General features: G+C 44.4%; 1 protein-coding gene across 25 annotated transcripts; it reads left to right on the forward strand.

Moving 5' to 3' along the window:
• The first annotated feature begins 16981 nt into the window (after positions 1-16981).
• On the forward strand, positions 16982-118062 carry EYA2 (EYA transcriptional coactivator and phosphatase 2). 25 transcript variants are annotated; one of them, XM_068912598.1, is made up of 17 exons: positions 16982-17238; positions 58947-59065; positions 60891-60935; positions 63366-63414; positions 64026-64168; positions 67016-67132; positions 84082-84149; positions 85924-86101; positions 87900-88027; positions 88546-88629; positions 101142-101231; positions 107508-107566; positions 109643-109803; positions 110789-110903; positions 111528-111649; positions 112404-112504; positions 116363-117585. In XM_068912598.1, exons 2-17 carry the CDS (start codon positions 58957-58959, stop codon positions 116441-116443), a joined length of 1650 nt encoding a protein of 549 aa, XP_068768699.1. In that variant the 5' UTR covers positions 16982-17238; positions 58947-58956; the 3' UTR covers positions 116444-117585. The 25 variants fall into 25 exon arrangements, with proteins under 25 accessions (XP_068768699.1, XP_068768714.1, XP_068768703.1 ...); XM_068912609.1 differs by having other exon boundaries at positions 17037-17257; positions 64043-64168; XM_068912595.1 differs by having other exon boundaries at positions 17232-17257.
• The last annotated feature ends 3834 nt before the right edge of the window (positions 118063-121896 follow it).

The raw sequence follows: 121896 nt of genomic DNA on the forward strand, positions 1-121896 counted from the left end.
CTTACTTTTCACTTACCATGGGACATGCAAATGAGAGTTTCGGTGGAAGCAAAAGTACAGTTTGGATCCAAAGAGCATCTCTGTAAAAAGACCATCATGGAGCATTTACTCCCTCTGGTTTTGATTTCCGTATCAAAATGTGTGCATATCAGAAGTAAATACAGTTTAATAAGAGCCAGACGAGATCAAAGTCTGTTTTGTGTGTGCATGAGTTCTCTCAGTCCTGTGCCTTCATCATGAATTATTCTATAGGTCAAATTAGGATCTTAGCAATATTCATGATACCCCACTGCCTTAATGAGTTTAAACAGGTGAATTTAGTGAACTTAGGTATGTATACCAGAATTGTCAGTTTGCTGACCTTCCATTGTTTTGGTTCTTCCAGGCTAGTAGGAATAAAAATCAGTAAAAACTTATTTTTGGCACAAGCGGCAGTGGATCTGATTGAATACAGAAAAAGAGCAGATCGACTAAAACAGCTCCATTATTACATGGTCATTTTTAATGTTGAACTTCACTTCAAGCCAAAGAACATGTTAAAGAAAATAAAGCTTGAATATATCGCTGCCCCATTTGCAAGCCACTAACATAAGAATTTTTTTGAGCATCCTAAATATTCACCATTTTTGGCTATAACTGTATCTCAGTCCCCATCTCCAACACCACGTTTATTTTTAAAGAACAGCCTAGTTCCTGCTCCCTCAGGTTTATGCAGACTGCTGTTTTGTTTTGTTCTTCTCATGATATGAAAAATCTGTCATTCAGTATTGAATTCCAGCACCTAACTTGCTCTCCTGAAACAACAGAGGAGCCTCCTACAAATATGAACCCACTGCGATCCCCAAGTAGGATAAAAAAGCCAAAGTGAAGGCTAAAGCAAAACAGCAGGTCAGGAAGCTCAAAGGCTTGTAGCATTGATGTCTTTGGCACAAAAAATACTATGTTAATCCAGTTCGTACTCTGATTTAAATGGAATTATCCTGAGGTAAAAATCAAGGAATGCAGTGGTGAATCAAGCTCATTGTCTCCATCTGATACGAAGCCGAGATGAAGGCAGCGGGCTGCGTGCAGTGCAAGGTGCAAATGAACAATACACGTGAGCAACGCTTGATCTGTTCCTTATGGTGCTCGCTAAACTTTATGTCAGGTATTTGCCAGCACAGCTCCTTCGGCCACTCAAGACTCATCTATTTTGTGATAAAAAGATCTGGCTGCTGCCTCAGGATCTTCAAACACAATTGGAGCCAAATGATATCATAAGACTGCCATCTCTCTGTTAGAATTGCTCCTTGCATTCTCCTTGTTCTCCTTGACCGAAGCAATTGCCATTTCCCTGCTCCAAATAACCTGCGGAAGGGGAGCTTGGCCCACCAGTTGTGCAGATACCAAAATCAAGATGAGCAAAGCCATAGAGCCTGGAGGAGCTGGGGAAGGGCAAAAGATCAGTAACTCCTCAAGATTTAACATGGCTTTAAGTAAACGTCGCTCTCCCACGCATGGCATCCACTGGGAAAATCGATGGCAGATAACCCACCCTGACTTCAGGCTGTATTAATAAGCATCTCGCCGCTCAGTAAGGACCCGAAGGCTTAAAGGTAAGTGCACAGAGGCTCAAGGGCCACCTGTGCATGCACTCACCAGAGCACTGAGTTCATCAGGCATCTGCACGAGCGAGGGCATCACCAGATGTTCTGCGTGTCCCGCAGAACGCTCACATTTTTGTGAATTGTCATGCACTTTGAGCATTTTTTGAGAGAGGTAACCAAAAAGATGCACCCCTCCCCCCCAAAAAAAGCTAAGGAAAACTCTAAGGTTTTGCCCCAACTTTGCAACACTTGAAGTTCTCTTTAAAGCAACACCCCTAAGAACATGTTGATACGTAACAAGATTTGACTACGTCTGAAACACAAGCATATCAAAAATCTTTGCAGTTATGGGGAGAATCTAAACCCTGAAAGGCTCAAAGAACACATGGCTGTTGTTTTAAGTGTCAGCTGATCATTTTTATGCCTCTCTCCAGGAAGGGATCCCCTTTTGTGCTGGTGGTGCATGCAAGATTAGCAGTGCTGTCTAATTCTCACACAGATTGCGACCTCGGTGCGCAGGACACCTAGAGATGCAAGTGGCACACGTTGAAGCAGCTGCCTGCATTTACAGGCTACCTCTTCTGGAGATTTTCATATCTCACTATAATCTGGCTGAATTTCAAACAGAAACTTAGCTGAAAAGGGGCTTCTCACTGTGTTTCACAATGCCTGGCACGGACTTCTCCAAGAGTGAGCACAAACACCCTAAGAAAAACACAAGTTCAGCCATAATTTCCTGTCTTTCTGTTTCTGCTTTTCGGGGTTATGCATACCATTACCCAGGGCTTAGCAGTGCTGTGAAAGACGCTAACCAAGTGTAATGACTTGGGGAATTCAGTTCACTTCAGAGTTTCCAGAAATCTTTCTCCCCCAAGAAGTTTTTTGCATTTATTTTACAGGCACCGGAAGGAAAAACGCTTTGCCTGGACAGCAGCGGCATGAGCTACTTGTGTGTTCAAGCTGTCCAATGCAGAAGGCATTTGCTGGCAGCTCTCAAGGTGCATGTGCCATAAGATGAAATCGAGGAAGCTGAGGTTCATGTCCTATTTCTCAAGAGGCATATTCCCCACGTTTGGAAAGTGCAGGCGCCCACAGCCTACAGTCAGGGGGGCGCAGGCGCTGCTTGCAGCCCAGGCGAGGCCCCGCGGCGGGCAGTGCCTGCGGAGGCTCCCTCCCAGTCACTCTGGGAAGGGGACAGAACCGGATGGGCCTGAATGGGAGACCTGTAAGATGCCACCAGCATGGCCTGGGAAAGGACGTGTCCAAAACAGGATGCAAATTCACAAGGGTTTTTTGCAAATGTCACTTTTTTTCCATTGCAGGATCCTGATCTTTTTTGCTTTCTCTCTGCATCTTTTTCCTGGTGAGGATCACTTCCCCGAACAGCCTAAAGCCATGCACACCTGGCTCTTTTTTTTTTTAAGTTGGGATACAATAGTTTGTATCTGGCTCACCAGGCATCTATGCAATTACAAGATATTTACATACCATAGCAGTCTAAGGACAATACGGTAAGCCTTGCTGCCAAAATCATGTCCATCTCTATTTATACTAACGTCCATCTTCTAAAATGACGTTTGAAGAAACTCTAGAAAATCCCCCATAGTTGTTGTAAATTGTCGTAAATATTCTTAGACTTGTGCTTCTTTTGTTAGACGGACAACTTTGATTTAATTTAGTTAGAAGCAGACAGACTTATATGGGAAGCCCATTCTGTTCCATAAATGATGCTAAGGTTATCCCATCCCAGCCATAAAACCTATCAACAACGGAGGCAAGGAAGAAGAGAGAAAATCTGTTATCTTTATTCATTTAAACTAGTACTTCTGTAAAAATAACACCATGGAAGTGGACAGCTGTTGAATGAAGAAAAATATCAACACTAAAATGATACCTAAATAACATGAGGATCCCTTCTTTTGTAACAGAGAAAATGGACGTCAAGGGTGATGGTGCTCAACACCAACAATGGGCAAAGTACACTTCTTTTTAAGGGGAAAACATCTGCTCTGTTTTGTGTTCCCCTGAACACTGAATATCATTGGTTGTGTCTGGGAGGCCAAGAAAGTTTTACTCCCCTAGTCATGCCCTCATTTTTCTGCTGACCCCTTGGATCATTAATTGGGCTTCTTTTAAAGCGAGCATATAGATAAAGTGCATGCATAATTAGCCAGCTGGGTTTCCTGCCAAGAGTGTGTCATTTCGTACCTGTAAGTGCCAACAGGGTCAGCCGTGACGCATGGTGCGTTTCTGGAAAGCAAACAACCTTGAGGTCTTGTCCATAAAACAGGGAACACGTTCAGGGCTCTTTCAGCAGCTTCTCATGCATGACCAGAGGTGTGGATTTTATGTGCAGCTCATAAAGAAAATCCTCCAATTTGCACACCGCATGCACCAGCAGGTGATGGCTCAGGGTAGCAGAGGAGGTTAAAAAAGTTTGGTTAAGCCATTAAATTGTGTGTGCATGTAAAGAATACCCTTTTCTATTTCGTGCAGGGGTCAGTTGCCTTGTGATGGCTTAAGAAGCTACGTATCAGGTCTGAAGCCTTCTCGGGAACCGCTGCTTCCTGTCCCTGCAGGACCAGCTCAGCTTTTTAGGAATTTTAGCAATCTCCTTGTAAGTGCATTTTAATTTACATGAAAAGCTCTGGTGGGGTGCACCATCCGCTTCCAATGCCAAGCGCAGGGCTTTACACAGCTATCAGAGAGCTAATGGTGCCCTGGCCCCAGCCTCGTGCCAGCTGCTGTTGTGGGATCTGGCACAACATCCTGAGTAGATTTTGCAGAAAGGTGAGCGTAAATGAACTCCAGGGATCTCTGCAGCCACTTGAAAAGCACTTACAGTAACAGAGCTGAATTAAGCTGTGTTTCTGCCTTCAGTTTAAGTTATCAGTCACAGTAGGGTCTGTAAGAATGAAACACAGAGATGTATTCAGAACCAATAAACGGAGACACCACTTCCTGGCCACAGTGGATTAAGCTAATGCATCATTATTATACCATAGCTTCCATCAGGTCACTTCTACCCCGAATATCTGCCTTGCCTTCAATTCACTTCCTTCCAAAATCCAGAAGAGACTCTCATATGTGATAAAACATGACTGGCCTGCACGGTGAGGAGCCATTAGGCATCATCTGCTCCAAGAGGCTTCAACTTTTATCAGTCACCTGGGCTCTTCTGCTTGATTAGACCTTATTCTGCCACAAGAAGAATTGTCAGCTCATTCAAGGGTTTGAAGATGATGTTGCCAAGTCCATTGTCATTAAATAAACACTTATTTCGATGAAAAGGACATTCCCACTTAATGTGGGAAACAGAACACTGAAAGCCCTCAGAAAAGCAGCGATTAAGAAATCTGGTGATGTTCACACCCCAGTTGTGACTGATCCGGAGCCAAGACCTAGCCATAGATCCCAGGCCACCAGCGCAAGCAGTTTTGGGCTTGTTCAGTATTCAGACTGCACTTCCTCACCAGCTCACAAAAAGCTATGTTAAAAAACACACCAAATACCTGTGCTTTTTCAAAGAATCACTAGCAAAGGATGCACAGGGAACGTTTCAAATGCTGTCATTACTCTGGGGAGGCCACACTGCTTTGCTCTATTATGGATACTTACAGGTCACATTTCTTTTATTTTTCGAGGTATGGGTGACCATGCGGGTTCAAAATGTAAAGATCTGCTAAATCAAGAACTGTTATTCTTTGCATTTCGGTCCTTTAGAGTCTAATTTCTAAGCTTTTCTCCACAAGTAGGAAAGTTCATAAGTGCTTGTGTGCTTGCTTATGCAAGATAAGTGGAAACGCCCATATATTCATTGATTTCTGAAGCTGGAGATTTAAGAAAAACACCCATCACTGTGAAACTCTCAGTAGCCATAAGGCTGTAATGTTTTGAAAGATGGAGTTTCCACTGCATGCACTGGAGACATTTCCATAACAGGTCCTGTGTACTCATGTTGCTGTTACTCAGCAGTTTTGCATTTTCACCACAAAACCATCCCTTTCATATAATTCTTGATATCCAACACAGAGGAAATTCAAAGCACGAAGGTTGCTCAATTCTCCATAACAGTTAGGGATATGAGATTAATACATTTCTGTGGTCCACTTAGGGTTATCGCACGGTTGTCTTCAGGAAATGAAAGGGGTCAGAGTTTTTACACATTTTTAAGCATATACCAATTAAAAAAATCTCCAATCTTCTTGCTTAACAAAGAAAATATTGTTTAGAAGATAGAAAATAAATTAATTTTCTACTATGACCTCATTAAATTGGATTTATGTTCCAACCCAAAAGAATTTTAGAACAACATTAGTCCCTTGCCCTTAAATCTCCATCTATTGAAGCTGGTCTATGTATTAATTTCCCTGCCAGAAAGCGTATTTTGACTGGCCCGTGAGCTGAGCAGACAGTCTCTCCTCAGAAGCTCACACATGAGGGCCATTTCCTTACTCATTTCTTCTCAGCAAAGAGGGTGTTTCCAACCATATCATTTTTAATCAAAGCATTCTTGACTCAGACACAATTGTTCATGTTGATGGACAGATGGGGATTTGATCCTGACCCAAAAAAAGAAACCACAGAAAGGGTAGCGCCTCTCTTATCTGCAACGAATGAACAAGATCAGCCATAACCTGTTCTCATCTCACCATACAACAAATCCAGTGTGTGCTCTCGGCACAGCCGTAGATTCTCATCTTGTAATTTTTAATGCAAGACATATACAGCCTGAGGGAACAAATTACTTTCTGTATTCAACATGCTTCAGTGCCTTCGGAGGGCTGTGCTTGAGAAAGGCGCTTACTTTGCTTGGCAGAAAAAGCCTTTCAAAACAAAGGAGAAGGCTCTCCGTGATGGAAGTAGAGTTCATCCCAAAAGCAACAAAAGCAAGCAGTTTGGGAAGTTGGGCGTGCTTTGGTGGAAAACTGTCAAGACACATATTTACTTACTAAGTGGCACCGTGCGTCAAATTGTTTTTCTGCATTCTTTAAAAAAACACAGTTCAAAATCCACAGGACTCTGTATCCCATGTGTGAACTTTCCCATCAGGAGCCTTGAGGAGGGAAGGGAGAAAGGCGGAGTCCATCTCTTTCCCATCCCACCTTCTGTCTCTCTTCTGCTAAAGCCAGCAGCTCTTCAGCGCAGACACCTTTTTCCCATGTCAACGTGCAGGAAAGTGGCATCTCAAATGCTACTGAAATAAAAATACCCATCAGAAGACAAAATACTTGTGCGTTTCTATAAATAAAACACACTGGGCTTGCTGCTCTTCTGCAGCTGTGTCAACTACATGTGTATTAAATTATAGTGTAGGCCTCCACCCTCAAAACAGTGACATTAATTTAAGAACGGTGAGATTTTTAAAGTCATAAAGTTTGAGAGATTTCATTTATTTCATTTGGCGTGCTGCAGGTCAAGCCTGTGAAAGCAATGAAAATTAGAAACTTATTCTATCACAAGAAAGAAAGAAAATTGAGATTTTCATGTAATTGCCTGACTTCAGAAACAAACAAAAAAATACAACCTTTGGAAATAGTAAATTTATCTTTACTGAGATAGGAAACTCAGGTGTTTTTTATTGCATATTTGACAAATCACATCAAATGCTCCATTTGAATTCAATTTCCCATACATTTGCGGCATGAGGATCTCTACAGAACTGCAAACACCAAACACAGAAAATGCTTTTATTTCCCTGACAGTGGTACTTCACATTAACCCACCTCTTATACTTTTTTTTTTTTTTGCTTAAAGAACTCATCATCATTATTAGAGGAGGCCATAAAATTCAATTTTCTTCATAAGAACCTTTTTCAAAAAAATCCAATTACAAAGATTGTAGCTTTTTCTTTTCCAGAAAGGTTTTCAAATGCAATATAATTATAATTCCATTTCACTTCAAATGAAGCTAATATCAAAACAGTGCTGCTTTCTACTGAACGTCATTTCAAGTTTTGGAAACTGAATGATTTTGTTTCCCATCTTTGCTGGTGGGGCAGGAGGGCATCTCCCCTTTCTTCGTTTTTTCCCTCACTGGAAAAACCCAGTGGCTTACAGAGAACATGAAAAGAGAAAGAAACCTGCAAAAAAGTAATGTTGCTTTAGCTAGAGAGTGTTTCCAATAAAACATTATTAAAAGTAAAAGATGTTTGTTTTCCCCACTTCTGCTTTGAAAATATTTGATTAAAAATAAATTTTCTGATAAGGATTCTTTATTTTTATTGAGATTTCTCTGTACATGCAAGTCCAACCTACAGTTCCATTTTCTTTTAAAAATGGAACATAGTTCTACATGTCCCTCTTCCTAAACTGTTGTGGTATTGTGAACAACGGAAGCTGTATTTTTTCAGTTAGCCAGTAACATGAATATTGTAACTTCCAGGAAAGAAATCCTGCATAAAGGGTTCTGTCATCTTTCCATACATTGGTTGGTATAGTTGTTTGCAGGACTAAGTATGCAAAAATATATGCGGACATTAAATGGAACTGGAGCGCATGCGTTGTTGCACGGGTAATGACGATACTTTTGTTTATTAGCTTGGGAGCACATTTCTTGTGCAATATTGTTCACTCTGTTCAGAAAATCTGAATTCACTTACAGACAAGTTCAAATGTCTATCTTCCTTACTAGTGATTGTCATAATACAGAAAAGACACATGCAAAAAGTTTACGCATACAGTACCTATTTACACAGCTACACACATACCAAAAATCTTGCAAAAATTCTATTTATGCTCCCTGCAATGAATTTGATTTTATCTGGTCTGTTAACTAAATTCCCCTGATACTCGTTTTATAACGGTGTGATGTAGTGGTAAATCAGAGCCATATTGGTGATCTAAATCAGAATAACCAGCATGTTTTTCATTTCAGAAGCAAAAAAACTTTGCAAGAGAAAGTTTGCCAGTTTCAGCACTTCCTGGCCGCCAAGAGCATTTACTGAAAATCAATGGTCTGTCCAAAATCTAATGTGAGCAGGAATCACAGTGCAGCTGTTCAGAATCTATACTGCTTCCGAGGCAAAGTTTCTAAGCCCTTTCAGTCCTTCAGAATAATAAAAATGATTAATGATCTTGAACACTGTGAACCAAGTGTTTTGAAGTGTAACCTGCTACTTGTAATGCACTCAATATTTCTGATCCGTATTGTACTGGCATACAGGGCTTCTGAAAGTTAACATTAAAACGGGCAACGTTTGAAACGAATGAAGCGAGGCTCAGGAAATCTGACTGAGAAATCCATTTCTCCCAGACTGAGCTCTTACATGGGCATTTTCTACCAGTTCACAAAGGCAAAAAATAAGTGAGAGTGTATATATATACATATATAAATACATATACATATATATATGCGTGTGTGTGTGTAATTTTCTATAAACATATATTCTAAGAGAGTGTAGGGGATACGACGGTACATTTTTTCAGTGAAATGATCAGTCCCCTTGAGTTCAAGCATCTGCCAGAAAGGGATATCAATTTGTTGGAGAAACAGAAACGCTCTGGGTCTGCTCAGAGACATTAGGCAGCATAAACAGGCTTAGAAGTTTAATGGAACAATTTTTTCCATCTGGGCCTTCCCGTATTCCCGTCCCTTTCAGGTATAGTCACAGTCATAAGCATGACCATTAGAGCCAGGCTGATCTAGGTCAAGAGTTAGTAGATTTAACTAAATAAGAAAATACGTTAACTCTAGTGAATTAATTACACTCTACAGTAAAATGCTGGTGATCAGATGTCAAATACCTGCACCCAATCATATGGGTTACCATGCGGCATTTCTTTGGTTTGCATAAAGCCCTTCTCCAACGCCTTGCATGTCTGATCCCCAGGTCTGCTCACTCTGACCGCTGCAGTTATGCAACCACCTAGTTCTGAGAGATTGGACTCAAGCCTAAATTGTCAGTTGGCTCTGAGTTTATCTCAACTTGTTTACTCATGTCAGTACCAAACTCGAGCAAGCAAACTGACAACTTTGGACTTCATCTATTTCCAAATGCATCCACAGGCCTTAATTGCTCCGACTAGCCTCACCTGGGACCCCCCACCCTCTGCCCATGGCCCAGGAGCTCTATTTAAGCTCAGACATAGGCACCTATCCCCTTCCTGAGCTTTGCTGTAGGTTGGTCTGTTTTCAGCTCTGCCTCTAGATGGGCTCAGATCTGGGCTGTAAGCAGCTCATCTCTTGGAGGGACCTTGCACCTATGCCATAGGCAGCTCATTCCCTGGATGGACACCTCAGACCAATGCTGTAGGCAGCTCATGTTCTAGATGGACCTCAGACCAACACCATAAGCAGCTCATCCCTTGGATGTACCTCTTGCAGGTATGTTGTAGCTCATCTCCAGGCCCCTCTGGCCCCTTCTGCTTTTGCTCCTGGCTGTGCTCTCTGGAGGGATCCTGGGCCTGGTTCATTGCTTGCTGTGTCTGGGGCTCTCAACGGACCCCACTACCAGCACCTGGCTCTGCCCCATGTTCAACTGCTGTGGGAGGGTGCCCCATTGGTGCGGTTACTGCCTGTACTGGGGTCACCCTTGGCTTTGGGTTTACCTTCCCCTAGGGAGCATCTGGTCCTCAGCAGTCCCAAACAAGTATGAGCTTTAATGACAATCTTTGACTGGAGGAAGGACAGTGACAAGAAATAATGGAATGGGAGAAAGCTTGACCACTGGACTGACTCTAGTGTTGCTTCACCATCCCTGCTGCCTGTGTTTTCCCATCTGCATTTTGGGTGTAACAGAAGTTCAGAAAAGCATTACAAGAAACACTTATTAACATTTATAGAGATGTAAAGTGCTAAGTACTTTTATGCAACTTCTTACTCTAAGTTTACAGGCCTTATATGCAACATTATTTGGGGGACAGCATATTGTATTCATTATAGATTTCAACTGGTATAAACAAGGCAGTAGAAGTACTCAAATTGCCACAAGCCAGATGGAGATCTTATCACACTACCTCCCACAATTGGAAATGGAATAACTTCTTTCCGAAAGCCCCAAGTTGTTCTGCTTATAACACAGCAGATGAGTGAATCTCCTGGGTCAAGGTGGGTCTGCGTCTGCTCAAGCAGATGTTTGCTTGTCCTCTCCCTCTGCTGGGGAAGGACACGGTCCAGCCCTTGTCTGAGCACTTGCCACAGCATGGCACAGCAGTGAGTGAAAGTTGTGTGTAAGAATAAATAAAAACAAAGTAAAAGTTAGGTCAGGACAGCTCCCGTTTTTGGAACATAAGGGAACATTTTAGTCTAATTATCATTTTGAGCACAGAAAAAAAATGGAATGTTTTACTGGAATGGATTTTTAAAAGAATTATCCTGGGTAAATTGATCTACAGAGAATTGCTCCCAAAACTACAAATTATGTTGATTTACTTGCTTTACACTTCTACAGGGAGACCAATGAGTTATCGGAAGGGTGCATGGAGCACTCAGATTTGTAGACTGAGGATATGGCTTATTCTTGTGTTTGATATGGATATGTCTCCAGCAAATGATCTCTCAGTTTTGATAAGAAGTGAATCACTTTTTCTTGACAAAACAGAGACTAGACTGTATTTATTGGTGGTTTCCAATGTGTGGACTAGATCTGGGTTTAGTAAATTTCAGTCTGTTTGCATGGCAGTTAGGAGTGTTTGTTCTTTTAATTTGATGTGCATCTTAGCTTGGATTCACGTAGATTGTTAATTAAAAGTAGTATAACTGCACACTAGAAGCATATCTCCATTGGTGCTTTCCAGCTCTTCATCATATAGCAGTCTGCCCTTTTGTTAGTTTGTAAAACTGCTTTAAAAGTCCAACCAATGTTAATGGTGGGAAAATGGCAAAATAGATATCTAAGAATAGTATACTTGGGGTTTTTTAAGTTTGTGTTAATTTTTTCCAATTAAGAAATTTTGAGGCAGCCAGATTAACTCATCTGAGCAGAGCAATTATTTTGGTGGAGTTGACTCATGGTCATTCTACTTGACAGCGCTGCCTTTTGTGGGAATGTAACTCTTACCGTGAAAATGTTGTACTAAGCAAGCCTTAGTTCCGCTCGTAAATCAGTTCGATGAAAGGTTTGAAAGCCTATTTCTATGGTGTAGTTAAATTACATTGGAAGTACAACTGAATTTGTCCCTAGTTTTTCCATCAAGTATAATGTGACTTAAAGGTTAGCTAAAGCAAGAGTTCAGTTTAGAGAGCCAGATGAGATTTCCTGAGCGAAAGTAAAGTAGATAGAATTTAGGTAAACATTCTCTGCATTTAGAATAACACATTGAAGCATTTGTCTTTGATTATCAGTTTTAATGTACATAATAATGAGACTTCATTCCCACTAGAGACAGGCATGTTTAAAAAGTTCAAGAGTGCCTCCATTCAGAGTCCTGAAATCACCTCCTCCCCCAACCCACAGTCAAAATTAAATGCAAAGCTGGAAAAGGATGGCTTTTGGTTCATGTGTGAATGAAGTCCCCAAATACTTGCCTAACTCCACGAGATTTCTGTAAATTAGCCTTCTGGAAGCCATTCTGCAGCAGGGTGCTGCTGGACTGCTGTCGCAGCAGCAGCAGCAGCTAAAGCGACTCTGATGCTCTTGAATCAAAAGCTAACCAATGCCTAATTTGGAGCCCACCCAAAAACTCTGCTTTTTTGGCTGACTATAACATCAACTACCTGGAGGCAGATGCAATGCTATCTGGTTCAGAAGCAACTCTAGCGATGTCCCTGAATCACACTTTGTCTTGTGTGCTGCTCCAGTCATAAAGAAATGGAGCCAAAAGTCGTAATTTGTGAGTGGGTTTGCCAGCCTGTGGAATTGACAAGTCTTCCCAAAGGAGGAAGTTGATATCTACAAAATAGTCACTGGAAATGTTAAAGGGAAGAAAAAACTAGTAACCCATGAGACTGCAGATACACCTTCCATTTTTATTCATAGTGCGATCACGGCTGTGTGAGTGGACCATGTGTCTTCCTCTCAGACTGCAAATACATCCTATTCAAAGAGAAGGTTCTTTAAGAAAATTTGTATTAATTTTTATTAAATCTGACTTACGATGCACATATTGATTGCAGTTGAGAACTGGCTCTTTTCCAGCCCTGCTCTACCATGAAAAACACTTGTACACCTTCTCTCCCAATGGATCAGTGCCCAAACTCTTCCTAGTGATTTTTTTTATTACTGGTAATTGAAATAACATATCAAATCTGAACTTAAAAATATTGCTCTGGCTCTGCCTCAGGTCAGGTTTTCAAATCTCTCTACAGAGCTGCTCTGCTGCAATCTAACTCCTTTCACCTGCATAGCCATAGCTGTTTCCTGTGCCCGAAACAGGGTTCATCAACCACATGTGCCAAAGCGAGTCAGCAGCGAGCCGTCAGTATTTGCATATAATGTTCCAGCACCTGCTAATAAGATAGGAGAACAGAAGTTTGCTCTCCTATTACATTAAGAGTTCATAAAAAGTTTGCAGAAGGAGAAAAAGATAAATCAACCTATATTGAAAGAAAAGAAAAATTATCAAAATATTTGCAAATAATTATTTATGTGCAAATTACTTGCCACGTCATCGTAGTCACAATTCCCATTGTCAGCTACGGCTGCCCCCAGTAGAGTCACAGCGTTCTACCCTGCAATAAATCATCACATTTTTGGGTGAATGTATTTGTGAAATTTCATTATCTTCATAGTGCAAATCCTTTTTTCTGCTAATGTGTGAGGAAGCAGAAGGATAGAGTGGAGATTGCTTGTTTCTACAGGACAAATTCCAAGCAGAATAGTGAGGGGGTTTAAAGGAAAAAAAAAATAATTTCAAGCTAGTAATGGAAATTGATTAATGAAGCCCGTCTGTAGCTGGTACAAAGGGCCAAATCTTCAGCTAATATAAAATATCAAGCTTCCACTTTTAAAAACCAGAAGGAGGAAGGGGACATAAAACTAAAAAACAAAGAGGCATGTTTGATCATTTAGTGGTGAAAAGATCAGGCGCTCCTCAATTGCAGGCTTTTATTTTTGTGCATTGTGTCAACGATTGGAAACCATATGTTTTAAGACCAGCTTCAATAGTATCAGTAGCTACAGTCTTCCTCTCAGATTACTTTTTACTGCCTGCCTAATTTTGAGCTTTAATAGCTAACATGCACTTTGTTTATCAGTTACAAATGTTCCGAATTTTGATCAAGAACCAGGCTAAACAACACATACTGGTTCATCACCAGTACTGAAGAGCTGGCTAACAATTTGGTTAACATTATGGCCTGCAGCTTCGCAGGCAAGTATTTTTCTTAGAAATAAGAAAAATCTTAAAATTGATAGCTCCAGTGCTAAATAACGTGAGCTGTTAGCACAGGGCTCCTTAGAAAGCTCTTGGGTTGTCTCTTGAGGAATCCATCCCACCAGGCGCCGAGCGTTTGTGCATTCAAAGTGCACGTGGGTCTAGCAGTGCGTAAGCCCCCTCAGGTAACACTTGTGAACAGCCAGTCCTGTACGAAGCACTTTGTTGCACCGAGGTTGGTTTGGCAGTATTGAAATTAAGCATGTGCTTAAATTCTTCCAAAATCAGACCCTTAGTACCTTGCAGGACTGAGTGCTAGTCTGTGCAATAGCTCCTTTTTTTAAGTAATTCTGTGTAGTTATGACGTAAGATTCAAAATAGTCTTTGGCTTGTGTTATTTATCCTCTAATTACTTGACGATGGGCTACCTCTCCTCTATTTTTAAAGCACTGCATAAATTAATGATATTCTAAGAATAACAGCAGCAAGTCAGAACATTTACCAGAGAAAGCAACCACTAGCCCTGAGAAAGAAATTTCACTGCAGTGCATGAAATAATGTGTTAGGAAATATGGTTGCCAGCTCTGGCAATCTTGTCGAATGTCTTCTAAGATTTGAGGGTTTTTTCCACAAAGCCTTTTTTTCTGGCATCATGTTTTCACTCAAGAGTCTCAGTTTTAATTTTAGACAAGTGAGTTACTCATTATGGTTGCAAGGTGAAATTGAAAATGTGAACCTGAGGACCGGAGAGCAATTAACTCCTCTAAATACATTGCTTTCAAAATCTTGCAATTTGTAAACCAATTTCATGACACTTGGTCTGGCTCAGGATGTTTCCATGCTTGGGACTAACAATGTTCAATACGCCCAGTAAATCCTTTATACCCCTTTTGAGGGCTTCTCACCTTGGTTTGCACCCGAGGGTGGCATGAGACTTTAATAGTCAAAGAGGATGTTAAATTTAATAGTGGCTTCCCATTTCTTGGTCTGCTAGATGGAAACAGTTGCGTGTACTGAGGTAACAATGTTCATTTTGCCTGTGAGGTGGACAGTAGAAACTGGAAATATTTCCTCAAGGCAAACTGAGTTTCCACAGTACCTAAACTTTTGGTTTTACCTCCTTGCTTCCTCAGGAATGAGGAGGAGAAGCTGAGTTCAGCTGTGGGCTCCCCTACCTAATCAGCAGTCCATGTCAGATCTTTCTGAGGGACAATATTTTTGGGTCCCTGGCTCTCAGAAGGCAGCTTTCCAAACTGCTGGGGACATAGCCTAAGGGCAGGGTTGGGGCTGCCTGCTCTGGTCCCTGGGGTGTCCAAGGAGCAAGGCCACTAGCTCTGTCACCTGCTCGGGACACTGTCACCCAACCAGGTGTCTGGGAGCATTTCCACTTGGTCGCCATGCAAACTTTTTGCACAGCTTCTGTTTAATATTTAATTTATGGTACATGGGAATGAGCCCAGGGTGGCAAGTAGGGAAAAACCCACTTCTAAACCTGACTTGGTCTTTGGCAAAAAAAATTCCATCACTCTGAAAAATACCTGTTATATGGCTGACAATGACCCTGTTCAGTGAAACAGACCTTTACTCAGCCAGCTACTGGGACCGCTCCTCCTTTCCTGGCCAGTAGCCTGGTGCTGGACCTTACTGTGCTGCATTGCTGTGACCTATGTGCACCTGAAGGCATGGCCAAGTGCCCCATATTCCCATCCACAGGGCAGAAACAATCTTGTCCCCCTGCCCTTTCTACCTTGTTTTTCAGATCTGCAGGTATTCAGCTGGATGTGCTAATTGCTAACAAGGGTGAAAATATTTAAAATTCCCAGTTGAAAAATATCCTTTATCTTCCTCTTTGCACCCTTTTCCTACTGTGCCTTTATCTGCCTTTTTAAAAATGCATACAATGTTTTTAGTACATTGTAAGGATATTAGAGTAGACAAATAATGTTTACCCATCAGCTCAAGAAAGGTGTTTCTGGCACCAATTCACAAGTTACAAAAATTACTTACCCTGAAAGGGACAAGGAGTGTCTTTTTGTGTGCAGGGTGCTGTACAAACAATGAGGTCCTGGTCTTTGACTGGCTTTCTATGCCATTACCACAAACAATACTAGTCCTTAAATACCTGCCTAGCTTTAAGCACTTAAGTAAATAATTGTATTGATTGTTGCAGGACTATTCACATGCATAAAACTAAGCATATATTTAAATATGTTGTGAAATCAGAGGTTGAGTGAATCTTGCATGCAAGGCATTTTTCAATGATTACATGTGAACTTGTTAAGACCAGCTTCAAAAAGCAGCAAATGTGGCAACCGGGTTTCCGGGTAGGGGGAAATTTTTTGAGACAGGTCCTAAGGACATAGGTGCTTGCTTATACTCAAGAGGCTCCTCACCAAAAGGCAGATTACAGTTAAGGGCAGCAAGGAAGTCCTAGAACCACCAAGCACTCTCTCCCGGTTTAACGTGAGAGCGGTGTAAATTCAGAACTGCAGATAATCCGCGGGGAAATCACAGGGTTAGTGCTGAGAACTGATGGGGAATAACAACTGAAAGAGCTTTGGTTTTCCTAGGCCGGCGGGAGGTAGCTCATGCTAGGAAGTTTGCCAGCTCTGGACTGATGCTAGGAGCTTTGTCTCCTTTGGACTGTAGGAACACACTTTGCAGTCAAACTGATCTGAGAGGTTTTGATAGTAAAAACAGCTGTCTAGTTGCAATGATGTTTTTGTTCCATTGTCAAAATTTTGAGTTAAATCCATGAGTGGGCTGCAGCTTGTTCAAGCCCTGAACTCAACACCCTTTCTGCTCCTTTGGCTTTTCCCTTCCCCTGCAATTCGTAGGGTATTGCTGTCCAGGAGAAAGGTGAGGTGAGGTATAATAAAACCCCCTGGGGTGCCGACGCACTGGTCTCCTCAGATGCTTCCCTGCTTTCGGGGAGACAAGCAGAGAAGCTGCAATTGGGCTCAAATTGGTGACAGACGGAAGTCCCACTCTGGGTGCCTGTACCAGAGGGGTCTCAGGTCTTGAGTGGACACGGGAGATGGAGCACCTCTGTGTCCCTGAGTCCTGGCGCCCTTGACGGTATTGCAGACCAAAGCAAGGTGGCACCAGGGGTTTTCTGGTCCGGAGACGTGTGAGCGTCCACACTTGTGAGTGTGGAGGGACGGCTCACGTGAGAACAGGGATTTCTGTGCGTTTGCAGGACCCAGCCTGAACGCACCCAGCAGCAACTCTGCGGTGCGGTGCGCGTCAAAGGAAACGGTCACAAAAAAGCATTCTTTGTTTAAACTAACATTTACAAATTGTCACTAGGTGGTCAAGAGACTATTAACGCAAAGACTGCGGAGTCTCTGCGGAAGCAGGATGCGTCCGCAGCGGAGCGGAGCCCGTGGCTGAGACGGTACGCGGATGCCAAGGCTGTAAGCCGCAAACAGCTTTTCAAAACAGCGTAGCGTGAGCGCTTCGGAAGGTAGCGCTGCGGCGGGGAGGACAAAAGCGCGCCCGGAGAGCGCCCGCTATCACGTGGAGGCGCGGGCCGGCCGCGGCTATAAGCGGCGGCGGAGCGGCCGCGGGTGCGCGGCGGCGGCTCCCGGCTCGCAGCGGGGCGCGCCTCCGGCCGCGGCTGCCGGCGCCGCGCCCGCGGAAGCCCCTCCTTCTCCTCCTCCTTCCCCCCCCCTCCGCGGCCGCGCAGTGCGGCGGGGCGGCACGGCGGCACCGCGCGAGCGGTAGGTGCGCGGCGGGGCGGGGGGCTGTGCTCGCTCCTGCGGAAGCAACAGGTCGCGTTACGCGGTTCCAAGCCGCCCGCGCGGGCCGGAGCGGCCCCTGCGCGCGCCGCGCTGCCCCGCGGAGAGGCGCGCTGCCGGCACGGCGCGGAGGGGGGAGGCCGGGCGAGCCCCCGGCGCAGCGCGGAGCCGCCGCCCCGCTCCGCTCCTTTCCGCGGGCATGCGCGCCTGCCTCGCACATGCTCACTGCGCCCGCAGCGGGCGCGCACACTCCGCAGCGCCGCGGCTCTGCGCTGCACCTCCGGTGAGTAGGGGCGCGGGGGCACGGCGCGGCTCGCCCTGCGCGGGGGCGCTGGCATACGCGGCTAATCCTCTCGACTGCTCTGTCCGCGCCCGCGGAGGGGGCCCGGCGGCTGCGGGCGAGCTGTGCAGCTGGGATCTGCTCGCCCGCGGTAGCGGAAAGTGCGAAACCGCCTCCCCGCGCGGAGCGGGGCGCTGGCCCCGGCGGAGGGCGGCGGGCGCGGGGCCGGCTGCGGCGCGGGGCTGCAGCCCTGGGTTCGCGGTGTGGTCTCGGGGCACGGCGTGGCGTTTAACTCGGCCCTCAAACTAGCCGCGTTGCGTTTAATAATTGTTCCGCTGACTTAAGCGCGCGTTTAAATAAAAGGAGTTAATGCGCTTTTTTGCATTTGCTCGTATGAGGGAAAACTTCTAGTGATTTATACGCTTTAAGTGAACTTATTGAGTGTTAAATTATGATTGAGCCCAGCGACTGGCCTCTGAAGGAAATTATTCGTGGTATACAGCTGCTGTTTTTAGATTTTTCAAATTATATGTTCTTTTGGATGAAATTTTAATCGTTAAAATATATACGGTTGACCAATAAACAGTTTATTGGTCTACATGAAACTTACTAACAGACATTTTATTCAGTGTAATATCAAATGCACCTATCCCTTAACGCTGCTAATGTCAATGGCAGGAATAGTTTACTGTTTAATCTTTCTCCTGGACTTTGTAACTTTGAGAATTTCCCGTCTCTGGAGCGCTCTCCATAGAGAGCTTTTCCCCCAATACTTTGGGAAACCGTGTCTAACTTCTGCCTGCTTACAGCTGCGTGTATTTGAGCTGTCTGGTCCCCCAAAGATAGCATATATTTAACATAGTTGTTCTGCGTTTAAATGAATGGTTCTTAACTCCTTTATATGTCTCTCATTGCGTTGTTGCTTGTCTATTAGAGGTTGTTGGATGCAGGATAAGCTTTCTTCTTTTCTTCTTTGGCTTATATCAACCTTTACTTTTTCTTAAAGCTGGTCTTTTTTTTATCTGCTCTGATATTGAAGGCATCATGTGGCCTTAAATGTTACATGTGCAGATAGGAAAGGGTACAAATACCCTGAAAATAATTAGAGCTTGCAGCTTTGGAAACATTCCAAAGTCTCTTTAAGCATGTTTTGAAAATTCATGTGAAATGACATTGCAGTTGATAACTTGATTTAATTATTTTCTCTTCAAAAAACAATTTCTTGCCGTTTGAGTCAAAATTAAATTGTAAAGTTAAGAGTCAAGTTGTCCATGCGATTCTCTTGCCTCTTCCTCTCAGAGCCCCCCCACCCCCCAAAAATTTCAGAGCAGTTTGCTAAATAGCAAGCTTTGTATTTGTTTGGTTTTAGGCTCACCGTTTTGTTTTGCTTTGTTTAGCCCACTCTCCACAGCGCTGCTTTTTTTTTTTTTTTAAGTGCTACATAGAGACTTGGTTCCCATGACTCGCAAATCGTATCACCAGTGTTTGGTTGAAATGTTTAAATGTTTGAAATGGGCTGTTGCTTCAAATCTTACGACTTTGGCAGTCTTAAATTTCATTAAAAGAGCTTCCTTAGGAAGAACAACATTGATAATTCCCCCTCCAACAGTAACATCCGTATTCAGCTACGTGATGCGTGTGGGTATACCTTGATTATATGAAGGAATTAAGCTCAGGTACTCATGTTAAGAACAAGATGTCAGAATATCACTTAAAGAATTCCCCTTGTGTTGCTGTTTTGTAGCTCTTAGGTGATTGAACAAGTTATATTTTTCTGAAAATTAAATAGTTTAACTATTAATTCTGCAAAAATTAAGTGGATATTTAACTTCAAGCTTGTAAGGAGTCCCCCTGAAGTCAGTGTGGCTGTATTTGTGTGATCAGTGTGCATATATGCATACTCTTGGCAAAAAACAATTAAATAAGTTAGTAGTCTTCTACTATCTTCCCAACTATTTATGACATGTAGTAGTACAACAGCTATTCTAAAATCAGTTATAATTATCTTCAGTAAGATTTGTTTCTTCTGTGCCAAGCTTTGTAGCGAGCAGATGGTTTTAAGGTGTCTTCAGCTGGAGAACAGGCAAGAACACTGCTGAAGACTAATTACTCTTTGCAGGAAATCTCTTCTGCGATAAGTTCACACGTCGTTAGACTTAATCTGTGGAAACGATTGCTAATATGACTTGTGCAGTAAAAAAATGCTTTTAAAATTTTGTCAAAGCTAGAAAAATCTTAGAATGACAAGAAAATATTTTTCAATTTGGCCTGGATGCTGTAACTTTTATTAGGGATAAACTGTTAAATGAAGTTGCAAAATGAAATCCTTTTTGTGTACCATGTTACTTCACAGTTTTAATATGATTATAAATATATCACAAATGAAGAGTTTATTTGGTAGATTGAGTAGGGAAAACTTGTATTGCCGTTTCAATACCGCATGCATGTCTATTATACGTAGCAATCGCTATGTAAGCTGGATTAATGCATGGCATAGTCTTTGGACTAACAGTCTGGTACTTTTCATTAAATTTCATAACATTAGACTGTACAGGACAGAATTATACCAGCAAGGAACAAAAATGTTCAGAGCTATAAACAACGGCATGTACAAGAGTAAACTTGTATGAATTTTAGATACATCCTCCTTTTCAATGACTTTATTTAAAAGTACAAGAATTAAAAAAAGAAAAAAGAAAAACACCTGGTGTAACTACTCAAACTTCTTGGCATAATAGTCACTTTGATATGAACAGATAGAGCTGAGCAAGTCTCTCTCCCTCCCTTTTCTACTGAAAAGCCAGAAGGACCATCCTGGCTGGTTTAAGAGGTCTAATTGGAAAACAATTGTTCATGGCCGTCTCATTCTTAAAACAATACTTCATCTTTATTTGTAGATCTTAACTCAAGTAAGGATGTTTAACAAACACCCCGTTTTAATCAGGTGAGGATAAGCCCCTCAATTAGGATGCAAATCATTGCAGCCACCTCTTGGTTGTCATTTGGGACCTGGAGCTGTTGCCATTTGCAGGTAAATCTGTTGCTACAGGAGTATTGAAGCGGGAGGGAGGAGAAAATAGGAATAAGGGTGTAGGACTGCACAGTTGTCTTGCAAAATATTTTTGGTCAAAGCATTCAAAAGCAGATCCTGTTTCCTTCTTCAGCAAGCTGTTCGGTAACTCTTGGTTTACAGCTGAAAGAAGTGTGAAAGGAAAATTGAATCTAAAGTAGCGATCACTCTACAGACAATTCCAGCAACTGTCAGAGACTCAATATTTGGTTTTAAATAATCAACCTTTTTCACCTGCTCTTCCCAGTTGGGACTTAACGCTATCCTTGAATCATTTCAAAGGTGTGTGAATTCAGAGGAGAAAGATGACATGGGGATAATCCTTCCCATTTAAAATTATTTGTCTGCAGTTCCTTAAGTCCTGGCATTAGGAGTCCCATATAAACATGTTTATTTAACACCCGCCTTATCTGCTGGATTGTACATGGTTCGTTAACATGGAGAGAATACTTCTTGCTGAATAGTGGGGGGGAGCTGCCGAGGTCAGGAGAGGTTGTTAGCCTGAAGTAGAGCTGGCACCTTCGCTTCGCGCTCGCGCCGTTCGTCACCCACGCCGTCCCCGCGAAGCACGGCCCCAGCGCGTCGCCGAGGTATTTATCCCCGCGCTTATGTGCGGAGGCTCTGTAGAAAGCCAGCAGTCTGCTATGGGCTTGCGGTAAGGTTTACGAGGAATTCTAGGGAAGGTTTGTTGTAATGTTGTGGATGCTTGATTTATTTGGGTCATGATTAGGAAAGGTGGTTTAAAAAGGGAAGAGGACCGGGCTGGAGCGGAGCCCGGGGCACCTCGTGGTGGTACCCCACGCAATGTGCTTGGCCAAAATCACCGTGTTTTACAGGGACGTGGGGGTCCGCAGGCTCGAGAGATGCGAACGTTTTGTGTGCTGTCGTGAGATGTTTCATAGCTACTGCAGGGCTGGTCGTGCTTAAAATGGCTGTATGTGGTGGGGAGGCTGGCACCCGCGCCGGCGGGAGGAGCAGCAGAAACGGGCCCTTTCTGTCGCTTCCAAAACTTGCTGCGCGCTGGCCGCTTTCTCCTGCGGACTAGGGAGGTGCTTGGAGTTTGTGGAAATGTTGGACAATAACAGGGACACTAGAAATAGCCTTTATAGGAATAACCATGGCCTCATGTTTGCAGAGCTCATTTAAAATGTTTTAATGCTATTTATGTATATAAGCTACTAGCTATGCACTGCACACGGCATTTGGGGGAAGAGATGCACGTACGCGCCCATGCAATGTCATTTAACTTTGGAGCTCCTTAAAAAGGTTTCTGAGGAGTCAGTGAATTTCTCCAGCCTGACTGGGATCGTGGCGGGTGGGGGCCGTTTGGGATTTTTTTTTGCCTCTGAGAGAAAAGATAATAAATTCTGTTCTGTCCTATTTTCAATTAGAAAAATACAAGATTGCGTTCTATGTCTTCTATCAAGCAAGGACCCATAGTAGTTTATAACCAAAAGGTATTGAATAAAATGAGCATTATTCTATGGATCAAAGTGGCTGGGGAAGATGCAATGTGCTGAAACCGACTGCAAATGTGCAGACTTTTTAAAAGCAGAACAGTAGAAGTAGAAGGGATTTAAAAAAATAAACTGAACTTCTGTGTTGATTATAAGTTGTAACTGAAATACGTTGAGGGCCTGAATATTGCTTTTAGAAAAAGCAAGACAGCTTTTTTTTTAAAAAAAAAAAAAAAAAAGGTTGGCTTAGATGGGCAGAGAGGAGGACAAAAATAGGTGCTATGTTGGGGGGAAGTGTCTGTGGGTTTTTTCTTTGAATTATTTTCAACAAGTACTTACTCTGTTCTGTATTTTTAAGAAATTATGTGGACAGAAATTTTGTTTCTTTACCAAGGCAGTGAAAACACCAAGAATCCTTTTTATAATTTGGAAAGAATGTCAAAAGAATGAAGTAGTTAAACCTAAGTGTATTAGATCATACGCTCTAAATGCATAAATAAGCATAACTGCAATCACAGAAACCGATGTTAAAACCACCAGGAAAACTCACCCACAAACCCTAATGACTTGAAGGGAATGACCTCAGCCATTGTGAAATTTGTGCCTATTTGTTGACTGACATTTTTGTAGCAGCAGAGTGCATGGTGTTTCACTGGGGTGTGGGGTTTTGTTGTCCAAAGGACTGCTGGGGTTTTTTCGTTGTTGCTGTCAGGTTTGAATGTGAAGACTGAAGAAGGGATTCAGGTGGGGAGAGCCTGCATGTAATTTGGACCGGAGCGATTTGAAGTGCGGGTGAAGTGTTTGTTGCTGATGGACAGAGACTGGTGGAAATTGATTGAAGTTTGCTTTTCAGATGTTGGAAACTTCCTTGCTGATAGCCTGTTTCTAACTTATTCCCAATTGGCTTCCTCGTAAGGAAATGGAGATTTAAAGTATTTGGTTACAAACCTGAGATTTCTTCCCGTGCCTTTCTGCGCGTGAGTGCTGGGTGAAATGTCGGTGTCATTCATCTCCCCTCTCTCCTTTTGGGAAAGGAAATTGATGCCCGGTGAACCTCAGCTTGCCTTTGCGAAACACCAGCTAATAACTCTGGCGATGGAAGTCTTGAATTATTTCAACAGTAAAAGGCTACTTTGGGGATGTTTTGAAATAAATCAGTGCTGCAGACTGCAAGCCTGGTGAGAGCCGAGCCACTCGTCAGACCTGGGTCCTCTCGGCACTGACTGTTCCCTGCAGCCGGCACCTACTTCTCTGGGCTGCAGTCATTAAAGACAGTCCAGATTTGCTTGCCGCTTCCCAGATGTGCAGGCAGTTTTAAGAAAACTGGTAAATTTATGCTGTTTGCCGCCTCATTGTAGGCGTTCAGTCTCATGGCGCAGAAATTCTTATCCACCATCCCCACTTTGGGGAAGGCGAGCAGCCCGACGGACTGAAAAACAATTTGGTACTAGTCAACCCAGGTACTAACCGGTTAACAGGGAGCGAGTTTTGCCTCGCTCTGTGCCGAAAAGGGCAGACTTCACAGCGAAACTGAACCGGGGTAGGAAAGCGTTATCTTTCCAAACAAAGGCAGGGGGACGTGGGGAAAATTTCTTAAACTCAGCAAATGCCTTAAAAACTGGAAATGCCTCTAGGATTACTCAGGCACCCACAAGAAACAGTGAGGGGAAAGTGGAGCAGGCATTTGAAAAATTTTTGTTTTTAAATAGGTTGAGTAAGCAAAGCAATCCGAGGGCCCCGGTTATTTACAGCTTAGTCTCTGCGCCACGGAGTCGCTCATCAGCTATCTGAAATGCAAGGTTCACATCTAGTGCAAATTTCATCTTTTGGTGATGTTTTGATCCAGGTTTTTGTGTACTCATTTGGCCTTAATAAATTTTGAAGTAACTTGGATCAGTCTTAATATAAATCTCTACCAGCAGCGGTGATCCCTCTTGTTGCTGCACTTCTGTGCTCGATTACTCTGTTTCTGCTTGAGTTGTAAGAAGCAGTAAGATTGTAGCAGTCAAGTCAAAATGTGCTTACAAAACGTTTTATTTCACTTTCGGCAAGCATTTATGGTGTTGACTTAAATTTACAAAACTGAAGTCCTGCTATGCAAATAAATGATTATTCCCCCTTTCTGTGGCTGAAACAATTCAAAAAGTTGCTCAATACTAAACACTGATTTATTTGAAAGTTACTGTTTTTCCACCCTCCGAAAACCAAAAACACACACTGCTTCTTACGAAACTAGACACTTTTGTAAATATAACATTTGAATGTTATATCGGCTGCATCCAAATTTTCCTGTTTTAGTAAGTTAACTTTTTTAAATTCATAAACCACTTTGGTCTGCCTGAAGCTTATTTTTTATTAGCTGAAGGTTAAGTGCTACATTGATGCTCCTCTCTGAAACACGGAGTTAGGAGTAAGTTAGCCTTAAATATTGCAACAAAATAGAAAAAAATAAATTTGGTTGTGCTTGGTTGTGGGCAAATATTTTTGTATCCAGTCTGTCTCCCATTGCAGTTCCCAGTCATTTCAGACAGACTGGCTCCCCCTCTTCAGAGGGAGCTCTTCTAAATCCTCTGTACTTGTTGCAAAAGTGCATTTTAAAAAAAGTTCACGTGGTAAGCAGTGTGCATGCAGGTCTGGGTTGACTTCACGGGTGCAAGAGCCTTGCAGGGTGAGAGCCTGTGCCTGTGCTAGCTGTGCGCGGCGGGCGCCTTGCTTGCGATGCAGCAAAGCTCTCCGGCAGCAGCAGGTAGCAAAAGCAAACACATCCCAGCGCGCTGGGAAGCCAGCACGGCTCCCGTGGCCGGGGATATCGCAGCCCTGCGGTAACAGCGGATGTGTCCTCCTGCGCTGAAAGACCTTTGCAGCCATCTAGCTTAGTGCTAAGTTAGAGCATCTGTTCTGGCCTTATACTCTTGTGAGCGTTGATGGAGTTAACCAGCACCAAAATAAGGCAGGCACCAGTTTTCTTTTTGTTTATTGAAATAAACTAATCAAGATCTGCGTTCTGCTTAGCCTTTATAGGCTATCATGTAAATAGGTACTTCAGATGAATTTTGTTTTTAATAAATTTCAGTTCTGCCCAGAATAAGGGGCAAGTTTGGGCCTCTGACCTGGAATACCTGATCATCCAGCAATGCTAGAAATGTGCGTGACCCTGCACAAGGCGCTGTGAGAGATCTGTCGGAGAACTTCGACAGACTTTTGCTGTCTCTCTAAATGACTTCACCCTCTTTAGCGTCTCTGCACCTGAATATTTAAGTTGTAGTTTGAAAGAAGGCGCATTCCCTCAGTTATGTAAGATTTAATTTTGTTTGGCAGCTATCCTTCCTGTTCGCTACAACAGATGACTAATTTAGGGAAGAGAAATGGATGGGGAGCAAACTGAGTCTTCTGTAAAATATTTGAAATCTGATTTTGTTTTTGTGTGAAATTTCTGGGCTAGATTTGTTTTGAAACGCCACTGATGCCCCCTGCAAGCTTGGGCTGAGACAAACACTTGGTTTTGAATTGAAAATCGAAGTCTGCTGCTAAAAGTAAGATGTGTTAAAGCTGGAATTGAACTTCTTTCCATCTTAAAGACCCCAGAGCTTCCCCTTCCCCCAGCCCCCTGCCACAAATCAATCGTTACAGCAATTTAACCATATCTGTGGTGGAACGTGGCAGTTGCTTAACAGTGTGCAGAAGCATTGCCTCCCATTTTAGGATGGGAAGTGGAAAAAGATTGTTTTGAACTTGAGCCTGGTGGAGGTTGAGCAGACAGCACTGGAACTCCCCCAGGATCAACAGGGCAGCGATGAGCTGCCCTTGGAGGAAGCATCGCGGGATCTGAAACTACCTAGACGTGTTTAACGCTTTGGTTTTACATTTGTGCTTTTTAATAGATCTTCTGCTCCTCAACTTTTCTTTGGCGAATGGAAGAACCTACATTAGACATTTGCATGTGGACTCTGTGTTTTGTATTTATCAATAGACTCTTTTTTCCCCCAGCACCACCTACCCCCACGGAAGAGCCAGGGCTCCTGGATGCCTGTTGTGGTCCTAGTGTTGCTTTCAGTTAGGGAATGAACTCTTTAAGTGCCTGGGTTACTTAATAGGTCTGTTAAGATGTGAAAAGTGGCCTACCTGATGATTAAGAACATAGAATTGTATGTGAAGTCAGTCAGTCCTGAGTAAAGCACTTGTGTAGTATTTAGTATTATAACCTACAGATGGTTTTTATCCTCATAGTAAAGTAGAGAGGCCCACTGAAGTAATAATCTGCATAGTTGGGAAGTTAATGTTTGGAGTATTACCTTTTTAACAAAAGTCACAATTAAAACGTTACACTTTTTCTAGAAAGCAGAGTAAAGGCCAAGCTCTGCGTTCACTGAATTTTCTACCATGTTTCAATGGCCTGTGACTTTAGCCTGCTACTTTTTAGGAGTTTTTCTTTTCTGCTTTTGCTGCTGCTTTACAACTTCAACAAAGAAGAACTGGAAAGCACAAGATTTCACATTTTTTTTGCCAGTTGCATAGTACCTTCTATATAGTTAAAGTACTGTTCCATATTAAATTAAAGAATTTAAAAAGGGAAAACATTTTTGCTAGCTTTTTAAAGACGGTACTTCTAAGCATGGTAGGTACAGTTGTTTTTTGTTCCCAGAAAGGAGTAACTTCTAAAGATAAATGTTATCTTTAATATAAATATTCAAAGTAAAATAAAATGATGTTCAGTTGCTTTATGGTAATGTCTCTGATCAAGTTCACAAGAATATTTAAACCTACATTAGCACAGTTGTGGGGTTCTTAGTGTGGGAACTTCTAAAGGTAGTAAAATTAAGTCATTTTAAAACAACTGTGCAATGATTTATTGTAGCAGAGTAGGAAAATACCTAAGACTTTAATATCTTCCACCTGGTATGAAATGAAAGGAAAATATTCTTTAGTTGGTGACTAATTTGTCACTAATACCCAGGGGTTCCTTCATTACAATGCAAAGATGTTGATTTTAAGAGAAACATATAGTGAAAAAACAGAGTGCAGCTTCCTGCTGCAGATACTTAGAGGAAGGATGAAATAAAGGTCTGGAAAGCAACCGAAGGAGCGGGGAGCAAGGTGCTGGAGCTATCAATCACAAGGGTTCAGCAAGGATTTTTACCTGCAGGCTTTGGTAGAATTCCTTAGGACATGTTCTAGGAGGAAAGTCACTCAAAACCACTCCAGAGGAGGAGCTCTGATGTGCCATAATACCCAGGCTGACTGTCAGCTCGCTTTCTGACTGCACCTACTGCATCCTGGTAGCTGTTCAAGGGGGAACTCTCTTGTGGGTTTTTTGTTTTGTTTTTTTGTTTTCTTTTTTGAGTCTCTGCTTTCTAATGTCTTTCATCCTTTACCACAATGTTAGAAGAACTGGATTCAAGGCTTAGCGTTAGTTCAAATGAAAATGCTGCCAGAGAATATTTATATCTATTGACAGCTCCAACCTGACAATAAAGATCAGGCCTCACTCGTATCAGATGTCTCCACAAGTTACTTTTTCCAGTAGAGAGCTATTCTGGGGCTCAAGCACTTGACTATTTAGTGTCATCACTTGAGCCTTTGTTACAATAACAAAAATTTGACCAGTTTCCTATCCTTCCAGTGTTGCGGTTTCTTGAAAGCTTAATATGAGAAGGAGGAGCTTGAGCTGCCACAGTACCTGTAGGGAGGGGAAGGAGGACTTAATCCACTCTCCCTTAAAAACTGCTTCGATGCTCTTATCTGTGAGTAGGCGCAGTAAAGCATTTAAGTGAATATGGAATAGAAGACATCTGCTTATGACCCACTGTGGAGATGGGAAGTGGACAGTTGGCTGCGGCAGCAAACGTCTGCACGTGGGCTCCGTTGGCTGTTTTACCTGCGCAAGAAACCTGAATAACTGTGTTCATTTTCACTGTGAGAGTGGATGCTCCTAGCAGGAGCAGGTTCCACCTATCTTCCGCGGCCCTGTGGCAGGAGAAGCAGTCCTGCCTCTACAGGGCTTTCTGCTTGACTCTTTCCCTTTGCCTGCTCTTTAGTCCAACCTCAAAACGCAATCAGGAAGCCTTCAGCTGCTTTTGCTTGTGCTCATTAGTTCTGTCTGTGTCAGGATGGCAGCAATGTTAGATTTGGGCGTGGGTAGTGAATATTGTCCGAAACAATGTCCATGTTGGAAACACTACGTGATAACTTTGTGGTCTGTGTAGTGGAGCGAAGGCCTAGCGCGTCCTGCAGCTCCAGGCTGTGTTAATACGGTTCTGCTTCTCGCTAGAAGCAGTTTTAATCTCATGCGTTCTATGGTCATTTGGAGAAAAGGAAGACTTGTTCCACTGAAAGCAAATCATTGAAAAGGGAATAATTTTTGCTGTTTTTCCTGTAGTTTTAGTAATATTATCAGAGCACCAAGGAGGGACATGCGTACGAAACGTCTTTGTATGACAAAATCAGCATTTTATTGACATATCAAACTGATCTGGAGAGATGGCTTATCTTGTTTTGTGAGAGTAGCTGGTGGTTTTAAAGCCTTTCAGAACAGGGAAGGAAAGAAAGGTGATGTACAAAGTCTTGCTTTTTTTATGTCCAGTCTGAAATGAGAGAGAGAGGTCTGATAATAAGGAGCAGTCCCTGGTCTCCGAAACATAAAATTAGATCCACCTTTTCAGAAATTTCTGTGTTGATGCCAAAATACTGTTCAAGCATCTTGTGGGCGCAATCATGCACAGAAAGTTGAGCTCATGGTTAACTCATGTTTAAGGACTGAATTTTTCCAAAATAATCTAATCTCAGTTGTAATATGCTGGCTGTTGAAATGTGTTGTGTTCTTTTAAATGACTGTGTGAATGGGGTATACATTTTTCCAGGTGCAGGGTATCAATTTATTAGATCTGTTTTGAGTGTGGGGCTTTTTGTTGTTGTTTTTTTTTTTTTAAGTTGCTTATAACTTTGTAGCTGCTCTGAAAATGGGAAAAGCTACTCTACTGGACCTGTCTTCCTTCCTGTTTCTCCAAAGACCAAGTGTTTTTATCTGTTCAGGGAGGTTTTGCATGTGTCCTCTCAAACATTCATATAAAGAATCTAGAAATAGCTGAGATGGTCTTGTCCATCCAGGGGTCGCCAACCTCTAATTTTACTCATCTGACCAAGACCTTAAACTTTTTAAAATTTCTCCAGCAATTGGGTTTTTAGGGCATTTTAAATCATTAATCTGAAGTTTGTATGGCATAATTCTTCTACCTGATTTGTTTTGGAAGTAAGACCTGGATTCAGTTCCCCACAAGTCACTTGGTGACGGTGGCTCTGTGCCTAGGAAGACCCTACAGTGTGCAACAGATCTTGTATGAGGAGGGCAAAGGATCCTGCTCTTCTCAGTAGGAGTAGGTTTGCTTTAGGGATCTTGCCTAAGACTTGCCAGTAGCAGCTAACAAGGTGGTAAGGAAAGATGACTAGATGCTGTTAGTATTATGGCACAGATCAATGTGCTGGATACTCTGCTGGCAAATTACCATTTTGTTGGTTTTTTCAAGAGCTCACCTTTATGCTTTTTAGAAAGCAAGTTAGTTATAACTAATAATAAACAAAACCCACCACTCCTGTGTTTTGCTGCTTGCAGCCAATGCAGAGAGTTCTGTTTTGCTCAATACCTTCTGTAGAAGTGGACTTGAAACTCAGTCCATGTTCTGCCTCCCCAGTAAGCATACTATTAGTGGCCACAGATGTTGCCTTTGTGAAAGGATTTTTGTTGTGCCAACACAAGACTCTGTGCTTCCTGAAATGGATGCTCTCTGTGTTGATGCAGATACCATTACCAGAAGAAATAGTATGGAACCTGTGATCTTTTAGTCCCTTGAACTGAAAATTGTATAATTGTTTTTGGCATATACTCTTAAAGGTTAGTACGTACTGGGCTTTTTTCCAAAGTTACTGAAAATCAGTATCACGTTCTTTTGTAGAGCATCAAATGGTTGTAGATAGGTTCTGTGCTAGTGATCTTTGGAAGCACAGTTCAGATTTAAATCTACATGTGAAATGTTAGCAAAGAAGAAAGAGCAGGGATGTGACTTGCAGAGATGTTTTTCAGATAGTCTCCATTACACTGAAGGGTGATGTGCATAGAAGATGCAGAGTTACTTATGCAAAAGGGAAGGCAGGGTTGAATTACCAAAATTGGAATACTTGCAAGTTTGAATACAGGTAGGCTCATCCATTAACATCAGTGTAAAAGTTATGCAGCAGTTCTCAACATTAAATTTGAAGATTTCTAGACTCTTTTAAATGCTATCAATAAAGAATTGCTTTTTTTTTTTACTTTAGAAGGCCTGAAAGCATGAGTCCTTAAAAAGGAAGCTGTATTGTTCTTGACCTATGTTTACAAGTAACGTTTATCCCAGAATATAAATGCCCAGTACGTGCTGCTCAAATTTGATCTGTTGAATGCTAACCTATAATGGTAGAGATAAGTGACTGTAAAGTCAATTTTCCTGTTTAGTTGTATGCGTGATGTTTCTTGTTCCAATTTCTTGCTAGTCCCTTGAAGTTATGAGTTTGTATTTTGAGATAATACCTGTGGAGTGATGGCCACAGGGGTCTCAGCTTCCATGGACCTAGTGATTAAGTGTATTTTTAACTGTACTATTTTGTATAGTTACAAATAAGATTTTCATTTTTTAAGAGAATCCAGTCGTCCTTAACAATGCATGTAATCTCAAAGGAGAACCCTCTCCTAAGGAGCTTTTTAACAGATGAGGAGAAGAATTACATGGAGAATGAACCTGTCAGGCTATCTTCTATTTAAACAAGAAGCTGCTTTGCGTGCAATGGCCACTTGTTTGACAAAGAAATCTGTATTTTGTCCATCCTGCTATGTAGTTCCTAAGTTGTGAGAAGTTCAGCTGCAGCATCTAAAACATGACACTCTTGTTACTAAGAGAAGTTCAGTAAGTTCACTGTTACTAAACACCAGTTGGGCAGTATCCTACTAGTTTTCTAATGCTGTTTCATTTTCTGGTCGTCTAGTAGAGCATTTTGGCTCTGTGTTTAACTATAGCAGATGGTTGCCAGGGTGTATCCATGACATGGAGTAAGCCCTCAAATTAGTTTGCCCCTGTAAGGACAGTGCTGCTCGTGCCTGAAATAGATGTTGAATCAGAGTTGAAAGCTTGCATGTGAGCATAGTTCATGGCTTAGGGGGCAGTAGGCATAGTCCTCAAAGCCATGTTATTTTAATGTTTGTCAGTTAATATTAAAATAGTAGAAGTGGTGCCAGCTTCAATTGTATTGAAGTTTTTAGTTGCAGTCCTGTGTTTACAGGAAGGGGAAGTAAAACCACTAACAAATGGAGTGATCTGGGCAGGCCATCTTGTCATTAGAAACAGAGCCAACCTGGGAGCAATAGGACTTGTCTTCCAACAGTTACTTTGATAGACTGAGGGTATGGTGTCAAGACTGGATTAAGCTGATGGAGAGCTGTGTTGCCTTCAGAAGTGGCCTCTCACCCTGGCTGAATCTTCTTGTCTCTTCCTCTGTGTGGGTGCAACCAGACATGCTACGGATGATGGGATCAACTCACTGTTCCAGCTGAAAAGAAAATCAGGAAAAGTCAGTTTGGTTTGGCTGAAAACCGACTGGTGTGGTTGCAGGAGTTTGCGACTGGGGTAGGGAGAAGACAAGGCTCCATCTTTGGGCAGAATGAGGTCTCAAATTTTTAGTCATTTAAAGTCAATCAAATCCTGAGACTGATGATAGTACAATGATGCTATTACCATTGATAATTTCTTGCCTACAAGTTCAGTTATGGAAAGAAATCACCAATTTGCAAGGTGTGGTCAACTTAGTTGTTGAGGATTAATCAGCCTGATCTTTTAGTTTAGATATTTTTTCAGTTCTCTTTTATATGACGCATTTAATATTAAAAAAAATTCCACCCGCTTGTTTGGCTTGGATTTCCTCTCTTCACCTGCTTCCCAAGGGCAGTTTCTGGGAGATATTTTTGGAATGTGCCTCCTAAGCACATCCCAGGTGAGGCTGTGAGCAAGATGTGAAGGTTACTGCTGCTTTCTTTTTAGCCAGCCAAAGAAGCAGGAGGAAAGCGGTGTTCATGTATTCGGTGATAACACTTGCCCAAGATGTGGGAAACCCAGGATCAATTCCTTCCTCTGCCTGAGGAAGCTCAAAGTAGTGCAATTAGGTGTCTGTGAGACACAGGGTGAACAATAATATTAGTAGTTGAATGATTATTATCTTTTCATTGTAGTTTTAAGAGGTTTCTGTTGTGCCAAACGGTAAATCAACTGTTTGTGTGATCTCACTCCCAGGGCAGAAACTCCTTGCGGAAAAGGATGGAATAGCCATTATACTTTTCAAAAATTTTTCCAGAGTAATTTACTGACTCTGCTTAGTTAAAGTACAACTCCAAGGTGAACCCCAAATTTTCCATCTCTGGAGAGTCCCATAATCGTGAGGACCTGGACTGTTCTTGATGGAAGTTAGTTTTGCCCACCCTTCGTTTTGAATGGATTTGTCATTTATCAGATTGAAAACCCAGGCGCTTGTGACACAGTGGACTGACTGCTGTGCCAATGGAAGAGCTCCGCAGCTCGGAGCTGGTCCTGCTCCCTGGCCTGGCTATGTGTGGCATCTTCAGTGGGTGATAACACATCGGGCCCAACTTTGGTCTTGCTTGACATCTTGCCTGAAATGACTTGCCCAGCATCTAATACCCTGTTAGCAGGCCTGTTGATGAGAATCCGGAAACCTTAATTTCCAGGTTTCCCCAGTAATCAGTGCATTGGCTGTTTAAATGTCACACTGAAATTAGCTATAGTGATCCCTTCTTTTGTTTGCAATCTGTACAGCTTGGAAACTGTTTTAAAGTAACAGCAACTCTCTTCAAGTGGGGTTGCTAGGACTGATTGACTGGCTATTTTAATTACTGAATGTAGGTTACATATCTACAGGAAAAACTTCTCTGACAAAAGCATATTATATCTTGGCTCTTAGTTAGAGCCAGCTCTACTTTAATTTCACAGCCTGCTGCCAACAGCTGCTGTACTGAGACAGTGCTCATAATAAATGAAATCTTAAGGAAAGAAAGAAAAATGAAAACCTTGTTCCAGCTGGACAGAAAAGGCAGTTGGAGTATTTTTGTCCTGGGTGTAAAGCTGCCATCGACATAAACATTTCAAATTGCTTTTTTATTTTTAATAATCAGGATCAGACCTTTTCTTAGAATTGAGACAAACACAAGATATTAGAAACAATTTCATTCAAAGTCCATTAGTTATTGAATCCTGTCCAAAGTTATGCATTTGAAGTGTTTCAGGAGAAACTCACCTTTGAGTTTCAGGTTTTTGACCTACTTGGATAAAAACCCTGAAATCAGCAAGCTGCTCTAGTTGTGCTTGGTACCTCTTGGACATTTGTGTGCATCTGTTACATCATTTGCTCCTGGAGCTGTTGCTCTTGTGGTGTTAAAAGCCCTGCAGCTGATGAGCATTTACCCAAACTACCAATGAGGATCTCTGTTAAATTATCACAGTCTCTCTGCACATGGAAGAGAGAACTCTCAGAGCCACAAACAGAGTGAGAGCTTTGTACTTGTTACCAAAATGTAAGTTCATGCTGAAATGCAGTGCCAGTAACCAGCTCCTCTACCAGTAAATTCACAGTTCTAATAGCCAAGTGCTTTTATAGCATCCTGATGCCAAAGAATCAAAGAAATCTTGATTTGTTTAGCTTTGGGTCCTATCCCCCATTGTCTGCTCTCCTTCCCTTTGCTCCCCATGAGCTCAGAAGAGCCCTGTTATGAGATGGAACGCAACTGTTGCTGTAGAGTCCACAGTGGTGAAGGACACTGCAAAACCGCAGAAAAGAACATTTTTGCTGGTTGAAATGACAGGAAGTGTTGTGGGCAGGCAGAATACAAACAGTAGAGCCTGTTTTGGTTGAGACTTGATATCAACCCATCAAAACTTTGCTGTAAGTTCTTGACAATAAGCAGATTGAAAGTTACAGATTCAGCATCTTAAAAATAACAGCATGCCTGCAGCAGTACTACTTTGCTACTGTTCAGAGAAGTTCACTGAAAATACTCATCTTTCCCATACGTGATTTAGGATGTAACCAGCAGTATTAGCTAAAGAAGGTGAAGTCAAACTTCAGTATGAGGTTCTGATCAAGCAGATATTCCTTACCTGCTGCAGGTGCCAGCAGCTGGTGTATTTAGTTCTTTAACTAGGAAAAAGTGAAAAATGCTCACCTCCCTATAGCTGAGCTTTTGGTATTGTGTGATGGTGTTCCCGGGCCTCTGTAATGGCCCCTTGTCCTGTTGCTCACGTGTGCTAGGACATCACATAATAACATCACATCTCTTGTAACTCATCCCCAGGGGCTGTTAGGATTTATACCTTGGGCATTTTAGAGGTTGGACAATTGGCTGATGTTCCTCATCAAAAGGCCAAGAGTACAGGGAAGTTTTAGATAATTGAATTGTCAAGACTTTTTGGCAGACATTAGGGAAACTGCTTTACAAAAGGGGTTTCATAGTTCAGATAGTATTTGGCGCTGTTGTGTTAGAGCGGCGGGCAGAGCTCCCGGCCCCATGGTGGGCGCAGGCGCGACTAAGGTGGTGCCTGCCCGAGTGCGCTTCTCGTGACTGGGAGAAATGTGTGGAAAGACAGAGTAGGCATGAGATACCAAAATCACTATGATCAGGTAATTATTTTCTTAGTAAGTAAACCACTTCTTTTTTTCCTCTGAAATATACAACTCTGGGGCAGCTCAGTAATTCCTCATAGCTGAAATGTCCTATTTGCAAGTCTAGAAATCCCACTTCTTACAAAATAAATCTTTTTAGAAGAAGAGGTTGGAGCTGAGCGGCTGCAGCTTTTACTGTTTTTTAGATGTTCTTAAATCCCAGCCTTGGCCAGTGTAATGAAAAAGAGGCATTGGTTGCATCCAGGCATATGGGTCTATCAGAGAGCTGGAAATAGTTTGGGGAAAAACTGAAACACTAAAAGTCCTTGCTGCCAGTTGGAGAAAATCCTCTCCTGGTGTTATTCTTCCTTTAAGATGTTTATGCTGCTGAAGTATCTTGTCACCTCGAGCTGTGCTTTGTTTGCTTACTGCTCTCTATGGTCTATAAAGTAGAAACTGGTGCTGGTAATTGAAGCAGCATATGGGATTTTTTTGCCGGCAAGAGGCAGAAAGAGTTGGGGGCGAGTCAGAAGGGAAAGTTTGTGTTTTCATATGTTCAAGGAAAGTAGAACATATTCATTGCTAAGATTTTTGGAATGGGAAGGTCCAAGAATGTGTGCTGCAAAAATACCATTGCCTTGTGTCTTTACAGACAGGAATGGCAGAGCTGATGTATGTGTGCGTGTGGGGGTTCATATATAGAGACTATGTATTAGAAAAAAATTAAAAATGAAAATAAGAATGACTATCTAAAACTATTCCAAACTCTGTTTTCCCCCACATCCAACGTATAGTGCAGACATTTTTTGACATTTGATCTGTACTGCCCATAGCTCTCTTATATACACAGAGGGATTTACTGCTTTGTAATCAAGCTGCTGAAGGAAAACGTTGTCCTTATATTCACCAGGGATGACTATAATAAATTAGAATGGTTTCCCATTAGCCTTAGCTACTTAGCTCAACTGCTTAAAATTACTTTGGACTTTGCCCTTGTCTGACCTCCTCACCTTTGAAGCGTTTCGGCTTCCAGGAGTGCTGCAGCGTTGGTCCTAGAGCCTTGCTCTTGTGAATGAAGCTACAAATCATCTGAGGCTGGAAGCAGAGCATATTCGGAGTTGAAATAAATGTTTAGTAGTTTTTAAAAGCCTAATGCTCTGCCTAGCGTGCAGGCAGTATGCGGCCTCATGGCTTGCTGTTAGTGCTCAGATAGCTGATAGGAGCTTAATTGCATGTGTGTCTTTCAGTAAGACTGCATGCGAACAGACATAGGTTGTTTTGGGTCTTTATTGCTTTTCTGAGGTTTCTGTGGCAATAACGGCTTTCCCAGCCTGTGGACAAAACCATGCAGTTGCAACAACCAAAACTGAGGCTTCTGTAAAAACAGAAGTATGTTTCAATGAGTATATGTAAAATTCTCTCATCTCCTGCCTGTTAAATGCATCTAGAATTGCAGTGATTTACAAAAACTGCAGATTCTGGGCACCTGCTCTGTCAAACATGTGACTTGTGTTCTATAACTGATAGCAGACTAATGTTAAATGCAGACATATTAATCAGTTGCGCTAAAGCAAAATGGAAGTAATTGCACTTTTAAATAATCATAACAGTCACTAGACAGAACAAATGCAGTTCAACTCTGGATTGTCATTTTTAATTAGGATATGAAAGTGAGAGTTAGATTTCAAGCTGAATTGGATCCTCATGGCTGTTGCTTCTCTCTGTATGCAGTTATTGTACACCTAACCTTCTTGAGATGGTGACCGGGAGGTGACTGGAGATGGTTTCAGCGCAGCTCTGATAATGCAGAGAAATGCATGGCATCACTGGGTGGGATTCTTTGAAATATTTCGGTGAAATGAATATATGTGAGGAAAGAATGGAGGAGAAGTGATAGACTGAGAAGGTCTCCTTGACTATGTAAAAAAATCACCTGTTTACTCTTAGAAGTCTGACCAGATTAACTTGTTTCTGTGCCAGGAAAACATGCAGTGCAGTCCCAGAATGACTCTGGCATCAAAGTTGGTGCAAACGTCAGACTTTTTCCCACCAACTGATCTTGGGCAACACCACCCAGATAGATGACTTGCTTATTAATGCTTATGAAATAATGGCTTATTTTATAGACAATAAAACTGGACAAAGCTCTGACTTTACCTCTGCACACCCGTATTTAGCGACAACTAAGCAAGCTAGTGAGAGATCTGACTGCACCCTTCAAAATCCCAGCACGCTTGTGCGAAAACAGCAAACGAAAATCAAGCTCAGATTACATTCAGTGGAGGCATCTTACAGTAGCCTGGCTTTTTAGGAATTAGCACCTAACAGCAATGCATATGATTCAGGAAAAGTTCCAAAAGTGTCCTATAAATCTCTGCTATTCCAATTTTGAAAAATTTTTGCTAAGCAAGATCTAACTAGTCAGAACAGTAAAAGCAGCTGTAGGACTTTTGGCTGGTGGCAGTGAAGATCTTGCATCTTAAATATTTTGAGCTGTCTGTGATTATTCCACATAGGTAAAAATAACTCAGTCTGCATAAATTTGAATAAACACGAGGAAACCACAATCTGAGTGCAAATGTTGCTTGAAGAAAAACATGTCCTGAAGGTTGTTGATCAGAGTCATCGAATCACAGCTGAGGGCGGATTGGTGTCATGGGTGTTTTTAGCCAAGAGGCTGTGGGGGCTAGGGCAGCATGTGGTGTTTGTACACGGGACTCGGGTGCGCTGTGGGGCATAGGGACTGCCTGCCTGAGAAAGCTGGAAAACTACAGACGTTTCTGAGACTATTTTTGGAATCTTTATTAATGTATCTCAGGCCACTGGGGTGCCAAGGGCAATAGTGTGAGCAGCTGAGAAGGGGAAACATGTTCCCTAGTTTTGCAATTGCTGGTAGCCGCTGGCATCCTGGGAGAAGAGCGCAGAGCATTTGCCAAGAGAGGCTTGGCTGCGCTCCAAAGCAAATGCTGCCCTTTATGCATATGAAAGTACGCAAGCGTTCATAATATGACCCTCTATATTATTTGTATGTATACATAACCTGCAATTCATTAAAGAAGTCCTTGCTGCAGCCTGGAGCTCAGTCACTGTCTGGGGGCAATGGGGGGACCACAATGTTCTTAACATTCGCAAGAAATTTCCTACAAAACACCAGCTTGCAGGAGCTTATCGCTGCTGAGAGAACCATCTCTGGCATTTCATAAATCATTGGCAGCACTAACGTGCTGTTTGGAGATTTGTATCATTAGCAAATTAATCATGTTCAGGAACACTCTCGTAGCAATGCTGGATGAGACACTGTACTGCCTGTCTGCCAAAGAGACTGCCAAGGTAGAGAGGGGCCAGAGGGATGGGAGGCAGAGGAGAAGCCAGACCTCAGCTTTTGTATTACCTCAGTGTTGTCCTTGATAGCAGCCTTTAAAAATATTTCAATAAAACGAGTGGAAAGCTTCTTAGCAGCTTGACTTGTGCTATTGGTAGCATAGGAGGGAGAAGTGATTTATGGTTCTGATACCTTTAGTTTCCACCTTTTTAGGTGGTCACAAATGGTGGCTCGGGTGTCTTCTGAGTGTGTGCCATCCCTTCTAGCCCTGGGTGCAAAAGCCCACCCGGCTGCTCCCAGAGCAGAGATGCTTGAAGGTTGCACAGCAATATTTACACGGACCACAAGAGAACCCCCTTTAGGAGTGAGAATTAAACCCAAACTTCTGCCCACCTGAGTACTCCTGCCAAGAAAAGCACTAGAGTTTTCAGACAAAAGCCTAAAGTCCATTTATACACACAATTACTCTTCAGTTACTTTTAAATTCTACCAATGCTCATGTAACTGGTTTTTCCCTTGAATTTGCAGAGTTTCAATTTTAAACCCTATTTTGAATGCTAAATCCAATTTGTAGTACTTCCCACATGTTGCGTGCTAGAACTTGTGCATGGAGTGCTAAGATTAAAACTTCCAAGCAACTAAGGATAATGTTTATACCACTGTTTCTTTGATGTAAACTCCTCTCCCCTTTAAAACTAAACATAAACCACAGGAGAAAAGCGCTGGACTATTAAAACATACCAATATTTAATCACTGGGTATAACCTACTGATCTTGTGCTGTAGCAGTGCAGAAGACCAGAACCAGTCCATAGCTAGATGTTCAATAAGCTGACTGGTATGTAACCTTTATTTTAGCTTTTTCTTTTGGCTACACCTTTTTTGTAGTAACCAAAATTGAATGCTTCCACTAAGAAGCAATGCTGCTAACTTGAGCAGCCGGGAGTCAGGAGGGTATATTTCAGGTGTTGCCGTATATTGCGTTAGGCTAGAGACCACTGCTACTCGTTTGTGTTCTGGCATATATTTGTCATCCCACTGTAGAAATCTGCTGCCTTTCAAGCCAGCTGGTAGATTTGTCCTCTTGATTCTTTTGCTATGCCAGTGGATGCCGGCAAGTTCCAGACGTAAACGCTGTTTAATGCTTCGTACGACGTTGGCCCCACGTTTTATAGAGCTGAGTATGTGATATGCTATAATATGCTTAATAAAATACTTCTTAAAATACCCGTGATTCAGCTGCTTTTATGGAAAAATGTATACTTAGCTTTTGGGAGAAATCTTATGTCTTATAGCTCTCAGGATCAGGTTTTTGCTTTTAAATCTTGGGTTCTTACGTAAGAGTTCAAATGTGTGTAGATGCTTTGCAAAGTATTTGTCCTACATACCTAGTGGCAAAGTGGTGTCTGACAGCAGATGATCGGTTGCCTGTTTCAAATAAGGTTTGCTAACCTTTTCCCCAAGCCAGTGATTAGCTAGAAATCTCAGTTCTTGTGGACAGTCTCATGATAAAGGGAAATAAATGGAGTGTAATTCTAGCAGAGAACTGTTCAGGTTGTTTACAAATATTACTGGAAGTCTCTCTCCACTATACAGAAGCAACAGAGTTGTGTCTTGCAGTAGTGCTCCTGAGTGTTTTGGTGGTTTTTTTGCAGGGCCGCGTCCCAGGATCTCTTTTTGACTTTCTTACAGTTGTGTGTCACTTTTTCACTGGTTTTGTCGTCCAGCTTCCCCTGTTCTTCCTCATGCACGTATGCACTGAGAAAAATATTTCCTAGCCCAGGTTTAGAGAAGAAGTGCTGGTATGGGCTGTCCTCTGATGTGAAAGGCTGTGGTTTGGGATGTTGCACCCGTTTACTCAGCAGTATCTGTTTCTGAAAATGCACCTTAGTAACACTCAGGAACCATCTCAGAAATGAGAGAGACAGGATTTTAAGATGTCAGATGAGCTACAGTGCTGAATTGTGATAAGCTAAATTAAGTGAAGCTGGTTCTCCAATTGTGGCATTTCAATCCCATGCTTCAATTTGCAGCTGAACTGGATAAAGTCAGTCGCTGGGCTCCTGAAGAAGCCACATCCCTGCAGTGGGCACACCGGCTGGCTTTGACAGCATGTAAAAGCAGCAGCTGTCCAGGGGTTAGTGGATTGGTTATGCTTAATATGTACTTTTGGCAGGACAAGCACTGACAGAAGATGCACAACATACCCAGCAGCTTGTGCTCAACGGTGAATATTGGCCAATGGGAATAGAATGAGGGAGAGAAGAGTTTCACAGTTAAATGTGTATTTAAAGGGATAATTTTGCTATGCAAAAGTTGCGTGTAGGAAGGAGAGTGTGTAATGTGGTCTCACAGAATATAGGAATTTATGACCCTGTTTCCATTTTGCATTGGCAACTGCAGGCGTTGTCTACTGTCTCCAGCAGCAGAAGAGCAGAGACGGGTTGTAAAGTAATAAGGAACAGTCAGAAATAGGACAGTGTCATGGCATTTTTGAGGCGTGGGGTGGTTCTTCTATCTTTGGCATTTGCGTAGCTTTCTTCCTCATCCCTCATGCTGACTCATCTGAGTGCAACATGTTATCTCCACAGTTTGGAGCTCAGCATGGTCAGAAGCAGAAAAATGCAGTTATCCCTGCTTTACAGAGGGCAGAAAGAGGCAACGAGATTAAAGATGAGTTATGTAAAATACTCCAGTAACAGAACCTGTAGCAGATGGAACCAGATCCAAGTCTCCTTAATGAGAGTCCAAACCACTGGTCTTTGGCCTCAAGTTTGCCATTTCTGACTCTTCTGTTTTAGAAGAAAAAAACATTCCTAATTACAGTTTTATTGCTGTTAGTATTTTTTAGATGGCTGTTTAATAGTTCAGGGAAATTCACGTAGCACTGTAAAACAGCCTGACAATTTATCTGAGCTCTAACCCCTTTATTCCAAATTTTATTTTACTCCTGTATATGCAGTAGTTAACCTGAAACTAGACACACTCTCCTTTACCCTTGTGTTCCCCCAGAGTTACCGAGACTATTCCCTCTAGGAAGAGGGAAAAGAGGCGAGCAGCCATGTTTCCTTTGGGAGCCAAGTAGCGCTGCGTTCAGGTATTTTGTGCAGCCGTTGATTTTTGGCAGCTCCTTGCTGCCTGCAGTGGAGATAAGCAGAGCATCTTTGCATGCTACTTACAAGTGAGCTGGTTGCCTCTGCGTCATCCTTTAGTAACCAGAGGGAAGAAAATATTTTAATTTTTTTTTTCTGTTGTAGAAGTTATTCCATAAAGGCATCAAAGGTAAACTGCAGAGCAAGTGGTGAGCTGAAGTTAACCCCAAGTCAGGAAACCCATCGGCTGTTGAACTGGACTGTCAGGCTATTCGGGCTGTGAAAGGGGAGAGCCTTTGTAGTCCCATGCGGGTGGGAGAATTTTGCCCTTAAGCTAGGGATGTTGCAGATCAAATCTGAATTTTTAAGTCCAAGGCAGTCAGCTTCTTAATGGTGTGTAAAAGCTTCCTCTCAGATAATCAAGAAGCTAAGGTCTGCTTTTACTTGCAGCTGGATCTCTTAATTGTGTAGATAATGAGGCTCTGCTCTTGGGTTGTTTGATTGAGTGTGAAGTAGCTGCTGCCTTGCTGTCCCTGCAAGAAATTTTCTTGAGCCGCCCCGCGGTCCCGTAAGGGAAGCTGTTGTCCCCGTTGCTGTTGTTTCGAATCCCTGGGCTCGTGTTCGGCACCGTCTCCTGTTGATTTGGCCTTGTGCTCAGGTGCCTGCCGCTGCCAGGCCGCCTCCGAGGTGGCGGGCTGTATGGCAGAGCTGCTTCCTGAGAGCTGGGCTGGTGATCCCCCGGGGCAAGTGGGATAAAACCTGTTGGGGGAAACTGCTCTTTAGGGAAACAAAATGGGCTTTGAGATGCCAGTTTTGTCACTGAAGTTGTAAACATCTTTCCAGTAAAAGATAGCATAGTTTGTAGTCATCTGAAGTTGTCCTCAGTTTCACGTTTGTCAGTTTTGCTAGGAGAATTTTAAGCCCTCAGGGGAAAAGCTGGGTCAGAGTAATCGTAGTTTATATGCCCACCTATACTAACACCAGATTGGATTTCCCGTTAGGAGTACTTGTGTGTACTATATGCAAATTGTGTGGCTATAGTGAGGAGCAGATAGTACAGCTTGAAATCTGCTGTCTGCTTGGAATGTCCTTGTAAGCTTTACTGCTGGCCAGATTCCTGGCAAAAACCTGCTATGGTACAACTCGCTTCTGGCTTTTGTCCAGATTTTGTCTGCCTGGTGAAGGTGGTGCCTTATTGTGAGTTGGTCCTTATGGGAATTTAAAATTTGGGGAAACATGGGATGGAATTCCTGCTAGAGGAATTGGGTTTAAAAATAAAATTAGCATCAATTGAAAAATGCTGCTAGTGCATGGCTGTTTAGCTGAGTGTGAAAGCTGGGGGCATCTGTCCAGTTGCAAGCAAGACAGATGTCCACATCACAAATCATCACATTTTCGTACCAAGCAGAGAAAATCAGTACCCGGTCTTTCAGTTCAAGCTGGGAAGCAACACGGTGGAGATGAAAACTTGCATTTCTCATCTTCGTTCTGTCCGCCTTTAAAAAAAAGACACATGCGCACCTGCGCACAATCGTGTACAAAGGTCCTCCTGGCTAATAGCTAGCTGGTGGCGTCTGCAGGCTCAGTTTGGCGTGGTGGTCGTGAAAGGCACTGTTTTGTTACACTTTACGCCCTGCTAGTGCCCTCAGTTTTGACATGTCCTTTTAAAACACTCTAGTTCTCCTATATAGGTAGGTGCTAGATTAAACAGTTAGCTAATGGGCGTCTTTGTTTCAGTAGCAAAACTGTGTTCTCTTTCAACACTTTTCCTTTTACTGCGCTGAGCGCCGTTTGTGGCAGCGATGGCTAACCTTTTCCGTGCGTCTGCCAAATTTATTTTAAAGATGACTGTGGCTGGTGCCAGCCCTCGTCGCTCGGTGCCAAACTTGGCACCCGTGCTGGTAGTGCTACATTGTTGGGCTTTTGCAACAGTTGCATTACATCACGGTGAAAGGAGGAAAAGGGATGTTAAAAATTCCAGTTATTCAAATGTACTAGTCATAGAGCGGAGGGGAAAAAACAAGATGGAAACAAAACTCCCGCAGTTCAAATGTCAGCATCCCTCTGTATTTTGGTAAGCGATTTGAGACCTGTTCAATATCATAAAATTGCACTTTCAGGAAGTGCTTTTCTTTATCAGATGAGACTTTGCAAAGAAAAACAAGGACTTTTGTTTGAAAGGTTTTGGGTTTGGGCATTTGTCATTTGGCTTTTTCACTTCCTTTGCTGCCTGGTGGTGTTTCAGTGGCTGCGTGGCAGGATCGCCGCAAAGGGGCTGCGCAATTCTGCCGTATTTGATATCTTGTGGTCATGCCTCTTGCAACCCCTTCCATCTACGTTGAAAATAAACCTGACGCCAACAGCTTTCTGATCTCAGGCCCAGGTTAGCTTTTACTTAGAGCTTCAACCTGCTGTCACGCAACTCTTGCGACATCAGAGCTCACCCACTTGAGCCTGTGAAGCGAATCGTGCTGCTGTTTGCTATTTCCATGTCATATTTAACCTTATGCCCAGAGATCCACAGAAGTAGTTGAACTTTCTGAGCAAATGAATATTAATGGATTGAATATTAAGGAAATTACTGTGTGAACGTTTACTCTGAGTGAATTCTTCCTCCATTTAGCTGTTTTCACGCTACTAATCAGCATGAGTGATAAAGCAAAATAGCGGGCTAGTGTTGCTGTCTTAGTTGTCTGTTTTCTGCTTGCTCCCACGGCATGCAACAATTAGATTACCTTACTCTGTCCACTATTTTTGTACTGTAGCTCTTGCAAATGAGGAAAAGTTTGCTGCACTTAACTTTTTTATGAACAATAGTCATCACCAATCATCTGATTCAGAGTATCCCTTCTGAAACGTCCATCAGTTAGAGGAACAAATAGTTACCGTTTGTTGTTGCTACCTCATTTCTAAACCAACTTTCCGTGCAGAAATAGCATTTACCAGCAGCATAACTGCAACACACTTCATACAGATTCCTGAAGGCCTTAATCTAAACAGTAGCTTTGTCTTGTAATTTTAATAGAATAGGAGCTCCTGCTGTAAAAATGCATATCTGGTATGCATAGGTAGTTGCCAGTAATGACAGCACAAACCTTTCTCTGTGTGTATGGGGAGATGAAAACCTAGCACTTGCACACGTAGATCACAGAATCACAGAATGGTTTAGGTTGGAAGGGACCTCTGGAGATCATCTAGTCCAACCTCCCTATTCAAGCAGGGTCACCTAGAGCATATTGCCCAGGATCACATCCAGACGGGTTTTGAATATCTCCAGGGAAGGAGACTCCACTACCTCTCTGGGCAACCTGTTCCAATGCTCTGTCACCCTCACAGTGAAGAAGTTTTTTCTCAGGTTCAGATGGAACTTCCTGTGGTTCAGTTTCTGCCTGTTGCCTCTTGTCCTGTTGCTGGGCACCACGGAGAAGAGGCTGGCCTCATCCTCTTGACACTCCCCCTTCAGATACTCATACACGTTTATGAGATCGCCTCTCAATCTTCTCTTCTCCAGGCTGAACAGGCCCAGCTCTTGCAGTCTTTCTTCCTAGGAGAGGTGCTCCAGATACTTGAATTCCAGTCAGAAATTACAAATGAGCAGAACTGCTAGCTCTCAATTTTACATAAATTTTAACAGCCCTTGAATAGGGAATTAGTAGAGGTGGCGTGCTGTGCGCGGCCACTACGTTAGCGTAAGAGCTGGGAGGGAAAGCCTTTGACTTCTTGGCTGTGACCTCTTCAGATATGATTATTAACCTCAGAATAATTTGACTTGGGTTTTTTGATAGTCAAAATTAAAAAAAAAAAAAAGGTTTAAATAGATAAATGGACGAGAGGAAAGAAGGAGAACTTCTTAAGATTTAGCTGAGTGATATTCACATGGACTTTTCCAGTAAAGAAAAAGGATTAAGTGAGCATTAGAAGTTTATAAGGGAGGGGGAGAGGGTTCCGCCACAATATTTACTAAATCCAGACTGGTATCCTGACTGACCTGAAGTCACAACAGGGAAAGCATATCTGAATACAGTTGACCCTCATAATTTAGGAACAAATTAGCTGTACATTCAGGCCTTGTACTGGAGAAGTGCTTCAGGGTCAAGTGGTACTAGACAACCAGCTGCACGCAAAGTAATCTTGATAGCAATTGCATTAATGCTCTGCAAGCTTTGCCTGCAGCATATATGAAGAAGGGTATGTTAAGCAGAGTCATAAGGAGGGAAGCAGCTCTTACATGACTAGCCTTAACTAGTTTGACTCAACACAGTTGAAAATGATTCAACCAGAAATTTCCTGTTGACAAATGGTCTAAATTTTGTGCATTTGACATCTCCATAAACCTTAGCACCGGCAGAGCAGTTTTATTCAGAAGTCTTATAGGCTTGTCTCCATCATTCCTATTTTACAGACAAGAAGAGTGAGGCAGAGAATTGCAGACTGGCTTTACCTAGCAAGAACACACAAGCCTCTTGACATCTGTAATTGGACGTGCTGTCCTGGTTTGCAGAAGTGGGAGGAGAGGGTCCTTCCCACTGGGATCGTGGTTGGCTGGGGCGAGGGGATCTGTCGCCTGCCCATCAGACTCGGGAACGGGATCTGTGTTCCAGTGCTCCCATAGACATGCTTAATCCACGATTACTCAGTAACTGCAATTCCTGATTTAGTGATGCTTGATGAAGATCACAGTAAGGAAACCGCAGAAAGAAAAATAAAAGAGAAAATCCACCCCCTTCCCTCTGCCCTGAAAACTCCCCCTGCCCCTCAAATCTATCAGGTGAAGAGAAGCAAATTTAGAGATGCCAACTTGGGGGGGATTAGAGTTTTTATTCTCCCTTCTGTGCAATAACAGGGTACCACAATGAGCTGCTTTTAATATAAGGAGCTGAGGGATGGTTGGGAGGCTGTATAAATTCCAAACTTCGAGACCAAGCCATAATGGTACAGGGTTTTCAGGCACATTGTTAAATTATATTACACTTCCAGTTTCTTAAGGAAGTGCCTTCAGCTTTAAAGAGATCACAAACTCTATTGCATTTCCTTGTGATATGTAGGGCATCAGTTACCTTTAGTACCTTTAGGACTATGAGGCCAGCACTCATGTTTTCCCCTCTTAAAGTAGTTTATAAATAGATGAAGCATCTTTAGTTGGGCATTCATTGCTCCTCTGTCCTTGAGAATGGTCTTCCTTGGCTTAGTCCTGCAGACAGATGAGATAGTCTTCCCTTGCTAGCAGAAAAGAAGAGGGTCTAAATCGAAGGAAGATGCTGTCAACTTTCTGCATGCCCAGCAGACCACCTCCTTTGCTGGTCTCCCACTACACAAACTCTGCTGGGGGGATTTAACCAAGGAGAGGGTCTGTCGTTCCCACTCCTGCCTCACCTGTACTGTTACACTAAACTTTTCCCTTCCTTTTATTAGCTTCCATTTCAGAGGTCTTTTCCCATAGCTCCTCTTGAATTATTAGTCCCCGAATGCAGGTCCTTTACAGGCTGAGCGTGGAGGTGCTGACGCAGGCCTGTTGTAAAGGGGCAGCCTCACCTTTTTTTGCCAGTTTGCTGGAGCCACTGCAGGAGTCTGACAGCTTCCAGGAGTAAATCACATGGGTGAAGAAATTCTCTTAACCTGGGAATGGAGAGCTTTGGGGCCAAAAAAGAATGAGAGCATACCCTGACAGGCAGCTCTCATGCCTCACCTCATTTTTGGATATCTCATGTTCAGGATATTATTCATCAGCAAGGCTATTCACAGTGCAGTATTACAACAAATTACACTTGAAGATTTCAGAGCACTTTCCAGCCCCTAAAAAGAGCTTAATTGGCAGCTGTTACTGCATTTACCAATTTTGCAGAGGCCGTAATGCAGTGATGAGAAACTTGCCCAATCTGTTAGTGATGGAGCTTGGGAGCAAAATGAGAATTGCAATTCCCAGTTGCCTCCTTCAACACCTAAAGCCAGTTCTCCCCAGCCGGCGTCAGACCTGGCTGTATGATGACATGCACCTCGATACCAGATCATTGGTAGGACATCTGCCGGCCCTGCAATGCACACTGCCCTGGGGTGCAAGGGCGGCTTTGGCTGCCGGCGCTGCCTCCGTGTCCCTCAGCAGGCAGTGGTGAGTCTGGGCTGTCTGAGACCTCAGTCTGTCTCGTTTTCCCAGAGCAATTTGTATGATGTAGCTGCAAAGGTAAATAAGGTATCTGGGCCAGTGCAAACTGGGCGAATACACGCTTGGCTCATACGAGGGTTAGCACAGCACCATGTCGCCTTCCACCTGTACTTAAACATATTGCTAAAAATTGTCCTACTAAAGCATCGTCTTGTGGACGGTGTGGATGCTAGTGCATTCCAGATACCTAAACACATTTCCCTAAAATCTCCTGCAATTAGTGCGCTGCTGAGTGCTGATGAGGTCCTGTCACAGGGGACAAAACGAAGAGCTTTGCAGGTTGGAAGAACTCAGCAGAAGCTGCCTTGTGTTTAAGACAAACTGTATCCCTCATGGAAAAGTATGTGTTTTTGTCATTGCCGCTGTCTGTCGAGTACAGCGATAGTGGGAGGTGCCCTTGGGGGTGGGACTCAGTTGCCCAGAGGATGTGAGCTGTCCATGTGGGAGCACGCTCTCCTGCGCACAGTGACCGGGGGGTTTTATTAACCGAGTTGTCCCCCAGCTGTGGTGAGCGAGTATTTCTGGTGTGTTCCTTTTTCTGTGGAAACAGCATAAAGGAGGCGTTGCTTCTGTTCGAATCGGGACTTCTCTCTTCGGAGCTGGCTGCTATGAGTGTTTACGGGTAACCATGCACGTTAAGCCCACAACAGCGCTCAGCCATCCGCCTGCGCGGAAGGGCAGCCTCCAGCCCTCCTCTCCCCGGGGGAAAGCAGTCCGGTACTAAACTTGCTGGAAAAAGTTTCCTTTTGGCACTCGTTGCAATTAACTCCATGAAACGTGGCCGTTAGACGCTCTTCGTTTCTCTTGGTGCTGAGAAGCTGCCCAGCTCCTCTCTTCCTTGACCGCTAGGCAGCAGAAGGAAAACCGAAGTTGCTGCTGCCCTTCAGGTCGGCAGCAAAGCCGCGGGGAGAGGCTCGCGCGCGGCCCGAGGCGGGGGCGTTTGCGCAGAGGGAAGGGCAACACGGCGCGGCCGGCTGCCGCGTGGCTCGCAGCGGCTCTCTGCATCCGGCGCCCTCGCGACGCCGGCTTCTGCGTAGGGCTCGCGCCGTGCTGTCCACCCCCCAACCCTCTGCCCCTTGCCGTGACTTCTCTGCCGCCTCCTGCTACGCTGACTGTAGGGTTCTGCACAAAGAGTTTCTCTCGGCCGGACCGCGGCGGGTGTCCGGGCAGGGGCGAGCGCCGAGGAGGAGCTGCGTTTCCCCTGCAGCGTCGGCTCCTCTTTGAGGCTTCCGCGATGTCCAGCCTGGCGTCGCGTCCGCTTTGCCTTGCCCTGGTGCAGCTGTAATAAGTTTCTGACTTACTGATTTCGCTCTAGTTGCCGAATTGCTTTACGTTTGGAAGCGCTAACGAGAGGCGTTTTACAGAATCCGGCCCCCGCTCTGCCGACGCGCCGGCGCTCGGCCTCGAGCTCGCTGCTGGCCAGCCAGCTTCCCCGGCCGCACCTGCGTCCTGCCCTCTTCCTCCCTGCCGCCAGTGCACAGCGGGGAAGCGAGGGGGGGAACCCAGAAGTCAAGTTCAGCCCGCTCGAGCCTGTCAGCGCGTCGTGACGCCAGCGGGCAGAACGACCCCCTCGCGTCGCCCGTCGGCGCTCCCGGCCCGCGGGCCGAGCTGCTCCGCTGGCGCTCAGTGCTCCCGAGGCACCTGGGCCAGGAGTTGCTTCCTGTGGGGTGGTTTTTTTTTTTTCTTCTTCTTCCTTGTGGAGATAAATCACTGCTCAGAGATACAGGGCCAGAATTGTAGGTGACTTAGTTTCTCCGAGTTCGTTTCCCTGCTAATTTCAATGCTAAATCGGTGACTTGACGTGGAAGTAACAGGGAGGCTCCAAGGCGGGAAACGCTCCTGCGCGCTGCGGTGGCAGGAGCTCGAGTACTTCTGCGTGAATAGCTGTTACTGCCTCCTTCCAAATCCCATGTTTTTTCTTAAAGCATTATTACTGGAGTCGTGTTATCTTTATGATTTAGTTTTAAATAAGTTTTTAGCCCTAGAGGGGCCTAATGGAGTTAAAAGTCATGTCGGTGTCAAAGACAAATGCAGAAATTTGTGTGAGAGTGTGTATTTGTATGTGTGTAAATATGTATGTGCACGCACAATTTTACTCTCCGAGTGACCGTGGGCTCACGGTGTTTCTTTACTGGCTCGGCGTGACCCGAGTGGTGCTTGATTGTACGCAGTAAGAGCGCAGAGTGGTTTTATTTACTTTTTAGCAAATAGTAAGTTCTTTTGCAAATTTTGCACAATTTATCAGGTTCAATAGAAGAAAACAAGGGAAGGCGTTCTGAAAAATTTAACTTTTTCCGTTTTGACTTATTCTAAGTGAAATACTAGCATTGAAATTAATTTAAAAAAAATGACTCAGAGCAATCAATGTATTTCCTGGTTAGGCTGCCAAATTGAAAGTCTGTGGTGCAAACCCTGTTATTATTCCCCTCCAATTTTCAAGCTACCTTTCATCCATCAGACCGTGCCCTCCTTGCAAACAATCGCAGCTAAGGTAGCTTGCCTTGTTTGTTTGTGTGTGCACTCAGGCCTTTCCAAGTATTTATTCCCAGGGTTACCTTGGGCTGATCAACCTGAAAGTGCTGATGCTTCCTCCAGCCTATCTGTCTTCAATCTCTTCCCGGGTTAATTGCAGGAAGCGCGGGGGGATCGCTCCGGGCCCCGCGTCCTCCTCTGCCTCGCTCCACGGCTGGCGCGTAGGCGCAGGGGAGGGAGCCCCCGAGAAGGGGAGTCTTGCTGGGAGAGGGAAGAACATTGATTTACCAGGAAGGAGCCTGCTTTGTTCAAATCAATAGGTCTGAGGCAAGGAAAAAAGTCTGTTTACAAATGTAGATATATAAGAAAAAAATATATATATGCATGTATATCATTGAAAAGCAGTCTAGAGTAGCAGGTGATGAAGGCCGACGAAGCAAGCCAAGGCTTCTGGAAATTCAGAACTTGCAGAGAAACAAGGCGTGCAATGGCCTTTGTCAGTCCTAAGCACTCCAAAATCATATGGCAGGCTTCCCTCAAAGGGGGGGGGGGGGAGGAGGAGACGTGAAATAGGCTCAAAATTCGTAAGGATTTTTCATTTGTTTTTTACTGTCTGGTCTATTGTTAGGGCAAGGCAGAAAACTTCCAGTGAAAGTAAAACTTCTATCAAAAAGAGTGTCTCATTAAAAAAAAAATGTGGGGAAGGGTTTTAAAACTGTCAGAATACTCTGGGCATGTTTTAAACAACAGTGGTTTCAGAAGTGTGACAAATGATCCATTTTGTTATTTTCTCAGTTATTTTTCTTAAAATTGGTTAGGAATAGACACTTAAAGAGGAAAATAAATGTCAAAATGTTAATGTAAACCCAAACCAAGTTTTTTATTTTTAGGTCAAGGGAATCCATTTAGACATACCTGGCATTAATATGGAAAGGTTGGGGCTGGTTTTCTTTGGGCAAAATTTGTTTTTCGTTTGACTGTTGAATTAACGAGCGTACTATAATTATTTGGGTGCTTGGGCTCTCATTTCCAGTTCTTTTTGTGCAAACTGAAGCGCTGCCACGGTATCTTCCCCCCCTCCTTGTTAGAACCACAACTTTTATTAACATCATGTGTCCAGCTCTTCCAGTGCTGGACTAAACAGAAGAGGAGAGTATCCCAAGCCTGACAGCGATGTTTGAAACTGGGCGCCGCTGTGCATCGCTCTTGTCCGAAGCGAGCGGAAGCCGCGGCTGAGCCGGCAGTCGCAAGCTGCCAGCCCTGTTGATTGAAAGGTCAGAAATATCATTAGTTACTGCAAAGTCCTCGGCAGAGTACAGGCAAAATGAAAAATGGTCGCTCTCCTGCGACCTTGATACAAATGTGTTTTTAATAAGAGTGCATGCAACCACGCGATGGGTTAAAGGAGAAGTTAAGCGTAGGGTCCGTACAACGCGTAACCGGAGGTGGTGAGCCGGAGTCCCCGCGGGGACGTCTGCGGGCTGGGGAGAGGTGGAGGCCGCAGCAGAGCGGAGGGCGAGAGCCGTGGAAGGAGGGCATTTGGGAGGCAGCGGGTCCCGGTCAAAGACAACCTGCGACGGAGGGTGCGAGAGGAAGGGCTGCGGGACGGGGACCGGGCAGCCTCGGGGCCGGCGGCGCCCGGGCACGCTCTGCGCGTCCCCACGCGCACTGCGACGGGTGCCTCGGCATGCCTGCTCTTGGGCAGCTTTCTCCGTTGCGTGCTTTCTCCCCTGCTCCTGGTGCATCAGGTGAAGAAGTCCTTGCTGTGGACGTGAGTTTAGCCCAGCTTCTCCTCTGTCCTATCTGGTTGTTTTTCTCTCTTGCTACCCTCAGCCCAACCATCAGCAGCAGCCTCGCTGCCACCTCATTTTGTTTCTCCTTTCAGTCCCGTGGCTTTCGTCCCTCGTCCGTCACACAGCTTTACCCCGTTCCTTTTATTTCAAGCCTTAGCCCGAGGGGCTCTGCACCTCCGTCTACCCCCAACCCAAAATACTGCGCTACAAGCTGTACCGCTCGCAGTGCCCTTACTTCTGCTCTCGGGAACGGGCTGGGGAATGCTAGATCCAGACTTTTACTGCTGCTTTTATTATTTGGGTACGTCAGCGCGAGGCAGCTCTCGGGAATACAAGCAGCCTGGGGCGCGCTGCCCTGCAGGTCACCTTGGAGGCGTATCTTGTCATCGCTGCCGTGCTGTCGGTCTCGTACGCGAGCATTTATGCCAGCTCAGGTTTAACTTTATGCCTGTCCAGGCCTTTCCTGCATGCGTCTGTCTGATTTGCTGGTGGATGAGCAAAGATGCATTCTGTAAGAGCAAAGAGCGTGGTGGTGAGAAGCGTTATGAAAGAGCTAATAGCAGGGTGGCTTTCCACTTGCTGAAGCATTTTTGAGTCCTTGAAGTCGAAGGAACAAACACATTGTTATACAGAGAGAAAACAGCCAAGCAGCATGGGGTGGGCTAAAGTGACAGAGGAAGCAAAATTACTTTCCTCTACTTGAAATGTGTGAATAGAAGTAGCCCAAATGTTCCATACAGGAGATTCCCAGTTGCTATGCAGCTTGGAAGGTGACCGTGAGATAACAGGGTTTCCTCCACTAACTAATGGTCTCTCTGTGGGGAAGAGGAGCAGGGTGAAAGAGGGGGGTGTAATTTTGTAAGCAGTTAGCTTGGAAAGATGGCTAAGCTGTTGCGCTTCCCAAGGAATTAAAACATTAAAATCTTAATTTCCGATGAAAATTAATGAGACATAGTCAGCAGGTGCTTTTGAAAATTTTACCTGAGATACTGAAAAAAAGCAGCAAATCTCCTGGCACTTCCTAGGATCGAAGGAAAGACAAACCTTTTAGGATTGGGGTGGGTTTTTTGGTTTTGTTTGTTTGAAAAAAGATGAGAAAGCCATCTTCTCACTTTTTTTTTTGCAGATTACTTTTTAAGAATTCACTTCTGTAATGGAGTTAGTAGAAAATCAGGCTGTTGTCTTTTTATATGATGAGAACCACAGGCAATGTAAAGCTGCAGCTTTCTACTTAGTGATCTGTGCCAGCCTTGGAGGAGGGTAAAGGTGAAAGCAGTTGATTAATTAAAAGCAGATAAAGTCATGGAAGCAAAACAAAAATGCTACTTTTGTAATTAGGCTGCAGTCTCTATCTCTGCTCCTCCCCTTCTCAGCAATGCTGAAGCAGAGGACTTGGCTTGTACCAGTCCTGCCTAGGGCTCTGTGTTGGCATGTGCCTATGGTTAGGAAAGTCTAGTGGTTTGAGCTTGTATTTGGCCTCTAGCCAGATATTAGTACAAATCCTTGAGAAGATCCCTGCGACAAGGTTTCTAGATTGGCCTCTCCTCTCATGGGCAGGCTTTCTGTGAATTTTTTAGTCTGCTGAAGTCTCTTGCCTTTCCTTCTGTAGGATCTGGCAGGCTTTTCCCAAGGGCAGGAATCTCTTGTTTCTCACCTGCATCGTGCTGCAAGGCTCCTGGCTCATCAGCTCGTCCACGGAGGGCAGAGGCAGAGCTCGTTCTCTTTATTTTCCCACGACCGTGTCAGCCTTTTTTTCCATGTTGTATTTTACTCGTGACGTGTCCTTTCTGAACTGGACCAGCAGCCTCTGATCACTCAGATACCCTCCTGCAGACCGCTGCTGTTACCAGACAGATGATCAGCTCTTCCTTGCACGCGTTCCCATTGAAAACTCTTCATTGCTGAGCCACCGAGTTTACCCCTGGTACTGCTCACCCCAGCTGTCTTATTCACTGCGAGCGCTCTGGACGTGCTCTTTCATTTGTGTACTTGTGCATATTGAATCCAGAGTACTGTCTTCTCGCTCCAGAAATGTAAGAGAGATCAGGAAAATTTAGGAACTCCTAGGACCAATCTGTTGCCTTCAAAGTAGGGATGGAAATGCCCATAGTCCAGAGGTGATGGCTTTAGAGGTGTTTTAAGTTATGCCTGAGGAGGAGAGGCCTAAGCTTTACGAAGAGCCCCAAGCGCCTTCTGGCTGTCCGCTGGGCTGGACAGGGTGACCGTGTGGTGGCATCTGCCCACAACACTTAGACTGGCATCCTGCTTCATCCTTTCAAAATATTATCTATCAGATTGCTCTCTGGTTCTCACCACCATTAGCACCCAGAGCGCTCGGAAGGTCCCGCTTCAGCATTGCATTTGTTCCCATGTTTAACACTTCTCCCAGGAGGGATGGGGTTGCTCTCTGGTTTGATCTTAAGCTCGCATCCGAGTGTTTTGATTTGGGGCCTGGATTTGCTGCCTTCAAAACACTGTAGTAAAAAAAAAAAAAGTAACTTGTAGGTTACCCAAAAACCTCAATCAAAAATTTGAAACCTTAAAATGTTTAATTTAGCATTCCTAACTTCAGAATGACTGAAAAGGCTTTTCTTTTTCTTTTTTCCTTTCTAAAATAAAGAAAAAAGTTTCTGTTCTTGGCAGAGATTTTATAGGCCAACTTTTAGGGCAAAATATTGTTTTTTGACTAGGGGATTCTAATGGAAAAGCTGAGCACCAAATTCACACAAGGTTCTCCTTAATTATAGAAGCCAAAAGTTCTTCCAGATGTCTGTCAGCCCAACATGCTGGATGCTGCCATTGCTGGTTTTAATAAAAGCTCATATTCAGCAAGCTGTATTACTGATTTACTGTACACTAATCAAGCCAGAAAACGTTTTTACTCTAAAAAGCTAGCAAACAAAGACCTAATATTTTCACTGATTGCGCTCCAGCATGTCATTTACTGTATCAAATGCCATCCAGGTTCCATTATGTCACTAGAGATTTTCCCTAGACTGGCCATTGTTAAAACTAGAATTTCAGAGACTCTAGTGGAGAAGTACATAAGCAAGAAATGCGCATGAACAAATTGGTAAATGATGCGTGCAAACCAGGCAAAGCCACTAGTGCAATCACATACATGATACACACAAGCAGACAGGCATTTCTGTGGCAAGCTACCTGTTTGTACATGCGACTAATATATACTCTAAAGTAAAATAGAAGCTGAAAAAAGGTAGGAAAAGGGTAGAGGACAACTATAGGGAAGTGTGACATGACTTTGGGAATACAAAAGTGAACAGAACAAAGCCAATAGAAAAATCATCAGTCAGAGTAGCTAAAGAAATCCCTGAACAATGATGTAATTAGAGTGCATTAATCATTATAAAAGATCATTTCCCTGTAAACATCTGCTCCCCTTCACTTGGCAGCCGTCTGGGCAGTGTCGTGAGTGATGGGCTTTTGGATTGTGCTGAAGGGCATGTGTTATCTGAGAAACAATGTCAACCATCCCCTGCCTGACAAGATCTGGGATGGCCCTGCTTTTCTCCAATTCGGGTATAGCATTAAGGAAATAAGGAGGAAAAAAAAAAGGTGGACATTGCTTACAGTGGAAAAGAAAACCTGGTTTTCAGAAAAACTGAAGCTAGGCATCTCGACAGTCCAAGTAAAATTTAATTTTGGTGCCAATGGATTTGAACAAAGTAATTCCTCTAGGAAAAGAGCTTCAGCCGGCTCAGCCTGCTGCTCTTTCCCATGGCAGGGCAGCAGGAGCAGCCAGTGTTGCACTTGGGGGAGACCTTGTTCCTCCATGTCCGGCCCCAAGAAACTGGCACCACTGAATCCTTTCCAGCCCCTTTCTCTGTGGCAGCCTGGCCGTGTAGGCAAGAGGGGGATGAGCCGTTCTGGGAAGACACGGCTTTCCTCTGGCGCTGGTGAAGCATGCAGAAGGGCCATGGCTGCCCTTACTGCCCATCAGTATGGCGCTCCAAATATCTGCTGCCTTCCCCTATGCCTGGAGCTGACTTTGAGGCAGATGCACACGTTGTGCTGTGAAGCAGCCTGCTGCGAAGATTTTGAAACGTTCCCGTCATGGCTTGGGAATCCCTCTCGTCCTCATGGCCCTTTGGGGCCGCTGCTGGTCTCTGAGTCACTCTAGGTTCCCTGGAGGAGCCATCAGATGGAGGGGCCCCCTGCAAGCCTGCTGCGTCTTTCCCGTCTTTGGGAGCTGCTCTAGCTTGCACCAGCTGATGGCGGTCCCCTTCTGGAGGGGGCAGCACGCTTTTACACCCTTGCCGATCTTCCTTTCCGCCGCAGGGACCCTGGATTGCATTTGTTTTTGAGCTCCTGTGAGTAAATATAATTGAACAGAACACGGCATCATGCAGGTAGCCACGCGGATGGGTAGAGTCGCACAGGTAATGTGTAAAAACGTACTTGGCTCCATTAGGAATGACAGCACTGCTGTGTCCATCATTGGATTTCCCGAGTAAAGCTTCCCGTGGGTTATGTTCGGTTTAGGGCGAGAGTCAGGGGTTCTAGGTTCTTCTTTGGGCTCTGCCATTAGATTGAGTCACTTAGGAATTTTTGAAGCCAGGGACTAGGGTTTTTAGCTCACATACCAGTTGGACACCTCATTGCATTTGCACGCCATTGGTAGCGTGAGCAGTGATTGTGGGCACAGTGGTGGCCCCTGTGCATCTTCTGTTTCGCCTGTGTCTTGCTGTGCATCAGTGTCTGAGTCTAAGGCAGGGAGGGGGAGGCAGGAGTTGTGCTGGTCTTACAGGGACACAGCAGAAGTTAAAGGGCTTTGAGATCTTCCAGCAACAGGGGAGCTGCAAAGCAGCACTTCTATGCTAGTTTTATTTCCTTAACGAATCCTCAAGGTGCAGCAGTTAGGGGGCATGGATCTCGTGTGCGCTGCATCCTGCATGCTGTATTTCTACCATGTTGGTTAGTCTCTGCTGACTTTGGATCTGCATCGTTGCACCTAATCAGACAGCGTTCGCTCATCTCAGGACTTGAGTCCGTGTGGGTGGCAACAATTTATGTGTGCACGTGGATTTCTAAGGGGAGCCCAGATCCCACTTGGAGAAAGGAGGAGGACCGGGACTGTGGACACTGTATGGGGTTATGCCACTTCCTCACCCTTTTTGGCAGTTCTGCAAATTCCCAGAGGATGGGTGGTCTCTCTGCCAGGGCATGGTGCCTTCCCAGCTGTTAGCTGTTGTGCCTGCTCGTAACAATACTTACCCTCCCTCGCCAGGACTTGCAGTCTTTGAAAAAGGGACTGGAGAGGTTCAGGTAAAAAGTATGTGGTTTATTGTTCTCTGTTTCTCCAAGCTGGTGAAGTCATATCCTCATATTTAAACAGAAAATCAAAATGAACCTCCTCGCTTCTCACAGAAGTGCCTAGATTAGTATTGCAGAAACCCACTGTCGACGTTTCAGATTTGTGTGTTGTTGTCTTTTACTCTGTGATGTTTTGGTGTGCTGTGCTACACGTATTACTACCAGCCTGCCTGCGGCTGTCGTGCCTTCTGCTGCCCGGCCAGTCCAGAACGGGTAGATCCATCCCTGGTTGAGGGCAGGGGGGTGTCCCAGCCGCGTTCGCTGCAGGACGTGTTTGGTGGTGGGTGGAAAGGCAAGCCCACGGGGGCTTTTGGAAGTCAGTCCCTGCTCCCGCTTGACCCTGCGCTCCAGCTCTGTCGCTATCCCAAAGCACAGGCGTGCTCTTCCCTAGCGTGGGGGGGACTAGCTCCAGGGGACGAGGTGAGGACACGCTTGATGTGGCTGCAGAAAGCCAAGGAGAAAAAGTAGCATCTTTGAATCCTTTTCTTTTTGTGGTTTCTTCTGGACCTGAAGCAAAAGCTGCAAAATACATTGGTGCAGCCTTTGAAAGTTTGTGCAGGTTCCCATGGCATTGTGAGTGTTTTTAAAAAAACAAAACAAAAAAAACAGGCAAGCTTAGCTGCAGATTGTCTTTAGCCGGTGGGTTCCTCATGATTCAAGTTGTAGCCACTGACTGCGTAGTGAACAAGGGCAGAACATTCTGGGGGTGAAGTTGTCCAGGAATCCTGCCTTGCATAAAAACATCATTATGCCTGTCTGTGGTGCGTATTTAATATAACACAAGGTTTCCTTCCAAACTTCAAACATAGGTATGCAAATCTATGCACTTAATGCCATGTTTTGGTTTGCATCCAGAACATCTAATGCTTCAAGCGACTCTTTGAAGCAGGTGTCTTTGGATCCCACTTCCGAAAAGGTGTACCGGTGGACTTGAACACGTATATTGACAATTGTGGTATTCGTTCTGTCTGTAGGGTCTGAAATAATGACACAATCCTCCTTTTCTGATGGTGTGGTGTATCGTTTGTGTGCTTTCCTTATTGTGCAAGTCATGGGTGCACATTCAAAAAAAGTGTGGATTTTTTTTGTTGCTGGAAACGCGAGTCCTGTATGACATAGATCGTTCATCTGAGATTTTCAGCTAAATCACATGAGGTTATTTATATGAAAAAGACTGTCCTTGTATCACTGCCACCTAACGGTCAGGATATTGTGGTTGGGATCAGTTTTCCGAGGGATATTCAGCAGTTATTGGGAGTAGCCTGGACACCTAAACCTCTCCTCGCACTTGTACGATCTTTCTTATCTTGTAAGACAGATAATGCTGTTAAGTGTCCTCAACTTCATTTTCAGTCCGTAATACTCTGTTCTGGAGCCTTGCTGCACACTCTTGTGCACATCCTTGCTTTGATGGCATTTAAGAGATAAAGAAATTTAATTTTCTGATGGCAAAATCCAGGAAGAAAAGGAAAGCCTTAATCAGTTGGGTGTAATCTCCAAGGGAACAAGTAACTTCATTTTAATTTCACGTTTCCCTTTGATGAAAACTTTAGTGAACGTTATTATGTGGAATTTATATGAAGCCTGGGTTTAGGTAATCAGCTTTAATATTTATACTCTTAGGGAAAAAAAGTGGAATCATTAGTAAGCATGCATAATTTAATGAATAAATTATATTTTTCCCTTTGTTTTCCTTCAGGTATAAGGAAATGCTAGATCTAGTGATATCACCCAGCCTGACTGTAAACAGAGAGTGCTCCGACAGACTGAAGCTCAGCCTTTCTAACATTTATGCCGCGGCTCCAGATGACATAGAAGGTAGGCCGCCTCTTCTGCTTACTGCTTATTAGCTTGAGCGTAACGTATATATGTACATACATATCTAACCAAAGGGAGCTGGCCGCATGTGAGGCCTCCGCTGGTGATGATCAGTCCTCCAGTGTAGTGAGCAACCTAGATTTTTATTTGAGTGTTTTTTGTACCTGTTCCAGTTGCATCTGAATCTATTAGTTCAGCAAAGCTGTGAATAACAGAACTGAAATGTTATATATATATGTGTGTGGTAGGTGTGTACATACCCGCACACAAACATGTATGTTGCCCTGGAATAGTTGCACATATAAAACATATTTTGTGTAGAGCTGGCAGTTTTGGTGTGGATGCCGCTAGGGCAGCAGCCCCAAGGGTGGCGGGGATGTAAGGTTGGCATTGCGGTGTCCGCGGCTCGGGGACGGCGGCAGCAAGTGCCAGGGAGGAAGCGCTCGGCCAGGGCAGCCGCTGTGCCCCAGTCCCCGTCGCTCCCAGGTCCTCGCTGTCCTCCCCAAACAGCCCTCTGCTCCGTGCTCTGGAGTTTTGCATTTGGCAGGTACCAGGGACAAATTCTTTTGGTGGCTCAGGGAGGCTCTGATGGAAATTTATCTGCTCTTCTCCTCCTCCTTCCTTTGCCCCCTCATCGTACTCTTCCAGTGAAGGAAACAGAAGAATGTTAAATCTGTTAAAAAAATTATTGGCAAGTGATGCAGCTGAACTAGTTCTTGCTAGCACAATCCCAGCTATTGTTTGCTGCGGTCGGGATCTGTCAGCCTTCCTGTTGGAGGGGAGCGAGCAGAAGGTCCCTGCTATTATGTTTTAGGAGTATGTTTAACCCTTCCTTTACAGGCTCCTAGAAGCCATGGAGATGCTGTGCTTGCATGTTTGCTGAGGCATTAGAAATTGCGTGATTAAGGCACGTACGTCATATCTACCTGTTTACAGGAACATAGGAAGGATAAGAATCTAAAGGAAACATACTTTAAAATATGTATTTACAGAAAAGATTAGAGCTAGAAATGAATTTTAAATGGATCGTTTTGTAAACTCCTTGGAGCAGGAACTATATGTTGTTATGCTCTATAAATAAGAGTCAGCACAACAATTGTACCATTGGACACCACTCTGCTAGTGGCAACTCGTGCTGATAGATTTCTTAGAGACATATTGTGGCTGTTTTTTAATACAGCAGAATATGGTACCTGTACTACCATGGTTATGCACTTTCCTTTGAAAATATTCCTTAATTTGGAGAACGGGAGAATATTTGGGTGAAGTCCCAGACCTCCAGTGCAAGAAATGCACATAAACGTACGCTCTGTGTTGCAAATAGAGGTTTCACTTTATCAAACTGAGCAGTAATACTTATGTATGCAGATGTCCGCTTAGACGTCTGGCCTGCCAATTTCGTGGATGCTTGTCATGAGATGTGAAGTGATTTTCAAATATACACTTTGCCAGCAGTTTTATACATTTGGGTTGAAAGGCTTGTAATTGTAACTTGCCTGTTTTTGACAATGACAGTAGCACATCGCGTATTCATACCTAGTAAATCCCTATTTGGCTTTCTTAAATGAATTTACTCTGTATTTACCTCTTTTAAAATTAAAAAATTTGAAACTGCAATATTTTTCAACTATAAAAGAAATTCAGGTTGTGCTCAAACTCTGTGTTCTCCTGCTGTTTTTCAAATTTGAAAGGCATAATGAATGAAAACCCAAAAAAAATTTCTCCAATGCAACTGTACTTGGTAATGAGCAACAGCTTGACAGAAAAGGTATAGTTTTTGTTTCCGCAATCTAAAAATCTTATTTTCTTAACTATTTTCTTTCAGGTAAGTCAAAGCAAATTTTTCACAGGCAGTTTGATGCTGAGTCAGGTAAGGCCACCTTTGGCTTAAAGGCAACCTTTTTTCTGTACCTGCTATTCCTATACCTGTATATATAAAGCTATGTGTACATTTAGGTAACTCTATCTTGTTTCAGTATTTTTTAAAATCTTTAGAAAAAACAAACCATTGCAGCCTCTTGCTGGGGGAATAGTTAGTGTTACCACATTTTAGATAGAGGTAGAGGAACTGCGGCAGCGATGCTTCCAAAGGTGTTCCAGGGATGGAAGTGCCTAGTTGGGTGTGTGTGTGGGGGGGTTGTTTTCTTATGTTTTTTTTTAATTATTTTTTAGGAACCTCCTTTAATCTCAGCGACTTGTCCAAAAGTAGAGAAGGAGCCTTATGGCTTTGTTGCTCTCGGTGCCCGCAGTGTATTCGGTAGGCAGCACGAATGCACCTACCCCAGCGGGACTTTTTCCCTCGGCAATAGCGGGAGGCAGCTCCGTGGGTGCGTGCGAGGGGCAGACCGCGGCCGCAGGCGACCACCACGCAGGGACCTTGGGAGACCGGTGCTCCCGAGAGGCCCGAGAGTGACTGGCCCCTACCAAAAGGGGCTGCTTGCTTTCAAGTGCAGAAAATAGTCCTGAGCGCCCAAGCACAGACACCTCTAATTTTCATGTTTTTGATCTAGTCTAACCGAACACGCCGTTATTATTAAGCATTGCAACTATCTGGGAGAGCAGAGGAAGGAGTATGTGGATATTTTCTAAATTTTGTTACTTTTGAGTGAGGTTATCTGTGAACATTTCTGAGTCTGGGGGGAAAAAACTCCCTTTGTTTCAAAGGTTTCCGTCTTTTAATCAGATGTAATTGTTTCCTTGAAAATGGAGCTCTTTTTCAGTAGTATCATTACATACAGTAGACGTTACACCCGTTAACATTCTAAAAAGAGAATAACATCTCTTATTAAATATTTTTAGTTAAAAACTCATACACGACCATTGTATCTTTTTCAATTAACAAACAAAGAAAGATAAAATGCATTTTAAATGAAATTTAGTAAAAAAAATTCATAACAGATTAAAAAATATTTAAAAATAGTTTGGTGTAACCCCCATTTTTTGAGGTAAAATGATAAAGCCACATCATAAACTATTGTGAAAAAAGGTTGTGGAGGAAAGAGAAACTTTAAAAGAGAACTAGACCAGGAGGAATGAACCTTTCCTATGTGAGCGTGCTGGATCTTTTTGGAAAATCTCTCCAGGTTTTCTGGCATACCAAGTTACTCAAACCCATAGGACTATTTCCTTATATTTAGATTGTATAGGTATTTGCATATTTCATTACATAAAACATGCTTCAAATGTTTAATTCACCAATTTACTGCTGAACAAAGAAACCGGTGCAGTTATAGATGACTTCCTATGGAGGATGATCCTCTTGCCGCGCTGGGGATATGCGCCGGGTCTAGCCCTACGGATGCTCCTGCCTGCTGGGGGGACCTGCCGGCTTTGGAAGGCACCACTGAGCCTCCCGCTCCACCCAACTCTGCACCTGGGCTTGAGGCATCATCTCCTCTGCCCAAGACTGGATGGTGTTTTGTCTTCCCCGTAACAAATCATGCGAGGGGTGCCACCAGCTGATGCATGGGGTGGCGGGGCTGTTAGCAGATGTCATGGTACTGATATTCTCCCTGCATGGAGAAACAACATGTAATTAATCTGGTGTGCTGATTATTACAGCTGGCTAGAACATTACTGATGTTTTTGAGGGTGTTTTGGTATTTATGCTGTTATAAAAACATCTAAAGGCTCCAACCAAGACCTGCGAAACAACATTTGGATGGCATTGTGGAGGCAACCTGCATACTACTTATGGTGGCATTTAGGCACTATGTTTTCAGTAGAACTTGCATCAGGCAACTGGCAGGTTTAATTCAGATTTTAATTAAATTAAACCTAAATTCATTTCTAAATAAAAATGGTGGCATGTTTTTCTCTGTTAGTGTTGCCGGGTACAAGTGTGTGGTGTATTGGAAGGCATCCTGCACCTTAACTTGTTTGCGTGATTCATTTTCTACTGGTTCAATATTTTGATTATTGCCAGGTCAGTAAGGTAGATTATAACTAACTCCAAAAATTCAAGAGTAAGGAGAGTTACAGAGCTGTATTTTTTTATATTTCTTTTGATTTGATGTATTTTAATAAACATATAACTAGATTCAGTCACAGTTTAGAATAGTACAAAAAAAAGGAAAAGGGCAAAAAGTGCAGTGACCTTAAGTCACTTCAGTAATCATAGTACTTGCTTTTATATCCTTGAGTGTTTATCTACTTCAGCTCTTTGGAGATTCACTGAAAACCAGTGTTTCCTAATTACTACGTAAATCTCGCAAACCAGCAGTTGTAAAAACGGTGGTATCAGCTTGGCTGTAGAACAGAACATGATGCAAATCTAAGACCCTTTAATTTTGCTTTCCAGGCAACAGCAAAGCAGCACCACAGTGTCCTCTCCATCTGTACTCCACAAAGTGAGTGCTCCTGCCAAGTTCTGTAATTTAAAAACCTTGTTTTGCTTAGCAGCCATTTTGCCGAAGCTGCTGTCACCTTAAAAAGCATATGCCTTAAGCCCACCCACCTGTTCTCCTGTATGTCTGGGACCCAGGGAAGTAGCCATTTCTTAATCTTGTTAGATATGGGGTGGAAGAAGGTTGGAGGTACCAAGCGGTATGCGTTCAGAGCCCTAGGAATGCAAACCGTACCACTCTGAGCGTAGGTTTGTTTTTGAGCGACCGTAGTGGAATACGTTAAAATGTCAGAGGCTTCCCATGACGCTGGTTTGTGTTGTGGCAAACACAAAATGAAGAGTGAAAATCAAACTATGATTTTTTTAAAATGTGTTGCACGTATTTTGCACAGTCCTTAAGTCCCCATGCATTTAGGTAATTTAATCTTAATAGATCATATCAGGAGCCGTATACTGAAACAAACCTTTGCCCTTGCCTAGTAAATTGCAAGATATTCCCCATCACGCTTTGAGTATTATTTTGTGAAAATGTCACTAGAAGTGTCTTACCTGTGCTCTAGAAGACAATATACAGTGACTGTTGCCTTAGACCTTGTGTTTTCTTGTTCTGAATAGACATTATCCCCATATAGTGACAGTCCCGCCCTTCCCAGCAATGGCAACATACGGACAGACTCAGTACAGCGCGGGAATCCAGCAAGCTGCTGCTTACACGGCCTACCCTCCTCCAGGGCAGCCCTATGGGATACCCTCCTACAGTGAGTAGTCCGACGTGTTATCCTTCTTCCCCTTCCTCCTAGAATATATTTGTAGCTTTATGCTTTAAAATGAAAGGTCATTGCTATCTTGGCAATGATCTCTTCTTAGGCTTAGAGGGAAACTTGAATTCGTTAACAATGTTTGGATTTCTCTGAACTATCCATCAGCTTTTGATGTCTTGAGCTATGGTTTTGCAAACTAGATTTGAAGGCAATCAGTAGTAGGATAGGGACAGCATGAGAAACTCAAGTTCAGAAAGACGTGCCATGGAAGAGTGGTAGCTAGTGAGGGTTCCCGTGACCCACTGACAGGACAGTCTCTTGCAGTAAATATAATATTTAGGTAAACCACGCTTTGCCTTACTTTGCTTTCATTGATTCCTTCTTGAGTTTCAATGATACAAGCTACATCAAAAAACTTATTGTGTAGTATTCCAAAAAAACCAAGCTACAGAAGAGAGTAGGGCATGCGTGAGATGATACGAAGTACCTTGGTTTTGGAAGACAAGCCATATTTAAGTGGATGATTGTAAGTGCAGTAAGCATTTTTAACTCCAGTGAGCTTCGTTGTCCGGTTTCATGAGCAGCCTTGGCAGCAGCCGTGGCGAGATGGTGTTGGTGTGGGAGCAGCTGGGGGAATTGGGCAGGGGGACTGATGGAGTTGGCACTGCTGACACATGAAATGCTAATCTGATGCTAAGTCTTCACAGCAAGTCTTAATGCAAAGTCTTCAGAGCATCCTCAAGCTCTGTGTGGGAACACTGAGAGCCAGGAAGTTCTTCTCACTCTTGAAGACCAGAAAGGAACTCCTCCTGCCAAACTGTAGCTCCTTGCCCCGAGCTGATCCCGTGCGTGCCGAGCCCTGCAGCATTAACGTGGCTTGGTAGCTCTGTTCCTGATTTCTCTCAAACTCTGAAACACCTTTGTTTGCTCAGCAAATACAATATCACTTCCCAGCAAGAAGCTTTTCCAGAGCTGTCAATAGGTCGTTACCGAAGGGCGATTCCCTGCCACCCCCTCCAGGCTGGGGGAGTGGGCTTGGCAGAGGCCAAGTGCTGCCAGGAGGGCTGGGCAACAAGCCGAGTCCCTTTTCTCCTTTTCTGGAGCTACTTGTGCTCTTGCATCAGCTGGCTGATTTCCAAGGCAAACTCCGAGCAGTTGTCCTGCTAGAGCAGGTGAAAATACAGCCATTTGCTACTGCCGGGAGTCTTTAGGGCACACGTGTCGGGCCCATATGCCGCTTATAAATCCTGCGGGTGACCTCTCAGCATCCTTGAGCAGCGTTTCCCTCTCCCAGCCCATATACCCTCCGTGAGACACACAACACCCATGAAAGACTCCACCTGGCTGACAACCAAGAACAATGAAGCAGTATTGTTTGTCAGCACAAAAATAAAAGTAGGCCAGTTTCTAGACAAAACAGAACCTTATGTGGAAATTAATTTGGTGCTAAGTTATTTCACTGTCTGACAACAATTTTTAGGCTTCCAAAAAGGCTCGGTCACTGAAGATTTATTGTAGCCGGGGTAGGTTGAGGGCTTGCATGCGGCGTGCTGATGTCAGTGAAAAGCAGGGGATGTTATGGAAAGCGGTTTTTCCGCGTGCTCCCGCAAACCCCCGAGCAGCCGGGCTTCCTTCCCCTGCAGCGTGCAGGAGCACCTGGTCGCTCGCTGCCCGGTGACGTTCCTGCCCCTCTCGGTGCTAACCTGGACTTCAACTGCGTTGCAGCTAATCCTCCCTGAAGGCAAAATAAGTGATTTTAGTAGAGAAAAAATTATTTGGGAGAACTTATTCCCAACCTGAGCAAATGCAGACTTGTCGCTTTTAAGACTCAGTAAGCTAGAAAACGGCACGACTGGTGGAAGGCACATGGATTAGGCTGGTCTTTTGGCAAGTTTGCCTAAAAGTGCTAAAAGATGGCAACAGCCTGGGAAGCGTATACATCCAGGAGCGGAGCGTCGACAGGGTCTTTGTTCAGCCCCAGCGCGCGGGGTTTGTGCCCTGGCCGTTTCTTGTTTTGTGCAAATACGGATGGCAAGCTGCAGAAGATCACACCCCAAGGGTTCATAATAAGACGCACCTTTCAGCTGTTTGTTTTAAAAATACAGCTGTAGGATCTCAGCAGCGTCTCGAGATAAAATATCAACCTCCTTTCACTAGCAGCAAAGGTTTCATCTTGCAGTGTTTAATTCAGCTAGTGCCTCTCCCCCTGTAAGTTGTCGGGAGTTTTAATTGCCTGATTTTTGTAACAAAAAGATTCTGTGGCCTCGGGATTTACCTATTGTTCCTGAGCTGCATATTACATCTGACTGAATAGGTGATAACCCTCCTGTATGACCTGCCCATAAATATTTTGCTACAAGAGCTGAAAATATAATTGAACTGAAATGATAGCTCTGATGTGAACAGAAGTCTTGAGGTTAGTTCACTGCAGTTCCTGTTGCCTTGTTAATCATTGCTTGCATCTGAAAACTGTTCAGAAAAATGTTCATGAGTCAATGAGTTTTAATTAATATAAAAACAAAGTTATTTGTCCAGAAATTGTTTCTGAAAACAATATTATTCATGGTTGTTTCCCCACATTAGTATAAGTTATTCATTCGGCTGTGGATACAGGATGTAGCTGACTCAAATAATTTGTGATTAATGTATTTGGCTTTATATTATTTGAGAGAGTTCACTGTGTAATGCTGATACTTTTTTTTTAATTTAGAAATTGTAGAAAGAAAGGTCACCTATTAGGCTAAAATCTAGCTGAAATATTGTGAATTCCTAAACTTGTTTTGTTACATCTTTGTGTGTCAAACCCTCATGTTCTGCTCTTTCTTCCTACGGTATCCTCCGAAGGCATCAAAACAGAAGACAGCCTGAGCCATTCCCCAGGGCAGAGCGGGTTCCTTAGCTATGGATCCAGCTTCGGTACGCCAACAGCCGGACAAGCCCCATACACCTACCAGATGCACGGTGAGTACGGCCCAGCTCCCTGCTGGATGTGCCGTGAGAAGCCAGACTCCTATACCCCAGTGGTAGATCGGCTCTTTTTCTTTTGCAGCTACAACAAACAACTGCAAGGTACGGGCAGCTAGGGCTGTGGGATGAGGGAATTCTTGGGGTTGCTCATCAAGGAATTAATTCCTGGTAGAGGTAATGGATTTAGCAACAGTGTGCCCGAGCAAAACTTCCTGTATGACCAATACAAGCTTTGCCTTTCTGCAGAAACAGTTTTTTTTTTTTTTTTTGTTGCCTACCTGGGATTGCTATGCGAGTGGGAATTCCTAGATTCTTAGTGGAAACAAAGCAGAGGGGCTTTTTCACTTCATGCGAGCAGCAAGGCCGGTATTTCGCTTCTGCCCTATGCTGTCCTGAGCAAACTGCTTCCTGGTGGAGATGCTGCATGTTATCTCCATTAAAGTTCAAAAGCAAGCTAATATTATGGTAGAAAAACATTTGATTTTGTTACTGCTGAGGCATAAGTAATAACAGCCAAAATATATCTGCCTGTTTTAACCCCCAAAATTTCAACATCATTAAATAGCTAAAGGTTACTGAGGTGAGGTTCGGAACAGCGGAGCTGAAAGCAGCTGTTTTTCCCTCCAAGGTTCCTGAGCTGAGATTTAGTAAGTTTAGAATAACTGTTTTACTGTTGTCAAAATAATAACTGACTATAAAAATAAGGAATTGAACCCCCTCAAGGCTTCAAGGACAGTGCCTCATGCTTTGAGCTTTGTAACATGTTTTCATGTTTTGCTGTACAACCATGCAGGTCAATTTTTTTTTTTTCCTAAAAATAAAACTTGAAGTTCTGGAATTAAATGATCAGAAAAGAAGCCATATGAAACATCAGCTGTGCTGAAACTCCGTGCTGAGTTGCCAACTTCACGAAAATCATGAAAGGGTTTAAATCTGAATTGACATGAAATGTGAAATAAATGAAAATGGTGGAATTTCATTTGTTTTAGCCCATTTCTAGCATGGAGGAATTTAATTTGAGCATTTTGGTGCTTTCGGTCAGAAACCAGAACTGCCCATAGGAAATCTTCATTGTCTTGGCTGCTACTCCTTTTGCTCTTTCCTCCAGTGTTTACAGTTCCTTTGTGAAGTATGTTGATTTTTTTTTTTCTGGGACTTGCTGAGTCATTAAGCATGAACTGGAGGATCTGTCTTCACTAGAGAAAAGAAAAAGGGGAGCACTAAAATTTGCATATAATCTATGTAATGTGATCTTTAAAACATCTGTACAGAAAATCCTGCAAGGAGCAATGATGAATTCTAATGTAATGACAGTAGATGAGAGGAACCATAGCGTAATCACCGCTTTATCAATCATTTTAGACTTGAAGAATAATGAATTTGCTCTGACAAGTCCTTAAAATGTCACTTCATCTCTGTCCCTCCACCTTCAGTCCAGGGGAGTGCAGGTTTGTTCCTCACTTAGAGGCCTCATGCCTTAATTCCACGTTGATGTTTGAATTGGACTTGACTAGTAAACAGTAAAATTAGAATTTTGTCTCCTGCTTAAACCTCAGTACATTGCATTTGAAAGTGCTTTGTATTGGAGGTGAATAGTGGTGAATGCATGAACTGAGCCAAGCGTTGAAAGACCAGTTCCAGAAGACGGTCATGTGGATGTTTTTCCTGTTTCTTAGACAATCTGCCTTCATTACAGTCCAAGACGTGACTGCAGCACAAACGAGCGTACCCCAGGTAGTTTTGAACTAACCGTGCACATGGGAAGTGCCAGCAAGCCCACTCGTGGGCACAGGCCCTGTTCGGCTTTGGCTGTCCATGTCCGGATGTGCTTGTTTAAAGCCACCTATGGTTTGGCCGCAGCAGCTCTCCAGATGGCGGCAAAGGCAGTCGGCGCAGCGTGCGTGCGAGCTCTGCGAGATGTTGGTGCACTGGAGGATAAAACCCTTCCAAGATGCAGCGGGGGAGGCAAGTGCTCCCACAGGCAGTGCTCTGCCTTGGCGTTGTCCTTCCCTCAGAGGTTGTCTAGAGGTAGGAAAACCACAGAGGAATTATGTGCCTAGCCCCAGGTCACACAGCAGCCCCAGGAGGTGAGGAAGAAATCAGGTCTTTTGCTTTGCTTCTTGATATTATTGAGGGTCTTTTTAAAATCTCTAGGCTAAGTGCCCTTTTGCATCAGCAGCTATCCCCCAGGGAAGGAAGGAAGGAAGGAAGAAGAAAATTCTTTTCCTTTTCAGTCGTGGACGTGGAAGGTGGATGGACACATCCACTTTGATTTTGAAGTCTGAAAGCAGACAAAATCCTAAACAGTTATATAACTGAGAAACAAGGTGAAAACTGTTTTATTCTAGAAGTGATTTTGGAAAGCTGAGGACTGTGAGGTGACCCTCTGCTGATACTTAGTGTGCTAGTGCTGTCAGAGCTCACGTCTCTTACCCTAAGGTGGTTTATTGTGGCTTGGATCCCTAATGGGATGTGTTGGAGGCAGCCAGGTTGGATGTGTCAAAGTCAGAAGGTAGGGCCTGTGCTTTTCTTCACTTGGACTCCTTCAAGCTTTTTCCATCCTACTCCTAAGAGGAGTCCAATTTTTGGCTTCCGTTTTACTCCTTGAATATCTCCGTCTTGTCTTGAGACTGTATTACACTGAGTCAACAGTGGAAATCCTTTCTTTGGGAAAACTCACTTGCAACTACCAGCAGTTCTAGATGCTGGAGTGTCACGGGTTGCTTGGTGCTTCACTTAAGGCCTGCAGTGCTGTGTCTATGGGCTCTTGGAGCAAGAGCACCTGTGCTGTTTCCTGGCTAGCTACTGCATGACTAGATAGTCATGGCTGCAACACCACTGCTGACAAAGTACGGGCATTTTCTCTTGCTGCCCTCTAAGACTGGTATATTCCTGTCTAGGTTTCTGTTGGGTTTTGTTTCCCCAGAACTCAAGGCTTCACATGTGCTTTGTGTTAGCTTGAAAGAATCTGAGCTGGTTGAGGAGGCAAACTCTTGACTCACTTGGGACTGAAGTTTTTAAGGTGGCCCTTTTGTTCAATCAAGAGGTTTAGACAAGCAAATTCTGTGCATCAGCACTTGAAAATGTTACACTTGGAGAAATTACTGACACAACAGCGCATGTTGTAAAATAGCCTGAGAGGAACTTCACGCATACGTGGATGAGCATGAACGTGCTCCAAGTGCTTCCAGATAATGTTCCCTAGGGCAATGCTGTGGTATTAGGTGAAATCACTTCATTTTGTTCAGATTTTTATGTCAGGCAGATCATTTCAGCCAGCTCGCTAAGCCCTTAATGCAAAAGAAAAACAAAGGAGAACAGCTTTTGCAAGTGGCAGGTGCTCACGCCAAGGCAAACGGAGCAGGAATAAATGTGTCTTCCTGTTGTAAACAAACATTTCCACCCTTCTCCTACTTGCTCAAGAGCAGAAGAGTCTGAAGCGCCCTGACCGTAAGGTTTATTTACCTTGCTGAGTGCTGCTGAAAAGTCTGAGCGCGAAGGCAGGAGCCTTCCTGTGCTGATTGCTACCGAGGAATGTGCGCTCGCGCTTTCCCACGCCGCGCCGCAGCACCTGGCGGGAGGGAGGCGGCTGCTCCCGCTCCCCGCCGGGAGCCTCGCTGCCCCGCGCCGCCCCGCCTCGCGCCAGGACCGGTTGGACCTTTGCCAGGTTCACCGCAGTCCTGCTGGTCACCCTGTTGCTGACCCCGGGAAGTGACTGAATGATGGGCTGAAACAGCTGAAAGCACAAGTTTTCATTTATGAGCTTTATAAAATCAGATTTCAGGGACACTTTAAAAGTCAAAGTCTTAACCCCACTTCCAGGGCAAAATGTTTATTATGTCATGTCAAAGGAGAGACGAGATCTTGAAGACAGCGAGGTGTGCGGTGGCTCAGCAAGGAAAGGTGTCCCCTCTCCAGGAGGGTGTGCTGCTCAGTTTTGTATCTTAATGTGCGAGGGAAATATTTTCTCAAGCCAGCTTCTGCAAGTGCTTTAAGATGGTAGTAGCTGAAGTATGTGAGTGGAATAACTTTGATTGCTGTTTACCTCTGTTCAGCACCAGCTCCTGAGAGCTGTCTAATGAAGTCATCTGCAGGCAGGAGCATTTGGTTAGACCATAAATCTCGAGCAGATTCTGGGGAGCCTCAAATCCTCGCTGTCCCCCTAATTTAAGAAGTACGTATGCGGCCAGTGAACAGGCACGCGTCGCAGGTGTGTTACGCCAATCGGAGGAATAAATGACCTCTTGGGAGACAAATGCTTTGTCTCCCAGGACTCTGTAAGAGATGTTCACCTTCCCGACGCGCTGATGTAGCTGGTGCTGGTGGCTTTGCTCTCCTGCTTCTTCGGTACCAGCAGAAGCTCTGGCCAGGATAAGTATGTCAAGTTGAGGCCTCTCCTCCTTGGTGGCTGGTTTTGGTAATATGATGCTTTTCAAGCCAGAGTCTGCTTTCCTTTATGTCTGTTCATTTTCATTACAAAAACAGATGGTGCAGGTGTAATCGGGTAGTGTTCAGCTTTTCATCTTTAACTGCAATTATCAATTGTATTCTGGTTCTTGAGCTGGAACAGAATCCTCTGAATAGCAATAATGAGAATAGGACATTCTTTTGGTCACTCAGTGGTAAACAAAAAAAGCTATTTTACAGACAGCCAGAAGGGGAAATCTATTTTCATGCTTCCCTAGCATGAAAATAAATTAAATGTGGAAGGGTTTAGAAGCTAAATATCTAATGCAGATCACACACATATACAAACATAAAAGATGAGACTGGCAAGTTCCGTAGCTCACAAAAATGGCATGAAACTGTATCACAAAGGTACTATAGACGGAAGGAATGATTTTAATTGCCAACGTATACTCTTAACCTATCAAAAATAATTTTACCTGAATAGTTCTGTGCCTCAAAAAAAAAAAGAAACTCTAATACTTTCTGACCAAATCTCCCTCGTGTATCTCCTTGTCTGTGGTACTATGCCCAGTAGGGCTGATCAAAAAAACTAATACAACCACACACTCCTGTAACTTGTGGTAATTCTTAGTTTTCATCCATTTTTACCAAGCTCTAAATAGCAAGTCAGGACATGAAATGAATGTTTCAGTTAAAATACTTTTTTTTGGAAAACCTGAGCCCCATTATTTTTATAGCTGCCCTCAAAGACATTTTTTTATCCATTCTGTCTCCAGGCCATTGGGTTATGGCACCCTGTGCATATTAGATATGATCTTATCTAGTTTTACAAAACTTTTCCAGGTGTATATAGCCAGGATTACTAGAGGAGGCTCTTGAGGCTGTGAACTATTACTTTGGTGCTGTATAGACAGCAGGGACTTTAAGCAGCGTTTCCATCCCGTCTCGCTAGTAACTAGCCACATTTCTCATCTGTCTGCTTGCTGTTCCCTGATGTTTTGATCTTCCTCAGCCTTGATTTGTTACGAGGAGAGGACTAAGGTTATAGTGCCACGAATGTTAGCACTGATGGCCCTTTGTTGACTTGGAAAGAGTATTTCCAAGAAAGAGGCTTCATATTAGTATAACAGAGCAGAATTTGGCTATACAAAGCAGCAAGATGGTTATCAAGTGCTTAAGGAAATCATTTGGTCAGCTATGTAAAATACTAAGGGAAAGCTCTGCCAGCACATTAGGTAACGTAGAAAGCCACCAGCTCTGCAGAGAGAGTACTTGCGGCCATCATATAGAGTGTTTCCTGTGGTTGCATGAGCATGTGTTACCCCTGTATTGCATTCGTCAGGCCATCTTTGCTCAGCTTGTCATTAATTCCTGGACAATGCCCTGCTCTGCAGTTATTGCTAAAGTGGCAGCTGGTATGAAACTATGAAATTGCGCAACAGTTAAAACTGTGGCCAAAGACCGTTGCAGATACTGTCTTTGGGCAGGAAAAGATTTGACCACCATATTTTTTGTTAATATCCAAATCCATCTACCCACAAAATACTTTTTACATTACAAAGGAAAATTCAGTTACGTAACTGGGATAACTTGCGTTTGCCAAGGAATTGCAAAGCAGTGTTGAGCAGATTTGGGGCCAAAGACCTATGCACTGAAATTCGTTGCTACTGCTGAGCATTTGTTTTCTTTGTAGAGTGCGTTTTGATCAACTGTCAAATAATGAATGAGTAAAAAGCAGCATTTCTTTTGTGCAGTGCTGATTTGAAGTAGACTAATTACATATGTTGCTTGTGTTTGTGGGATGAATGGCCAATGAATTGTTCTCCTTGCTTGAGAAAAAGTAAAATTTGAATATTTAATTAATCAAAATGTTTTCTTATGCTGGAAACATTTTGGCTCTTGTTAATATCTGAATAGTGTAGACATTTTTCATTCAGAGATGCCTGAATTTCTTGTAATTGTGTGCCAGTTTGTCTGTTATGTGTGTAATATGAAGCCATAAATATCCATTTCGCACAAGTGATTTGCTCTGCATGCGTGAATTTTGCAAAGGAAGTGGCACATTTAATTTTAAGCTTGATTCTTTAAGAACTTAGTGAAGAAATGTGCAAGATGGGGAAATTGCAATTTACACTTGAGAAACGTGGATTACGCTTTGGCATACAGCTAGGCAATCCATCTGAAGTCTCAGAAAACACAGGGAGAAAATGTTCTCACAAAACTGTCACTCAGACACTTTTCACTGATAAAATTAAAATCTCAGTAGAAATAAGTAGCCCCTTTCAAAGTGTCTGCTTCACAGCTGGTTTGCATTAGTTGCAGCTTAAAACCATAGCAGCAGAGCTGTGCTCCCCTCCATGGTGAGTTCAGCAGGGAGAGGCCTCTCTTCAGGAGGGGTCAGACCTCACTTTTTACAGTGTAAATACAAGTTCCCCCAGAATAACAGCACAGTCGCCCTTTCAAAGGTTTCTAAACACCGGGCCTGACCATGCTACATTTACTTTGTTTTAAAACTAGCCATCTCGCAGGAGAGGGAACTCCTGGGGAGAGGCAAAGGTGTTGACAGTGATGCACTGTAAGCTGCAAGGATCTGTGCTACTGCTGCTCAAGGAGAAAGCCCTACACTAAGCTGTCCTATTTGCTGCTTATGCAGACTTTTTGGTGCATCCTTTCAGAAATCTTGTTGTAATTGGCATTAAAATGTATTTTCAGATGCTTACTAAACCAAGAGGGACATGGGAAGGGGTATGCCATGGGAGGAAATAGACATCAGAGTGGACGTTCCTAGAGCTAGGGGAGCAAATGCCTGTTTACAAGAGAGAGAAACGTGCCAACAAATGGTGTGTACATCTGCACTATCAGGCTGGTCAGGAGTCAATGGCTTTGACCCTGAGGAGCAGCAGGGTTTGCGATAAACCTTGAAGCTGTGTGAGGGCACAAGTTCTCATGGCCAAACAGCACACCTGGAAACTCAGCGGTAAGAACAAAATCATGTTAACTATGTTGATGATAATGGTACAGGGAAAACCAGGAATCTGTTCTGAAACAGAGCATCCTTTTAGGAGGTATCTCAACTCTGCTCTCTACTGAGGTGCTCAAGAGCAGGTTTCATCAGAGATGTGCTGAGGAGAGCTCTGCCCACACCCATCTGCCTGCAAAGAGCTGACTTGTGCTTCATGAGCATTCATTTTTCTAGCTGCTTTCTCAGTTTCAAAGTATCTGTCCAAATCTCTGCTTAAGAAGAACCAGAGGTACTTTTAGGACGACATGCTTGAGATAAATACAAGTCATTGGTTCACTTCAGGAAGTGCTGGATAAAACGGAGGGTTGTGTTGTACAATAGGTGAGATGAGGTCTTCCAGACTTGCTGCCATAACATCTAGCAGCCTATCTGGGTATTCACACTGAAACAAAATGCATGAATGCTGCCCAGTAAAGGTGATGGCGCAGTTTGTACTTCATCACTGGAACTATGAGTCCCGCTCATGGATTAGGACAGAGAGAGAGATGGGAAAAGTATAAAGGAAGAAGGAGAATAATAATCTGCCTTAAAAGCAGCAGCTTGGGCATTCTGGCCTCCTACCAATGGCAGGATTTTTGGAGGAATCACAGAAAAGGAGAATTTTGAAGCATTAGCTTTGCAAATATTTAGGAGGAAAGCTTCCCTCAGGGTGAAGAGCAGCATAGGAAGCAGCTTGGAAGTTTTGTTTGCATATCTACCATCTGGCTGGCATCAGGGAAACGGAAGCAGGCATGACAGTTGTGAATGAGAGAGAGTCAATAAGGAGAGAATTGTGAAGGAATTGGATAAAGCAAATATGGTTTATATGTGCTGTGGTGAGGAAGCGGGAGCCAAAGGAGAGATGATAAGGAAGAAGTGACATTGTTTCCCCAGCCCACTGCTTTGACTATCTTGGGAGCAGCAGCTGAGATGTCCACCAATAGATCAAGTTTGTATTTGTGAAGATCAGCTAGAACACCCACGATATGGGTTAATGGGTCTTAGATGAGAGTTGAGGTGCCTGGATGGACTGGACAGACCATATCTAAGGCAGGAGGAGATCTTAGTTTTTGGTAATAGCCTAGATGACCGCAAGAGATTTCCAGCGTTATGGTCCTGAGCAAGAGACAGAATGGTAATGGTATTCATAGTAATTAAAAAAGGACATCACAAGAGGTGATAATTAAGGTCTCTATTTTAGCTGTTTTGAGCTTTAGTTAATGATTTGACATGTGCCAAGAGATGTCCAAAAGAAGAACCAAGGCTGTAGTTTGGCCTAGAAAGATTACCTCATTCCTAGTCCTATGTTTTCCTTTGTGCCTATTAATACATTTATAGGCACCCATATGTTTGAAGAGATGAGGAAAAATTATGAGTAATATCACAGTCAAACTTTGCACTTTAATTGCTTCCCATGAAGCTACACTGAGTTTTGTGCTGAGATTTCTGTTATAGACCAAATGGGTACATGTATTTCACAGGAAACAATACATCTTTGCTATGAGATCTTAAGTCATAGTTCGACCTCTGCAGTGAGCAGTAGAGCTAATAAGTAGATGAGAAAAAAGAACATTTTTCATGTCTTAGAGGGCGTTTGGCAGCTAAGAGGTGGGCGTGTGCTTGAGTCAGCTTATATTTGCAATTCACATTTCACCTTTAGAAGAAGCTCTGTAATGGAGGGCAGTAGTGTGTGTCAATGAATTCCAAGAACTGGCTTAATTTCTAAATGTGGAATTAAATTACATGGAACGTTTTGCTTTTCTGGAATCATCTACGAGAAAAATGAGGGGAGCTGGAATGCAATGTGTACTACATGCCGTATAATCTATATTGCGTGGAGGATGGACATCTAATTTTAAAATTCTCTCTTACTCTCTTTCATATAGGTGTAACATCAGTGTAGAAAACAGTCACATTGCAGAGATGTTTGGGGGACTTTTGGGGATTTTATTTTTATCACTTCTGTAGACGGTAGAAAAAGCAGTGAAGGATGGTAACAGCTAGGGAAATTATCAACTTGGTCTTTGTTATTCAGCTTAAAATGAAGCTGGCATAGAATATGCTAAAATGTTACAGAAATTTCACCGAATAATTGATTCGGTATACCTGATAATGCTTTCTTGAAAACGTCTAGAAGGCAGTAGAAGAGCTAGTATAAAATTACATGTAAAAATCTACGTCAAGAAACATACCCTGCACAGTCAAGCACTTGAAAGTTAGGAAACGTCAGACTCATGGTGCCGGTGCAGTCTTTGTACTTGGGGGTTTTTTGGTATCTCATTTCCAGGCACTGCATGAGATGATGCTTTGCTGGAAAAAATAGAGTACAGTCGTGTGATTAAAGGTTGTGATAATGTTTGTATACAAGGTCTGACCCTGTTTAAGTTAGCACAGGCCATGCAGATTGGGAGTTTCTTAACTGATGTGCTAGCTAGCATTGGTTAGCGCTCTTGCATCGCTTTTTGTATATAATTTGTATGCAGTTCCTATTTATACTGGCAGGGTTTAAACACTGAAACATCTGCAAACACTGCGACATTTAGAACTGCGAGAATACTTGCACTATCTGAAGAGACCATTGTAGGTTATTAAAGACCAAGATGAGGATGTAAACTTGGCTAAGAAGTCCCTAAGTGGCGGATTAATGGAAGCTGAGGAGGCAAACCAGGGGAAAGCTCTCTCTTGAGTCCTGTTTCTTATACCTGTCTCTGAGCACCCACTATTGGCCATGGCTTTTTTTGCTGGAGGCACTGCAGCGCTGAGGCAACGCCTAGAGGGACAGGAAGAGGCTTAGGGTCCAGAAAGCGTTCAGCAGAGAGTTACCATGCTCTGAAGCAATGGGTCAAAGAGTGAAGGCGTATTGCCCAGCTCGATCACCTCCTGTTCCCTGCCTTTGTATTTAGAGATCCTCCTTGCTCGAGGGCAAGGGAATTGCTAAATATGTGGGTATGCTCACAGGCCAGGTTTCTAACCCCTAAAAGTGCATGACAGCAGAAGTTATAGAGCTAGTTAGATTTTAATGCTGACCTGGGAACTGGAATCTCTTAATCACCAAGCACGAAACAGCACAGAAGGTGGCAAATCCAGCTTGCCTTTACTGTGTCCTGTTACTTGTCAGTGTGTTTGATGGGTGATTGTGTCCAGGTGAAACAGCAGCTGGAGGATTCTTTAATCTTTGGTGCCTCTCTGAAGCCTCCCAAATAAAGTCAGGTTTGCTGATCTTTTTTTCTACAAGGCACTGTACAGAAATGAACAACATTTTTCTTGTAACATTCACTCTTTGGCCCAAAACGTTTCCTTGCAATTTGCTTTTAAAGGCAATCTAGTGTGGTTTCCATCTATAGCTGCAGCATCATTTGACAGGAGTGGTTAAAAGGAACGCTTTCTCAGAAATAATAAAACAGAAATGCTTTCCCAGGGCTCAAATCCTGAGAGTAAATATAAACCATCCGAGCGCTTTCAACACCACTGTTGAGCTGCATCGAGCTGTACGGGTGACCAGGCTCGAAAGGATGGTAAAAGCCAGGCTCTTCCAACTGCTCCGGTCATCACTTGTTAAAGCTCTTTGAGGCTCTGTGGGTTGAGTACTCCCAAAAGCAGGCAGCAGTGGAAGAGCTCCGGCTCAGAAAAATTGCGCTCTGAAATGTGTTTTACATCACCATTCAGAATACCCACAAACACCTGGTCAGACTAGCAGGACGGAATGGGATTGCAGTGGGAGACCAGTGGACATGTTCTAAATGGGTAACATATCAGGGAGTATTATCTACAGGAGGTGTTCATATGCTTCTGGGAGCAATATGCGTTAATAGCTGCTGCTGATGTCAAATGTCACAACACTGCAGAACCACCCTTTTTATCTGGGTTAATATAGTGTGCTCTTCCCTGTCTGAGCCCTTCCAGACAGAAATACAAGACTGTTTTTGGAGAAGGGTTCATTATGCCTAATGGCAAACAGTTGAGCAATATGCTGCGATGTACATATGGGTTGAGTTTTTCTTCTCCTTTAACAGGTCAGATAGTCTTGAAATACCTCCACAGCTGACAGCCGTGCAACATTTTATGAGTTTTCTTGCCCAATAAATGCAGGCAGATGTTGTAGGATTTGGAACCTTACAAGGCACTGGAGTATAGCTGGTGGGAGGTAATTTTGATGAGTGCTTAACCTCTAGCTAAAAAAGTAGCAGCTTGAAGAAGGCAATATTTACTGCAGGAAACATTAGCTTGTCAGAGAGCAAAAGTACTGCAAAGAGCCTTTTGAATGACCATGCAAGTCTTCAGCCAGATGTTGTTCATAGTGTAGAGTAATGCACGCTCTGCTGGGAGTTAGACTAGGACCTTTCCTTGCATCACTCATAGTCAACATTGTTTCCTGTAGGAACAGCTTGCTAATGTAAGAATATACAAGCCATTATAGGCAGGCTTATAAAATCCCATGCAATTCAACTGAACCCTGTAGGCATTTATTTTATTAGTGCTAAGTGATCAAATAATCCTTTGAGAGAACTCTCACTGGAACCACTGTATGATTCATCTACAGGTTAGAAGAAACACCTGGATCATAGCGTCACTGTTTTATTTCAGGCGTATTCAGAAGTGCCTGTCGTAGCCACCCACTGAACTCCCTAGCCTCAGCCCAGCTTTCCGTCTTTTCGGTGTTGTTGAACTCTCAGTTGCTGCTGGCTACCCGCGTGGCTATGAAAGTGCCCTGCTGTCCAACCCCATTGAGACCTTGCTACCTCCTTCTCTGATTCTTGAGTATTTCATTAAATATTGTAATGGAAGTGCAAACTACCTGTTCTTCTCAGTATAGCAGTTTATTGGTTTTTGAGCAGCACAGGAGATTGAGAGAACACCTTTCTGATGACAGATGCTCTTTGACCTGTGAAATGCAAGCAAGGGCACAGACCTAATTTTCAAAGCTTCCTATGGGACTAATCTGAACTATACCACAGGTCCATCCTATCTCCATAACCACCGCTCCTCAAGACACTGATGTTCCTATAGCGTACTCTGCATTCACAAGCTGCTGCTGAAAGAAAGCTTATTTGGCAATTCCAAAGCTTAGTCCTGAAGATACTGAAAATAACCTTGAACTTGCCTTTATTTTTTTTTACTTATCTGAAAAGAGGAGGGGAGAGAATGCAGCCTCTTATTGCAGTGATGTAAAGAGAGAAGTGGAGAAACTGGCATGGAAGTTTTTGCAGGAGCACAGTCCAGTTCACACCACTGAAACTGTCCTTCACCATGACATAGGTTACAAAACGTTTGAATTAAAAAGGGGTTGAGGGAAAAATAGCAAATGAAATCCATCTGTTATGAAGAACAGACATATAACATCAATCAGCTCACAAAATTTTCTCTTTGAATGTTGCCCTTAGACACTCAGAGAAGGACTACATCTACTTAGCAAGGAAAAGCTGTGGCACTGAATACGTACTGCGTACGCACAGCCTTTATGCGGTGTCTCTTCATGCAAGTGTGTTTGCGATATATGTTCTTTACAGGAACATTTACAGTGCCATACATCTGAAGAGCTATTTTTCTCTAGAATCCAGATTGTTTTATTACCAGCTAAATGTTCTTTAAGCTACCTGTGAATGAGGGCATTGTGACATTTAGCAACTGGTTTGATTGAACACAGATGTGAACCATATTCCATATGGAGAAGATCCAAAGGGAGAGATCCTAGGGTTGTTTCTGATTTGCAAGGAGGAGTTTGAATGCAATTGCTTGACTTTGTGCTACCGAGATAGATGGAAACAAACCGCTTGCTCACCCGTCTAAGCGGAGCGAACGTGAAAAGCGACTGCAGCTTGGGATAGTGTGCTGTCTTCAGAGGCCAGGAAAAACCGCCACTGTGGGTGAAAGCAGAAGTCCTACGGAAATGGGCAATATCCGTTCAGAAATGGGAGGGAGTATGTACATTGCTCATCCGGAGGCTTTCTAACACTGCCTCACTTCGTATGACCACTGCTTTTCTCTTGTCATTCAAGCCCATCTTTGATTATTACAGTAAGTGCTATTACCTGGCATTTGAAATGAGTGGGTAAATGGTTGGAAGCAGCTGTGGGGAGGAATAGGCATAAATTGATAATGGCAGTATTAGAGGGTTGTTGATAATTTTCCAACATTTTTTGAGTGTAAATTTTACACATGCACAACTGAAATTTCATGCAGTGAAATTCATTATAGTACTGAAAAAAGGAAACATGGCCAGTTCTGCTGTGTTCTGAGCTGCTGAATCCTGAGAGGCAGCTCACAGAAATCCTAACTAGCATGTTCTGCTCTTCTCTGGACAAAGGAGGAGGTTTTTTTCCCATGTCTTCATCTCCTGTGGTGCCTGTTTGTTTTCCTTCCGTTTGAACTGCTTGTGCATCGTTGGAAAAGTGGGCTCCCCAGGAAGTCTAGCCTGTAAAGTGGAACTGGGACTGCACTACGGTCCCCAAGAGACAGCTGTAGTCCCCAAGACAAAGGTTAATGTTGAATGTAGGTAAAACGAAATATTTCTGAACCTGAGTGTTTCAGAACTTCCTGCTCCATGCAGGTGAGTGCTTTTTTTCTTCCTAACTTTTCATCCTTATTCAACTGGGAAGAAATTCTGAGTTTTTAGTAGCTTTGGTTGCTTGGTTTTCTAGAGCATCCTTATCTGTATATATTCCGCCATAACAAGAGCGAGGCGCCAAGAGATACAGAACTTAGCAGCGGCTCTTGAGCTACTCCAAGGGGTTTGCCTTCCCTGAATGCAATGCTGTAGGGGCGAGAAAGGTGATTGCGTTTGCTCTCAGTTTCAACAAAACAGGCTCAGCTCACGGGGAATGTGTTTCAGAGCTCGATTGCTGGGTCAGATTGCGCTCACCACCCTGGGTAGGTTGCCTGGTGGATGTGCTGCCTCTTGCTCAAGCTGCTGGCAGCAAGTGGGTCCCTGTCACCTCCACTGAGTCCTCTCTCCATGACCAAACAATTCTCCTCATGGATCAGGACGCAATGACAGGAGATAGTATGTATCTGAAAAACCTGCATTGCCAGTATCTGTATCCATGCTACTCTGAATTTCGGGTTTCAGAAATACCAATTTCACCAGTATTTAAATATATGGGTAAAGAAATAGGAGTTTTGTCTCAGCACAGGCCCCTGGGCAGAGGGAGCGCGCTGCAGGGACTGGTGGGGGGCCCCTCCCTGGGACATGCTCGCACCCGGGGAACCTCTGCAAAAATATTCCACAAAACCACAGCGTAAAAGGCACCGGGTAGGGGCGAGCCACAAATTCTGTGGGAAGCTATGGAGCACGTGTCGTTCCCCATCCTCTCACCTCTTTGGTTTTGCCCTCTTCTCCCCTGTCTGTGTGTCTGCCTCTCACACACGCGTGTGCACACGTGTACGCGCTCTTGCAGTGGGCAGCTGGTGCAGAGTTCAGTGCAAGCCCATTCCCATGTTGCAGGTCTCTCCTTTTTTAATATAATTATCTCGAATCATTGGGAAAACGGGAAGCGGCGGTATCGTGTGCAGGTAGCACAGCAATAAACATGTTCTCATCACAATTTACACATAAAGCGCGAGTCCCTCGAGGTAGCTCATCCTCTTCCTGACAGCTTTAATAAAGGATGATGGATTGCTTCGAAACGACAGTTTGGGAAGATCAGAAATTCCCCCCTGTGTTGTTTGGTGCGCGGGTGTACCAGAGCTGCTGTACCTGCTGCCAAAGCTGTTTGTGCCCGGGAGCGCTGGGGCTCTGCTGCGCCCCTTCGCCGCGGTGAGAGATGCGTCGTTACCACCAATGCGTTCATCCTGCCGCATCCTAGCTGCTTTTTTGAGGGGGAAAAAAAAAAAAAAAAGGGGTGCAGAAAAGGGGAGGCTAGCGTAGGCGGGAGGCAGGGAGGAGCGCCTGGCCGGCCACGGCGTCACCGGGATGCCGCCCTGGAGCCGTCCCCGCGGGCGGAGGGGCCGCTGCTGCGCAGGCTCTCCCTCCGGAGCTACGTTTTGGGGTAGAAAGAGGAGGACGCGCCGCCCGCGCCCGCCTGCTGCGGCTCAGCTCCGTTTCGGAGCCAGCTGTGCCGATAGGGCGCCAGCTCCGGATATCTGTCTGCTGTCGTGTCCTCTCCGTTCCCTCCCCTGTCCCTGCTCTTGGAAAGGCTGCATGTGGCAGCAAATTTGGTCTGGAGGACAGAATGGTCGTCGTCCTCCTCCTCCTCCTTGTTTCTTTTTGGCGTGCGGTTTATTTCTGGCTGCGCGTGCTTCGTAGCGCGCTTGGCAGAGCGGAGTTTGTTCAGCTGTCCCTTCCCTAGCTAATCTGGCGTCTCAAAATAAAAGCAAGAGAGGGGGTCTTGGGGGAGAGGATGCCACGTGAAGGCATGGAGAGAGGCATCTGGCTAAAGCAGCTCTGCTCAAAAGCAGTCCTGCAGTGAGGAACCAGAGAGGAAAAAACTGGCTCCTGAGTGCCTGAGTCGGGCTCAGTCTGGGGGCGCGTGGAGGTGACAAAGCGGAGCCCGTGCAAGAGCCCGCCTGTGGCCGCACAGCCCCCAAGTTGCACCTCTTTTGCTGTGTTTAGCTGTGGAAGTAGCAGGTCAGAGCACCCTTGGGAGTCCACCACCTTCCAGCCCCCAGCATGGCCCAGCTTTCTCCTCCCGTTCGTGAGCAGCAGCCCTCGGAGCAGGCGCTGCTGCAAACACGGGCAGCAAACTTGTGGTGTAGTTTAGCATCGCACCGCACCGGTTCAAGGGGCCGTTCCCCAGCGGGGTGAGGAGGGCAATTTGGAAATAGAAAATGGCAAAGACTGGAGTTCAATCAACGCTAGCACTTGCCAAGGGTGCCAGCTCCGGGCAATGAGAAGCCCTGAGCTCTTCCACCGCTCCCCTCGGGGGAGGTAATGGAGGATTGTCCCTACAGATGTTTTCTAGACTTTTTCTTCTCCACCCATAAAATCCCTGTATTTGCAGTAACGTTTCCCCCAGCTAAGAAGGCCTGCCTGGAGGCCATTGACTGCTTTACTTGGAAGGAGTCAAGTCCTTTCCCTTTCTCGTATCACGGGACAAAGCAGTGCTTTCGCTCCTTGCTGGCCCAGAAACCTCAATAATACAATTCTTATCTTTGGCATAGCAACACCAGGGAATAAATTTTCAAAGAGCTTTCTAAAATTCACTTGCGCCTGGTCCACCAGACAGACCCCAGGATGTACCTGTGCATGAAAGCATACGTGTGTGTGTTTGTAATCTGTGGGGTTTTCCTACGTGAGAAGAACAAAAAAACCTGTTATTTACAGGAAAGAGAAAGGCACTGAACTTAAAATTCAATTTGAATCCTTGTTTTCCAGCTCCGTAAATTTTTTTCTTTTAGCATACCTAATGGTTGTCTTTGAGTAGTCTTAAGCAGACCTCGGTAGCAGCCCCAAATCCCTGTAAGCTATGTTTTTCATGTGATATACTTTTTTTCTAGGGCACGGATATTTCACCTACTGTTGTTGCCTGTTTATATAAATGTATGCTGTTACTTTGATTCCTGGTGTAGTTTATGAGTGTGATGTTCTTTCTCATAGGCACAACGGGGATTTACCAAGGAGCCAATGGCCTGGCAAATTCTGCAGGATTCAGCGCTGTGCATCAGGTACGGCTCAGCACTCGGTGCTGGCAGCCCCATCGCTTATTTTAAGGGAGGCAGGCAGGGAGGGAGGACGGTGCCGCCGGCAGTCTCCGCCACGCTGCTGCACAGCAGCGCCGAGAGTTTCGTCCTTCTCATGCCATCTCACGACTATCAGAAAAGTTTCCCGTCATCTCCAGAAAGCTCCCCGTTAGCGTCCTGTCCTCTGCTGTCTTGGCCCTGGGTAACACACGCGAAGGGTCTGAAGGCGACCCCAGGCAGGCCCCGATGACCGCTGGGCTCTCCGAGCCCTCCGTGCTCCTCCTTCCTTGCAGAGTCGCCTGTCGGGGACTTTGTGCTTCGGCTACCCTGAGAAACGCGTGTGTGAAAATGCGCGGTGCGCATATATGCATAAGAAGTGCTTTTCAGTAGTAAATCACTCTTCTTGGTTGGCCCAAACACACGAGTACACTGTTCCCCAAAGTGTCTTTTGGTTAGCCTAGGAGCAATCATTTCAATTTCTCATCTGCAAGGTGGTTGTTGTAATTCATTTTTTTGACAACGGGGCAATTTCTTTATTACTTCAGTTTGGGCTAATAACAGGGTCAGTAAGTGCTGACAGAAGGACGTTTGACTGAAGCGTAGAGGTGACCTGCAGAAGTAATCATGATTTTGTGATGTTCTTTAGGCTAAAACAAGGAAATTGTCTCTCATTTCTTTTTAGCTTGATTTTTATACTGACAACTTGGGTTTTGTCTGTTCTTGAGAGCTCCCAGGTGACTAAGACTTAATGAAATAGCAGTGTCACACGCCAAGATGTAAAGAGTTAAGGAGGAAAGGGCTTTTAGTCTTTCCAGCTAGCATGTATTTAATTCCAGAAACTAGTTAACTTTTTTTTTAAAAAAGCACTTTTGCTGAAAAAGCAATCCCTATAGTATGGATGCTGCTATGTGTAAAAGCAAATAAGTGGACTAGACCAGGAATTGTACACAAACACAAACACAAGAAATTAAACTTTTTATATTTCAATTGTCCAGAGAGACGTTCCTAATCTATTTAGTGTCCTTCTCACAAAAAGGAACAGATGGAGAGAATGGTATGAAGTTCATTTGGGATCCCTAAAGTCACGACACCCTTTTCTGAGTTGATTCAGCTACTGCACTTCAGCTCTCAGAGATCACTCGCACCTCACGTTATTAGTTCATATGTCTATAGGCAAGGAAGCTCATTCAGGCATTTAGTTGTTGCTGAGATAGCTGGAAAATCTCAAGCGTGAACATTTCTGCAAAGCAATTATTACATTTATTTTTTCACTTTTGTAACCCATTTGAACAGCTGATCAGGAAATGTTGCTGATCATGGGAAAACGCAGCCTGTTTTGCTCCTTTCCTCACCCAGTTATTCATTCCACTTTTCTAGTTTCTCAGGTGTACTGTTGTTGTGGAGATTACACGTCCCATTGCTCTCCTCCTCAAAACACAGCCCTACTTCGCTCCCAGATAAAATTGCTGAACCCTGTAATAGCAAATGGGTCAGCAGTGATAAATAAAATCCTACAGAAAAAGCAAGACTTTTCCTGATTTTTGACCTCTTGTTGATTCAGCTGATCTTAATAAAGCAGGAGTGTATTTGGGAGAAGCAGAAATGTAATTTCCAAAGTGACTAAAACATGGTTCCTCAGCGAAAGGCTTGACTTGCTGTATGCTTAGATAATGCTGCCTTGCTGTATGCGGTGCTTTGCACATTTGTTCATAAGATAAAAACTGCGATACACAGAAGTTACATGTTTTTTTCCCTGAAGGAATACTCCTCGTACCCAAGCTTTCCTCAGAGCCAGTACTCTCAGTATTACAGCTCTTCCTACAACTCTCCCTACGTGTCGGCAAACAGCATCAGCCCTTCAGCCATCCCCACATCCACTTACTCGCTGCAAGACTCGTCGCACAATATCAGCAGCCAGAGCACAGAGTCGCTCTCTGGTAGGTGTCTCTTACGTTCGCTGCTGGATTTTTCTAAGTGTTTTTGTATTTATTGGATTTCTGTAAGTATATTTACCCAGGTAAGCCAAATTTCCTAGTTAAGTCTTATTACTGACGCTTAACAGTTCTTCTGCTCATGCAGTACTACACACAAAGTTCAGGGAAGAGGTTAGAAAATACAAGCTCTCTAAGACCAACCTGTGGTGTTTTCATGAGTGTGCATGGTTTGATCTCCTCTACTTAAAAGTAGTACAGAAAGATATAATAAATACTTTAAAAAACGGATCAGTACTGTATATAGCAATGAGGAGTTCAAAACAAATGGCCATGCTCTGAAAAAGCCCCAGATGTCACCACGTGCTGACTTTGTAGCCCGCATCTCCATCAAGATTTCTGTTCGCCTCTAACAACTATCTGCGTTCAGAAATAAGTACATGAAGAGAAAGCCTTTCTTAAAAAAAAAAAAAAAATCAGCACAGTCTAAGCTGAAAGTTCAGTATGAACTCCATACAGAAAGCACCCATACCTTCAGCATTTCTGGACTGTCTTTGAATGCTTCATTCTTGAAAGTCTCAAGCCTTAAATGGTTTATGGAATTACTGACAGATTATTATCCTCCCATGTACTGTTCAAATACAGTCTTCACGTATCATTTCCCTACTGCAGTTTCCGTTGGCATGCAACAACATTTATGTAAAACACCACATAATTTGCGGATGAGCACAATAGACGCCCGTTGCAGGTCTGCTGACTTATGGAACAAATCTGAACAGCTGTGGTTGCTCTAAAAGAAAAATAAACTAATAACTGGTCTTTAAAAAGAAGTGATCACAGATTGCTCTGAAAGCAATTGGAGGATTTTCTATCCTTGAGATCTTATCTCAGCCTTTTTGAGAAAAGGTGATTTCAGCTGGGCATCTTAGCCCCAACCCAACCTTCTCTGCAGAAATATGCAGCTGTTGTAGGAAGCTTGGGGGGCCACAACTTAGCAAGGCAAAAAGAAAAATGTATTTGAAAAGGATTTGTAGTGTAAGGTAAGTGAAATCTGGACAGGTTTATGAAACTCAAGCCAAACAAAACAGATACTTTATACAGGGAGTTTCACCTTTGTTTCTTCTCTCTTATTTCTAGACTACTGTCCTCTGTGAAATGGTTAATAAAACTAAAACAGGCTAGTTATGTATTTTTAAATAGAAGTTGAGGTTGGAAATATCTTTGTACTCGTGAACATTAATTGAATTTTAAAAATTGGTTTTTACAAAAGTTGAAGAGGTCCTGATATCCTTTTTTACTGTTTTCTAACTGTTTGTTACTGTTTTCTAACTGTTTGTTACTGTTTTCTAACTGTTTGTTACTGTTTCTAACTGTTTGTTACTGTTTCTAACTGTTTGTTACTGTTTCTAACTGTTTTCTAACTTCTTTACTGTTTTCTAACTTCTCTCTTGGAAAAATGTGTGTGTGTTGGGGGAGGGGGGAAGTAAAATTCAAATAGATGCTTCTTTTAATTGAAAAATATGATGAAATTTTTTTAAGTGACATTTAAAAATCATCTGTAATCTTGGTTGTTTTTGAAATTATTGTAACACAAACCTTTGAAATGAAAAATTAGATGAAACGAATGAAAATGAATGAAAAACCACTCTGAGTGGTTTCTCTAACAATGTCATGAGTAGAGTAAGTTTTTCTGGGAGTGTTTTCTTTACGTTTCTGTTGCTCTCCACTGCGAGATCTCCTGTTTTAATTGTAGTGATACAATGCAAAATTTAAGTTTATGATGCAATTCCTTCCTTCGCAATAGGGGAATATGCCACGACACCAGCCAAAGATATAGAAACAGACAGGCACCACAGAGGGGCGGACGGCAAGGTACGAGCCCGCTCAAAAAGAAGCAACGATCCTTCCCCTACTGCTGACAATGAGATCGAGGTAACGACATCGACTTACGTTCCCGTAGCAAATCCAGCAAAGGGGGAACCTGGTGCAGCAATTAGAAAATAATCCACCGTCAGCCTAGTGCGCCGTAAGCGCCAGAACGAAACCAGTTGTATACTTGGAGCCTACAAACTCCGCTAGTCAAACTTTTGAAATCAGAATAATTGTTCGGTTTCTGTAGTAGCGGCGTCTCCGATGATTTGTCACTTGTGAATTTTTTTATTTTTTTTTCCCCCCCTCTGGGCTCTTTTCCGGGCTGCTGCTTTGTTGCCCCGACAGGATCTGCCCCGGGGGATCTGGGTGGTTATTAGGATAGCAGCCTCGCAGATCAACAAGCGCCCCCAGGGCCACGATTCCCGATCTTTTGTTTGGCCTGCTTGCAGGAAGCATCTATGCTCTGTGCTCCAAATGGGTTTGATACCTTAAAAAGCTCTAGTCCAATAGTACCTAATTCCTGCCAATGCTTAATGTGTGACTGTGTTTCTTTTTTTCCACCCTGTCTTTCATCACAGCGTGTGTTTGTGTGGGACTTGGATGAGACGATAATTATTTTTCACTCCTTACTCACGGGAACCTTTGCATCCAGATACGGGAAGGTAAAATTTAATTTGTCTTTTTTTAACATTACTGCTTGTCCAGCCAAATTGCATCGGGAACTGTGGGGGCAGCTAATAAGGCAGCTTTTCAAAGAGATGCTGCCAGTTTTATTCTGACATATTCATGTAAATATGTCCTGTGGTATTTCCTCCTAACATGTGAAAATTTAATTTACTTTCCCTTCGTGCTGCATGTAGCCCCTTGTTTTTCAAAAGCTGGTATTGTTCAAGGGCTGTTAGGTGGGACGCCGGGATGTTCTTACATGCTTTCCTTCTCTAAGAAGGAGCTTATCTGGCAGCCAGAAAGCAGTAACTCTAGCCTGAGTGAGGTAATGTATTTTTTGTTAGACCAGTGATTTCATAAGAATCTCAGACAACTGTTTTGAGGAGAGCTTTTGTGCTGGTCAGTCTAGGTTGTCAGGAGGGATAGTGGCACGTCTTCCCGTGTGGCCGCTGAAGCCCTCATTTTTAAGAGGTTTTAGGAACCATACCTTGAACATACGGGTACACCCGTACCTTAGATATTCCCTTCGGAAAGCTGGCAATTCGGGTTTTTAGGCAACTCTCTCTGTGGTTGAACAGATTGATCTTGGCCGCTAAAGAGAAAATGCTGGCACTTGGATACCGTTCCATGTGTTTCAGTTTCTTCCCAAGGCAGGTTTTTACGACAAACACTTAAGTCACTTTGAATTACAGAATGTCAAACGCTTTTAAATGGGTAGGAAAAAAGACAATATCATTACCTAATTAAAGGTGGATGACCTATTTGGCAGCTGTTTCCACACATGGCTTTGAACAGTCAGCTTCATCAAGAGACTGGAAAATAAGCCTGCTTCTCTTGAGAAAGTAGAAATATGATTTGACATCATTTCATGGCTTTCCCAGCTGTACATGTTTTACGATGGTTATAACAAGCTGAATGTGTAATTAGTGAGATAGATTTATTGTTCGCTGTTAGACGTGCGCAGTTGTGAGGGATATAAAATGGTGTTTGTGGTGTGGAAGTCTACTGCAGCGTTGGGAAAGCTGCTAACACTTCCAGCAGCACCCTCCGAAAAGCAGGCGCGTGTTTCCGAGCAGGGATTTGCTCAGACCTGTGCCGTACAGGGTAATTGAAGTGGTTACTTTTCCCAGGAAACGTCGCAAACGAGACAGTCTGAGGCATACGTGTGCAAGCTCAAACCTAGCTGCCTGCAAAAAAAAAAAAAAAAGGCAAGAATTAGGCTGGGTCAGGAAACATAAACTTGTGCAATGTAGAGCTGCTACGTGGTCGTCGCTGGGACTGAGCAGAGGCCGCAGCCGGCAGGCGGGGAATTCCCGTCCCCGCGCAGAGCGCGGAGTCGGGCCAAGGCCGGGCACTGCGGGAACCTGCCCGCCTCGCGGACCTGTGAGAGGGGAAACGGAAACTCAGGGGTTTGTCTGCTCTGGGAGGCTTTTAAAGCTCAGAAATGACAAATTTCTCTTGGCTACTTCCTTTATACAAATGTAAAGAATGGTACAAACAGAGACTTTTTTTTTTTTTTTTTGATTTGGTCACCTTTTCTACTAATTTACAGCTGGCTTTTTGAAGAAACCTCTGTAGAAGGATTTTTCATACTCCTTCATTTGTTTCATCAGTATTAAATTCCTTAGGGCTTTTCTATAAGGGAAATAGTTGTGTTATAAAAGTTATGATAGGCTAACAGCTTGATCCAAAGACAGCCTGAGGCTTCAGTGGGCTTTGGAGCAGACGTTAAACCGAGAGGGAGATAGACCCCACTCAGGCAGGCTGTCCTGGGGATCGTTAAATAGTAAATACAATTCAGAAATGTGTAAGTGAGCTGAATTATCAAGTATAAGTGAGGCCGTGAGCCAGAGCTTAATAGAATTTCAGAATTTCTTACTTGAATAGCATAGCAAGTGTTAATCTCAAAATAAAGTTTTAATAACAGGGCCTAAAATTCATACTTGTTTCCCCCCTCGTACTTGATTCACATGTCTTTAGTTAGACAAGTACGCACTTTGAATTAAGTCTCACACGTGGAGGTCTTGGTCCCATACGTGCTCCTTCAGAAGAAGTGCCAGCTTATATGATCTTTACTGTTCCTCCAGTGAACATTATCGTCCCTAGTCATCCTCTCTATCATGCTGGTGGAGCCACCGTGCAGCCACTCGGTGAACCAGGCTGCAAAGTTGATAAAGCTGAACTTTTCTAGGGTGATTTTTCTGGGGAGACAAGCGAGGAGGAGGAGGAACAGTAACTGTGACTTCAGAGATTTGGAATTGGGTTCTTCAGCTACAAAATCTCGAAGCGTCTGCCTGTTGTCCCTTCCGTGGTGGTGGTGGTGGTAATAGGGAGCTGTCCAAAAAAACCTACTTTGAGGGGAAAAAGTTAAAAAGGCTGAGAAAAATTCACAAAAGGATTATCAGCTACAGTCAAATGCACCAGTGGATGTTTTTTGACCAGATTTCATGTGAAATTTACCTTTATTTCTGGTATAAAACTCGCCACAGGGAAACCACTGACACAAACCATGTCCTTGCCAGAGGTCGTGGGCTCTTTAGGGCATGGACAGTTCAGCTCAGGTGTTAACAAAATAATTTGCACACAGCATTCATAGAAGTTAAAGGACAAAGACTTACTCAAGGTTGAGGCATGAATTAGCAGCCTGCCCTGGGTTGCTTCTTTTAGTCCCTTTGCCCAAACTCTTTGCTCTATCCAGTGGACTTGCACAGTGCTCCTACGTTTGGTCCTAATGTCTTTCTCATATGGCCACTGCGGTACGACCTTTGCGGCGGCAGGCAGCGTGGCCTGCAGTCTCACCTCGCCGTTTGCTTCGCTGCTGGTGGCTGCGTGGACGCGGACCTGCCCAAACATCCCGCGTCACGCTCGAGCTGGCCGGGGCAGCCGAGCTGTCGGGCTGGAGGAAATCTCTCCACCCCTTTGTTTCTCAGCAGGAGGCCCTCTGACAAAGAAAAGGGCAAAAGGGAGGAAAAAAAAAAAAAAGTCCCATATCCAATTAGCCCTGGATATTATGTTCTAGAGGGTTTAGAAACCTGTTCTGCAGGCTTCCCATCGCCGTATGGGTGCAGAGTATTTACCCTGTGCCTAGAGACCACGACAAACGTAGACCATTATTATGGCTTAGTGTACTGTCCCTCGAGCCTTTTAATCCCCCGAGCCGCGCATAACAGAGCTCCCATTCAACGGGGCGATGACTGCAAAGAGCTGCGCGCAAAATCGCTAACGAACTGCAGTGGGAAAAGCAGGTCAAAATGCATTGCAGCGCTGCTAGGGTTTCACAGGAGCGGGGAGAACGTCAAGGGGCTTTGGCCGTTTGTTTGAAGCAGCGAGGCACGATGCAGAAGGACTTTTTTGATGGTATTAACTTCAGACACAATAAAAAGAGATTGCAAGCACTCGCGTGCCAAAGAAAACCATGAGTCTATTCCCCTTTCCCCGACTCTTGAGAAATTTGCAAGCTTGTTCCATAATCTTTGTTGTCAAAGCGTTTAAAATAATGTTTCTGCATCCCTTTCAGTCAAGGATATTTAAGTATTATATGACAGATGCAATCTCACACTTTTTAAAAGAGTAATATGGAGAAGAAAGGGGGCACTGGGTGCATTGCTTTCCCTAGCTGAGAGGTATGTGTGAAGCTAATACCTTTTCCCAGTGTTTTGTGCTTTTCCCAGTACTTCCCTGGGATGTGTATTGTTTTTTTTCTGTGTTGTTACAGTTCTGGGCAAAACGTGGCCCCGGGACTTTAGTGTCAAACTGAATTGTGATTAAGGTAAAGTCTAGAGCTAAAATTCATGTTTCCGTGAAACAGTTGCTCTGAACTCCTGGAACCAAACGGAAAGGATTTGATTTTAGCACTGAATTAAAGAACTGACTATGCAGGACAGTCTAAGCGCTTGAATTGCCTGGGATCTTTAGCAGCCCTCTGACAATGCCTGTTTGTACCCAGGATGGTGATCTCTAAAATTCCCCTTAGGATGCATAGCATCTTCTGAGATTTTTCAGCATCTTGAATTGACTGGAGTTTAAGAAAAAAACCACCTCAAAAACTAATAGAACGCTTTATGGCCCAGTTTTAAATAAGATCCATGCAAAGTCATATTCCAAATACTAGTTTTTCGACTTGGCTGTATTATACCACGTCCCTGTGAGCCTTGCCGGAACGGACGCTCTGTCTCGAGCGGCTGCTCCAGGTTGTCTCAGCTGGGACTTGCTGTTAGCCACAGAGCTGCTGCACGCTCGCTTGATCACTGCAGAGGCCATTTGTTAATATATTTGTTTTTTTATATAAATATATATGTATATTTGAATTTTTTGAGATTTTTTTAATTGCATTTCAAGGTGGCAGCATTAGATTTATCGCTGTGCAAGCAGGCTCTGCCTCCTGCACCCGTGCAGCGGCCCCGGCACAGGGAGACGGGGGGCTCCCAGGGCAGCGAGGACTGGAGACAGTTTGGCCATACTAGGGACAGGGTGGCGGAAGTTGCTGCTTGGCCCAGGTGAGGACAGAACCTGAACGTGATTTTCCAGTGTTTCACGCAAATATCGTAGCGGTGCACATCAGCGCAAACTAGCCTGTCTCGTTCTCACGAGAAACGATGTTGCGGATGTCAGAAACTGTCTCCCGCAGGAGTTTGGCTGGCAGTTATAGGTTCTCACCAATTTTCCTTTAAAGGAATTATCATTTTCAATTAAAAAAAAAGGAAAAAAAAAGAAAAGTTGCTGCTTGGCTGTACTCAAGGTGCTTTTAAAATCCTAGGGTTGATTTTTTTTTTTTTTTTCCTGCCTTTGCTGAATGCCTCAAGTAGCTCCTGCTTTGTTCTCTCCCAGGACCCCAGAGCCGGGACCTGATGGAAACGCCAGGGGGATTCAATCAGATCTGGTGGCGATTCGTGCTTCTAATAGCCGAATCTGTCCTTTACTGCTTTACAAACTGAGGAGGCAGAAAAATCCGTTTTATTGCTCAGCCGTTAAAAACTATTTGTAGAAGTTGCTAAGGTTCAAATCAAACGCGCCCTCCCTCGAGAACTATTAGTTAATTCAGAGTGCCATGGCGTCTCTTTTTTTCTTCTTCTCTCACTTGAGATGTGGCCTTATATCACTACCGCTGGTCGAACATCTGAGAGTTTTCCATTCCTTTGACAAACATAAGCCAAAGTGCTTAAGGACATCTGTTTATTTTATTTCTTTAATGAGAAAACCTTCCAATTTCTTACTGGGCTCAGCTGTGTTTATTTACATTTTGTTAGTCATATGTGCGGGGCACCTTGGGACGTTAAAACCCTGCGGAGGCCTAGGCTGAGGGCTGCTAGCAGCCATCCTGGTCAGAAAGGCAGCATAAGCCCTTCCTAAGGAAAACACAGTCCTTGGAACTCCATAAAATAGATTTTCAAAACAAATAGAGCCTAATTCACTCAGTAGATCATGGATTAAGTCAAGATGAATACAATTTGGAAAGGATTTTCTGAGGAAGTTGGAGATTTTTTTACCCACTGGCGGCTAAACCTTGTGTTTAATGCCTTTTTAAGTTAAATTAAAGAAGCATTCAATCACTGCAGGTAATAAAAAAGTCTGTTACTTTAGACATGCTGCTATATCAATTATTAGTTCATTATTGGAGAGAGGGGAGCAAATAATTCCAGCCGTTTCATTATTTCAAACGTGTATTTCGGGAGCAAGCGCCTGTGTGTGTCGTTGGGAGAGGCTGGCGGGGAGCAGCCGCTGCCGCAGCAGCGCCAGGCCAAGGGGAAGGCGGCCCGGGAGGCGCTCGGGGCCTCTCTCGCTCTGCTCCCCGTAGCCGAGTTTAGGTGAGCCCAGGGCTTTCTGAGCACAGTGCGCCTGTGGCGTCGCGAAGTGTTAAAGGATTATTTCGGACATAAAGCAGACGTCAGAAGCAACGCGGGGTTGTCAAGCAAGCAGGAGTGGGGGGAAGCTGCTCCCCAGGGTCGCTCCCGAGGGAAGGAGATTGTGAAAAAGGGGACGCAATTCGCCTTAGGAAGCTGCCGCGCAAAATTTGCGGTTGCGTTGGGCGCCGAGGTGCGCTTCCGCCACGCTTTCTGGGAGCTCTGTGTTTTTCATGCTACGGTCAGGCGCTTATACGGGGAGATGGTTTTCCTGGGAGGAGGGAGAGGGGGTGCCAAGGTGTCACGCAGGTTAGATTCCACCCCCCTTTGTCCGTGGGTAAGCCCTGTATGGTAACAAGAAAATATTTGTAGACCTTGGGGCATGAACCTTTCATATTACTTTATAAAAATAATTTCCACTTGTACTCAAGCGGCATGGCCGGGCTTTTATAAAGTATTCAAGTGCTGTATTCCCACGGGGCTGGCATCCATTTCAGAGCTCGCGGGCTCAGCTGCTGGATAAATTAGGGTAGTTACTACCGCTGGTGCCTGAGCGTAGCCCATGTAGGGAGGGAGGGAGCCTTTGCAACCTCCGTGTCCTTCCTGACGTGACCGGCTTGCCTCTTTGCCTGTCGCCAGCTGCTTTTGAACACATCGGTGCAGGCAGAGGTAGAGCCCGTCAGCAGGCAGCGAGCAGCGGAAATACCTCCTGCATCCTGCTCCTGGGGAAGGTGAAGTCTTTTCTTTGGCTTAACAAGTCTTTTCTTTGTCCAGCACAGACTTGATGGGAAAAGGCCACGCTGCAATGGCCGTTAGAGGCTGTACGTTCATTCAGATGGAGCAGGTTGCCTGATAAACCTGAAAACTTGAATATTTAGATAAAACGGTATGTCTTCATTGCTTTTCGGGGAAAAAGTTTAGAGCCTGAGAATGAGAAAACTGAGGTGTGCTGTCTGAACCGGGACAACCCTTTCTCAAAACCCTTGAAGCGTGGTCACTGAAGTGGGTCACCTTTGAAAAAGGGTTTCAGCTCCTGAGCTACTTGGGTGCTTAAAACAGCCGTTCTCGCAAACGCCCGCTCCTCCCTGGGCGAGCTCGGAGAAGCCGGGGCTAGCGGTAGCCTGGCTCAAGTAAAAAAGATGAAAAAATTGCAAACTAAGCCACTTAAGTCTAGTAAAAGAGCTAAACGCGTTCTCCTCCTCGAGTAGACATGGGCTTACTCAAACTAGAACTGATGCACGCGGCTACTTTTCCATTTTTATGGAAAAGCCTTGTTCAGGTCTCAAATTCTGATCCAAGCATAAAATGTTACAGCCACAGAACGATTATTCTCGCCTGCGGTCTTTGTTCGAACATGTGGCCCAGCCGTTTGTGCTTTTTTAATATTATTATTTTTATACGACAGCCAACCTAGCCCATTTTTTGCAGGAGTTTCCAAGTAATTAAACTCAATTAAAACTCTTAAATTCTTTCTTTTGGTGACAACGTCACTATTAACAGCTAACCGCAAGGAGGAGATTTGACGGCGATTGTGTACTAATCCGTCTCTCACCTCTGGCTGACACCTGTGGCAGATAAACCCTGCAGAATAGGAGCCTGATGAATGCTCTTAATTAATACTTTCTTCCTTGTAGAAAAGTAATTATTTGCTCCCAGCATAAACAGGTATTTGGCAGGGATTTCAAGAGACTGGTTTTTAAATAGTAGGGCTTTATTTTGTTTTTTTTTTAAGGGTGGTAGTGGGAGGGGGGAGGTCTGAATCCAAGATCCGCGCTCAGGACGGCTTTGTGCTGGCGAGAGAGCCGCTGCCTTTCGCCATGCCGCTGCCGCCCCGGGGCGATGCTTCCCCGCTCCGGCTTTGTGCCGAGCATTAGCGTTGTTAGAGCTGGGGGGGAAATTCTGGTAACGCTGGGATTTGGAAGCGGCTCGTCAGCCTCGATGCTTGGTTCGGTTTGGGTTGAACAGCTCTGGTTTTCTTTCCTTTTTACCCACTGATCAAGAAAAGGACACACTTCCTGAGTCGAAATAAGTTTTCAACAGAAAATGTCACTTTTTCACAATTAATTGTAGGTGGGATGTTCTTAGCTGTTGGGGCATAATTTGTCTCAAATTGTAATTTTAAAATGTAAATTAATGCAAGTCTGCGGAAATAGTTTGGGGGCTGAGACCAGTGCGTGCAATTATGTTATGCAATGACATAAACGCAAGGTTCAGAGCAAATGCGTCAGCTGATGCCTCCGGCATGTGAAGGAAAACGTCCGCCTCGGTGAGCGGACGTTTTTGCCTTCCCTTGAAGCATTGTCCACAGGCTCCTGTTGTCCATGTTTTCCTCTCGTACAGCTCTCCTTTTAAAAGACGGCAAAGCAAATCACCCCAAACAAGCCGATGCAGAGCTGGGAGGCGGAGGCGCCCCACTTGCCGTGGAAATGATCTAGCATCGTGCAGGACCTGGCCGCTAGCAGCGGGCAACGGCACCTCAGTCCTCCCTAGCGAGTCGTCCCAACGGGCTCCACAGGGAGACGAGTCCAAGGCTGCTCTCTAGGGCAAACGGTTTTCATCCAAATGGTTGCAAAAAGGTTTATCTTGATCTTTTTGTCTTTTGAGCCGGTAGTACTCCTATGAAGGAGCGATGGGGGATGAGGCCTCCTTACCTCTCGCAGGTCTCTTGAGCCACGGGCCGAGCAGCAGCGGATCCTGCTGGACCCGGGAGGGCGCGAGGAGGCAGTGCTGGTGCCGCCGGCGGGTGGGAGGCGCTGGGGGTGCCGGCTCCCCCACGCCGCAGCCCTGGGGGGAACGCCGCCACGTAAATCGATGCGGCCGCTTGACTGCGGCAGCTCCGAGGGCGGTGCGCGGCGGAGGGCAGGCCTACGGGGGTGCACTGCGCTGCCCGAGGTTTTATTTGCAAAAGGAGTTTATTAGTTGTTTCCCGTCCCTGCCTCGCATTGTCCGTGTTTGTGAAAGCATGACTCGGGGATTAGCAGAGGGGCAGGACCTCGCTTTTCTACTGTTACTAAGCAAGCGCTCAGGGCTGAGTTGCCAGGTGAGCCCCTTTGCGCCGCAAGAGGCGCCTCCGGCAGGAGGTTCGTTCCCGCAGCCCCTTCTGCCCTGGCGTCGCGCGCGTCGGGCAGGCGGGCCGTGCGGCGCTCGGGCCGCCCTTCTCCGTCCGAGGGAAAGGTCCTGACAAGTAGCCGGAGGTCACCTGGAGGGACGGGGCAAGCGTGTCTTGCTCTGCTAAACTAACGTTGCCCTGAGGTAGGCGTTAGCCGTCCGCCAGGGCTTCCTCCTGCGGCGTGAAGGACGCCCTTCGGTGCTGCAGGACTGCCGTGCTCGGGAAGGGCTCTCCCGTAACACCGCGGGAAACACTTGAGTTCTCCTTCAGCTCCTTTGTACGCTGTTCAGAGAATTTTGACAGCACGCTGATGGATGCGCTCACGTCGTTTCGTGCTTTCCCACCAGTCTGATTCTCCGTTTTGAATTACAAGCTGCAGGACTGTCTCTTCCCTCTGTGCAGGCACAACCTCTGGCACAGGGGGGTTCAGGTCTTTGCCTAGGGCTTGTAGATGCTGCAGTAATGCAAATAAATAACTACCGATGGAGCCCCGACTTGGTGCCTCCCGACACCTATAGCGTACAGAGAGTGCTGATTTGCCGTTTGACTCTATCAGGCTGTTTAAGGCTTGGAAGCATGCCTTGCTATAGAGGAAATGTCCATACTGTGAAAGCACTGATGGCCAATCATTTCCCCAAACGACTTCCCCTCTGGGTGGTAAAGTGCATTTTTCTGTTTTATTTTCATTCCATCACATTCTCTATCTCAAGAGAAAGTTTTTTTTCCCCTCATCTACAGTTTAATCCCCATATTGTTTGGTTTAAGAGAAGGTAACTTCATACACTGTGGAAACATTCTCTACTCTCCATTAGTGATTAATACCAATAAAGCTAAAGACAAAATTTGGAGAATAAATGACAGATACCAACCAGTGAGACTTCCTAAAAGAGGTTTTAACAGTAAATGATCCTTGAAATGTATAAAAATAAATTGCTTCATTAAAAACTATTTTACAAAATCACTCCTTCCTAGCAGCATATTTTCTCCAGAACAGCTCCCCCGTGTAACTGCACCTGGGCAGTAAAATTTGACGGAGTGCTGTTTGCACAGGGCCACAGTCAGATGCCCCGATTCCCCTGGTGTCCCCGTGCCTCGTCAAGGGAGAGCGTTAGGGCTTCTAGGGCGTATTTGGGAGGGGTAAGTGAAGGCTGAGCATGGAAGCTCCTAGAGCAAATTAATAGGAAGCACTGAGCAGGAGGACAAACACGGAGTATGGCCCGCCTGAACACGAGTGCTGAAGCACGTGCGGAAATACTAATCCCAGCTCCAGCACCCTAGCAAGCCTGGGAGAACGGGTGGACTCACATCTGCGCCGTGCGGTGAGTGCCCGACTGAGCTTTGTTCCAACTTTGACTGTTTCTGGGCCCTGCGCCTCGGTGTTTGGGTGTGACTTTCTAAAAGGGGCAGCTGTGCTTTGGGCAGGAGACAGCACCCAGGAAGGGCTGCGGTTGTCCCTCCTCAGATCAGTACACCAGGAGTCCACGAAGCGGGGCAGATGCCCCTGCAGAAGGATCTCGGCTATACCTGGAACCCCTTCATACTTAGTGGTGATGTCCCAGTAGAAATATTTTTAGAAATAAATTACTGTATGTGTTGGAAATAGACGGGGGGGGAGGGAAGAGGTAATTCTAAGCATTTCATCTTAATACTTAAAAATAGAGATGCTGTTGAAGTTTACTTTTTGCCCAGAGGAGAAAGGACCCTTTTTTCCGGGACACAAGCAGCATGTTCAAACATGAGTGATGGAGCTTTTCTTTAGAGGCGCAGCGCTTGCGAGTCGCACACGTGGCTGCGACCGCAGCTATTCTGCCCAAATTACCCAGCCCGACCCCAAGAACGCATCATAACGAGGTTAGGGTGCAACAGGCCGTCCGTGTCAGCAGCGTCCACCGCAAAAGCTGGTTGAAACGTCCTCCTCCTCCAAACATCGTGCGCCCTATTAGAGCTTCCTCGACTAATTCGTTGCTGTCCTGCCATACAAGAACATGCCTCTGCAGAAATCTGCAGAAAATTAGAGTAAAGACTTCATATAAATCTGCCTCATTTTAGCTGGGCTTGTAACTGCCGTGGAGGCGAAACCACCCACGTGAACATAAAGATGAGAGATGCCTGTCCTAATGAAGATGAATTGCAAATAAAAGCCTGTTGCGGGAACGCTCTTTTTCAAGGTGCCTGTTGTTGTTTAGTTTGAACAGGCGCAATGCTTTTGAGCTGGCAGCGTTTATCAAATTAACTTCTGATTATTTTTGCTTGCATTTTTGGAGCATTTAATGAGTAAGAAATGTGCTTCAGGAGAGCCTGTTTGCATTGATGCATTTCTGTGCTTTTGCAGTCGGTTTAGGAAGAAGGTCAGTTATTGGGGGACGTGGAATGAGAGTCGTGGAAAAGTGACTGAGACTCATTTAAAGCGGAGGGCGCTGGCGGAGATGCTGGGTGCAGCAGGTCTCTTGGGGGCGTTCCCGCGTGACAGCCCCACAGCGGGGATATGCGGTGCCCATTTGGCAGCTGGTCCATCCGTGAGCTGTGTCTCTTGGGAAGTCCTGAACTGTGGTCAGGCTGCAGGTAGCGCAGTCCTACGGGGCAATTCAGCTAAGGTTTTGCCACCAACTTTGGTAAGAGCAAGGGCCAGATGTGGGAAGTTCACATGTGCTTAAGGGCGTGTGGAAAGTGTTTCAGAGCTGTTCGTATATGCATTTTCACGTTCTTTTAATCATTAAAAAAGCATGTTTTACAAACGCTGCAGGCAGCCTGCGCTCTTGCACGGCGTCCTTGCAGTTCCCGTGTTGCAAGCAGTTTGGGAGCCTCTTGGGGACGGGCCGAGCTAGACGTGCGCTCGGCCAAGAGGAGGGCTGGCGGGGCAAGAAACCCGCAGAAAGGGCAAACCGTCACGCCGTCAGTCAGCCCACATGGCCAGACATGACAGACTGGCCAACCTGGCATTTTAATGAGCTGTGTCCTGTCTTGTTTCATCTTTTTTTTTTTTTTATCTCGTGTAGTTATTTGGGTGTAACTGCCAGCGTGCCTCCAGGTCTGGCTCCACAAGCGTGTTACACCACCGTAGAGCCGTATAACCTGTCCTGAGCGGGAACAGTCATTTGAGGTTAAAAATCTGTGTTAATGTGGGAAGAACGGTGCTGACCGCCTCTGGCAGGTTTGAAGGACAGAGCGAGAGGAGATGACGCGCTGCATGCTCTATTACTCTTTTTTTCCCCCTAACCACTCACTGCTGACACTATTGGAAATCAATTCTTGGTCTAACCTAGTGAAGCGATTCTTTTATAGCCTCGAATATTTAAAACTTCTTGTTATTCTCCTCTGAAACGTGTAGGCTATTACTGGTCAAGGGGAGCCATATGCATCCTTGAAAGAACAGAATTTGATTATCTAGGAGAGCAAAAGAAAGGGTGGGAAAATCACGTTAAGACACACTTGGGAAATAAATGACTTTAATGATGGTATCTACAGAAACAGGAATTTGTAGATCCTGTGTTTGCTCTAAGATATCCTACCCAAAAAGAAAATCAAAGTGAATGGAAAAAAACTGATTTTCCCCTAACAGGACACTACAACGTCTGTGCGGATAGGTCTTATGATGGAAGAAATGATCTTCAACCTGGCAGATACACATCTGTTCTTTAATGACCTGGAGGTATGTAGCTGCTTGTTTTATTTAACATCTCTCTTTTTAATTATTTGCATCTGGTCTACAAACTTGTTTTTCTGGCCAAGAAACTTTCATTAGTGACCCCAAAGAAGTGGGCCTTAGCTGGCTTATTGGAAGCATACTTTACTCTGTCTCTTTGACATCTTAGTTCTGTTAAGGAATTTTTTTCCAAATGCAGAATAACAATGATGGCTTTTGGCAGTTTTACTAAATCTAATAATGAGGATATTGCTGCTGCTTCTCCTGAAATTTGCTATTTAATAATTTTATTAAGCTAAATTAGCATAAATCCTAGGGGGCAGGTAGCAATTAACTATGAGCCAGTGCAGAGGTTTTAAAACTGGTCCCTGTTCTGGAGGGAGCTCTGTTCCGCACACAGACGCTGAGCGAGGGGTCTGCTCACGCGCAGGCTGAAACGAGGTGAGTTTCTGCATAAAAGGCAGAGAGAGCAAAAAGTCCTTCCTGAGTGGAAAGGGTAGGTCTGCCAATGCTATCTACAAAGCCAAAACCCTTTTGAATATGTGTTAAAACCCAAGCAAAGTCGTGCAAGCAAAGGCGAGCAGCAGCTGTACAGGCCTGATGAGGAGCCCTTTGCCAGTAGAAATGGTCGGAAGCATGTAGCACCTCAACGGCCTTTTTTTTCCCCCCCTCAGCTTTTTTCAAAAAAGGGTTTGGTGAGGAAGGTACAGAAAATGCAGAGTGAAAATCTCTCTCCAACAAAAAAAGAGAGCTGCTGTTTGGGTGTCCAGGGCGTTGTATAAACAGTGGTAGTATTTAACGTGAACCAGCACTTTTCAAGCAAAACTCCATGTCCTGCCCAAAGCCACCCTCCAGAAACCCTCTGCTCGTTTAGACTTTTAGCCTGTTTGTAAACAGGCTAAAGTCTGTTGGATTTAAGGATTGTAAGTAAAGGATTTAAGTGCACAAATCATTTTAAAACAAGCTTTTTCCTGGCTTCACTTATCACTCTAAAACGTGAAATAAAGCAGCAAATTGTCTGGCCTCAGTCAAATTCTGCACGTTTGTCAGTCAGCAACAGCTTTGGCTGCTAGAAGCAGAGTCCTTAGGTCAGTTTTGTCTCCCAAGGCCTCTCAAGTTCTTCTTTAACTGCTGGAGCAGAGCAAAGTTTTTAATTATAAGAAGTTGGCTTGAGGTTTTTTTTTTTTTTTCCTTCGATGATTTCTAGACATCAAAGCAGCAAAAGCTAAAAAAAAAAAAAAAATCACTGCAAAATGGGATTTTTTCATCCAGGAGGCCGAGGTAGCTGTCCTCCAGTGAGGACCTCAATTTTAGCATTGCTTCTCTGAGTAGCATTCAGAAAAATGCAAAATACCTGGGCCTCATGTGCAAGGCAGGAGGAGAGCCAGGTGCTGCAAGGCACACCTAGTCGCCAAAATGCTAAGGGAGAGCTTCCCTAAGCAGATGGGGCTACAAAGATGCTAAATAACATTTCTGTTGCTAGTGCTACTTTGTTGCTGCATGAGAAACAGAAGCGATTTTGCTGATTTCCTGGAGTGTCTTATCAGCTTACCTTCTTTTATTAAATAATTGAGGAAACACAAAATGGGCAGCTCAATAGGCAGGCCAGCAGAGCCTTGCCAGAGGGAGTAAAGTGGCAGCACAGGCACCTCGAGGTGAGAACAGCACCCTGCTGGACCTGGGTGGTTCAAAACGATGAAAAACGTTTGAGAACATGATGGTGCTCCGGCTGACCAGAGCAGAAACCAGCCGAGAGCGAGCCTCAGGAGGCAGCTTTTTCTTAACAGCAGCACTGTTTTTACATGATGATCCTTAACAAGTATGCGTTGCCCAGCTAGCTGGAAAGAGAAGAGCATTTTCTCGTCAAAAAATTTCAGTTTTCCCTTTTTGCCTGTGCTTGGTAGGTTTTTCAAACCAAAACCAAATGAAGGTGTTTTGTTTTCAGCTAAGTGTTTTTGATGAAAAAATGAGGGATGAGGGAGAATTGAGAAGTGAACGTCCTCCGCAAACTTTTGCTTCCCAAAAAGGGCCATTTCTGTTTGGAAGACTTTGCAGCAACCACAACAGCAAAACAGCCCTCCATCTCTGTTCATTAGCCATCTTACTCCTTCGTTCTGGATGATAAATGAAAGTCTTTCAAGCTGGAGCATTCACCGAGTGATATTTAAGGATCGTACGTCACCGAGTGTTAGGCTTGAGGAAGATGCAATGAATGATATTTAAAAAAAAAAAGAAAGAAGAAGAAGAAGAAGAAATGGATGAAAAAGCCAGCGCAGAAGTTGACGCAGTTCTAGACCCGCAGAGATTACCATACACGTTAGCACCATCATGTGGTGTAACTCTGACCTGTACAGGCGCAATGAGCTGCGGCCGCGCAGGGCTGAAACCCTGTCTGGCCGTATCCTGAGTTCGGCAAGTGCGGGAAGGGCCGAGGGAAAGAAGCAGCAATGAGAAAGCGGGAGGATAGTTGCCCTGTTCAAGACCAGAGCGCGAGGACTCTTGCTGGGAAATATTAAACACAGCATAGCGTTTCTCTGGCACAAATCCATAGCGCCGGGACAGGACAGCCCTCCCTACCCCGCCGAGAGCGCCGCTGGCCCTGGACCCAACAGGCGGAGGCTGGGGAAGAGGGGTGATGGGGGGAATATCACCCATCCTAGCCATAGAGTCACCGCGGACAAGGAAATCAGTTTTTATCTTGTTCTAGCAATAGGGGAATGGTTTAACTGTGGTGGCTGCAGTTTTCAGTGCTGTGCAAAGCAGGAGGCGTTGCCCGAGGTTAAAGTCCCATTGAAGTGTTCCCCAAAAGTGCCTGATGAGGATGAAACATTCGTGCATTGATGCAGCAAGATTTGCACAGCCCTGTCAGCACTTGTGTGATGATCTGAAGCCCAGGGAGGATGTGGTCTCCTCAGAAAGCGCGGGCTCCGAAGCCTGAGCGAGAAGCCCACACTGCAGTACTTCCTTTTTGTATCAAAGCCGCATGGTTCTTGCCTAATGCAGAAATAGAGCTGTCAGGCTGTGGAGCAATGCACCAAACTAAATGTTTTGCCAGGACTGGAGAGAGCAGTAGAGTTTTCCTCTATGGCAATGCACAGGCAACCTGTCTACAAAAATGCTAGGCAGGCTTTCGTTTTGTTGCTCTCTCGCTGAAAAACTAACAAAACCAAGAGGATGGGTTATCGCAATGGATGCAGACTGTCAGCTCGGCAGGTGACAGGCAAATCCTCAGCAGGCCTTTCCAGAGCTTGCCTCGAGAGCTGAAGGAAACGGGCACGGGAGCCAGGCCAGTGTTACTGTCCCTCTCGGCTCCTTCCTCCCCTGTGCCATGAACTTGCAGGGTCTCCTTGCAGCTTCACCGAGCTCGGCTGTGCTTGCTGCGCGCACAGTGCCATCCTGCTACCTGGGACCTCTCGGTAGTCAGGGCTTCACATGCTTTTAGGCTTTTACTGGAGAGGAGTCAGGCACCTGTTTCCTCCACTTCTGAATCATTTCCCTGCTGTGCTCCCCAGTGGGACTCCTGAACATATGCAGTAAGGGAAATCAGCAGCCGTAGTCAGAAAACCTACTTCAAACCATCCTCTCTTGGTGCTGCAGCCCAGCACAGAGGCACGTTTCTTGTGCGACTGAGCCCAAACCTCAGGCTAGCACCTGGGGAGGAGGCGGCTGATCCCCGTCCTCGGGGCTGCTGGTGAGCGAGGAGCCCCAGACCCGGAGACCTTCCAGCCGCTTTTGGTCTTTTTTGATACAGAAAGGGCTTCTCTGCGGGTGAGTTAACTCTTGAGTTGTGCAACTGAGGAGCTGGACTGCTTTTCCAGCAGATTTGGGGCAGGATTTTTTTTTTCGTGTGCTTGTTGAAGCACGGCTTAGTGGTGTGGTGCACAGTAAAGCAGAAAAACGGCACCAAACCTTGACACGGGCCAGCCATCGTGTTGCACTTCAGGACATGCAGTGACAAAAGCATTGTCCCGCTCTGGAGGTTTTTATCAGCACAACCCAGGCAAGCAAGGGCCTGTGCTTGCTGAACCACACGTTCAAGTCGTACATGTATGTTTTTGCCCCACTAATTCACCCACTCGTGTAGCACTTGCATGCCCGTCTAGCGCGCGATCTGGGCTTGCCTTGCAACAATACAGGCAGATTAAATTCCTACTGCCTTCAAGTATAGGCTGTACAAGGTGTTTGCTACAAAGGGGTCTGATCACACTGCTGAACGTGAGCAAATACTCACTGGAAATGCAGGTATTCGCACGCTCGGCTCCCCGTTGTGGGGGAGGCGCGCGAGTCTGGCTGCCCGCGGAGGCAGCTTGCGTGTCGCCGGCCGGCCTGGCAACGTTGCAGCGCTGCAAGCAGGTCGGGTCCGGGAGCTGGGCGGGTTGGCCAAGGTCGTTCTTACCCCTTTGACTCGGCTGTGTGTGCCACGTATCGCGTAGCTCTGGGATCCTGGGGGATCGTTTTCAAAAGCCAGCAGATGCGGAGACGGGGCCGTGTCCCTTCGGCTGACTTCCAATCGGACAAGCTGGCCCTTCGCTTCGGCAGCCCAGGTGTCCTGCCCCGATTCCCTGCTCGCTGAGATTTCAGGGAAATTCTGCAAGAATGAAAAATTAGTCTCGTAACCAAGTAGTAAAACCTGGTCTGCATTCTTCCTTCAAGCAGCTTCCCTGCGTTTCACCCAGAAATGCGATAGGCTCGGCCGCCGGACTATGAGGTAGCGTCTCACCAAGTGTCACGGTATTTTATTAAGTCAGAAATGTGATAGCTACTGTTGTCACACTTCAGTGTACAGAACAATTCATTCACAAATGAGAAAAGCAGATCCCTCCGCAAATACCTTTCCCCTGACTTAACGCTCTGGACCGCGCAACTGCAGTGGAGCGGGCTGCATCGGTATGATCCCGGCACGGCCGCAACAGCGACTCGGAGGGGGGTGAGGATGACGGGGGGGAGAGAGATGCCCTCAGAGCTGCTGTGCTGCCACTTGGCTCCAGTCACGCAAATATGCTCTCCAATGATGCACTGATAAAGAGGACCAAGGAGACAGGAACAAGGTAAAATTGGATATCTTTTTGAGAATTATCTAAAATAAGTGCAGCAGCAAATGTCATGTTTATGGACAGAACTAGATCACAGTCATCTGTGACGTTGTGCCTTGGACATCATGCTTGATTGCTTGTTTGGGAATATATATATATATGTATTTTTTTTTGGAAGGGGTTAATTTAAACTAATTCATAAAACCCCTAACTGTGTAAAGAAGGTAAAACAAACTGTAGTACACAGGTCACTGAAGGCGGTGAAGGCAGTGGACGCGGGTTTGCTGCAGATGTTCTGCTTCAGGAGGCCTGCTATACCCAGCACGCTTTTATTTTCCTCAGAAATCAACCAAAACAAATGGTAGTGTTCATCAGACAGAAGGTTTTCTGTTATGTCCTTACCTGCAAGGGTCATGGAGAAGGGAGATTAAGGTGCTGGGGGAAGCTTCCTGGTTTTTCTCTTTCTACTCATAATGTCAAGTCAAGAAACCATAGAAATAACATGTCTCAGGTTTTTGAGGTAAGGCCTCCACCGTTCAAACACTGAAGAATTTTGAATGATAAGATCTCGAGTATAAACTTCATGCAGGCTTAGCTCCAAGGAGATATTCAGTTTAAATCTCCTGTGCATGGGTTTTCTCATTGCAGCCACATGTGATTTCTTAGCTCTGTCTGTGGAGTGGGGCTATGAAAGGTGCCTTCCTTAGTGCTTGGGCACACCAAAGGGTGCTCAGCACCCTTGTAAGTTTTGTGAGAACAGCAGCATGTTAGATGTCTTTGGAAATTTCTGTCAAACAGATCTTCTCCCCTTGAAATTATGTGGGCACGCACCTCCTGTCCAAAGTGCTCTCCTCCCAGGGGGAAGAGGCTGCCAAATCCATGCCTTATCACGCATGCAAATTTTAAAAAACACAATTTTCCTGGCTGAAACACAAGCATCTCTCTCCCTCCTGTCTGTATAGGAGGTAGTTTCACTTACTGTGTTATTCAAGAGCTGCTGTGCCTTAGATAACCACTGATGACGCGCACGGTTTCTATTCATGTTTTGTGTGCAAGCGCTGTGTGATACTCGTTTATAACAATTAACTGGCTAGGCAGACTTGGCAACGTGTAAGGCCTTCTCTTCTCACTATTACCCTTAAAGGCATTTTTTCATTACACGAAACGTGTTCTTTCAGATTTTCTTTTCAAAGCATTTACTTCCTGATGGTTTTGGTTTTTTTTTTTTTTCCCCCCATACGCTCTTCAGGACTGTGACCAGATCCACATAGACGACGTGTCATCAGACGATAACGGTCAGGATCTAAGGTAGGGGATCTCCAGCCTGGAAGCGGCAGGTCAGGTAGTCACCAGCTGTTTGAGGAGGCAGGGGGCTCGCCAGCGATGGCAAATAGCATTCTCGGCCGCGCGCCCTCTCCCCTCCCAGGCTCCATGTGCTCTGCTTGTAGTAAGCCCACAGGAGTGCAAAGTCCTCTTTCGCACACTAATCTGCCTGTGCCTACTGTCAAGCCCTGACCATGCTGAGCTTTGAACCATCCTGGGAAATATGTTTAAAATTAGGTTGAGCTCAAGTCTAACCGCACCAGTTTCTGGTGCGATGTGGCCAGCCGGTTGGCACAGGTGTGGCCGGACCGTTTCAAACCATGCGCGAGCCTCAGAGACGTGTCACGTTTATACCCTGCAGCAAGGGGCTCCTGCTGCCTGTGGGAAAGCAGAAAATACACAGTAGTAGCGTGAAGCTAAAATAAAAGCACAGTGTAACGTGAACATCCTAGTGTATTTTCAGGCAAATTTGGCAAAAACAATCATGTGCGCATTCCCAGACCAGACTGAAATGTTTACCGCTGGCCAATCAGGTTTGAATGGGTTTAGTAGTAAGGGTTGGAGACCTCGCCAAGCTGGGTTGCTCTCATTGGTAGAAACTTGTACTAGAGCTGCACCAAATATTATATGTGTGAGCAAGGTCGTCATGTACACAGAAGCTACTTCTGTACAATTACATATTCCTTTCCCAAAAATGTTTCCTGCAACATCCTGGTAGCTGGTGCAGGAATGAGACGTCCAGAGCTCATATAGAGCTTTATGATTTGTGCTGTTGTGGATGGTTGTACAATTGGTATATAAAGTGGTTATATAAATGGGTACAGAAGCAGCACAGAAAACAACATAAGTGTTTTAGGGAAAAGACTTTTCCTTCTGCAGAGGACGGCGCTCGGATCTGAGTGTGACTGAAGTGCCCGTGCTGGTACGGAGAGAGGGCCGGCTCGGAGGAACGCCGGGGAGGGAGGAGGCGGCATTGTTTCCTTGGGAAAAAAGTGGTAGTTCGAGGTGTCTGTGCAACTACCACTTGCCCCTGCTCGTAGGGGTAATTACTCAGGAGTTGCTTTGAAATACCAGCTCAGGTTTTCTTTGAAAAGCTTTACAGTCCCATGTTGCAGGCAGTCAAGGCTCCCTTAGTTCATTTCTTGATCATTTTTCTTGATCTAATGTGTTCAGAGCCTATTTCACAGCGTAGCCAGGCAGTCGGAGAGGTAACATGAGACTTTTCTCCTGCAGCATTTGAGTATTTCTGCAGTTACCGAAGCAGCCCGGGTGAGAGGCAGGTGAGGTGTTTCCGTGACCTGAGGGCAGTCAGGGTTTTGCGTTCAGTAGTGCAGAGAGCCTCAGAACTGCCAGGGACGGCGGAATAATGTCTGTCGTGTTTACGTTAAAAGCATTTTTAAAAATTGTGCTAGTAAGCGTGCTGGGTGTCACTGGTTTCAGAGGTGAGGCTAATGACTGTACGGAACCACGGTCTGGAAACACAGTCTGCACAGTCAGCTGGCAAGCCAGTTGATTTCTTAGCCATGGAAATAAATCATCCAAGGGAAAGAACAATAATAGGCCAGCATATTCCTTTCTAATCGTTTGGTTGTTTTAGTTGCGAACAAAAAATTATGCACTGGAGAGTGCTGGCATTAGTCAAGATGGTGCGTGCCCTTCTGGGGCCACATGGGTGATAGGCAAAATCTGCCTCTACGCCGTTTCTATGTGCGCTTCCTTCAGCGGTCTGCCCGGAGCGAAGACAAGGAGCACTGTTCAGGGGTGGAGGTGTTTACACAGATTTGGGGCTGAACTGACTGAGGAGTCCTCCCTCGCAGTGACTTCTGTAAAATAAACCCGGCGCTCTGTCACGCGCTTGCGAATGAGCATGTGACACTGTAAATGTTAGCAGCAAATGCCAAAGAGGCAACAGAGATGAACTCTGCTTCTGTACAGTGTCGCCTGCGTGCATCTCTGCTGCCGCTTGTCGCCACCCTCCTTTCCCATCGTTGCCGCTCCCTGCTGGCACCGCATCACCTGTGGTTGCCCTGACCTCTTCGCCTTGCCTCCTCCCTCTCCCAGCACGTACAACTTCTCAGCGGACGGCTTTCACAGTTCAACGGCCAGCGCAAACCTGTGCTTGGGCTCCGGCGTTCACGGCGGAGTTGACTGGATGAGGAAATTAGCGTTCCGCTACCGTCGGGTGAAAGAGATGTACAACACCTACAAAAACAACGTAGGGGGTGAGTGTCCACTGCTGGGCACCCAGTGGGCTTTCTGACATGCTACGGAGGAGTGGGAAGAGCAGCTGAAGCAGAATACTTTACGCTGAGCTGAGCGAGTATCTTAGCCGTTGGCCTTAAATAAGCATTCCTCATGGGCTTTGCAGGAGCCAGGCTGAGCTACCTGGTACAGTGGTTGGAGGAGGACTGAAGTCTGAGCGTGAGGCTTTATTTTAGAATTTCTTCAGTAGGAAAGCAACCTCTCCCGGTTTTCCAAAGTGCTTAGTGAATACGCAAACAGTCCAAAACTAAATCCAATGGCTTTTCCGCAGAAGAACTCATGGCTGATCTCTGTTTCTAGGCGTTCTTGTGGCAGAACTGCTCGTTTTTAACTCCCCTAAAGCAATATCACCAGGTAATAGGATGCCCTAGGGTTCCTTGTTTTCAGCTAGTTCTTCACTAGGTTGCTCTGCTTCTGGCTTAAAACATTATTGCCAGGTCTGTGACTAGCTAGAGAAAGAAGCAAAAGTAAGAATGCTGCTGCAGACTTTTTTATTGGAGGAATACTCTGTCCACCTGAGTGGAAAAGGTGCACAGCTTCTGAGCAGCAGCAGTTCCTTTCCGGCTCCAAACGTCCCTCAGCTCAGGCCACGAACCCTCTACACTGCTCGTTAGTCCCCTTGCTCGTTTCACATACAAGCTTAACAGGAATCTCAAGAAAGGTGGTTTAGCATGGCCCCGCAGAGCGCACATAGCCGATACCATGCCCTCGAAGCGGAAGGAAACCGTGCAGGAGAAAGTCGCGGCGGTAGTGTCGGAGGGTGCTGGGGTGGGGGCCTCCCGCAGGGCAGGGCAGAGCCGTGGTCCCCAGCCCAGGAACGGGAGAAGGGCAGTGGGAAAGGCCGGACACCAAACACAGCCCCCCGGGAGAGCAGGAGGCCGTTGGCATAGAGAGCCATGCAACTCCCTTTCTGTGCGCCTACAAAAGATGTTTCCCTGCTTGCAGGTTTAATAGGCGCTCCTAAGAGGGAAACCTGGCTGCAGTTGAGAGCAGAACTTGAAGCGCTGACTGATCTCTGGCTCACACATGCTCTGAAGGCTCTGAATTTGATACATGCCCGGTAAGAACAGCTTAAAGAATTGCCTACGGGCTTGATCCAGGATCTCCTTTGCGTCCCTTCTTTCCCCCGTCTAAACAAATCGAGACACATTTATGGGACTTTGCTGGCCAAACCCATGGGATGCCTGTCTGCACATGTTTGCCAGACTTGTATTATCAAGGGTTGGGGGTGAGCTTGAGATGATGAACAGAGCAAAAGAAAAAGCAGTCCTTTTTCCTGCCTATCTTTGGCTGCATCATTTGTGGCACACCTGTCATTTGAGCAGATTTGCAAGAGACTAGAAAAGGGAGAAAAGGGCCCTTCCATGCCTGAACATGTTAATTCAAAGAACCCAGCATGGACATTACTATATGGTGTTTAAATTCCCACAAAAGAGATCCTGGCATGCATGCAGTAAGGCTGCATCACTGCTGCTTTGTTTCATGGGTGTTTTTTTTTCATTCCACTAATTTATTAAAGAGATATGACCAGTACTCAGGATGTCTGCCTTGAAGTGCAAAAATCCCCAGTGGCTTTGGGAACGTCTTTCCAGTTGCAGGAGAAGTTTGCTTCCTGCCGTATTTCAGCTCAGAGTAGAAGAAAGAAACACAGATTGCCACTTCTTCTAACGTTTTTGTTTTCTAGGTCTAACTGTGTGAATGTGTTGGTCACCACAACTCAGCTTATACCGGCTCTTGCTAAAGTGCTTCTCTATGGACTGGGCACTGTCTTCCCCATTGAAAACATTTACAGTGCAACAAAAACAGGTAAGAGCAAAGTAACTAAGGCCCCGGCCAACAATTGGTGGAAGTTTTGTCCCTGAGTCAGGCACGCCTGTCCAACTGATTGCAACAAGCAACGTATGAGCTTTATTTTTGGCACCGTTTGCTCATCCCTAATTCGCAGCCTGACTGCTCATACTTAAGCTAGTACAAACTGCAAAAAAAATCTAAGTCTTCCCAAATGTCTCCATGGGGAAAAGAGCCTGAAAAATAGCCATCCTTTGGAGCATCTCCAGCGTGCAGCATGGTCTCCTGCACCCAGCTAGGAGGAAGACAGTCTGGGTGAACCCATTACAAAAGCACGCTTGGGATTCTGTTACTAAGGGAGAGAGATCGAGTGTGCTGAATGAGCTTTATGAAAAATCATATGAGTACTAAATATTGGCAGGGTTGGTTACAACTGGAATGAGCAGAAAAGGGCTCGCAAAACTGAATGCCGTGACTGTCACATCACTCTACCAACTGTGGGTCTAAGCAAAGGGCCAGATGTCACATAGCTTATGGAAAACTTCTGGCAGCACTTGGAAGTCCTCAGTTGATAAAGAAAGTGCTAGTAGCTGTCACGAGATGGAGAGACTCCATCTCAGATGGAAATTCAGTTAGCTTTTAATCTCAAAAGAAAATGAGTAATGTAGAGGGAAGTTTAATTAGGTCCCAGCTGCAGTTCTGATAGCTGAGTGCCATCCCCACTTGCTGCGTGTGTCCGGGTAACAAATGTGTCTTCTCTTCTGTTGCTCAGGGAAAGAGAGCTGTTTTGAAAGAATAATGCAAAGGTTTGGAAGAAAAGCTGTGTACATTGTAATAGGAGATGGTGTTGAAGAGGAACAGGGAGCAAAAAAGGTACAGTTTGTGGATGCCATCCTGGATTCTTCCAAGTATTCATTTCGGTGGCCCTTTATTTAAGCTTTTAATGAAACTCCTTTCCATTGAAACAGTTTAAAATTGGTCTCATTTCTTCAAATACAAGATACTCAACATATTCATGAGAAATTTCCTACTCTAAATCTCCCCACGTTGGCAGCTAGTGCAATTTTTCAGGTAGTCCCTCTACTGCCACATGTTCTAGGACTCATTCTTACTTAATAAAGATGGCTTTGAACACATGAAAAGGAAAACTCCATGTGTGTGATCTCAGACCAGCAAGCAGGGTCAATTTTTGATCTATGCACATTACTCTTATAAATTCCAAATGCCTGGATTTTTTTTGAGTGATTTATTAAAATATTGTATACCTATATATAGATATATAGATATATATGACTCGGTAAGGTCATAGGGCCTAAAGTTATTAGAGTAAATACCAAAGGGACATTATAATATTGAGTTGCTGCCTTTATTAATGATTTGAAGGCCAATACGATTAATTTCACAACCAAAATGAAATAAGGAAGGTACACTGAGTGCAAAGTAAAATAGAAAACTCTGAAAGCATTATGGTCAGGAATAGCAAGCCCACAGCTTTGGTAATGTTTCATGCTCACTGAACAGATGTGGCCCACTGACATTGGTAAGCTTAGAAAGAATTAAATGGACTAACCTGTGCATCCCATTGAGTCTTCCAGTCATTAGTATCCACAATCCACTCATTGGGAAGCTAGAACTGGATTTTTAGGGACCAGCTGAAGCTTTTTTGTTTTGGGTAGACTGTAAGAGGAGAGAAGCTGCAACAGCAGAGCTTGGAAGAGATAACAGCAAAATTTGAGACCAAAAGCCTTCTGGTTACAGTAATTTAGTGGGAAAAGAGAGATTTTTAGCGATGCATCAGGGAATACCATCTGCCATACACCAGGGATATCAGTGTATCAAAGAAACCCAAGAGTGGTAGAAAAGAGGAAAGACCAAAGACTTGAAAGAAAGGAGTCAGATGCATCAGCTGTAGGAGTTGAACTGCCAAAGCTTTCAGTTCCTCATCGTTAAAATGGAAATCTGCCTGGAATCCGCATTTACTTGGCTGAACTGAGACAGGAATACAATTTGTTTGTGGAAAGCATCATTTGGATGTCTTTGTGCATCTTGGGTCTTGTGCTCCTGATGCAGCTGTGGAAATGTGACTGAGCTGCTTTTGCTCAGTATGCAATGAGTATTGCACATAAGTTGAGATGCAGGTACTGACTGCATGAACCCCATCTCCAGCAAACTAGTTCATTTTTTAATAGGCACCCAGACTGTTGCAGCTCAGGTGATGTATGATAATTGTATCATAGCAACTCTACGCTGGAAGACCTGACTTGCCATTCTCAATGAGGATCAAGCATTTGCCAAGCAAGGTAGTCCCGTTGGGTGCACAAGCCCAGGGAGAAAGGGATCCCAGCAAGTAAGGTGGTAATTCTGTCCCAGGAATTGTATCCCAAGTCATCTTTAAAGCAGCAGAAACCCTCTCTTTTATATATTCCCTTCCTCTTGCCAATGGAAACAATGATGATAAAATTCCTGTTTGAGAATTAGCCAGTCCGTAGATGGTTCTCTAGTTCATGAAGGGTTAAGGAGTCCTCAGAGAAGAATTCAAAATGCCTGACTGGAAATGAAGTGATAACGGCCTGCTGCTTTTGACAGCCCAGTGCCATACTTCAAAGGTAGTGGGTCAGTGACCATGACTGCATCAAAGGCTGCCAGGCTCTCTGGCAGTATGAAGAAGTGGGAAGGTTCAGCAATCTTCTAGAGGCAGGATTCAAGAGCCCTCTTGCTTCTGTCTCCTGGCCTAAGCAGCTCTCCCATTAATGGAGCACATTCTTTGCTGGGCTGTCGCCTCTTTTGATTGATGACAATCATTAGTCAAGGCTGCTACACACCTGAGCTTTATTAAAAAAAAAAAAAGGGGGGGGGGGCAGAGAGCCTTTCACTGTTTTACCGACAGCACTGATACTATCTCCATTTTAGGGGGTCATTTTTCTTCACCTGTCTGATGAGTGGTAAATCTGTAAAAGCTGAACAGGAGTGGCTGGGAGGCCAAGTTTTCTTCTCTTTAAAGAAAGAAAAATAGATAATTTAATGGAAGGGATTTAATAACCACCAGGGGAGGGGGAGGGACAAGGAAATAACTTTTCCCCTCTAAGGTGAAATTGCAGAGCAATGGAGGCCGGTCACTTCAGATGTCTTGTTTGCTTGCTGCCTCTACACACACTGATAAATAGCTTCAAGGAAACATTTGTTTACTCATAGGCAGCATACCAGAGGGACGTTTGAGCAGTATTTAAACATTAGGGGAGTGTAAATAGATGCTCTGTAAAATAAACGTCTGGAACCACTGGAGTTTTTTTACACATGGAAAAGGATCTTCCTTCATCAGAATCATCTATCCGGATTGTCTAAAGCTGGCAGTATGTTTACAGTTGAATTATTTAGAGATTAAAAAAAGTAAAAAAAGAGGGAGAAATTATTCCCACACTGGAAAGCAAGTATGATCTGCTGATTAAGGCTTTCTCTACCTCTATAACTGCATACCTATCAGTGACGATACAGATACCAGTTTTTTTGGGAGGAGACTCAGAAAAATCAAAATCTCAAACGTTGTTACAAATTCTACATGCAGATCAGAGCTGTGCCTTTAGAGTAGTGTTTATACTGTACTAGATTACTGTTTCTATCTCACATCCCCTGTGTAATTGAGCCTCAGTCATTTCATAGCGTTCACAAAAAGCTGCTCCTTCTGCCTCTTTCAGATGCAAGTCTTGTTTTCCGAACGTATATACACAATTTTCATGAGCTGAATCAAGATACTATAAAGATGTGGGTCACACATCATAGCTGAACTTTCTAGATTTAATCTAGACGCAGAGAGACTGCAAGAGGAACTGACTGATTAGAAATTGGGCGTTTGCATATGTGACTCCAGATTTAACCTAGCAAATCTGGTTTGAAAAAAACTGTAGGCTGGGGAAGTACATGAAAGTCTCTTAAAAGTGGAAATTAGGAGACCCTTTTTTTTTTTTTGAAGATTAGGTTATCATATAAGCCTGTTGCACCTTCCTTTGGGGCAGTGGTATTACACTAAATGAACAATTGAGCTGAGCAATGATACCAGTTTCTACATTTCCAGAAAATGCAGTATGTGCTACTGTTCCATTTAACTTGGAAAGGGAATTACTTCTTAGAAAGCATTTTGACTTTGCATGATTCTATATGCTTTTGTTTACATTCAATTTCATTTTTATTTTATGATTCAGACACACACAGCGTTTACTTGTCTGTGAAGCACTAGCAACAGCTTTCAGTAGTAATAAACAGGACAACGTTGGAGTATGTGTTACAGGAAAGGATTATGTCACTTTTTGGAGAGTCTTTCTTTGAAGATTCTTGTATAGTTTGTTACTGTAGGCAAAAACATCACTAAGTGGCATGGACATTGTCTCTAGGAGTACTGTAATTCTAAAAACATTTCTAATCAGGAAAAAAAATAGGAGGGTAAAGTTTAGTATAGTACATTCAGAAACTCTGCACACATCTCTGAAGTAGGACACTCCCAAACTATGGAGGATCTGTTTTCTTCTCTCCAGAGGAGAAATGTGCCAGAAATTGAAACTTCCCACTCCCTTCCTTCCTCTTTAAAATGAGCCTCCTTGCCTGTGACAGCGTGACAACCTGGTGGCCCAAGTCCAAAGCTCTGTTCCTGAGGGTGCAAACGAGGAAAATTATTTTGCTCTCAGTATAAAATAGAAACAACAACAACAACAAAAAAACCCTCTTTTGGTTTCACTCTAGCACAACATGCCATTCTGGAGAATCTCTTGTCATGCTGACCTGGAAGCTCTTCGGCACGCCTTGGAACTTGAATATTTGTAGCAGACCCAAACATCTTAGCACTGTGAGGGCTTCACTCAAACTATTACATCGGTTCCACCTATTCCTCAGCATTTTCTTATTAAAAAAAAAAAAAAAATCCCACAGCAACTGCAGTTTTTCTTTTTTTGAAGGAGAACCATTTCAGTGGAAGCCTTTAAGAACTTGCAGCCAAAGAACATTGTATCAAGACCTTCTTCCTTTGAACAGAGGAAAAATCTTCAGCTAACCCACTGGGGATCCTGCAGTTCTTTGGTTAAGCTGGATGCATAGAGCTGTAACTGCCTTTTTTTTTTTTCTTTTGTTGCCATCAACGATAAACACAAAAGACTAGAAATGTTGGGTCTACTTGTCAGTTTTCTTGCTTCTGAAGGGGGAAGTGGACATAGTAAGGAATCTCTCAGCATGCCCTGTGCACAATACATCGCATGGGACCTTCTGAAAATAAGAGTGAAACTGTTGTTTTTTTGTTTTGTTTTTGTATTTTTTTAATTTATGAACTAATCTCATTACTCTGGTATTAAGCTCTGTACCTGTGTTTTAAATCTGGCTTTTTGAGGTGGATGGGTGGGGAAAGTCCTGCCGTTCTAAATTAATAGTTCACTTCTCCAGGACAAAATGGAGAAAATCATATTATGTACATTAATAATAACGACACATGGGATTGTTGGTAAGAACTATAGCTGTGTTTTTAAATCTTATATAGATGGTATGTGGACTGTGCATGTGTCTACACGGTGCCTTATGCTGCCATCTTGGGTTTGGGGGTGGGGAAAATACCTTGTGATGAGTGAAAGGCATTAAATAAAAAAAAAAAGTGTTTACATTCTGGGGGACTAGATCACCTGCCTTCTCTTCTCTCCAGCCACTCATGGATCTAGTGATAGATGTAGAATACATACTCTCCCTTTCAAGCTGGGGTTGGACTGGAAGGACTCCAAGAGCCAGAGCCCCTCAGATGTAAAACACAGTGTGTGGCCAACTGTTGTCTGTTGGTAGCGCAGAGTGAAGACGGTTGCCTGGCTGCGTCCACTAGGAGGGAACGTGGACAGTCAGCAAACCCTACTCGTCTTGCAAAGGAAGATAAAGTGCAAGCAAATACTGCAGCTGTGCATATTTATTTCTATGTAAATAAATGCATCTACAAATAAGATTTAGCTTTAGGATTTCTACTGAGCTGGCCAGTTAATCCTTGTTGTCAAAACATTTTAACTCTCTGGGCGTCGATGAATCTCCGAGTCACTTTCTAAACTGTTCCTTCTTGCTTGCTGTGGCACTCAAAGAACCCGAAGAGGATCAGGGCCTCATTGGAAAAGGCATGAAAGAGCGAGCGAGAGAGAGCTGCAGCAAGTAATGCAAACCCCTTGTCCATCAAGGCGAAACAAATAAGTAAGTAAGTGTTGCACAAGTGCTGCTGTTACACAAGCCTGAGTGATACGCCCAGCGTCTAAAAGCATTTACCTCAGGAAATAGATTCACTGCTAGATCAGAGGGGGATTTTCAGCAGGGCTAAAGCAGAGAATCTGATCACAAATAATCTAATCTCAGCCTCTGGCTCAAAAAAGTAGCAGCCAGGCAGCAGCTGTAAAACATGTTAGCCATACTAGTCTACATCAGGCACGAACAAAAAAAAAAAAAAAAAAAAAATCCTTTCATTACGTGCTTTGGAGGCATTTGCAAAGAGCATCTCTCTCTCTCATGCTCGCGCTCTCTCTCTCTCTCTCTCTCTCTCTCTCTCTCTCTCTCTCTCTCTCTCTCTCTCTCTCTCTCTCTCTGGGCTGAGTACAATACAAAACAAAAGCAAATGTGTTTTTCACCCTAGGAAAGGTGTTGCTTGTCTCATGGCCTGCTGAGAAACAAGTCAGACAGAATCTTTCCCCTAAAGGTTTTCCAGCTGTGTGACTGTCACAAATAGGAAGTTTTACCACACGTCAAGGAAATCAAACTCAATGGAGGATTGACAGATGCTTGCAAGATAAGCACGCCCATTAATTAAAAAGCTCTGAAAGAGGAACAAATGCTAGGAATGGCAAACGCCCAAGAAAGCAAAACTCCAGCTTTTAACACCCTGTCAATCTGTTAATTGTGCTTGTTTGACATTCCAGTGCTAACACCTGTTTCATTTGAGCCAGCAGCACAGATTTTTCTGACGCTTCTTAGAAGATTTTGCTGTCTGAATGTATTTAGAGAGTCTCAAGTTCTCTCATTTTTGCCTCCAAAGTTCCTGGCAGAGCTGTGGGCCTGTTCTCTGTTAGTGCCTGCTCATACTCTACTTATCATTGCTGGAAGCGATTTCTCCATATTCCTCTCTGCTCAGCTCGTGATGTTTACGTCCCCACGGGTAACGCTGCTGATCAGGTTGGCGTACACCAGCTTTAGGAACACCTGGCATACCACCTCCTGCCAGTTGTAGCAGCAGCTGTTCACCTCTCACTAGAGTATGAGGATTTACTGTTCCCGGGACTCTATGATGGCCAGACAAAGAGATCTATAACAGCTATTTACTCATAAACATATGTAAGCACTGGGAACTGGCTAGTGCGCGTGCGTGCACACCCATCCACCCCACCCCCCCACCCCCAAAACACCAGGCCTTGCTCAGCATTTTCACCTGACTGCATTTTAAAGTATTTGCACACGTTACCTTTCTCAATCACATCACTAACCAGATCAGAGTACAAGTATGCTGTGACAAGGTTCCCAGAGAAGCATCAGTATAGCTGAATCTGAGGTGGGCAAAGCAAGCAACTCATGTTAGTAGCACCATTAAAATGGATAGCTGATACCAAAACGTGTTCTGCCAAGAAATTACAAGTACGTTAGGACCGTTCTCAACCTGCAACACAAACTTTCCGTATCTTAAATACAACGAGGGAGCTGAGAGAGACATATCTGGTGCGATTATACTGGCTCAAGTTGTGAATAGGACTGTAAGCATGAGGGTGCAGTAGCTGCTGCTCTTACCACAACTCATTTCTAACACTACAAAGACCACAATATTTTTCCAAACAAAAGAAAAAAACAAACAAAAAAGCTGTGCACTGACATAACATATTCATTGGATTTCCAAGTGTATCCTTTGCACTATCATTTCTCTCATAGGTAACTAATATGAATATAATGCTGCAGCGTAAAAGAAGAAATCAGTTTTCAAACTACCCATTACTGGGTCCCATAATTTCATGTTCAAATCCTTTCCATGCCACGATCTTAACAGGCTTCCTAATTCTTTGTAAAGCAAGCAGAGACTCTCACCTGGCAGCCAGAGTGAAGACTTCGCTGGTAGGGTGAGCCCATGCCAACACTTGGGCCCCGGACATACATATATTTCTTACTCAAAAAATGGGACTTTAAATAGCACCAGTGCTACATACAGTAACAGTCCACACCTCAAACCACGTCATGAAACCCTAACAGTGTTCATTCCCGTTCTGCTATAGCAGAGCAAAAGAGCCACGTCGGATCTGGGCCAGAAAGGTGAATGAGAAATGAAGCAATTCTCAAGCAGACAACAGGTATTACAAAAACAGCACAAAGCTGTGAGGTATCTGTGAGTGTATAAACCTTCCTCTCTAAGCTTCTGCATGGAGCAGCACTACCACATCAGTCAGGAGTGAGGCAACATCTGCTCATTATTAGAGCAGTTTTGTGACAAGCTACCAGAGTCTCCATTTTCCCCTGCTCACAGAAGTACCATGTACAGACGCTGAAGCCCATCAGAAACAGTGAAAAGCCTCTCCAATAATTTGGCAGAGCTGGGATCAACGAAAGAAACTAAGCTCTCTTTTTCCCCCGGGAGCAGGGTTGGGGGGTTGTTGTTTGTTTGAGGGGAGGAGCAGGGGTTTTGTTTCTGTTGTGCCAACAGTGCAAGGCAGACTGAGTATTTTGTTGTCCTTTATAACAGAGATTGGATTTACGTTAACAGCAAAGGCATGTACTGGAAACTTTTAAAAATATTTTATGTCATTTTAAAGGTATTTTCCAGGCTGTTGCAGCCTCACAGCATGTTTACTGCATAATTTCTAGAGCAATGAAACAAAATTTGGATAATGCAGGTTGCTTATTTGGGTCAGAAACCGGAGAAAAATCTGATCTAGTTCACCCTTGCGTTATCATATTATAAAATTAACGACAGCAACTCACTTGCTACACACTTTAGAAAGGATGGAGTTTCAAATGTTGAGTTAGTGTCGGTGTGCTGCTGGATCTGTTGCTGTAAGAGCAACACAAGTCCTGAAGGCCTGCTGCAGACACTGGAAACACTGTAGGTACAGGGAGATAAATTAGATAGATAGATTTGTTATAACCTGTCACCCCAAGAGGTAGGTTCTAAGTGCCAGAGCAATTGTTCTCGCTTTTCCTAGAAGTGCTTAATATTGCTCTATTACCTTTTCTGTCTCTTGTGGTATTTCTCCATCATCTCTTCTCTGCAAGTTAGGTAAGGATTTTCCATACTTACTGTGGTTTTTCTTAAGTAATATATTGCAGGCTTCATCAGAGCCAAGGTTTTACCCCCAAAGTTTTTATTAGCTTCAGTATGGCCAGAGCTTCACATCTACTACTCAGCAGACTTACAAGGTACTGTGCAAAAATTTATCACAATAATTCATAGTATTGTTTCTCTTCCACTTTTCACAATGATCTTTTCCTGTATGCCAGATCTCTAAATAAGATAATATTTTGTTTTTAGCAGATACATTATATAGAAAGCATAGCATATATGTCAGTATGTAAAAATTAGAGTAGAAAAAACCCTGGAGATTAGTCTTTTCTCAAGTTTCAGTTGTTTATATATTGCTGAAAAACAAGCAGAGCACAGCAAATTCAGCTGTGAAGAGCTCTTGTCCTGAAAACAGAGAACACACCGAATACTTAAAAAGAGAACTAAGAAAATAACACTTGCTGAGAGAACCTACAACCGAGACAAAGATTATTCAGAGATGGAGAGAGATTAATGACCTAGGTAGTCACTGGGAACTAGGTTTCAGGGCAGTCTCCCAGCAGACAAGAGAGAGGCAACAGGCTTTCTTGGGCGTGGTTGCCTTTCCCTTCACCTCTAGGTCCTACAAACAGTGCCTCAGACAGTAATTTAGTATGGAATTGCTACTGTTGCTCCTTTTTGCAAGACCACCTTTTGCTCAGCACATCAAATTTCAATTCTGCCCATGCTTTGGCCTCACTTAGAGCTCAGCAAGCTACAATGAGTTTTACCTGATGAACAGTATTCACATATCCACCCCTAGCTTTGAGCCTCTTCCATATAATGACTTGCCAAACTGCACCCACTTAATGCATTTCTCTTGCAAAAGCCTAACTCTTTGAGTTTTGAAATCACTAATACTCCACCCCACATACTTGCTTTTCCCCACATCCACTTCAGATGAAGGACAGAAAGAAAAAATATTTTTCCCAAGTTGAATTCATCGTTCGGAGCCTCTCCACCTGTCTGATCTCAA

This window comes from Struthio camelus, chromosome 18 (genome assembly GCF_040807025.1).
Source record: "Struthio camelus isolate bStrCam1 chromosome 18, bStrCam1.hap1, whole genome shotgun sequence".
NCBI classification, from domain to species: Eukaryota; Metazoa; Chordata; class Aves; order Struthioniformes; family Struthionidae; genus Struthio; species Struthio camelus.

Coding starts and splice junctions, on each gene's coding strand:
- EYA2 (XM_068912593.1), top strand. CDS start 17,800: ATGCTCACTGCGCCCGCAGCGGGCGCGCACACTCCGCAGCGCCGCGGC. Junction 17,865..58,946: donor GGCTCTGCGCTGCACCTCCG/GTGAGTAGGGGC, acceptor GTTTTCCTTCAG/GTATAAGGAAATGCTAGATC. Junction 60,936..63,365: donor GCAGTTTGATGCTGAGTCAG/GTAAGGCCACCT, acceptor TTTGCTTTCCAG/GCAACAGCAAAGCAGCACCA.